This window comes from Schistocerca piceifrons, chromosome 4, assembly GCF_021461385.2.
Source record: "Schistocerca piceifrons isolate TAMUIC-IGC-003096 chromosome 4, iqSchPice1.1, whole genome shotgun sequence".
Taxonomy (NCBI): domain Eukaryota; kingdom Metazoa; phylum Arthropoda; class Insecta; order Orthoptera; family Acrididae; genus Schistocerca; species Schistocerca piceifrons.
The window spans coordinates 323,227,515-323,371,693 of NC_060141.1; the positions used below are offsets into that span (position 1 = coordinate 323,227,515).

Genomic DNA, 144,179 nt, shown 5'->3' on the forward strand with positions numbered 1-144,179 from the left:
TAGATTTTTAATTCGGCGTATAGGTACTCCGGCTTGTAAATTCTTTTGGTTCTGTTGATAAGATTTTTAATGATATCCATCTTTTGTTGTGGGCGTTGGTTGTAGCGCTTATGCAAATACTTGGCTGTTTGCGTGACCTTTCCGTAGAACGTTAGGAACAGAAAAACGTCAGCGCCACGACAATACAGCCCGGAAGACCCACCAGTAGCTAAGACATCGGTCGTGAAAGCCTTCATTGTATGACATTATAGAGTTCGTTTTACGTTTGTCGTCTTGTTTGCTACAGCCAACACTGATCGTCAACGAGAAACGATTCGCGATATTGTTGCAAACAACGAATTTGGACGGTGTGTTGTTTCGTGTTTTGAATTGTATGATACAAAAAAGAGTTTTTAAAATGTGTACCTTTTACTTCACTGTAAAGTCATTTTGATCTCAATAGACGAGTAAACGGCCTAAGTGACCATAATTTTTTTGAAAAAGATGCCCTGGGCCCCCAGTTACCCTAGGTATGCCACAGACTAGATCAAAGATCATTCTGAAGTAAGACTCAAACATCCGTGACAGGTGACAACATAGAGAAATATTTTTGCCGTAAGGATTTAAAAACTTGATCCGTGAGTGCTTCCAAGTTAATGCTGAAGGCCTGAAGCCTAAAGTAACATAAATGACAACTATAAATTATAAAAAAAATACACTGACGTTCTTAAGGACCTGAAAAACGTAATTGTTACGAGTAGGAGGAGTAAGGAACATAGTGTTGTTCAAAAGTGCTAGAAAGAATCAGTATAGTACCTAAGGCCTTGAAAACTGGGGAGTATGGACGTATAGAACCTTTAACTAGACTCAGAATGACAGTTTATTTACACAGTGACTGACATTATTTATTCGCAATTAAATACCGTGTTTTAATTAACGAAATAAGTTATAGACCCATACTGCGCAATACAACATATTTTTGTATCTACCCACAGTCGAATCCAGGATTTTGATCTGGAAGGGGCTGAAATCATAGATATTTTGTATCACAAGCTGTCTCCGAATTATCTAGTGTCAAGGAAGGTTTCTTCTTAAACTGTTATAATACCAGCTGCAATCGCGAGAAAATTTTCGAGCCCGTCTGAAAGCTATGTTGCTAAACGTTCTTAATCATTTTTTAGTTTAAGAAGAAAGAGGTGTAGTTCGAGGCGGGGCTACACCCCCATAACCCCCCTCCCCGTCACTCTCCTTAGATTCGCCTTTGTATCTACCGCACGAGACGAAGGTCGAAAACGTATAGCATTGAAGTTTTTGAATGACAGAGCCTCGTGAAATTTTCCTTCTGTTTCCAAAACAGTTGAGAAGAATTTAATTTAAAGCACAAATACCGAAACTGTCCGACATAAAAGAGTCAGCCGACCTGATAACGAGTTACCGGGACGCCCGCACAACAGTCCTATAGTAGAATATTGAAAATAATCCGTGGTTGATGCAAAAACAGAGCGTTCTTTTTCCAAGCTGAAAACCTTTAAAAAAATATTTACATTGTACACTGAGCGAGGAACGGTTATGTGGTCTGAACATAATGATAATGCCAGAGTCGCGGATCATTTGACTGGCGAGCGAATGTAAATCTTAACAGGCAGAAATCGAAGCAGACGGAGTGCATCTCGCAAGAATGTACTCGGAAAACTCCAAGACTCGTCCTTAGTACAGAAACTGCAAGTATTCTTCAGCGGCCTTCTTATTCACCCCGTAGTAGAGAAAATAATTTTCCCGCGCTTCATTTGTGCGCGGAAGAGGAACAGAATTTGATTTATCGTTCAGTAAAAAGTGTCCCTATCTACCCAATTTACGGTGTTTCGCAGATTATAAAGGAAGATGCAGATGTCTCCATAGAAAATGAAAGACAGCGAAATACAGGTTTTTCTAAAGTAATATACCATTTTGGGTATGTAGCAACGAAGAATATGAAAAGATTTTTCATTGACCGATACCAGTCACAGAATTTTTTGTTGACTTACTTAAATATGAGGAAATATTGACTTTGTTTGTGAATCTAGACGGTATAGCAACTGTGGACCAAAGTGTATTAACAATGAAGCTACAAAATTTGAAATAAAATTTCAGAAAAGAGCTCAGATAGGCGTAGGCCTCACGAAAAAACGAAAAAAGGGTGGGGGATGGGGATTAATTATATAAACCAACAATGATGACTGCAATAAAAAATAGAGCACCACAGCCTCTATCTAGCTATCTTTACTTCCTTCTTTTACTAATCCTGCATATCCCTAGACGTCATGTTCTTGTGGTTGTCTGGTGTACAACTTCATTTTAGCGATTTTTATACCTTACGTTTGTTAGTCTTTGTACAATACATGTATTACTGCAGCAAGAGAGATGTAATTACTAAATAGTACATTTAGTTTCTCATGCCTTCCGTTTTATAATGTCATACGTATATGATTAGATTTTATGTCTGTGTGCTTTTAGATGATCTGCTACATTGTCTCTCATAAGCCAACAGTAATTCTGTATTCATTTTCCTATGTTACTATCTGGATCCATAGTTATAACTCTGCCATTCTGGAACGAGGACATTGTAAGTGCTGTACATTTCTTTAAAAAGTTTCTTATTCTACTTACGTAAAACCAGATTAGCGAACGTCACTTCGCTCGCATAAACTGTGTGGTCAGTATAGCCTTTTTGTTTTGTTTTTCTTTAGTCGAGTTTTTAAGCTGTTTACAAACTAACAAACTGCAACACCTTCCAAAACTTTTCTCACTAATTGAGATCACAGAGTGAACTTCTGATCAAAAAGCGATTCTGATAGCTGAAATCCAAGGTGTCTGTTAATCATGCCTTTTAAGCTTTTGTGGTATTATTTCCATATAAACTGCCATTCCATGGCGCATAATTCTTTATATCTAAGTGAGAAGTTAAACACCATTTTACACAGATTTACCTTTAAAATTTTTTAATATGACGAAATATTTTCTGAAAAATTGTTATCCCCTAATTCAACCTGTACAGGCTGATTTTCAAAAAGCAGTAAAACACTTATTTTTTGTCTGAGATGAGTGTACTTGTAATTGAATGTGCAGCTCTATGTGTGCGGAAGAACAGAGGAAAGATGGGAGACTGTGTCACCATAGCTCATAGAAGATTCACGCCCAACATGACTGTAGACCAGTACCTAAACAGACGCTGTGGAGAAGTTTCCTGTGAACAGTGTGACAAGCAGGTACATAGCCACAGTTTTTTTTTTTTTTTTTTTTTTTTTTAAATTACGAGATTCCACCTGATGACAGGCCTTGCGGACCCCGATGGATTAAAATGAACGTGTCTCCTTATTGTCACATGTTACCTCCCTTGCTTCAATATTTTGGCATCAAACAAACATTCTTCAGTCATAGCTTATGAATGACAATCAGAAATAAGGCTGCGTATTGTTAGAATTTAAAACAAAAATAATTTTTGTTACAGCAAATATAAGAGAGTGGTACTTCAACAGATGTTTACAGGACTAAGAAAGCAGAAACTTGATTTTTCATCTGACGCTCTCGAAAATACCAAGCACACAAGCAAGTATTCGGGAATAACGTCGGGGCTTTAGTATTAGCCGTGACGGTAGGACGACAAGATTACCATAGCTGGAGAGCTACTCGTAAAACCAACGGAACTGCCTCTAGTGACTAAACGCTACAATAAAGTTGATGCAAAAATATGTGACATCATTCTGAAGTTGTTGTCTGATTGGTCCTGACGTCATCGATTTTGAATCACGAGACAATTTGATGATGTTTCCACTATCCATGGATATCGCATTATAACCGTTGGGAGCACTGAGAACAAACAGCAGTTTACATTGTGAGGCAGAGGGGTGGGAATAGCTCGCTGGAAGTGCTAGTGGAACGTATTGATCAGATGGCAGGTCATTAAAAAGGAAATACTGAATGGATGAGTAGTATTGTCAGCTTTAGGCCGAACGAATGGCGCTCTTGTTTTAGGCAACATCCCAGTCAATATCTGATGTTAACCAAATAAGTTTGCACCAATTTTAGCATCTGTAGTTTAAGTGCTTTCGTTTCTTCTGTTGTTTCATTTTGCAAATGCATCTAATAGGTAGCGAAACTGGGAGGACAAATAAATTTAAATTATAGGCGAATATTACTCGCGAACTGTAACCGGGCACCTCACTGGCGTGGGCTGCACAGAGCTTTGGGTCACGAAGTGCAGGGTGTAACAAACACGGTTTTTAATTTAAATTATAGGCGAATATTACTCTCGAACTGTAACTTGGCACCTCGCTAGCGTGGGCTGCACAGAGCTTTGGGTCACGAAGTGCAGGGGGTTAACAAACACGGCTTTCATATACTGGAAGTGTGCAGTGCAGGTAATATAAATCTGTGTCTTGAGCTTCCGCGGGTTCCTGAAAACCGGCTTCATCAGGATCACCATTCATTTTCGAAAAAATTACAATGAAAATAATGCAACAAAAGACAGACAACTGCAGTACAGATAACCGACAAAGCAGACGACAATGCAGTTAACGCCGGCTAACAGTACGCTGCACAGCTGGCAACGAACTTCAGGAAATCAATACCGTACGAAGTTTCCCGATTACTGACGAATGTTAGCGATCAGATCTGAGGACGAGGGAGTCTGTGTGCGAAGTTTAAGTTCCCACGTAGAACATTGCGTGTTGTATTGTAAGTGTACATCTACACAAAACATAAATTGTGGCTGCACGTAATGAAAAAAAGTCACGCTTGTGAGCCATGAACCAGCTGATGTACCAGTACTGTAGCCGTATCTGATTAACTTGCCAGTAATTTAATTCCAGAAATACTACAATAAGATGTAATTGAGGAAAATGACTTTAGTAACTAACTAAAATTTTCATCCTCATGCTTTTATCAACCCGTGTCAGTTTCGCACTTCAGTCATTCCGTACTGGTACATTGTAGATTCACGTAGCAGACATCCATGCTCACAGGTCATTTCGTGTAATCTCACAAAGGGTGATAAGGTGACTATTTCAGAACTTAGTCGTATTTGGTGCATGGATACGTACGTGTCTTAATAGCAAAACTGACAAATAGCGCTGCCGTAACACTATAAAGATTTATGGTTAATTCATGTTTTAAAGCTCAAGTGTGTCATTAGTCAGGCACCAATTTCGTGTCATTAGTCAGGCACCAATTTCGGTATTTTCAGGGACCTACTATTCGGTAACAATAGACCTCATTTTTTTTATCCATCCAGTATGTACGCCACTAGGTTGGTACAAGGTATAAAAAAGTACAATTTTTTTATGAAAAATGATGAAAAATAAAATGTTACTTTGTACAGGGAAACAGTACAGACCTCAGCTTGTGCACTGTAACCCTGTAGACGTAGCATTAAATATAAATAACAATGAAAAGCATTTGGCATTACAATTAATAGTTCTTACCTTCACTTAAAAGATGACTCCAATGGAAAAGCAAATCAAATTTGAGAGCTTAAGAGTCCTGTGTGTGTGTGTGGGGGGGGGGGGGGGGATGGTACACAGAAAATTGAACCTCGACCTGATTGTTTGCGTAAATGCTTTCATGCATGGCAAAGAAGAATATCCTAACTCACTTTGTTAATTGGCAAAGAATAAAATGAAAATGCCACTCACATACACCATCCACATCCAACACTACTGGTAAATAAAAACTGAGTGTATTCTTTGAAAAATTGTTCCTAAAATATTTGTGGTTGATCTGCGGGTTAGAGCCAATAACAATTATCAGTCATTTTACTTAAGGTATAATCTGTATTTCACTGTTATGTTTTTTGAGTGTAAAGACTTACAAGGGACAATTTGGGTCCACAAATGTGGTACTAAATTCTTATTCTGATAATATAATATAAAAAGGCAACTTCAGTGAACTTAAAGTAAATAGGCAAGCAACAATGAGAGAAATAAATAATTTCTTATACATATAACTGTACATATCAACATAAAAATTCTGCAAATAGCAGTTTCATAAACAAATTCAAGTATAAAGAAGGAAATTTTTTTAAGACTCTTCCACCTTGCATACAACATAGTTTTCCTTAACACCTTGATCAAAAAATGTATTATGTGAACTTAACAGTGAGATACAATTTTTTCATAGTACTTATTGTCACATTTATACAACCGTGCAATGTGGCTTTGTAATTATGGGACATTCACTTTACATATAACACTGCAAAAGGGGATGCCAACACCTTCTTTCTTACTGGGTCATGAAAGGAATAGTGGTTCAACAGAAGGTGTGGAATTAACCTCATCTTCAAATTTATGTGATACCTGAGAAATGAGTCCTGTGTACCATTTTTCGTCATGTTTGAATGCCATACACTACCCCATTTGCATCTGTTTCTACAAAACATTTTCACAAGCTGCCATAACAACAGTGGTCCTATTTGCATGTGTCTAAAGTCTCTTCATTAGAAAGATGTTAGTAGCAGTTATTAGAAATGCATGGTATGATCATGTTCCTGGATCATTCCTCATTGAATTGTACCTGTGTTTCTAGAAACCTTAATACCATTTGTTTTCGTGCAAAGAGACAAAGAACAAATTAAAACCTTGTATTTTGTGGGTGCCCGTGTGAACAGTGCAGACATTTTTCCAGTGTAATGGAGCTTGGAGCTCCTCACTTGAAAATGTAGGATTTCAGCTCACAGTGAACAGATTAAAGTTTTAACTGTTACTTCACCTTAATGAAGCATTGTCAGAGCAGCAGCTACTTTTGGTGTCACAGAGCAGATGGTACGTACAGCAAAAAAAGTTCAAGATAATAGTGATGTGATTGCTTCTCTGGAACACATGATTGGTCAAAAGATGTTACCTGAAACTGTGAAACAAATGAAAATGGAAGTTTGTGTAGACTTTGTATACGAAGGAAAGATCATGTTTTCATCATGGTAGATGACAAGAAGGTTCACATTCAGCAAAAACTTCTTTTAGCTAATCTTAAAGAGTTGTACACAGAATACGCCACGATATACCGGATATTAACTTGTCTGTTTCTTCTCAGGAGATCAAATGGTAATGATGGTTTCTTGGAACACAGATACAATTCAGTGAGGGATGGTCCAGGAACATGATCGCACCATGCATTTGTAATACCTTTCTAATGAAAAAAATTTCATCACATGCAAATAGGACAACTGTTGTTGTGGCAACTTGTGAAAATGCTTTGCTGAAGCAAATGCAATTGTGGCACTGTCTGGTGTTCAAACACGATTAAAACTGATACAGAGGACACATTTCTCAGGTGCCACGTGAATTTAAAGATAATGAGATTGATTGCACATCTTCTGCTGAATCACAATTCCTTTCATGGCCCATTAGAAAAGATTCAGTTTGGGTTGACTTCTGCAGTGTTATACAAAGTAGATGTGCCATAATTATGAAGTCACAGTACACGGTTGTATAAATATGACAGTAAGTACTATGAATAAATTGTATCTCAGTGTTAAGTTTTTGGTCAAGGAGTTATGGAAAACTATGTTGTATGCAAAGTGGAAGAGTTTTAAAAATACAGTTTCCTTCTTTATACTTGAATTTGTTTATGAAACTGTTCTTTGCAGAATTTTTACATCGATATATACAATTGTATGTATAGGAAATCATTTATTTCTCTCGTTATTGCTTCATCTTTTCTTTTACTTCATTGAAGTTGCATTTTTAATTTACATTCACAGAATATGGTTTCATTACCACATTTGTGCACCCAAATTGTCTCTTGTAAGTCTTCACACCCAAGAAAGATAACATTGAAATACAGCTTATACCTTAAGCAAAATGATTGATAATTATTTTCAGCTCTCACCTGTTACAGTTCTGACCTGCAGGTCAACCACAAATATTTTAGAAACGATTTTCCAAAGATTACACTCAGTATTTATTTACTAATTTCCTGTAGTGTTGGATATGGATGGTATGTGCGAGTGGAAATTTAATTTTCTTCTTTGCCAGTTAACTGAGTGAGTTAGGATATTCTTCTTTGCACCTAAAATTACTACCAGGCATGTAAGTACTTAAGCTAAATATCAGGTTGAGATTCAATTTTCTGCATACCAACCTCCTCCCCTCCCCCCCCCCCCTCTCCCCCCACCCACTCCCCAGGACTCTGAAGTTCTCAAATTTGCCTTGATTTTCCACAGTTTCGTTGGAGTCATCTTTAAGTGAAGGTAAGAACTATTAAATGCAATGCAAAATTCTTTTCATTGTTATTTATGCTGAACACTATGATTAAAGGGTTACATTTGACAAGTTGAGGTCTGTACTATTTCTCTGTTCAAAGTTATGCTTTTTTTAAAAAATCACTGATTTAAAGCACAGCATGGAAAAGATGATTTTTTTTTCAACATTTTTCATAAAAAATCTGAATAGTGTATCCTACTTTTTATACATTGTATCAGCTTAGTGGTCTACATAATAGGTGCATAAAAATTGAGGTAAGTAGGTTAACTTACTACTAGGTGGTAAATCTCTAAAGATAAGTCTTCAAACCTGAATTTATCAAATATCTTTAGAATTATGACAGCACTTATTTGTCAGTTTTACTTTAAGACATGTTGGTATCCATGTACCAAACATGTCTAAATTCTGAAAGGGTCACTTTAAAATCCATCAGAGTATCTGTGAGCTTACATGGAATGACCCTTACTTTTTATTAGTTGTAGTGTGTATAATTACTTAATATTTCTACCTCTCCAACTTTTTAGCATATATCCTTCAATTAAAACCTTAGAATGTTCTTCTGTGTCAAACATACCTTGTGCTATACTTAGCTTGTAGAATTACATAATTTTTTATGTTATGCTCTTCTGGCATAACATAAATGACTTTCAGTTTGTATCTGCTAAATTTTATTGAAAGACCCATTCATTGAGTTGACATCTTTTACTTTCCAGTTGTGATTGTAATTGATGTTACATGATTGTGTAACTTGCTTTTCAGTGTAATGAGCCTTCTTGTCTGTAGATGAAGTATTCTGTATATTAATCTTTGTATTGTTATTGTATATTCTCAGAAATGGCTAAGTGGGGTGAGGGTGACACTCGTTGGATTGTTGAGCAACGAGCAGATGCAACAAATGTTAATAACTGGCACTGGTGAGTAGAGGTAAGATTCTGGTCTGCCTCTAAAGCAGTAGCAGTTGCAGAATATATTATGTCTTTTTTGTTTTGCTTTGCTTTACTTTGAGCTATAAGCAAAGGAGATAAACTTGGAAAGATTAAACTATAACACACATTTCCATGATAATATTAAAAGCATTTTGAAGAAGTTATTGTGGAAGATCTCAGTGGCAATCAGATGATAATCAGACAGATGGAAAAAAGTAAGTAAACTATTTATTATTTCAAAAGTAATTGCCATAACTGTTAATATTTGTATTCCACTGTGAGAGAAGATGGCCATTAACTTCACGGAAAAATGTTTGCGGTTGCCTATGGAACCATGATTGCACCCAGGTGTGTTCCCGTTTATTTGAAGCAAATTGACAGCCACAGTTGTCTTTCTTCAGGGCTTCAAAAACATGGAAATTGCATGGGGAGAGATTGCGGCTGTTTGGAGGATGTGTAAGATCTTCCCAGTGAAACGAATGCAGCGTAGTTGAAGCAACCTCGGCAACATGTGGGTGGTCATTATCTTGCAACGGAATGGAGTTGTCCATCAACATTCCTGGGTGTTTGGACTTGATGGCACACTTCAGTTTTTACAAGTATGTATCGCTTTGTGTTAATTGTTTCACTGTATTCCAGAAAGTCAATGGGCAGTGAGCCCTTGCAGTCAAAGGAAAAAGGTCATCATGACTTTTCCAAACAGGTGTATCTGTTGTTTCAATTACAGTTTAGACGTTTCACTGGGAAGCACTAACACATTCTCTATACAATCCTGATCATTCCCCATGTGATTTTCACGTGTTTTGAGCCCTAAGGAAATATGTTGGTGGCCATTGATTTCCTTTGGATGAAAACGTGCACACCTGTATACTGTCATGGTGCCGTAGGCAACTGCAAACATTTTTCCGTGAAGACACTGACCATCTTGTCTCACAGTGGTATAGGCTGAATGTATTCACAGTTGTAGCTATTACTTTTAAAATAATAAACAGTTTATTACTTTTTTCCTTCAATATCGTTTTCATTTGACTACTCCTTACGTAAGTTTAATTTAACTGGCAGTGGCTCACCAGCATATCCTAGGAAGCAAAAGACAAAAGCAATAATATATAGTTTTCCTTAGGTCTCAACAGCTCATCAGGAATGAAAATCACAAATAAATTGGTCTTTCTTTTGCACGTTTTTTAACACTTCCTCTTAGAGATGACCCAGATGTATTATTAAGTATTCAGAAGTCTCTCATGAACATCCTGAATGCTTCAGATGTTCAGCATCTTCATCTGCATCTGAAACACCGCCTTTGGTAATGGCTTGGTTAGTAAATCAGCCTGCTTCACTGTGGATGGAATATGTTCTACTACAAACTCATTCTTCATGTATTTATTGTGCAAAAAATGATAATGTACGCCAATATGCATACTTCTCTGATGAAACTCTAGATTTTTAATAAATTTCACATCGCTTACATTGTCAGTGTTCAGCATTGTTTTTATGTTGCTGAACAAAGCCAAGTCTGTGAGCAAACGTTTCACCCAAACAATTTCTCTCACTGTCTGACTGACTGCAGAGTATTCCACCTCAGTTGTAGAAAGCACAACCACTCTCTGCTTTGTTGAAGCCCATGTAATAGCGGATTCACCAACCTTTAACAATGTACTGGTTGTGGATTTCCTAATTTCCACATCATCAGCATAGCCTGCATCACTGTAAGCTTGTGATTTTTCCTGTTTTGAAGAAAAATAAAATCCATGGTCCATAGTGCTTTTAACATATTTCAGGATCCTGTTCACAGCATTCCAATGGTTTTTCAGTGTCTTCTAAAGATGCAGACTGTCACTGTTAACTGCGAAAGTAATGTCCAGCTGTGTTTCTATCAACAAATACATCAGACTACTACCCACAATCTGCCTTTAAGGAACACTGTACATGTCCTTCTATCCATTTTTATGTATGTCAGCACACGTCTGATGATGATGGTCTGCAGTTACTGTTACAGGGTTAGGATCCTCTATCCTGATGCAGTGTAGACTCTTCATGCAAAGGCCACTTGATGTAGAAAAATAGAACCATCTGGCCAACTGTTCTGCCTGCAGTCCTAAGTTTGTATCCAGTTTTCTAGATGCAATGTTAAATTGTCTCCCTTAGCACACTCAACAAGAAGTTAAATGATAACAGGATCCTTAGCAGCAATCACACCATCATCTACATGTACTGTCTGCTAGATTAATGGATTATTTGTTTCCTGATTGTTAAATATACGTGGATCTGTGTTCGTTGGCTGGAGACCAAAATTGCATAAAACTGCTGTGAAACAAGGGTTCCAGCACCTGGAAGCTTCCTCCATGGAAGTTTCCTCCCCAGCCACAGCTCACATGGCACAACTCCCCTTTCTTTACGTGTTGCTGTGCAGTTGTGGGAATACTGCATAATTCACAGCTCCTACCACATTTTTGTTGGCAGTCCACTTGCATGCAAACATGTTGTGACTAACTCGACAACAGTTCTGTTTTCCCTTTCAGAGACTCCATTTTCCCGTGGACTGTATCCCATTGTTTTTCTGATGCAAAATGCCACACTGGTAAGTCAGATTCTTAACCTCTTGGTTACATAACTTGAATCCATTACCTGTATACCTGTGTAAAAATGCTTCTCTCTCACTTTAAAGAAATTTTGCAAACATTCAGCTGTGTCTGATTTATTTTTGATGAAATACACCATTCTCCAGTGACTATAGCCACTATAGCCATCCTTCAACATCAAGAAATATGTCATTCCACTCACAGAGTCTTCTTGCATTTTACTACACAAATCTGCATGTACAGGCTTACCCATTTGTTTTGATTTGGTATCATTGCATGGAAACGAGAGTTTACACATTTTACCAATAATGCAGTCTTTATGCTGAACTTATTATCTCAAAAATTTACCCTGGTGCTTGATAAAATGTGTTTCACTTGCATTATGTTCTGAAGTGCCATCCTTTTTTGCCATAAAGAAAGGGGTTCACAAGCAGCAACATTTGTACACATTTGTACTTGACATAACCTTAAATTTCATTTTAAGCAGTTTGTGATGTCTCTCTCCCTCTGCAACAACACTTTAATCCTTTAAAAATTTACACATTTTATTGTCTGACTGATGTGTCATACCTTTATTGAGGGCTTCACCTAAAGAGAACAGATTGTAGGTTAACTATGGAAAATACGAAACCTTACTGATGTGCTTCTCCTTCCATTCCTTTCTTGTGTAGGCCAGAATGTTAATGTCTCCAGATCCAGTTGCAGGAATGTATTTTCTGTCACTAGTACGTTTTTTTCCCCTAATGGTTCTCAGTCAGTAGAAGTTGGTAAAGTTACAGCTACTAGTGAGGTACTAGTTCATTCACTGTCAATATAACTGTGAACAACATAACTATCACAGTAGCTTTGTGGTAGTCATTATGTAAGTAAATATCATGTCGTGCTGTTTGACTGTTTATTTCTTTTGTAATGAGAGTACAACCAAAACCCAATCCATCACGCAATAGATTCATTATCTCACTTTCACTAAGCCTTTAAGAACCACTTCCGCTAAACCATCATGTATTTGTTGCCTTCATGTGTCACTTCCACTCATTTATATGTTTGTTAAAAAGTGCAAATGGAGATGAAGCCCCTCACTCCTTTTCCATCCAGCCTCCTTCCCTGAGCTATTCCTTTTCATTTGGTAGTCTCTCCCCATGGCATTTGGTATGCTGGCTGGAGCTTTCTTCCACTGCTCATCATACTTCCTTCTATTTGTTGTTATGAAAACTATGGCAAACTGTACACAACCAAATTGATGTTAATCATAGACCAGTAGTTGCCTATATATTTTGCAGACACTTCACCATAGCAGTTTTATGTGGGGGATGTTTTGGACTATGGTTGCATAAGGTACCAATAGAGATTGGGCATACACTGTCTTGTTTATATCACTTCCAACCACAGTGAACCATTTTGGTACCATTTAATGCATGCTTTGTGTGTTGTATGTTGCTCTTTCTTATTCTTATTTTGAAATGAGTGAAGAGGTTACTCTAGGTCCATCACTAAGTTCAAGCAAGATTTTCATGGCCCAAAGAACGGTCAGCAATTGCTGTCAATATGTGTCAGTTCTGCCTTAACAAAAGCAAAAACCATGGCTGTAGGCTACTAGCCCAGCAAGAGGGAGATGGAGCTTGTTCCCATGCACTACTTCTTCCCTTGTGGTTGTTGTTTGTATATGGATGTGGCTGACTGCCACATTAAAGCGTCCATGCTGTACAGAGCTCTGTTTACAGTTAACTTGCTACTTCTCATGCTGTTAATGGGAATCTTAAAGCTGTGAACAGAGACCATAAGATAATTAGCAGGTGTGAATAATGAGGTTTGTTTTTAATTTGAGTTTGTGTTTGCAGGGACTCCCAATTACTTCCTTTATTTCTCATGGCAACTTTGCCCCAGAATACTGTACCCCACTCTTAACTCTAAACTCTACATGCAAATTACTTTTCTTTCTTGTGTAGACCAAGGCTCAACTGAAATTGACTGTTTATAGTAGCAACACATAATAGCAAGGAGTAAATGTACTTAGAAACACATAATAGTAAGGAGTAAATGTACTGGGAAGTGAATGTAAGAACTGCATTAACTTTGAAAACACTTTACCATGTGGACCATTACCTAGTCTACACAATATTCTAATAGTTTGATTTTTCTGAACAAATACTGCCCTTACTTTAGCTGTGTTGCCTCAGATGGTAAGACAGCATGAAAGTGTGAAAATGAGCTAGCACTCTGATCTTCAAAGTCAGCACAATGAGAAATACATAAATTTGAAAACAAAACATGTGGAATTGAAGTTTTTTTTATTAGTTTAACTATATATTGACTTCATTTTCATTTGTTATCCTGTTGGGACCCAAGGAAATTTGTGCACTGTGTTTTGTTTGATGTGTGACAGTTAATGTTAATTAGTGGTATCATAAGGTCATCTTTGCTAGTATGAAATTGCAGGAAATGACACTTTTTGAGATCAACACTGAAAATATTTACTGTGTACCAATTATTAGCCTTTTCAGTAATTATTTGAGCTCTTGTCTGGTACAACTGAATTTTGAGCCTTAGTTAGTATGCAGGAAATCAGTGGAGCGCTTTTCAGTGGAATGATTCCAGGACTCTCGTTAAACGATTTCAGAAAACCACAGAAGATGAATATTTGGATCGCTAAATTCGATTCCAAATCTTGCTCCCTCCGTATGTGATCCTTAACGATTTCCCCACATTATACAGAATTTTGTTTGCATGTGGTAACAAAGTTTTGTATCATACCTATATCTAAAGGCTATGAATTACTTACTCCATTAACAAATTAAATTCACAATTACATCACAGCTACATTGCAACATTATTATATTTGACTAGCTGTTATGTACTCGCATGTGCTTGACCCATCTTCATTCACAAAACTGTGCTGCTCTTCCTTTATTGTTCTTTCATTCACATATGCTTTCATAGCACTGCCTTTGGCACACGGACTGCGCTGTTGAACATCAACGTTGAGTGTGTCGAGTTCAGCGTGCTGCTGAACGCTGAGTAACGATGCCACTTGTGCACACGGTATGTGGGCCCCAATGTGGTATACGTGATTGCGACACACTCCAGCAGCAGTTGTGAGATGTTTCTGGTCGTAAATCACACTGTTTACTCAACAGGCGCGCGTAAAATTCCCACGTTAGTTCTATTAAAATGCTCGTTTCATCCATTGTCCATATCCTAGTTACGTTGTTCTATATGTAATATACACAAAAACTTCAAAATTGATGTACATGTTTTAAGACAAAAAGGGAAGTACCATGTCCAATCAATAACGGCACAGGCTTATAAAAGTTCTATTACAAACAGTGAGAGACAAGTTTGCAATAGTTCTCCACATAAGGTAAACGTTATTTTATCTTTCCCACATTTTGGTAAAACCCTAAGGTCATTCTTACTCGATCACTGTTCCTACCCAGTAGCAGACTCTTTAAAAGATGTGAATTATGAAACTCAAAAGAAAAAGGAACAAAATATCTTTATAGATGTAGCGTAAACTGTCCTGTAGATTAAGCTAACCGAACAAACTCACTCCTCAAAAAGAAGGTGAACTTATGTTTACATAACATAAAATATGTAGTATATACTTACATTAAACTAATAATAAAGTGTCAGAACCTATTAAATACGCAAATGTTAGGAAAAAAAAAAATTAAGCTTCGTGAGACACTAACCATTGTTTTACCACCCATGGTTGTGGATCATATAACATCTTACAACATGCTAAATGCATTAATTGTAGCTATGTTACTGCCTGAAATTTAATTATAACAAATTGTACCAAGAACAATGGATTTTTGGTGGATCCTCAGTGTGTCACTATTTTCAGATGACATACTCTCGTGATACACAAGTTACAATAATTCTTTTGCCAGAAATATGACTTTTCTCATTATTTTATTGCAACAAATCACACAGTTAATTAAGGGTTTTTCGAGTGATTCTCAATTTGCTGGTGCTCAGAAACAGCATATATACGTATAGGCTTGAACTGAATGCCAATATGGCGCCTCACTGCTCTGTGCTTAAGGGAGATGGCCTGCATGTGGCGTAGGTGGCGTTGTGCCATCTGATTGGTCAAAACTCAGACGCACACTGAGAACATCTGATATGCTAAATATTGCTCTGCGTGTTCGGAAAGACTCCTGAACATGCTGTTCCATGCTATGATGTCAGAAAGTTGGCACACTCGACGCTCAACGTTTGGATGCACGGTCCGTGTGCCGATGGCTTTAGTCCAATCAAGAAGAAGAACTTTTTAGGGATATGGAACAATTTAAGGTATACAAAAGACAATCAAAACTTAGAACACTTATTGTGAAAAATGTAAAGTTTCTTGTTCTGGCCCTAGAAGGGGCAAGCAAGCCCAACTGACCGCCATGTCATCCTCTGCCAATGGTGTTATTGGATGCAGTAAGGAGGGGCTTGTGCTCAGCACACTGCTCTCCCTGTCAGTATTGGGTTTATTGACCGTGTAACCACTACTCATCAGTCAAGTAGCTCCTCAGTTGGTCTCGTGAGGCTGACTGCACCCTGTGCCAGTCCTCCCACTAAGGAAAAATCTCTGGCAGTACTGGGAATCTAATTCGGGTCATTGCTATCATCCACGTGCCCACTCAGCTATGGAGGTGGACTGTTCACTGATTAACAATAAACTGTTGCTATACTGTTTGATACTACCTGTGCTTACATCAATTAAATGCAACCTAGTAAACAGGCAGAAAAGCTAGTATTTTGTCAAAACTTCTCCTTTCTCAGTTGTAGTAAGTAACTGCAGGTTATATTACAATGTTGGCTTAATGTTTATATCAAATATCCTTCACCATGCTTTGTACCCAAGTAAAACCTTTTCCAATTAGCATTGGAGTAGACTGCTCACTAAAGGAGACAGGTGCGATAACAGCCAAAGAAGCAAGTCAATCTAGTTCTGAGATGACCTGCACCCATAAAGCTTTTGAGGTAGGATGGGCACAAAAGAACAGGGGCATGCCATTGGTTTCATGTGAGCCTTGAAATTGGTAGCTACCCTAAACTTTCTGAAAACAGGGAGGGATATTCTGAGCAAAGCGTGTCCAATTGCTGGCACGGAACTTGACCCAATACCAGATGCACTTAATCAGAAATGGAAAATCCCAAAATTTTGAGGGTGTCCAACCCAAATAAGTTTTCAGTGTTTTATTATCCACCACTAGAAAGATCAAACGCAGAACAACTGCTTTATACAATACAGAAGTAAGAAACTGTCCCAGTTTGTGTATTAATTGTTTATTGTAACTCACCAACTGACAAGAGACAGGAGAGAACAGCAGTGATTCACAATCCCCATATATTTGAGATTTTAACATCTTGTCCCATAACACATACTTCAAAATAAATTTCCTTTGGGGCTATCATCACTTGGGAAAGACTGTTTACATCCATGTTCATGGTTCATATCTTATGAAGGAGGCTGAGAGTGACATACAGATGCAATATTTCTTTTTTTAGGGTGTGGTTACATGTTACCTAACACTTTGGCCATGCGGTCCACTCATATTGGACAAAAGCATGACCAGAGAGGAACATGCAGTTGCTGTTGTGACATTGACTGTTCTTGCAGCTTAGCATTGCATTGCCCCAAGGGGTGTGGAGTCCGCAGTTGTATGACTGCGACATCAGCTTTCCCCCTTGAGCTAAATGATGGCGGCTGAGGAGGAGAAGAAGCAACAATGCCTACTGCATACCGAGCTTCTATTTGATTTCCTGCTGCCCTAGATACTATGGAAAAGACTGGGCAGCGCTCAAAACCTCTGTGAGGGAGGGATTCTCACATTGTAAAGCACATTCACTAACATCCAGGTGTATTATAGCATTGCAAACCATTGGATCATCATGAGTCACGGTGAGCTTCAGTAACAAACTGGCATTGATGGCTAAGCCCATAAAGTTTGATTGCTCCCCAAGCTCTGTATGACTGTTGCATCCAATTTTGACAAAGGTGGAACTCGCTGTGAGCAGCAGTAACGTGAGTATGTTTGCAGTGCTAAGTAGAGAGCAAGTGATGCATTGCATCAGAAGAGAGACTGACGGGTTCTGTAGAAGGAGCTAGCTGGTACAAAAGGTGATAAACACGAGGAGAAATCCATGACTGAAAGAAAGCCTTACACACACTGACGACTCCAAAAGCTTGAATATTTTGCTGAAGGTGTTTTTCATATGCATCCCACTCTTCCGCAGTATTATTATGTGGAGGAAACGGTGGGAGTTGCGTTGATGAACCCTGGCACATCAACGATGCTACCGTATTGTTTAGTGCCACAGAGAGAGCTTGTTGCTGACTGATGAGAGCTCGCTGCTGTTCAACAAGAGACTGAAGAACTATTTCCACTGACATGTTGGCTATAGCAAACCAAAAAAAGAAATGTGCTTGATTGAAAGTGTTGTAATGTTGTACCCATGAAGCAGAGATCAGTACAATCACACTTAACTACAGAATACATTAAAGCACAATCTAGCAGTTAAGCATACACTCGTAAGGTAAAAATTAGTCTGGATGAGGAATCAGCACACTAGCTTATGAGGTCTGTTCGAAAAATCCCATAACTTTGTCCACACAATTTTTCTGTGCTTAACTTTTACTTATTGTGCATAGTCTCCTTTGAAGTACTCTCCTGCACAATAGATACACCACTCCCAAAGCTGTTTTCACTTACAGGAGCAGTCTTGGTATGCCTCTTTCTGGATCGTGTGAAGTGTCATCTGTGAATTTTCTTTTGTCTTGTCTATTGTTGCATATCTTCATCCTTTCAGTGGGGTTTTCAACTTTGGAAATTAAAGAAGTCTGCAGGGGCCAGGTCTGGAGAATATGGAGGATGAGGCAGCACAGTAATTTCGTTTTTTGTGCTAGAGCCATGTCTTGTCTCGCTCACTACTGCTGAACGTATAATGTCATTTTTTCAATTCAGTCTGACCACTTGGCAACAGTTCATGTCACTATCTTTTGTAAAACTGTTTATTGAATCGTACATGCTGTACACTTTGTCATATACTTTGATTTTTGTTTTATTATTTATGTTTTTTGGCATAAGGTTGTTCAATTGTTTCTATGGGCACAATAAAACACCACTGTCCTTATACATTCATGACATCTGGTGGCAAGTGATATTAGCGAAGCTTTGTAATGCTGTCCCACTATCAGTTATGTCAGTTATGTTCCAATATTGATTGGTGATATACATGACTCCACACTCTGTATGAAGATTGCGCTCTTATTTTTGGTATGTCGACTCTTGTACTTCATGCAACATGTTTCATAAAATTATGGTTATGTTTTCGCATTCTTCCTTAGCAGATATTTTGGTGATGGGGAGAGCCAGGAATTTATCAATAAATCACTCCTGGACGCAAAGTGAATAGTTATTTTAGTGACCTATTAAGCCACGGATAAATACTCAAATTGACATAATGGTCACATGCCCTCTATGTGACTTAATGTCACACCTTAAATTTGGTACTAGATAGTATACATCCTACGGCTTAACCTATACTACACACTTTGAGCTCTTTGGTTGTGATTTTTATGCATGGGCGCATTATGCCAATAGATATTACATTGAATGAATTGTGTTTCCACGACAGTAGAGTCTTTAATGGCCACAACATGTTTTATTGGAGTGTGGATAATCTGCATTGGCATGTCTGATAGCTCTGCAGTGGGGTGTAATTGTGTGTATGATGGGTTATTGCCTGATTGATTTACATTTATTTCATGCATGCATCTTCGAACCTACAACAGAGATCGCTATTTCAAGTAGGTGCTTCCCAAGCAATATACTTAATGGAACATTGTGTACTATTTTTCTTAGCCACAGGTCGTAATATTCTCATGCCAGTTCAGCCCAGCTAATCTCCATAACTTAATGACACATAAAAATGGCCTATGTCAGGTCCAAATAAATTAAGCGATCGTGGAAGCAAGTATGTCACACTGCCACTTTCTAGATAATTGACAGTAATAAAAACAGGACAGTAATTGCATGGAACCTGAATGCTCTTATGCTTGAGCTTTGTGCATTATTGTGTCTTTAACCATGTTCCTGCCAGTTAACAATAGCATTAAAGAGTTTGCGACATTCGCCTGCTTTATTTCTTCATTGACAGTCCTTGGTGTCGATGTGCTGCAATTTTATACTGGCTGAAAAATGGGGAGGTGGAAGTTCAACACTGACTACTGTAAATGATACAGCTGACAGTTGCATAGTTGCATTTCACAGTTCTTTACTTTAACTGTTCACAACTCCCCAATATTACACAGTTATATGACCAGTTCACTATTGGTAAGTGTTAATAGGTTGCAGGCAAACATCAGCATACTGCTACAATAGCTTGCTGTTGAACTACTATGAGCAGTAAAAACCTAACAACACAGTTCACAGTTCTTGCAGAATTAATGCGGTACGTGTGACACTATTTCTCAAATAAATTGAACAGACACTGTCATTGTTTCAACACATAGCCTATTTGTGTTACACTAATTCCACTGTTAAATTAATGATTATTGTTACTCTAACTGATACAGACTTCCCATCTGAAAATTGGCCGTGGACTGACTGACTTGGGACCAAAAATCAGGCCTTTATATATCCTCACAATAATAAGCACTGAAACTATACATTATTTGATGATTAATTTACAGAAATTACAATTTAAACATAACTCATTCAATTAACTGAATACATCTGAAAAATCCTTCCTCTTTAACAGTTCCTTCTATCATAAAGGTTAGGCCAAATTATTTGTTTAAATAATGAAATTAACAGTTACACAAACAATGCTTTTGACACACCTGGTAATTATTTTGGAATTAATTAAGGGATGGATTTGCTAATATGTTCTCAAATAGAGCCAAATAAATACTTTAAGAATCCTAGTAGTTCTTCATCCAAATGTTTATTACAGAATTTTTATTTGTTTGTAAGCCAGCAATAGAATCTAAGTCATGAGACAATAACTGATTTCACCCTATAATGATAATTAGGCAAAAATGAAAGTAACGTAAATTTAAGGAGGCAGATGGCAAAACAAGAGAGGAAGTAAAAGAATCCCAGCTTGCTTCGTCACAAGTTATCCTGTTGTCATGCACAAAAAATTATTCATCTGGTATTAACTTGGTCTGTGAAAAGACAACCACAAATTCAGACTGCAAAAGGATAGGAAAAGGAATTGACCATGTCCTTTTTCAAGGGAAACATCTTGCAATTTGTCTTAAATAATTTAGGAAAACCACAGAAAACCTAAAGTAATGTGGATGGCAAGATGAGGATTTGAACCTCCAGCCTACCAAATGAAAGTCCAGTGACTTATCACTGCACCATCACACTCAGCTTGATGAACAACATGCCAAAGTGTTTTTTAGCGGATGCGAAGTGGTAATTGAAGCACTATTAGCTATTCCCTTGAAACGTTTTAGTGTTGTATTAATCTGTTATGATTTTACCTTATGAACTACTAAATTTTACCCACAGCTGTGTTAGCTTTGTTATGAGTGATGGTGAGTAAGTAAGCTTACCGTATGTACAGTAACATCAGCTGCCCTCGTGTTTCTGCCCACTTGGGTAAGCATAGCTCATTAAGTGCACTATGCTCTCCTCCCTCCCAAGTGGTCTCAGTGCAAGATGTGTCGACATGCACAGTGCATACAGATAGGCACTGACAGGAGCATATGTGTATTCATCATGCTATTGAAATAGTTATACATTATACAACATATACATTATGCAACAAATGGTGTGGAAGTATGAATTAAACAGATTGAAGATTGTATAAGCACAGTGTTAATTACTTTCAATCACATCACATATCAACCAACAAAAGAATTTTCATAAATGTGATAAAGAGCAGAAGTCAAAGAGTAAATTGCTTTTTCAGAGAGTAAGTATTCTCCTCTAATTCACATAATGTTCTTCAAATCAATGTATCTTGTATGACACACTTTCTGAAGAAGCCTGTATTCATTCTCAGGGTTCGAGGTACCTCCATAGCAAACATCACTGAAATCAGTTCAGTGGGTTGGTTATGAAAATGTAACAGACAGAGTTACTTTTGAATTTATGATATTAGTATTGATAAAACTTTCAGTTATGGTATGTTTTTTACATGGTATGAAGTTGATGAAATAAAGTCTGTATGGTGCCCCAAGCAATGCAGAAGTTACCTGAAAATTCATGCAGTAATTTTGGGGAAATGTGTTCAAACAGACAGACTCATGGCAGTTTTACGGATTTATTATCAGTATGGTTAAGTAAAAATTAACATGAATGACTCCAGTTGTTTGCTAAATTGCAAAGAGGGAATCAAATGGGAAGCATATTTGAAAGAAATGTAACTGAACTACCTTTTCTTCTAGGACAGAAAAGAATGCCCGCCAGTGGTCAATCAACAAACTCCAAGAGTTGCTGACAGGTTTGAAGATTGAAAATGCACTTGGTACGTATCAGAACATTTGCTTGGTATGTTTTCATGTTGTTAAAATAATACTATTACAACTGCTATTGATGCTTTGTCTAATCTGTGTTTTGTATCATAAATAAAACTTCGAAATGATCAGCTCTATATTCCAGTGCTTTAGTTTGTGTTTCTCTCAATTCCTCTTGGTATGTATTAAAATATTTTTCCTGCGCTACAGTTGTACAGTATCATCAGGCTTCAATTTTTTAGAGGATGGCAGAACAGCTCAAATTTCAATTGCACCTAGAATTTATGTGGTAAAAGTTAAGAAAAAACTGTAGTGTTAAAAGGTCAAAGTTGTCATCACAATCCTAAAAAGCAGAAGTTTGTATAGAGTTCATTATATTTCCAATAAGGCTCTAAAAAGTAGATCTAAAGCCACCTGTGGCTATAGATTTGGAAAATTACTGTCGGCAACTGTAGACTTTCATAAGTAAGCTTAGACTACAGTAGTTTTCCTAATGATTTTTGGCAGCTATGTCGTATCCATGTTACCTGTATGTTAGGTGTGTTGCATATCTGTTGGGTGTTACTTCATAATAATTGCCTTCTTTACATATGCAATCAGTGTCTTACTAGCATCCTGTAAAAACCAGAAGCAGTAAACCATCTAGAAAGAGAGTGAGGATTATAAAGGGACATGTAACCTGTGTAGTTATCTTCCTATCTGTTACTTAAAAATATACAATATTTGTAGCAAAATTGAAAATTCAAGTTTTTTGACAGTTGTTGATTTCTAATGTGAAACAGAAGGATGTTGCAATAAAAACAAAGGAAAATACTACAGATTTATCAAATAGTGCTACAAAATGCTATGTCCCCAACAAAAAGGTAAAATAAAAAGCCCTGCAAAACAAAAATAGAGCAAAACACTTCAATAATGTTAAACTTATATAAAACATGTTTCCGTTATTCATAAACAACTTTCCCATTTATCAGTAATAACAGAGAACTCTTGCCTTTGATCAAAATGAAGAATGTTTTATTGAGTACAAAGCAATTTATATTCTGTAAGGATATAAAATACACAATGGACTAACCCTGAATGATATGTAGTTCTAATTATGTCCAAAACAAGCAAACAAACAAAAAAATCAAGCAGAAATCATGTGTTCTTAGTTTCTCTCATATAAATTTGTTTATGTTTTTTCTCTACCAATGCTACCAGTACTACTGTAATCCTGCCATTTACTATGTCATTTTTGTGGTGTGCCAAAACTCCTGAACCATAGTTTTGGTAGAGTGCAACTCTTGTTACACACTGTTGACTCAGGGTATTTTGCCAGACATATTTGTTATAAAGAAACATGACTGCACAGCCACCAGTGGCTGCCAGCCGGTCTCACTTCTTAAACATTTTTTCTAAATTTTTTTTTAGATTATCATCCATTTGTGTAGTGGTGGGATACTTAGTGAAATGGAGTTTGATTTTCAAAAGGGGTTTGCAACATTTGGCTTATCTCATATCTTGCATACTGATCTATGCTGAAAACCGTCTTTTTTTTTTTTAAAAAAAAAGTGGATCAGGTAAAATGATGAACATCACTCATTATTTAAGTGTCTTTTCCCAGTTTTATTAGCATTATAACGTTTTTTTATGACCAGTTCCATACGTATGGTACACAGTTTATACAGGTAGGAGACCAGATCTCTTTATTCATCAACATGTCCAGAAGAGAATAATCCAGCTATAATTCTGTGACACACTGTTGGATCTCACACTGGAAAAAGTCCAGTAATAAACACATGAAATTAACAGTACACACTATATAGTTTTCAGTAAAGGCACCACAATGATAAAATAAACTGCTAAACACAACCCTGATTTGATTTTGATTTGGTTTTATTACGGAAGCAAACCAACATTGGTCAAGCCTGCTGCTGCCCACACTGAAACAGAGTTTATTGTGTGGCATCATTACCTGTGTTTCTAGTAAAGCCATCCAGTGCCCTTGAACAGTGCAAGGAGATCCTTTCCCAGTGCTTTGCTAGACACAATTTCTTTAGTTCTGGTTGATCCAAATATTCTGTCTCTTTTAATCTCCAGTGCCTCACATTCGAAGATCAAATGGGATGTGGTTTCCTCATCCACACCACACATCCTACATTTGGGGTCTTCTTCTATTATCCCCATTGTATGTAGGTGTTTTCTGAAATTCCCATGGCCAGTCAATAGTCCAACCATGAGTTTCATTTCTCTCCTGTTCAAGCCCAGGATTTGAGAGACTTCTGTTAGAACATGGCTTCAGCATCAATACCTTGCCATGTTTTTGCTTTTGGATCTTACCCCAATGCTCTACATGCTGTCTCCTTGTCCAGTCCCATAGTTTTATTTTGATCATCGCCTTGGTGATAGTCAGGACAGGTTCCGGTCCAATAAATGGTGTCATCGCACCTATCCTGGCCAACCTATCAGCTTGCTCATTACCACTAATCCCTGAGTCACCAGGTACCCACAATGGGTTTGCCCTGTTGCTTTCCCCTGGCTCCGCAAGGACTTAATGGCAAAATGCCATGTTCTTTGATCTTGTTGCAGAGGCTGCCAGTGTTTTCAGGGCTGTTCGGCTGTCTGAATAAATGAAAATGCTATGACATCTGTAGCACCTCTGCAAATTCTCCTCCACACACACCCTGATAGCAGATTTTTCTGCTTGAAACACAGTGGCCGTCTTCCCTAGAGAGATTGCACTCTCCAGCTTTGCCTGCACCCCTTATACTCCGGCCCAAACACCTTGGTCTGTTTTCAAAAGGTCAGTGAACCAGACTATGTCCCCAGTTTGGTGTCGAAGTTTGTTCTCCCAGAGTTCTGTACTTCCAATTACTACATTGAAAGACTTGTTGAAGCAGCTGGGAGTTATTATATAGTCAGCCTGCATTTCCCCAAGCATACATATGTCTACCTCACTCAGTATTTTAGTGTGAGATCCTGGATACCTCAGAGAGTTTCAGTTTTTGCCAGTCTTTAACCTGTGTGCTCCAGCTGCTGCCTCCATCTTTACCCACAGGGGTAATGGGGGCATGTCCATTATAGTTTCCATCCCAGCAGTGGGTGTACTGCTAATTCTGCCTGTAATGGCTAAGCAGGCCAATCTCTGCACCTTAGCAAACTCCTTAATAGCTACCTGCTGTTCTACCTTTTTCCATCACACTGTAGCCCCATAAGTCATCATAGGTCATACTACCATGGTGTATATCCAGTACATACTCTTGGGGCCTAAGCCCCAGTTTTTACCATAAGCTCTCCTGGTACTTATTAGAGTACCTTTTGCCTTGGAACAGGTGCTCGTTACATGAGGGTCCACGATAGTTTCTCATCCAGGCTTACCCCTAGATATGTCACTATCCCTTTCCATGGTAGAGTTTCATCAAGAAGCTTGAGATTCCAATAAGTGTGTTGGATCAGCTTCCTCCTAAATGGTACTACCACAGTCTTCTTAGGACTCAACCGTAGATTCTGTTTCCTGCGCCAATTTTGTACATTGTTCAATGTTCCTTGTGCCATAGCTCTGACTGTACTTGAAACTCTGTACATATCCAGAAAGTGAATGGTGGTTATCTGAACGCACTGTCATGGTAGTTGCAGCAACCAGCCTGTTTATGCATTATGAGCACCACAATACTGACAACACAACAAGTGGGCAGGGCTACTGCAGGACCAACTGGCTAGTTTCCACACCTTATTTAAAGTTAGAAACTTATTATACCATATCTGGTTAAAAGCATACATTGGCACAACAAATGAGCACCAAATCAGTATTAATGCCTGTCATTCAGAGCTAAAGGTGTCCAACTTGGCAGCATCAACCATGAGAAAAGGATTAAACCAGGCAAAGGGGCAGTGTGGTTCTGCAAGCAGCCATCAGTAGCTTGGGCCTTCACCACAATTGGTCCAAAGGCAGGCTCTGAATCCATCTCCTTGGACTTGGCACCTTTGCACTTGTGACTGATCTCTGGGTCACTCCAGCCAAAGCAGACTTATGTCCTGGAGGGCAGCCATTCGAGGACAGAGCAGTTTAGCCACTTACACTCCTATGCTGATTTGAGCATCCTGGTGCTTGCAAGGGTGAGTTCCACTTCTGAGCGTTAAAATCCCCTGAAACAATTACAGTTGGCTTCCAAGCCTTGCTGAAAACAGCTACATTGTGCACAACAAGTGCATGCAGCAATGCACGGACTCTGGGCATCAGATTCCTGTGCTCGGTCATGTCACAGCTGGCCTCTGGCTGCCTGCTTGTCTCAGTACACCTCCATGTATTGTCCTCACAATATGCCAAAGGGGGGGGGGGGTGGATGCCACAAAACTATGCTATTAGTGTCGTAGCTTGAGCCCAATTAAAATGTTTGACTTTTGATGAAGTTTTCACGTGTTACCAATGGCCAACATCCTGCCAATGACCCAGTGCTGCCATTCAACCCTGCCACAAAAGAGGCCAATTACCCCAGGCCACTACAAGGTTATCAACTAGTTTTGCACAGATGGGCTAGCTTTTTATTTATTTGTTTGTTTATTCAGCATGAACTGCTTAGGACTATCAGGCTCTCTCTTTCATCAGACTAGTTTTTCCCACATACAGTACATTTTTTACATTATAGTTCCCTAAGAAATAATTTTAATATGACAAATAGTATTAAAATCATTTGAATCTCAGAAGTGGCAATGTGATTAAATAACACTGACTATGAACTAATAAATTTAATGCTGGCAGTACTTGTACTAAAGCATATGCTACTACTAATAGTGACAATAGTAAAATAATGATGATAATGTAATAATAATTATGTCATAATAACAACATTAATAACAATAGTGGCAGACAAAAATAATTTATAGGTGTACAAGATAAATGTTTTCTGATGCAGCAGGTTCTAGGGAATGGAAATTTAAGAAGACTGTACCAGTTAAGACCACTGAGAAAAGAGATTGATCTGGTTGGAAGGAAGGATGCACAAGGGTAACGAGTGTGTACAGGGATAGTGGAAACCCTTATTGTAGCTTCAGTAGATATGTTATTACCTGTCTTCTGAAACTGGAGATGTTATTCAGTTCTTAATGTGGCAGAAAGGATTTTGATCTGGTGGGAATTGTCATTTATGACATGTTGTTCAGATAAGAGCATTAGTATAGTGGAGAGATATGAAGGACAGTGTTCATCGTTAAGACAACAGAGAAGATAGAGGGTACGGAAGTCTCTGTGTTTGCCTGCATGCAGCCAGGATAGCTGTGCGATGGTGAAATATGATCAAAGAGTTGAATTCTGATGATAAAATGAACACATGCATTCATAACCGGTTCCAGGTGGGCTAAGCTTTCCTGAGAAAGGCTTTTCAAGATAACATTGCTATAATAAATCATTTGAAGGACAAATGTGTGTACAAGTTTCTTTTTCAGATCAAGAGAAATTAGCTTTAAGCTGTAAAGAACCTGGATCATCCACACATGTATTCTCAAAAATATCCCACCTGCTATTAACATAGTGGAAAGAAAAGTGTAGTGCCATAAATCTTGGTTGCTTGTACTGATGAAAAGTTAAAGTGGAAAGACCATTTAATGCACCTGCTAGAACTATAGGTTCAACTATTTGGATAGTTTTGCTATAAAAATAATTGCCAACTTTGTAGATGTAGAAATCAGAAAGTTAAAATATTTTGGAGTCTTTATTTATGGATGCCCTATGAAATATTTTGGAGTAACTCTTGACTTAAGTAGAAAATATTAATTTTACATAAGAAAGTAATGTTGATTATGTTCTTAGTCCATACATGTATATATCTAATAGGCATCTGTTTAATCCACTGGGAATATTAACCACAGCCTAAGAATACATGACTTTGTTGGTCATCAACACTACCCACTAGTTAGTGGTGCTGATGAACTACCATCATTAGGTGCTTGTTGCATTTCATATAGCTTTGCAAATTATGCCTTCTTATTTAATAGACATGACTGTGTCAAGCAGTACACTACTAATGCTGTATTTAAACATTATAAGGTTATTTTTCCTACTCATCTGCATTAACTTACCTTTTTCTTGCTTTGGATTAGAAGACATTCTGTCTGGTTTCTGGTGGCTATCTGAAGTGGTGAAGCCTGTCAATCTTCCTTGTGAGATGAAGACAGAGCTCGCCCTTTGTAGCATCGTTGACATAACTGACTGTGGACTGTTTGTACACATGCAAGGGGAAGGTCTGAATCAGACTCAGATGGTTGTGTGACCATGTAGGTTGTAGAGTCATTGCCTTGAATCATAGGCTGTAGAGGTGTCATGATCTGCATAATAGGTCAGGGGTTTATTACACACAGGAAATGGCTAAACAGATAATGGGGGTTGTGTGAAGTGGGATGGATAGTTTTTTTTTAGGTGAGAGGGTCTTGGGAAATTACAAAAAGGCTTCAGTCTGAAAGGGAGTGGGTCAAACATAGGACAAGTATAGACCTAGGAACCATTAGCATTATAGTTGTAAATTGTCATAGCTGTGTTGGGAAAGAACCAGAGCTCGAAGTGCCAATAGAAAGCACTGAAGCTGAAATTCTTAGAGGTACTGAAAGCTGGATAAAGTAGGAGGTAAGTACAGCTGAAGTTCTTAACAGGAATGTTACAGTTTACAGAAAGGATACTGTGACCTCTCTGACAGGAAATCACGAATCCAGTCACATAATTGAGATGGTCTTCCATAAGTACAGAATTTCACTAAAAGCTGCTTGTGTGGTACAGTGTGAAAAGCCTTCTTTAAATCTGGAAATACAGAATCAATTTGAATACCCTTGTCAAGTTAATTTTTATCTGCTTTTTTGAATAGATATATTTTGCATTTATCTTTGGAAGATTTGGGGATGACAGTATTCAGTCTCACTATGACAAACCTGTGTTCACTAGTCCCTGTATCCATTGTATCATATGAGTAAAGAGGTAGTTGTGTTTCACAAGAATGACGTTTTCCAAATCCATGTTGACTGTGTGTCAACAGACTGTTCTCTTTGAGGTAATTCATAGTGTTCGAGCACAATATATGTTCCAATATCCTTCTGCATATTGATGTTGATGATGTGGGCCTGTAATTTAGTGGGTTATTCCTGCTACCCTTCTTGAATATTGATATGACCTGTGCAACTTTTCATTCTTTGGGTATCGATGTCTCGTTGAGCAAGCAGTTGTATACGATTGTTAAGCATAGAGCTACTGCATCAGCATACTCAGAAAGGAACCTAATTGCTGTACAGTCTGGGCTCGAAGATTTGCTTTTATTAAGTGATTTAAATTGCTTTGCTACTCCAAGGATATCTACTTCTGAGTTACTCATGTTGGCAGCTAATCTTGATTCGAATTCAGGAATATTTACTGTTTGTTCTTTGGTGAAGGAATTTCGAAAGGTTGTGTTTAATAACTCGGCTTTGGGAGAGCTGTTGTCGATGGTATTTCCATTGCTGTTATGTGGAGAAGGCATTCATTGTCTTGCCAGTATCATATTTTACATATGACCAGAATCTCTTTGGCTTTTCTGCCACATTGTGAGACAAAGATTTGTTGTGGAAACTATGATACAACGTGCTAAATTTCGAACTTCTGCAAAAGATCACCAATCTTGGAGATTTTGCATTCGCTTAAATTTGGCATGCTTTTTTTGTTGCCTCTGCAACAGTGTTCTGACGCTTCTCAATTGCTGTTGATACTACTTCTTTGAATTTAGTCCACATCTGATCTACACTTACATTGTTAATAAGGAAGAATTTGAGATTATTTCTCAAGGAGGTGTCAAGTTAATTTTTATCTGCTTTTTTGAATAGATATATTTTGCATTTATCTTTGGAGGATTTGGGGATGACAGTATTCAGTCTCACTATGACAACCCTGTGTTCACTAGTGCCTGTATCCATTTTGATGCTTCTTATTAGCTGAGGTCAAGTGTGTTTTCACAACCAATTACTATTTGCCTGGGCTCATGAAGTAACTGCTCAAAATAATTTGCAGAGAATGCATTTAGCACAATTTTGGATGATGTTTTATGCATAATTCCGTATTTAAACATGCATTTTCACTGAGATATCAAACATAAATTGAAGTCACCACCAACTATAATTATGTGAGTTTGAATTAAACTCAAGTTTTCTTTGAAACTTTCAGCAGTTGTATCATCTGAGTTGAGAGGTGGTAAAAGGCTCCAATTATTGTTGTATTCTGGTTGCCAAGAATGAGCTCTACCCATACTAACTCACAGGAACTCTCTACTTCAATTTTGATACAAGATAAACTACTTCTCAAAACAAACATGCCACCACAAACTGTGTTTAACCTATCCCTTCTGAACACCGTTAGGCCCTTCACAAAAATTTCAGCTGAGCTTATCTCGAGCTTTAGCCAGCTTTCAATGCCTATAATGATTTGAGCATCGGTGCTTTCTATTAGCATTTGGAGTTCTGGTACTTTCACAACACAGCTATGACAATTTACAACTGTTATACTGATGGTTCCTGTATCTGCATACTTCCTCTGTTCGAACTGCACCCTTTGAGCGTGAAGCCCTTTTTGTGTTTCCAAGAGACCCTCTAACCTAAAAAAAACTGACCAATCCATGTCACATAGCTCCTGCTATCGGTGTATCTGCCTTCTGCATGTAGTGGACTCCTGACCCATTCAGCAGAACCCGAAACCCAACCACTCTATGGCACAAGTCAAGGAATCTGCAGCCTACATGGTCGCAGAACTGTCTGAGTCTCTGATTCAGACCCTCCACTTGGCTCTGTACCAGAGGTCCACAATCGGTCCTGTCAACTATGCTGCAAATGGTGAGCTGTCCTTTCATCTCACAAGCAAGACTGGCAATCTTTACCCTTAGTAAACCACTCAAAATCAGAGACAATCTATTCCAATCCAAAGTGACACACATAATTATGTGAGCCATCACATGCAGTTGGCTGCACCCTGTGCTGTTCATGGGATTCAGAAGGACCCATTCCATGTCTGGAATGACTCAACTCGGTATGAACATGGAGTGTAAATTAGCTGTCTGCCGCTCCTTGGCAGGCATGTCCCTAAGTGCCCCCATAATGCACCTAACATAGTATCACGCGATTACCAATAATCCCACCCTCTGTGATTGCACTGATCTTGCAGGTTGAGAGGTTTTCTCTGAAACAGGACAAGTGACTGCATCTGGCTGAGGGGCAGTGTCTGCCACAGGCAGCACCTGGAACCTGTTTGTCAAACTAACCGGGAAGGCCTTATGTGCTGCCCTCTGGGAAGTCTTTTGCTGCCTGCCATGCCCGAAGGTCACCTCCCACTCAACCATGGGTGAGGGGTCAACCTCAGTGTGAGCAGTGATGCCCATCCACTGCAGCTTCAAGCTTTGTAACTGAACCTATCACAACCTGGAGCTTAGAGCAAAGTGTCACCAACTCGGCTCACATCCGCACACAGCAATCACAGTCCCTATCCAAACTAAAGACTGTGGAAAACTGCACTACACAGACAAACGAAGAACAATTGACATATGTTATGGTAGTCTACTGTAGACACAGAGGATAATACAAGAACTGTGTTTAATAAATTGGATTAATATGCAGAGATTCAAACTGAACTACCAAAGTGCTCAGGTTAGACTAAATAATTTGCTCCTGATAGGAACTTGTAATGTGTCACAAAATCGGTTTGCTTTCCAACACAAACAAAACTGTGAGAACTGTGTTTATTAAGTGTTAAATTAACTTGCAGGAACTAAAAAAAACTAAATTACTAAAGTACACAGATCAAACTATACATTTCGGTCACAAGGGGAGAAATTGCGGATGTAGGGAGGATAGAGTCCCAAACACTCCCCTTGTCATTTCCATATTTTTGGAGTCCTGAAGAAAGACTTTCTTGGCTGTCATTTTGCTTTGGCTGAAGAGGTGCATGTCTCGGTACAATAGTGGTCCTGTAGGCAACTGCAAACATTTTTCCATGAAGGCATTGACCATCTTGCCTCACAGCAAGATACATGTATTACTTGTTATAATGGTAAGTTTTGGAATTATAAAAAAAAAATAGTACTTTTTTCCATCTGACTCTTTCTCATTTTTCTGCCCCTGAAACAATTATAGTTCATGATGACTTCAATCTGCCCTCAATATGTTGATGAAAATACATTTTAAATTTGGTGTTAGGTGTAGGACATTGTCCAGAATTGTACTATGTGCTTTACCTGAAAATTATGATGAGTTTTAGTTCTGGAACCCACTCGAAGTGTAAATGGTTACAATAACATACTTGACCTCTTAGCAGTTAATGATGCTAAGCAAGTAGAGCATCGTGATGGATACAAAGATAGTGACCACAAGGTCATTGTAGTGAGACTGAATGTTGAAACAAACCACCAAAAATAAATGCAGAATATATTTATTTAAACAAGCAGATAAAAATAAGCTTCAAGACAGTGTTCATTCCTTCCAAGCTAACTAGATATATAAGCATGGACCAGATGTGGCTTACATTTAACAAAATAGTAATAACAGTAATCGAGAGATTTATACAAAATAAATTAATAAGAGGTGAAAAGATTCACCATCGTACAATATAAAAAAGAAGCTTGAAATTTGGTGTGGACTTCAGTGCGAGATGTTTTTAATAGTTTCCAGAATGAAGTTCTGTCTCAAAATCATACAGAAAATCCAAAGAGATTCTCGTCATGTGGAAAGTACATCAACAGCAACACACAGTGAATACTTTCACAGTGGTAATGTGACTGGTAGCAGTGCCACTAAAGTGTAGTAACTAAATTCCTTCAGCAAAGAAGACAAAGTAAATATTCCAGAATTTGAATCAAGAACAGCTGCCAACATTAGTAACTTAGAAATAGTTATCCTTGTTGTAGTGAATCAATTTAAATTACTTAGTAAAGACAAGTCTTACAGTCCAGATAGTTTACCAGTTAGGATGCTTTTGAACTATGTTCATGTAATAACTCCATACTTAACAGTGAAATTCAATTGCTTGCTTGACATAAGTAGTGTACCTAAGGACTGGAAATTTGCACAGGTTGCACCAACACACAAGAAAGGAAATAAAAGTAATCTACTGAATTATAAACCCATATCACTGACATCGATTTGCAGTAGGATTTTGTAACATATACAGTGAGCAAACATTATGAATTACCTCAGAGAGTATGATCTATTGGCACATAGCACGGGTCCAGAAAAATCATTGTTATGAAACAGAACTGGCTCTTTATTTATACAAAGTAATGCATGCTATTGAAAGGGGATCTCAAGTTGATTCCATATTTGCAGATTTCTAGAAGGCTTTTGATGCCATCCCTCGTAGAAATCGCTTCTAATCAGATTACATGTCTGCGAAGTTTAATCACAGTTGTGTGACTGGGTTCGTGATTTCCTGTCAGAGAGGTCATAGTTTGTAGTAACTGATGGAAAGTCACTGAGTAAAACAGAAATGATCTCTTCCCTTTCCCACGAAAATGTCATAGGCCCTCTGCTTTCCTAATCTATATTTAACAGACAATCTGGGCAGCCCTCTTGGATAATTTTCAGATGATACTGCCATTTACAATCTTGTAAAGTCAGTGTAAAAACAAAATCAGTTGCAAAATTATGTAGGGAAAATACATTGTAGGGTACAATTAACTAATAAGAATATAAAGTTTGAGATCATCCATGTGGGTACTAAAAGGAATCCATTACAATTTGGCTACATTATAAATCATACAAATTTAACAGCCATCAATTTGACTAAATACCTAGGGATATAATTACAACTGAAACTGGAATCATAACATAGAAAATGTTGTGCGGAGTGTGAACCAGACACTAGGTTTTATTGGCAGAGTACTTAGAAGATGCTGCTTGATAGACAGCTTGCATTACAATTGCCCATCCTCTTCTAGAGTGCTGATGCGTGATATGAAATCCATAGGATTGACGGGGACATTGAAAAAGGTAAATGAAGGGCAACTTATTTTTTACTATTGCAAAAAAGGCACGAGAGTGTCATGGATATGAGTTACAAGATGGTGTGGCAATCACTAAAAAAAGGTGCTTTTCAGGAAATTTCAATCACCACCTTTCTCCTCCAGATGTTAATAGATTTTGTTGGCTCCAGTGTACATGGGGAGAAACAACCATCAAAATGAAATTATAGAAATCAGGGCTCATAGAGATAGATTTAAGTGTTCATTTTTTATCCCATGTGCTATTCGAGAGTGTATTGGTCAAGTAAGAGTCTGAAAGTGGTTCGACGAACCCCCTGCCAAACACATAGGTGTGAATTGCAAAGTAGTCTGTTAAAACTCTTTTTGAATCTATTCATGGAAATTGAAATAACGCCAAAAAGTATTAATGTTTTTAAATTAAGATACAGTTCTTTCTCATTAACAATCCTGAAGTGATGCAGTCCTTCAACAAAGGAAATAGCTTACAAAACATTAGTTCATCCAGTCTTGGAGTATTGTTCTTCGGTATGAGACCCTTACCAGTTGGGTCTGATTCAAGAGATTGAGAAGGTCCAAAGAAGAGCGGCAAGATTCGTGACTGGTACATTTAGCCATGGTGAGAACGTTACAAATCTCATAGAAAGTTTGAAGTGGGACACACTTGCAGATAGACGGTGCGCTAAACACAAGGGGCTGCTCACTAAATTCCGAAATTCAATCTTCACTGAGGATGGAGAGCATATATTATTACCATCAACTTTCAAATCACGCAATGATCACTATTCAAAGATAAGGGAAATAAGAGCTTGTACTGAGGCATTCAGACAGTCGTTTTTCCCTCGCGCAATACGCAAGTGGAACAGAGGGGGAGGAAATATGACTTTGGCGCCAATTGTTCCCTCCGCCACACACCGCTTGGTGGCTAGCGGAGTATGTATGTAGATGTAAATGTAGAACAATCCTACACCTTAGAGGATTTTTAAAATAGGTAAATAGTGAATTAAAAACCTGTAAATGATCAGCATGTAACTGTAAAAAGTTGTATTTTAATTGTGAAATCTTTGTTGACATATTCTACAAATAATGTTTACCATGAATGTGACATATGGGACATGGAATTTATGAGCTATAATGTATATTGCTTTCATCTGTATCACAGCACCTTTAATCTGTTGTAATTGAAAACTTTTATATTTGATTTTGATGATACTTTGTTTTCTTGCTTCCCATTAAAGAACATTGATGGTCTTGGATTAGTTTAAGCCTTTGGGTTATTTTATTCTATTTCATTTTTTCTCCAGCTGTGTGCAGTATTACAGAAGTAGATAGATGTGAAGGAGATGCAGTTGCAAATAACAGAAAGGGGAAGTTGTTATTTTTCTATGAATGGGAATTAATATTGAAATGGGAAGGTCATCTTCGTGATGCTGATCATGTAAAAATAGAAGGCACAGCAATTATTTCAAATTTCAATGAAGAACAAGAAGCTTCAGAAATCAATGTAAGCTACATTTTTTTTCCCATTCTCAACAATACTGTGTTACATAGTATTGCTGAAACTGATTTATCTTTTTGTACACTTTTTACAGTTCTTATACTAATAAATGCACTTATGTAGAACATATCGTTGATACAAAAGCATGGTCACAATATTGCTGCATGAAATTTAGTTGCAACCCTGTTCAACTTTGCCATATTGGTAGAGTTTTTTGTAATTATGGTTTTTTCCTGCCTGTGTGTCATGCCCATTTTTAATGCACTGAGTCTGTCCAAAAGTTTTTGATTTTACAGATACAACATATTCATGATGTGTTTAACACATGTTGCTTGTTTAACCCTGTTACTTGGTAACAGTGTTGCCTGTCAGCAGTACATGGAGGTAAAAAAAAAGGGTGCTGTCATTACGTCACAAACTTGAAACCATCATCCATCGGCTTATGTAGCCCTGAACACTAGGTTCAGTGCATTTATACCTACATGGTTCACTGCAGTGATACTTCCACATGACATCACTCTGAAATGTCCGTGCCCAGTTTTGACCATTGGGGATATTTATTGAATTCTGTGATCATATCCCAAACAATATCTGGTGCTTTGATTGTGCGAAGACGCAGTTGTTTCAACACAAATGCCATTTACAGGTGTACAAAAAAATATTGATGTTAATATAAAATAACTATTTGACACATCTTTATGATTTATCATGCAAATGATAAATGGATCATGAAAATAACTAACTGCCTAACTGTTTCATATCTCGAAGAACACCTCAAAATGAAATTCAAAATTAAAATCAAACAAACGATCAAATTAGACGTGTATTCCAATTGTAATATGTGTTGTTATTCTTGAAAAACTGAGTTACTGGCAAGAAATATTCCCTGAAAAAAATAGTCCATTGTGAGAATGGTAGGCCAACATGTTACACAAGTTAGGTTATCATTACTAAAAAATGATTTACATATATGTTAAAGGTAACTATCCATGTTAGTGGGTGTAAGCATTTGAGACCATTCCCTTAATCATGTTCATAGCATCACAAAATGCTGGAATATGTTTAAAAAATTGTTTAATTTTTTATGCTGTAAATTGCTGTTATTGGCAAGACTGAATGACACATCGTAAGTATGATTTCAGAGAGAGAAGATGTGTAAACTATGGTGAGGCTAATACACTGACAGTCTAACAAACCAACCATGGATTCCGTATGGATGTATATTCCATGCAGTTCTATTTCTTTGACATTTCAATAATCATTGACATGCACAAGATATGATAGCATGCCTTGATTCTTTTCTCAATGCACATGTTTATGGGCCAACAAAGAACATGTGGGTAAGATTTTTGCAAACGTGAACATCAAAATTGTTGTGTATACAAGACAAAAGCTGAATATGTAATGAACAAGAAGCAGTGCCAATAAACAATCATGCATTGGTATCGGAGTTCCAGCTTCATTTGCTATTGAAACAAATACAGTAGAAGTGGAACTAAGTGGATTACAAAAGCATTCTTTTCACATCACATCCTTCTCTTCTTAGTTACTCTAAAATTATCAACAAAAACAAGTTACATTAATGAGGCCAAATGTGTTGAATAACTAGAGCAACTATGCATTCAGGAACATAAAAACGTTCCAAATTGCCTTCCTGACACTATGCTAGTCATGTAAGCACTGTAATTTTTAGTATTTAAAACAGATGCTGCATGAACACAACAGAAATAATGAAAAAGAAGCAATTGTAAGCCGTAGTGTGCTAATGATTAGGGCTATTTAAGATGGCGGCAGGCCCCGCCCACTCTGGCTACAAAACAATCTACATCATAAGTCTATAGTGCCATTTCCTTTCTTTTTTATCTCCATGAAGCAGTATCATCAAAGTCTGAGTTAAGTAAAATATTTTATAGGTCACCACAAAACAGCTCAGCTGTGTAGTTTTTTCTCCTCAAGTGCCCTCCCTTCTCCTTAAAAGGAATATCTCATAAGAGGCAGTAATGTTTGTACAACATTAGATGAATCTTCATGCATAACAAAATTGCTGCTCAAGACCTGTAAGTTCTTTCCTGCAACTGCAGCTGTATATTCCTTATGTTTTTTGTTGGTATGAATCAGTGACTATCAACAAGTGTTGGCTGCTTTTATCACAAAGAACGATACTGGTAACTCAGTTGATAACAGTTACCAATACTAGACTGACTTAGTAAGAATTAATCACAGAAAGCTTTACATGTAACATTTTATTGACGTATGCTTTGTTTTGCCATGGACCATGCAGGTTTTTATGGTCTATATCTTACCAATATTTGCCGCAAGACATGATGTGCTGTGACATTACAAGAGCGTTATTTTACCCAAGGTTGGCTTACATTGGCTACATAGGCACATTTCGACTCTGCTTTTATTCTGAGCTCAGGAAATCCTTCCTTCAGTTTTTGTTTTTAACCTCAGTCATAACTTTAATTTCGGAAAACCACCCTGTGTGTTGGCTGACTTGCTGTTTATAACTGTTGAAACTGATATTGTCTTTTGCATTAATTCACTGTGTTATCACCATCCATACTGTGTCTGTTAATAAATTAGGTAGCAGCTGTGTACTTAAACACAGTTATGTCCAGCTTCTTTCATTATATTGTTTCAAACTGAACTTTCTTCAATACCACACTTCTGTTACATCTACTGTACAGATATTCAAATAATTATGATCATTTGATGTGTAATATTGATCATTTGAATGTGTAATATTCATACATTTTTGCTTTGCCTCTTGCTTCCCTCCTCTTTCATTGGCAGGTGTCTGAAGACTGGGGTGATAATATATGAGTAACATTTAACCTTAGCACTCAAATGCTAATTTACCGTTTGGTGTGGCAGTAGATAATCAAGATGTAAATTCTCTCTTTGTTTTCTGCCATTCACACACCAAATACACTTGAGTGCTCGGTAGAGTTTCCTCTTTTGCATGACATCCAACCCAGGTTTCATAGCAAACAAAGAAAAGTGCATTTGCTGCTATTTTTGTATGAATGTGTGATCAGTCCCTTTCCAAAGACATCCTTAATCACAAGAAAATGATATGTCTTTCCATAATACCACATTTTGTTCAAATATTTGTTCACTGAAAAGGAGATATCATTCAAACAACATTAAGAGCAAAAATTACTTCTGTGATAATGTCCTCTACTGCTTCTGTGCTAATGTCCTCTACCTGTCATTGAAGAGATTGTTCTACCTGTCATTGAAGAGATTTTTGTGTGCTTGATGAATCTAGGAATATTATACCAGGTGTTTATAATTAAACTGATGGTGTTCTGAGTGCTGCAGCATGATCCGTGTACATAGCAGGATGCTGACACATCGTAGTTATGTTCATTAATCGATGTGCTTGTGTCGTATACTGAAAAAAAAAAAAGTTCCTCTTTATGCCAATGAGTGAAAATGTGGTGCTGCAAGCAATCAAAATGTGAAATGTTTCCTGCTTTGACATCAATATGCTGTCTGTCACGTGGCAGTGCGTGCTGATTTCTTTTGTGAAGTGACAGTTGTCATAAAAGATTAAGAAGATTGAAGTTTTTTGTATGAAACTCAATGGCTGTTGAGAAGAAAGTAAAATTGTGGTAAAGTTATTTTATCAAAATGGCAGCAATAGCACTGCTGAATTGTGGGAATATAGCTAACAGAAACAGCTGTGAAGAGCCTCCATCTCAATAAATAGGCTAAAGAATATGACCAAGAAATTTGAAGAAACAAGTGATCTAAGTGGTGCAGCAGGAAAAGGGAGGCAGCCCATTCCCGTAGCAGTTGATCATGAAGTTGCTGTAGCTGTAGCCGACCACGCAGCACATGCCTCAAATTCTGCAGTCAGTGCTCAGGCTGTGTCATGGGAATTGTCTCTCCCCTGATCAACAGTCAATAAGATTTTGTGGCATATTTTACACTGGTGTCCCAAACAAATTCAGAATGTGCACCAAATGAAGAGTCAAGGTAACGTACAGCACCGTAATTTTTCTCTGTGTTTTCTGTTATGCGTGGAGATGGGTGACTTGTGGCTGAGAATATTCTTTGGCTAGATGAGACACATTTTACTTTGCATGGTGCCTGAATGGATGAAGTCGCATATGGGGTTCTACTCTGCCACATGTTCTGCAGGAACATGCATTTCACTCAACTTATGTAACTATGACAAGCTCCTTCATTCTTGGCCCATTTTTCTTCGAGGAGATGACACCTCAGGGGTGTGTTAGGTGTACTGTGATGTCAGAATGTTAAAAGGACCTCCTTGTGCAGCACATTTTCAGCTTTGCAAGAATGCAACTTTATCCATACCACTAGTTACACACAAGATAGGGTGACACCACATGTTGCTTTTCAGGTGAAAGATTTGCTTCGAGAAACCTTCGGTAATGACCACATCATCTCTAGGCAATTTCAAAACGTGTATCTTCTAGATTACCCAAGTTAAATCCATTTGACTTCTGGTTGTGGAGCTATCTGAAAGATCGTATCTCAGGGATGTATCCATATTCTTCCTGATCTGAAGGACAGAAAAGACAACATATCACTCTGATTATACTGGATGTGCTGCGATCAACTGTCAACCGTTGCCATGTTACAGATGCAGCACATTGCTGAGTTGGCAGGCCATATTGACCACATGTTGTAACTTGTGCCAGAGCCACCATTATCATGTGTTTGACCTCCCCTTTTTGTGCATCTACACCACATTCTGACTGCTTACAGTGTCATATTTTCACACGGTGGCAGAAAGTGGAACTACTATTTTTTTCAGTATACTCCACAAGCTCACCAATTAATGAACATACCTACAATGTTTCAGTGTCCTGAGATGTATACAATCCCACTGCACTAAGAACACATCAGTTTAATTTAACCACTTGGTACAATTCCCAATGCATCACTCCTTTAGGGATCATGAAGACAAGATTAGATTAACTGCAGCATACACAGAGACATTTAAAGCCATTCTTCCAATTCGCCACATGTGAATGGAATAACAAGAAGCCCCAGTATCTGGTACCATGGGCAGTACCCTCTGCCAAGCACTTCACAGTGGTTTCCAGAGTATAGATGTAGATGAAGAAACGTTATTATATTGAAATTCTGACTTGCAGTTTCAATTCAGATGTTTTCTGTAAATCACTGTGTGATCAGCGATCTCAGAAACATTTTGTTAACACACAAGCTGACTGATCCTCAGTTATTTGTTAAGGAATATGATGGAGAATGTGAACAAATCTTATCTTGCAACAATCTTGTGAAAGCTTAATGTGGCTGGTTCCCTTTATTAGCTATTTATTGGAAACTAGTGGGTCAGTTGCCAATAAACTAATGAAAGTAATCATTCTGTAATATTTGGTACCCTTATGAAGCTGTTTTTAAGTGATATATAGTGAAATTTTACCAGTCACCATCTGCAACCCCTAATGCAACCATAATCATGTACATGATATTGGTTTCATTAGGTATGAATACATAATAAGTAACCACATTTAGATAGCACACATGAGTGACAAGCATACATAACACGATAAAGAATATTAAGAACTGCGTAGAGAAATCAAGGGAACAAGAATATATAAAACAATATGCTACTGATAGTAATATACAGCTTCCCATTTAACCAAAATAAGTTGTCAGTACATTAACTTTGCATGTTGACATTAATTGTTACCTCTGTTATGTTTTATTTAAATAATCATTAACTTGTACGCTTCTCTTCTAATACCTTTATATTGCACTTGAAATGTATAATCAACTACGTTACCCCGTTCAATAGTCTGACAGTGTACCCCATTCAATAGTCTGACAGTTACCTGGGGCATAGATTCTATATGTCAAGTTTAAATTACATGCTGCACAATGAGCCAAACAGAGATCCCTACATGCTTTCAATTGCATTGAGAAATCCAGAATGGAATAATGACAATATTATGAAAAGATAGATTGCCGTTGACCATATAGCGGAGATGTTGAGTTGCAGACTGGCACAACAAAAAGACTGCAGAAAAAGTCAGCTTTAGGCCAAAAGGTCTTCTTGTTAATTAGCAACATACACACACACATTCACACAAATGCAACTCACACACACATGACCACTGTCTTTGGCTGTTGAGGCCATTCACACAGACAGACAGCTTGTTGGTTGTTGTGCCCACACAGAACAGAGCACAGTGGTTGCGACTTAGCTTTAGATCACATGACTGAATTCAAAGGTAGCCCTGCCTTTGATGGATAGGAGACACTTGTGACCAGACTGGAGTAGGTGGTGGTGGGAAGATGTATGGGACAGGAATTGCATCTAGATCTGTTACAGGAATATGAATCATGAGGCAAGGAGTTTGGAGCAGGTGTTGTGTTGGGCTGGACAAGGATACTGTGTAGGTCATGGTGGGGAAATATCACTGTGTGAGTGACTGGTGGGAAGAAGAGCAGGTAGGACATTCCTCATTTCATGATCAGAGTTATTTGAAACCTTGATTCAGTTGTTCTATACCTGGGTGGTATTGAATCACAAGGGGATTGCTCCTTGAAGTGGAGGTATTGTTCTGTCCATATCAAACCTAGCATCCACCAGCAATACTTCCACTTCGACAGTTGCCACCCATTCCATGCAAAGAAGTCCCTACTACACAGCGTAGCCACCTGTAGCCATCAGATCTATATTGACAGGAAGCCCCTCTCAAGACCTTCAAAGACTGTATTTACCATCCCATGCCTTGTGCACTATCTCTCCAATCACACACCACCTCCCAAAGTCTAACCATCCAGCCACAGAAGAGCATTCCCCTCATGACTCAGTACCACCCAGGACTGGAACAACTGGATCACATTCTCTGCTATTGTTTCAACTAACTCTTGCTGTGCCCTGAAATGAGAAATGTCCTGCCTACTCTCCTTCCCATCTCTCCCACAGTGGTATTCCTCTGCCTACCAAACCTACATGATATCCTCATCCATCCCTGCACAGCCTCTGTTCCTAGCACCTGTAATAGACAGATGCAAGACATGTCCTATACATCCTACCAAACCACCTGCTCCAGTCCAGTCACAAGCATCATCTATCTGATCAAAGGCAGGGATATCTGTGAAACCAGTCATGTGACCTACAAGCTAAGCTACGACCAGTGTGCTGCATTCTATGTGGACATAACAACCAACAAGCTATCTGTTTGCATGAATGGCCAGCAACAAACTGTGGCCAAGAAACAGCTGGACCATCCACTTGCTAAGCACACTGCATATCACAATGTTCTTCATTTCAGGGACTGATTCACAGCCTGTGCATCTGGGTTCTTTTCACCAGATTTTCTGAAATTTACATGTGAGAACTCTCCCTGCAATGTATCCTACCTTCCTGCAACTCTCCTGGCCTCAAGCTTTGTTAGTCATTGTCCTTCACCCACCTATCCTCTTCCCTGTTCCCACTACAGCACCACACAGCCTCCTATTTCACCAGTGCACCCAGAGTCTTATTTCTCTCCTTTTCTAACCCTCCCCCCCCCCCCCCCCCCCCCCTTCTCGTCTAACCTCCTGACTGCACCTAGCTGCCCTATCCTCTCTCTGCATTGTCCATGTATGCTTTCACAAGCAGCACCTTACCAACCCCCATCCTACCCTGCTATCCATCCTCCTCTCCAGCCCAGCCTCCTCCTTATTCACACCACCCAGATTGCTTCTCCCATCATGCATCATGCATAGCTGCTCACAGTCTGGCCTCAGTAGACACAGACAGTGATCTTGTGTGTGTGGGTTGCATTTTCATGAATGTGTGTGTGTGTGTGTGTGTTGTCTGATACAGAAGAAGGCCTTTTGCCTGAAAGCAGTGTTCCTGTCGTGCCTGTTTGTGACTCAACATTTCCACTGTACTCCACTGTATGGCAATTAACAGTCTATGCTTTTCATAATATTGTCAGTTGCATTGGAGAATTCGAGTTGAATAGGACAATTTGGAACTCCTAAAACAATTCAGCCACATGTATGCTTAAAATCATTGCAGATCTTAGGAAGAGACAAATGGAATAATGTTCGGGGGCAACGTCTACTGCGTTTAAATTAAGTTGCGACTCTTAAGAGTTCAGTACGGAGCAAGTGGAGGGAAGCATAGTTGCCAGCATGTGACGCACGCGTCAGCCGGTGACCACAGTAGGAGGCCAAGCCTACTCAGCATGGAACCCATTGCCTCTACAGTGTGAACAGCAAGCAGTGCAAGCCGGTCGATCTGTGATCTTTCTCAACCGATTTTAAGGAAACTATTTGGTACTAATCCTCATTCTCGCATATCTTACAGTGTAATTCGTCGGCTTCTTGCTGAACCACCTGCCATTTCGTTAATGGTCATAGTTATTGTGATATTTCGATAGTAGATAAACTACTGCAAGAAATTCTTATTTTGCGGTGACAAATAAGTATCACTATGAATTTGTGCTTTGTGCATATTAGGTTTCATGTTGCTGCATACTAAATGTAGGTAATAAATTGAATTATTCTTTAAACTTGGAAGGATATCACTGTCTGTTTCCAATCTTGAGAAAATGGAATGCATTTAAATCTATGTTATGAATGCATGCGTCAGTGGGGGGGGGGGGGGGGGGGGGAATCATAAATTCCTCGTATTCCACAAATGGTCAGAGACATCAAAACGAAATTTCAGCAAAAGATAACATGCAAAGACAAGAGTGTTTTGCCATATGTTTAATAGGTGGAACTTCCATATCTACCATGGTATTTAAGCAGCTACAGATTTTTTCAATGAAATGATGTAATTGTTGAGGGCCATCGACTGCTGATGAAATGAGAACTGCTGTGGGATTTGTAACAATATAAGTGAAGAAGTTAAAACTTTTATTTTTACACTGAGAATGGGCTGTTTCATAAATTATTGACCTGACTTGCACTCAATTGTTAGTTTAACAGTATACTGTTTCAGGATTCTGTCACAATTTCAATTGCATTAGAATGTTAGTGAGAAGAATATTTCTAATCTCTGCTATTTCTGTAATGTTTCTAATCTCTGCTACTTCTGGACAAAAGAAGCACATTTGAACATGGCAACTAGAGAAGTTACGTATTCTTCAAAACTTGTCACAATCCTTCATGAATAGATGTCTCCTCAACTACCTTCTTGGTATGATTCAAAACTCAAGACCAATCTTGTCATGTAACATTTGCGGTGGCTTCTTTTGTCAATGTTTGAATCTCAATGAATGTAAATTTCTTGTTTTTTTGTCACATTACTTTTCACCTCTGCCTATGTACTCTGTCACTTTTAAATGAGGAACCCTGATTAAATTATTCCCTTTACTGTTAGCCAGTTTGTATACATGTTAGCGTGAAGTTTTCACTTGTACAGCCCTACAAGTACCATTAAATTTGCCTTACACATGCTACATTCAAGTTTATCACATGGAACATGAACAAAATATCCGTTTTCCTCCAGTGCAGTCTTGGAGCTTTGTGCATCACAACAGAGTGGTATGGTGTTTTTTCCATTACTGTTGTCAAATTCTGAGGAATGTTTTGCATCAGAATGTTACTTTCCCAGCCGGTGAACATGTTCTTGGATGACACTTTTATTGCAAATCTCATATTCAGACATACTGTACTGTTGTTATTAATGCAACGTCCGCACAATATACTTGTTCACAATACCTGACAACTACAGACTACCTCATTGCCAGAAAACACAACTTTACAATGAGAGCTGACGAACGACTATTTATTCCTGGTGTGGCAACAGGGGTGCTTTACCAGCCAAACCTCTTGCGGCACGGTAGGGAAAGCCGGCTCACCATTGGTGTTACCTGGGCAATGGCGTTACGTCTCCTTCTGGTCAGCCAAACATCAAAAGTCACAACTAATTTTAAACACACTATAATCTTTAATAGAGAAAGTATTCTTTGCTCAGAAATGTGCTGTAAGAATAATATGTTGTGCTCATCCACAACCATCTTGTAGACATCTGCTTAAGTAGTTAGGCATTCCGACTACTGTTTTACGGTATATGTATTCCTTCAGGAAGTTTCTTGTAAATAATCTTCTACAGTTCAAAGTGAACAGTGGTGTACATAATTACACAGAAGAAGGAAAAATGACATTCATTACTCCACATCGAGGTTGTCTTTAGCACAAAAGGAGTGCACAGTGTTGCAACAAAATTTTTTGATCACTTACCCAGTGGTATAAAATGTGTGACAGAGAATAAAATAAAATTTGAAAACAAACTTGAGAAAGAGTCGTGTTGACTACTCCTTCTATTCCATGGAAGAATTTCTATTATTGTAATGTGTGAAAGGTGGTGAGTATGAATTACTAACTTACATATGTATATCTATGTTTTCTTTTTGTAAAAAAGTGACAGTTTAGAAATGTTCATAATCTAACCAAGTGTACAATTAATTTGTAAATGTAAAATGACTCATTCCACATCATTACAATTTATTGTGAAAATGTTCCAGAACATGACACCTCCTAACTTACTACTATATCACAGGTTTCTTCCTATTCTTTCATATATCCACTGAGGCTCTACTATGATGCTATGCAGCTAGCACACATGGGAGAATGGATGGGTTATCCACAGAATTGTGTGTGGTACATTTGGTAGTCCTCTGACTTGAAAAGGCAGAGATCCATGTTCGTGTCTCAGTCTGGCACAGTTTTACCAGCCTTATGTAATCACTCCAATTCATACTTTAGAAATACTGAGAGACTTGCTTCTAAACAAAAATCTTGCCAGTATGGTTACTTAATGCGCCCATCATTGTGTTTGTGCAACATTGTGTGCTTGAGTGAATGAACTCATGAGCCGAGAGTATTTCAGGGGCTTAATTTTGGCTGGAATCGTGTTTCTGCTATTTCCAAGGGGAATTTTTTTTAACTCAGTGGAAGAAGTCATAGTAGACACATATTAAATCACAACTTAACTATAATTTGCTACTGCACCACCTCAGTTGAATGTAACAATGTGTGACTAACGTGATGCAAAGGGCAGGGGGCATCGGATGAGGTAGTGTGTGTGTGTGTGTATGTGTGTGGTTTAAGATGTTTGTATTCTGGCACCTAAAATTTTAAAAATAAGCACTGGAGTATCTGGTATATCCCATTTGGACATCTAGCTATATACTCACACTAGAACACTGTAACAATGTTTCTACTAGTCCATTTGCTGAAATTTTCTTAATTTCCTTGCCAAACTTGTGGTAATCATATCCATATATTCCTAAGCATGACTAAATCAAACTTAGAAACAAGCATTACAACAAAAAATATATGGAGTCTGTTGAAAGTAAATTATACATATGGAAAAAAGTCAAATCAGTTATAAAAATTATGTGTTACTGCACATCACCTTATTTGCCAGGTTGACTTGACTGTTAGCACACCCCAGTCCTGAAGCTGATAGATTGAAAGACATTATCATGAAAGATGCAAGAGAACTTATTAGACTTAAGTTAGCAAATTATGTAAAAACATTAAAAGAGGGTAAGCTTCCATTATTTAGAGCAAATCTTTGTTGTTGTTGTTGGTGGTTGTGGCGGTGGTGGTGTGTGTGTGTGTGCACTTGCGCGTGTACATGCGTGTGTGTGTGTGTGTGTGTGTGTGTGTGTGTGTGTGTGTGTGTGTGTGTGTGTGTGTGTGTGTGCTTGTAGTAGTATTAGTAGCAGTAATAGTAGTAGTAGTAGTAGTTGTTGTTGTTGTTGTTGTCGCTGTTGTATCTTTGTTGGTCCTTTGATCATTTTGTACAATGATGTGGACAGGCCATTTTAAATAGGTATAAAATACACACTATTAGATAATATAATGTGGAAATGAACTTTTTTCTCAGTTACATTGTAAAACAAATCTATGTGTTCTGTTTCACATCTCATAAAAGATTTATCCATGTAATTTTGTTCACCCACAGGACCGGTTCGACAACATTATTCCACAAAAGTGACTTATCATTTGACGCCCCCCTTCTCCCTTGCACACTTAGACTGACATCAGTTTTCAGTACTTATTGTGATACACGCTGTATACAAATCTTGTACTTGGGTGTCCTTCTCAGCTTGGCACTCCAGGTGGCCATTACTAATTGTGATGCATCGTCTATAGGAAACTTACAAGTGTGGCATCTCTGGCTCCCTCCCAAACTTGGTACCCCAAGCGGCAACTTGAGTCAATTGAATCTCAAACTGGCCCGACTCACCAAATTGCTGGTCTTTGTCCAGGTTACAACAGCTTTTTGGTACTGAATTGCCTAAACAATCAAAACAGAGTAACAGGAACAGAAAGATTCTGGTATTAGCAACTTTTTCAACTCTTTCTCAAACATTCTGTATGTTCTCTTTACTTCTGCAGGCAATGCATTGTAGATTATTTTAGGTTTATGTAGCATGCTTTATTTGATATAGGGCTTTGCTATGTACATTTTGATGAAAATTATTACTACTTCTAGTTTCATAATTGTGAACTTGGCTGTTTAATACTGAAAATTCCCTTATTCCTGTGAGGTAACACATAAGGGCACAACCCCCCACCCTACCCATCCCCATGCACACACATGCTACTGTCATTCCAAAACATTTTAAGATATAAGTATATTTGCTCAACATTTTGTTCAGTTGGGCATCATTTTTTTCCCTATGTTAGCCAAATGCTTAGATACTTTGTGTGAGATGTTTGTTCAGTGCTACAATCCAATGATTATAGTATTACATGGCTTTCTGTTTTAAATCTTATATCTCTAAACCTTATCCACATCATTTTTTCTTGATTACCACTATGCAGTTGTGTGTCAACCATCATCCTGCTTCATCTGTTATCACAGTGACCTTCTGGTGTAAATCACATGCTTTGTGTTCTTTAATAGAAGTGCTAGTGCCATCTGTGAACAACACTAGCTTCTGTGGGACAAGTCGTGTGTAAATCATTTATAAAAATTATGAATATTGTAATGTGTAACTAACTTTCATGTATTCTGAAAAGTAATTTTAATTTTCATGATATATTTCTACCACCTGTTACACACCAGAAAGATACATCTTAAACCCAGTTGTAGGTCACTCCGCAGACACTATATTAATATAATTTCCTGAGAAGCATGTCATGATCTACCAGATCAGAGGCTATAGATAGGTGTAGAAATAGTTTGGAAGTTTAATTAATCTTAATTTACAGCGTTCAGCAATTGCTTCTAGAAGTCAGAGACAATTGTTCGTATATATCTGTATTTTCCTTACACCAATTTGAGGATTAACTAGTTTTTTTTTAAATTTTTATTCAAAAAGTTAGAGATAATCTTTGATGCACGACTCTTTCAGTTATTTTAGAAGATCTTGATAATCTGCTTTATACATTTTTGCATCTTGTATATCGTTCTTTATTGTGAAGTAGCTTTTTAATAACTGTTTTAGATTTTTTTGTTAATGTCATTATTCTGAATGATACATTGAATATATCAGTTAGCTGAGAGCCTATTTTGCTTGAACTTTGTTTAATGCCTCTATCCAAGATACCACCGGGACTATATGAAGTTTTATTTCTTACTTTTGTAGTTGTGTTTCTTACTTATGTTACAGTCCACTGGATACAGAGTAACTTGCCTTTTGTGATTATTTTCCAGATTTCAGCAAAGGCATGATTTTGGCAAGGAAGAGTGAGGGAATGAGTGAAACTAAGACAACAAAGACTGGTGACACTGAAAGGTTATCTCAAGTACTTTTTGAGAAAGTAAGAAGTGAAATTTCACATCCATGCTTTTCATGAGTTCATATAGAATGATTATCTTTTTGCATTAAATTCTATCTTATTTTCTTAGGTTCCAGTATCAAAAAGTGAACAAGAAGTCAAGCAATTAAAAACTGTCAAAACTGGAACCCTAACTATGACAATTAAACTACAATGCACTAAGGAAGAATTTTATTGTGCTCTTACAAATAAAGAGGTAATCAGTGGCATAATAATATTAAAATGTTTATATTACAAGGAAGGTAGATTCTGTCACAGCTGATATGTTTTCAGATGGTGGAAGCTTTCACTAAAAGTGGTGTTAAAATGGATGTAGAACCTGGTGGGACGTTTGAGTTACTCAGAGGAAATATAAGTGGACAATTCTTGGAGCTGGTAAGAAACTTTTACAATGTTATTACTTTATTTGTCCCAGATGGGTAATATGAGTCTTGTTTTCCTTGCATTCATTTGTATAGTGCTGTGAAAGATCTATCAGTTCCAATAAGAGCTGTCATTCAGTTTTGATGAAGTACCATACGTTTCATTAGATTAAATCCAAGGATGCTAATTACCAATAAAATTGGGCTATCAATTAGTTGTAAACAAACTGATAATAGTTCATGCTTTTATATGCAACATTCACTTATGTGGTAGGGTGTATTACACTTAAGGCACACTGATGTGTGGTACGTGGCAGTGGCCTTTCTGTGACATGGAAAGCTGGGCTACAACAGTTTTGTGTCAGAAGCAGATGTTGTCTGATGTTTATGCAAAGAACTGATAGAGCTGTCAGCAGTAGGAAGCTTAGAAATCATGATCACCACAGAGCGAACTGAACTGATGAAGTTCATGTAAATCTAAAATGCTCTTATAAAGAAGAACATGTGTATATATATACACACACACACACACACACACACACACACACACACACACACACACACACACACACACACACACACACACACATGCAGGTAAGCCTGTGCCCTTGAATGAATTCAGTGGGGGCGATAGTGTAGAGGAAGGGGAAACTGTTGGGTAGAGAGTGACGAAACACTGGGTTAATGGAGACTGAGGCCAGGAGGATAACTGGTGTGAAGGATGTGTTAGTGATTTGTGGTTTATCTTTTTATCTGAGGCAAATACTTGACATACTCCAAATAGTGCTGTAGGATACAGAGTTGTGTGTTCCCAGTGTGCCACAGCACATAATATGATGTAAATGCTACATGTTTGCAGTCCCACTGGATCATTGGCTGAGCTAATTAAATGTCTGACAGTATGTGGTGGTCAGAAAATTGTTTTGACATTGAGTTTTTCGCAGACTCTTTGCAATATCAGCTGTTGGTTGTCTTATGTATAAAGAGAGAACAGCCACAAAAATGCAGGATATTACCACAAACAAATTAAATTAAAAAATGTGTGCAATAGTGTCCGTATTAAAAGTGCCCAGCTCTTAAATGGGCCTCCAACGAATTACAGAGGCAAACCTTGATCACAAAACAAGAGGTTGTATTGTCAAAAAAATCCACCATCCCAATCTGATCAGCCAGAACATTATGACCACCTACCTAATAGCCAGTACGTCCATGTTTGGCATGGATAATAGCAGCGACACGCATGGCATGGAAGCAATGAGGCCTTGGTAGGTCACTGGAGGTAGTTGGCATCACATCTACACACACAAGTCACATAATTCCTGTAAATTCCGGGGAGAGGGGCAGTGAGTTCAATCACATCCCACATGTGTTCGATCGGGTTCACATCTGGCGAGTTGAGCACCCAGCACATTAATTGAAACTCATCACTGTATTCCTTGACCCATTCCATGACACTCCTGGCCTTGTGACATGATGCATTATCTTGTTGAAATATGCCGCTACCACCGGGAATCATGATCGTCACGAAGAAGTGTAAGTGGTGTGCAACCAGTGTACAATGCTTGTTGGCTATCATGGTGCCTTGCAGAACCTCCACTGGACCCATGGATTCGCATGTGAATATTCCCCAGAGTGTAATGGAGCTGCTGCTAGCTTGACTCTGTCCTGCCACACAGGTGTCAAGGAGCTGTTCCCCTGGAAGACGACAGCATGATGAAGAATGTATCGGGATTCATCAGAACATGCAATATTCTGCCACTGTGCCAGTGCCCAGTGTTGATGGTCAAGTGCCCCAGTCATAGATACCAATGTCAGGGTGTTAACATTGTCACATGGATGGGTCATCAGCTGTGAAGCCCCATTGTTAGGAGTGTTTGGTGCACTGTGTGTTAAGACACACTTGTACTTTGCCCAGCATTAAAGTATGATTTTAGTTCTGCCACAGTTCACTGCCTGTCCTGTTATGAGAGTCTGGCTAGCCTACGGCATCTGATATCTGTAATGGGGGGTGGCTGCCCAACCCCATGACGTCTGGATGTGCTTTCACCAGCTGTTGAAGAGACTCACCCCAACACTCCTCAAACACCTGAAAAATCATGCAGTTTCTAAAATGCTCATGCTGAATCTGCAGGTCAGCACAGTCTGCCCATGGTCAGACACAAATAGATTGTGTGTCTTCCCCATTCTGCACACGAGCAGCACAATCACTGATATTACATGCACTGTGCATGTGTCTGACTAGCAGCCATTCCTCACCAGGACAGGTTATATCAATAGTAGATCGGTGGTCATAATGTTGTGGCTGATTAGTGTAAGCCATTTTACCAATAGTATGCTTTTGTTGTATGACTACAGAAACTGTATCTTACTCCGTTTGTTTGTGTGGCCATCTTCCGCAGCAGCTGTTAACATCCATTATTATAGGTTATCTGTATTGGGCTGACTGTAGTGTAATTAAAAAAGAATTACACCAGACACACTTGGCTTTTATTTATAAAGCATCATCTGTGGCATTCTGTAAATTGGATACATACGTTTGTACATTTATGTTTTGATTCTTTTAAGTTAAAAACATTGTTTTCTTTATGAAGTTAGTCTGTAAGCTACTTACGGTATTTCTTTACACAGTCTGTACCTTCCCCTCTTGCTAGCAGTGGTTGATGTCGATAGGCTTCATTTCACATCTTCAGTTTTTGACATTTTGCATTATTTCCTGTGCTGCACTATTTATAATTGACTTTCTTAACTGTTTTTCATTCATCACTGCTACAGTGTTTATGCCTATTCGTTTGTTTTCGTTCATGTTGTGAGTGTTGCCAACCTATGATTTGTGTGTGTGTGTGTGTGTGTGTGTGTGTGTGTGTGTGTGTGTGTGAGAGAGAGAGAGAGAGAGAGAGAGAGAGAGTTAGTGAAATTGTCTTGTATGTAGACGTGAGAGGGGTGGTGTTTCTTTTTTTTCTTCTTCTTCTTTTTTTCCCAGGCTTCTAGAGCTAATAGCGGAACACAATTATTTTCAGTTCAATAATGAATTCTATTTAAGAAGTGAAGGATTAACAATGGGATATCCATTGTCCAGAACCATAGCAAACATATTTATGAACCATGTGGAACAAATTATATTTAACAAAATAGTGTCAAATAGGTATAACATCCTCTACTGGATTAGATATATGGATGATATCTTGTGCCTGATAGATGAACCAAACAATAAAATTGACCAGTTACACACAGACATAAATTCTGTTCATGATAAGATACATTTTACAATAGAGAAAGAGCAAAATAGACAGTTAAATTTCTGGGACATCACCATAGAGATTCAAAGCAACCAACACACATTTGCCGTATACCAAAAACCGACAACAACAGACACAGTTGTACACGAGTCATCACAACATACCAATTTTCAAAAGCGGGCAGCACTTAGATACATGCTCCACAGGCTAAACACTGCACCATTAGATATAGACAATTACAAAAAAGAAATGAATACTGTAATACAAATAGCCACAAATAATGGATACAAAGAGAACTTAGTAACAAAGCTGAATAATAAAATCAAGAAACAGAAAAGAACAAACACCCAACTGCCACCTACACATGGACAAAATCACACACAAAGAAATACACAAAATACAAGAATAGAAACTGCACAAAGTGTGAAAGAAAGAGAAAGTAAAAGATGGTACACAATGACATGCAACCACAAATACACACACAGGATATCCAATATTTTTTTTTAAAAAAAAAAAAAAAAAAAAAAAAAAAAAAAAAAAAAAAAAAAACAAGGCTTAAAAATAGTACACCAAACCAACAACTCAATTCAGAAATACTTCCCAAAAACAATAGGAAAAACTGATCTGTATCAGAAACCAGGAATATACCAACTGAAATGCAATACATGTGATGGAAGATACATAGGTCAAACGAGGACGTCATTTGACACCAGATAAAAAGAACATGTAGGAGCAAGGAAGTATAGGACAAATAATTCAACATTTGCAGAACACTTACACCAACACGAACATGAAATTACAACCAGAGACACAGACAAGGAAATCATAAGTATAAACAACAACAAAAAACACCTCCTCACCTTACAACAAAATTTCCACATCCAAAAAACCATAATAGTAAAAAAACAACTCATAAATGATCAGATCAACTTGGCAATCCACACACTCTTTAAATTGATTGACCACTTAATATAGCATTAAAAGTACAAATATAATCACAGGCTCCATTTAGCAATACCATTTCTCCCAGATCCATCCCATAATCTTCACATACACACAAAATCATTTCATAGGTTGGCAACACTTACAACGTGAACGAAAACAAACAAATAGGCATAAACACTGTAGCAGTGATGAATGAAAAACAGTTTAAAAAGTCAAAGCACCATGATGGGCAACAAGTATTGTACACTGGTTACACACCACTTACACTTCTTAATGACGATCATGATTCCCGATGGTAGCAGCATATTTCAACAAGATAATGCATCATGTCACAAGGCCAGGAGTGTGATGGAGTGGGTCAAGGAATACAGTGATGAGTTTCAATTAATGTGCTGGGTGCTCTACTCGCCAGATGTGAACCCGATCGAACACATGTGGGATGTGATTGAACTCACTGCCCCTCTTCCCGGAATTTACAGGAATTAGGTGACTTGTGTGTGTAGATGTGATGCCAACTACCTCCAGTGACCTACCAAGGCCTCATTGCTTCCATGCCATGCGTGTCGCTGCTATTATCCATGCCAAACATGGACGTACTGGCTATTAGGTAGGTGGTCATAATGTTCTGGCTGATCAGATTGGGATGGCGATTTCAAGTAATGAGTGTCCCCGACAATTTTGTGACAATACAACCTCATGTTTTGTGACCAAGGTTTGCCTCTGTAATTCGTTGGAGGCCCATCTAAGACGAGGTACTGGCAGAAGTAAAAGCTGTGAGGATGGGGCTTGAGTTGTGCTTGGGTAGCTCAGTTGGTAGAGCCCTTGCCCGTGCAAGGCAAAGGTTCCAAGTTCGAATCTCGGTCCAGCACACAGTTTTAATCTGCCACGAAGTTTCATATCAGCGCGCACTCCGCTACAGAGTGAAAATCTCTTTCTGGAAACATCCCCCCCTAGGCTGTGGCTAAGCCATGTCTCCACAATATCCTTTTTTTCAGGATGCTAGTTCTGCAAGGATCGCAGGAGAGCTTCTGTTAAGTTTGGAAGATAGGAGATGAGGTACTGGCAGAAGTACAAGCTGTGAGGACGGGACGTGATTCATGCTTGGGTAGCTCAGTTGGTAGAGCACTTGCCCGCGAAAGGCAAAGGTCCCGAGTTCGAGTCTCGGTCTGACACACAGTTTTAATCTGCCGGGAAGTTTCATATCAGTGCACACTCCGCTGCAGAGTGAAAATCTCATTCTGAATATGTTGTGTCTTTTGAAAATTGAGGGTGAGACCATTCGCAGAAAACTGGGTACTTTTAAGAACATTGTTTGCCATTTTGTCTGTGTGTATCTTGGATTGATTACAATACTATTTCCATCTGTGAAAAGAACTAATTCTTTTTGTTGTACACTACTGGCCATTAAAATTGCTACACCACGAAGATGACGTGCTAGAGACGCGAAATTTAAACGACAGGAAGAAGATGCTGTAATATGCAAATGATTAGCTTTCCAGAGCATTCACACAAGGTTGGCGCCGGTGGTGACACCTACAACGTGCTGACATGAGGGAAGTTTCCAACCGATTTTTCATACACAAACAGCAGTTGACCGGCGTTGCCTGGTGAAAGGTTGTTGTGATGCCTCATGTAAGGAGGAGAAATGTGTACCATCACGTTTCCGACTTTGATAAAGGTCAGATTGTAGCCTATCGCGATTGCGGTTTATCGTATCGTGACATTGCTGCTCGCGTTGGTCGAGATTCAGTGACTGTTAGCAGAATATGGAATCGGTGGGTTCAGGAGGGTAATACGGAATGCCTTGCTGGATCCCAATGGCCTCGTATCACTAGCAGTTGAGATGACAGGTATCTTATCTGCATGGCTGTAATGGATGATGCAGTCACATCTCGATCCCTGAGTCAACAGATGGGAATGTTTGCAAGACAACAACCATCTGCACGAACAGTTCAATGACGTTTGCAGCAGCATGGACTATCAGCTTGGAGACCATGACTGTGGTTACCCTTGACACTACATCATGGGCGAGCACCTGCGATGGTGTACTCAACGACGAACCAGGGTGCACGAATGGCAAAATGTCATTTTTTAAATTTGAATCCAGGTTCTGTTTACAGCATCATGATGGTCGCATCCATGTTTGGCCACATCGCGGTGAACGCACATTGGAAGCGAGTATTCGTCATCGCCATACTGGTGTATCACCCGGCGTGATGGTATGGGGTGCCACTGGTTACACGTCTCGGTCACCTCTTGTTCGCATTGACGGCACTTTGAACAGTGGACGTTACATTTAAGATGTGTTACGACCCGTGGCTCTCCCTTCATTCAATCCCAGTGAAACCCTACATTTCAGCAGGATAATGCATGACCGCATGTTGCAGGTCCTGTATGGGCCTTTCTGGATACAGAAGATGTTCGACTGCTGCCCTGGCCAGCAAATTCTCCAGATCTCTCACCAATTGAAAATGTCTGGTCAATGGTGGCCAAGCAACTGGCTCGTCACGATAACGCCGGTCACTACTCTTGATGAACTGTGGTATCGTGATGAAGCTGCATGGGGAGCTGTACCTGCACACATGACCCAAGCTCTGTTTGACTCAATGCCCAGGCATATCAAGGCTGTTATTACAGCCAGAGATGGTTGTTGTGGGTACTGATTTCTCAGGATCTATGCACCCAAATTGCGTGAAAATGTAATCACATGTCAGTTCTAGTATAATATATTTGTCCAATGAATGTCATCTGCATTTCTTCTTGGTGTAGCAATTTTAATGGCCAATAGTGTATATAGACAGAAAATTGTTTGCAGTATGAGGAACAATAGTGGACCTAAGATTGAGTCTTGAGGAACGCCATACATGATTTCTCCATAGTCAGAATTATGTCCCAGGACTATATTGGTTGAATTACTAAGTACAACTTTCTATATTCGTTTGGTTAAATATGGCATTATCCATTGGTTGGCTATACCATAAATCCCATAAAATATCAGTTTGTAAAGGAGAATACTTTGATTCACACAGACCAATCCCTTAGACAGGTCACAGAAAATACTGATCGGTGCTATTTTATTATTTAATGCTTGTAAAATTCGGTGAGTGAACATATAAACAGCTTTCTCAATAAAGCAACTCTTCTGAAAATCCAACTGTGATTTGCTGAAGATATTATTGTTGCTAAGATGAGATACTATTCTAGAATTAATTACCTTCTCAATGATTTTGGAAAATTGTGCCAGCAGGAAACAGGTCAGTAGTTTTGACATCTCTCATATTACCTTTCTTAAAGAGAGGTTTAACAATGGAGTATTTCAGTCTCACTGGAAAAATGCTTTGAGTCAGTGAAGCATTACATATTTCACATAAGATCGACCTTATAATACAGGAACAAATCTTTAGTATTTTATTGGAAACACCATCAAAACCAAATGAGCATTAATTTATGAGGGAATGTATAATTTTCTTAATTTCAGAAGGAGAAATTGGTGTTACATTTATATTATTTAATTTTGTGGGAGTTACTTTTCAAAGATACTGCTGTGAATTCTCTTGGACTTTTTGTCTCAATACTTCCTACTATATTCAAGAAAGATTACATATAATTACTACCTGTGACTCATGGTTTATAGCCCTTCTATTCGGTTTAGTACGGATGTTAATCAGTTCAGTGGCAGGTTGTCCTGTATCTCATTTCACTACATTCCATATTGCCTTAAGTCTGTTATCAGGATTACTTATTTTTGACATTACTTGCATGTTCCTTGATTTTTAATAACCTTTCTTAGTACTTTTGAGTAATTTTGTAGTGTGCAACTACTGCAGGTTCTCTACTTTTTATTGCCAACAGATAAATTTGCTTTCTTCTTTCACAGGATACTTTAATCCTTTAGTGATGCAAGGTTTTTTTCATGGCTGTTAATTGTCCTTTCTGATTAGCTTATGTGAAAAGCTATTTTCCAATAATGATATGAATGTATCATGAAATAGATTAAATTTTATGTTATCATTTGTTTCACTATAAATTCCATCTCATGTCATCTCTTGTAATCTCTTATTAAAAACTTTTGTCCTGGAGTCATTAATTATTCTATCTGATTTGCACTGAGAAGTATCCATACTGTAAGGAAATGATAGAGAATTAGTCAGTTTACAGGACATGACTCATACTCATGCAAATACACTTAAAACAAGGTTATTTTACAGGCTGTCAGTTTTTAAATAGAAATTTGTTCGTGAAATGAAAGGAAACATTCAGGAGGAATGATTTTAGGTTACATTTAAAACTTCCTTTGCTATGTATCAGAGGATTTATGTCACTGGGAAAATTATCAAAAATGTTTTGTTGCTGCAGATTGAACTACATTCTGAGCCACTGGTAGCTTTAATAACTGGTAATGTTGGCATTTTTCCTCTAGTGTTGTGGGTATGAATATCACTGTTCTTCTCAAATTGTGATGTATTATTTATTATGAATTTCATTAGTGAAAATATGCAGTTAAAATGCCTAACTACTTGAAGAGGAGCCTACATGATGACCATGGGTAAACACTGCATAATTATGATACTGTCCACTTTTGTGCAATCAATATTTACTTTGTAAGTGAGTTTCTCAGAGAATTATTCTATAAGACATTGTTGAGTGGCAATACACAAAACATGTCAGGAGATTGATTTGTATGTTTCCAATACTAAGAATTATACAAAGAGCAGAAATAGCCTGAACTTAATTGTTTGAAATGCTCAGCAGTATGCTTTTTCCAGTTCAAGTTTTCTTCAGCATGTACACCCGAAAATTTGGGGAATCCTAATTTGTTTACTGTCTCATGTTCATGTGCTATGTCAGTTATTTGAATGTCTCTGTTTCTTGTACAGAACTGAATGTGGTGTGTTTTTTCAAAATTTAGGGAGTGCCCATTTTCAGGGAATCACTTAATAATCCTTTGGAAAAAAAAATCGTTAACAGTCCATTCTGTGGCTCTCTTGCAATGGGCTTTATTATTGTAACACTGGTATTGTCTGTGAAAAGTATCAATTTTTCTTGTTGAATGTTAAGTGGAGCATCATTTACTCGTATAAGGAATAAGAGTGGATCCAAATTTGAACCCTGTGGGAGTCCTTTTCCGATTTCTCTAGAGTCACTAAAATTTTGTACCATTCCAGTTTGAATTTGTCAGCACAACTTTTTGCATATTGTTTGATAATTATGATTCAAACCAGTTGTGTGTAAAGCAACAATTTCCATAAAGCTTGATTTTTGTTAGAGTTACATTATCTACACAATCAAACGTCCTGAAAAGATCACAGAAAATTCAACTGGCAATATTTTGTTATATAATCCATGTAATATTTGATAAATGTATAAATAACATTTTCCAAAATAGGAAATTATATACTAAGTAAGTTTTTTCTATTCTTCCTTTTTTCAACTAACTCTACACAAAAGTGATGTCCCTCAGTAATCTGTGATATTTAACTTCTCCATACCTGTTTATGTAGTGTTTGGAGAGGCACAGGATGTATACCAGTTTAGAATTTTCCATAGCTTCTGTGCATACTAGAGCTCATCTATCTTTTTTTAACTCCCTACTGTTCTGATAAAACAAATTAATTTCATTTTTATGGAAACTGTTACATATATTGTGGTGGTATTCTGTTCTAATGTCTTTCAATACCTTTCATTTGTAAACCTAGCTCTAACCTCAAAAATGTGCCTCTCTGACTCCGGTAATCAAAGGGATTTTGCTTTATGTGTTTGTGGCACCCTTACAATTTCTGCTAGAGGCTAAGCTAATCTGTTTATCCATCACCTATTTAGGTGCAGGCCATGATTTGTGTGTCCCCATCTCTCCATTGCAGTAACAGGCTCAGCAGAGATATGAGACTTTGCTTCAGTCAAAATGAATCCACTCAGCTCTTTGTTTACATGCCTAACAGTCAAGATAGCTTAGGGCTGGTGATGGCATTGTTAAACCGCCACAAATCCTATATGAGCATATGCTATTGCTGCTCCTATTTCCTCTAGGTCATCTTTAACACTATACTCTAAGTTGGTAGCCCAGCTGTGTCCTGCTTCCCCCTACTGTAACTACCTGATCATCTCCATCAAAATCTCTGCACAAGGCTCTTACGTTCTCTCTCACCTGGCTATTTGTAGCACTGAGTTTTACAGTGCTTTTAACCTAGTATTCTACACCTAGCTTTTCATGCAGCATTTGGCCTACACCCTTCCTGTGAGAGCTACCTAGCAAGATGACTGTTTTTCTTTCTACTTGACTTTTCTAGTAACCTAGCATTATTCCTATGAGTCTACTGCACTCTACTTTGCGCCAAAAACTGGTTGAGGCTCTTCTCCTGTCAGATAACAAGTGAAACTTATTGATAACTGGATATGGAAATGTGACTTCTGATGATGTTTTCTCACCTGTTCCCAGCTCGCATTGTCTCCTTCCCCATCAGCCTTTCTAATTAAAAATTAACCATTTCTAATTCTGTCTGAAGGGCACAAATCTTTTTTCTACATTCTGCAATTTTCTTGTCTTGACTACATAATCTACAATTCAATGGGAGAGCCTCAATTGACACTTTACTGACTTCCCTGCTACAATCACTCCAGTGAAAACCAAGCCACAGTCCTGATGTGTCACTGCCATATTAACTAATCTACAGCAATGTCAACATTTGTCACATATGATGCCAATTTTACGGTAAACTAAAATGCACTACTACACACTTAAACTATAATAAAATAATAACTAGTGAAAACTTATCTTTTGATGAATTGTGCAGCGAACTTCTAGACATCAGGCAGATGTTAGGATTATTGGAAAATCTCATATAAAGATGTGAAACAAATACTAACAAAGAGATAGAGGGGCTGGCCAGTACTTACCTCAGCTCAGTACAGCCGATAGATACACAAAAAACAGAACCGAAAATTTACATTCCTAGCTTTCGGAACAAATGTTCCTTCATCAGGGAGGAGAGAGGGGAAAGAAAGGGAAGAAGGGAAAGTGGATTCAGTTACTCACAACCCAGGTCATGAAGCAACAGGGAAAGGAAAACAGGGAGGGTAGCAAGGATGGAGGCATGGTTGTCAGAGGGAAGCCAAAGATATTCTACTGTAGGTACTGTGCCAGCTTCAAACCAAAGAGGATGCATACAGAAGAAAAGAGGTATATAGTATAAAGATAAACACAACTATGTAGGATGAAAAGATGCATGAATGGCTAAAGAGGAAAGGGAAAGAGGAGAAGGCTGAAGAGTAAATGGGAGTGAGGTTGTTTAACGTAGGTTCAGTCCAGGGGGATGGCGGGATGAAAGGATGTGTTGGAGTGCAAGTTCCCATCTCCACAGTTCAGAGGGACTGGTGTTGGGTGGGAGACGCCAAATGGCACATACGGTGTAGCAGGTTCCTAGGTCCCTAGAATTATGCTGGAGGGCATGCTCTGCTACTGGGTATTGGACATCTCCTAAGCAGACAGTTCGTCTGTGTCCGTTCATGCGCTCAGCCAGTTTAGTTGTTGTCATACCGATGTAAAAGGCTGTGCAGTGCAGGCATGTCAGCTGATAAATGATGTGTGTAGTTTCACACGTGGCCCTGCCTTGAATGTGTATGTTTTACCAGTAGCAGGGCTGCAGTTGGTGGTTGTGGGGGGATGCATGGGGCAGGTTTTGCAGCGGGGTCGGTTACAGGGGTAGGAACCACTGGGTAGAGAAGGTAGTCTGGGAATATTGTAGGGTTTAACAAGGATGTTATGGAGGTTAGGGGGGCGACGAAAGGCAACTCTTGGTGGTGAGGGGAGAATTTTGTCAAGGAATGATCTCATTTCAGGGGTTGACTTGAGAAAGTCATATCCCTGGCGGAGTAATTTGTTGATATATTCGAGGCCAGGATAATATTGGGTGACAAGGGGGATGCTTCTGTGTGGTCTGGGGGTAGGAACATTGCTGTTGGACGGGGAGGAATGTATTGCTCGGGAGATCTGTTCATGGACAAAGTCTGCAGGATAGTTGTGGGAGACGAAAGCACTGGTCAGGTTATTGGTGTAATTGTTGAGGGATTCGTCACTGGAGCAGATACATTTGCCACGAATACCTAGGCTGTAGGGAAGGGAGCGTTTGATGTGGAATGTATGGCAGCTATCAAAGTGAAGGTACTGTTGTTTGTTTGTGGGTTTGATATGGACAGAGGTGTGGATGTGAGCTTCAACAAGATGAAGGTCAACACCCAGGAAGGTGGCTTGGGTTTTGGAGAAGGACCAGGTGAAATTCAGATTCGAAAAGTCAACCACTGAAATGAGATCATCCCTTGACAAAATTCTCCCCACACCACCCAGAGTTGCCTTTCGTCGCCCCCCTAACCGCCGTAACATCCTTGTTAAACCCTACAATATTCCCAGACTACCTTCTCTACCCAGCAGTTCCTACCCCTGTAACCGACCCCGCTGCAAAACCTGCCCCATGCATCCCCCCACAACCACCTACTCCAGTCCCGCTACTGGTAAAACATACACAATTCAAGGCAGGGCCACGTGTGAAACTACACGTCATTTATCAGCTGACATGCCTGCACTGCACAGCCTTTTACATCGGTATGACAACAACTAAACTGGTTGAGCGCATGAACGGACACAGACGAACTGTCCGCTTAGGAGATGTCCAATACCCAGTAGCAGAGCATGCCCTCCAGCATAATTCTAGGAACCTAGGAACCTGCTACACCGTGTGTGCCATTTGGCATCTCCCACCCAACACCAGTCCCTCTGAACTGTGGAGATGGGAACTTGCACTCCAAGACATCCTTTCATCCCGCCATCCCCTTGGACTGAACCTATGTTAAACAACCTCACTCCCATTTACTCTTCAGTCTTCTCCTCTTTCCTTTTCCTCTTTAGCCATTCACGCATCTTTTCATCCTACATAGTTGTGTTTATCTTTATACTATATACCTCTTTACTTCTGTATGCATCCTCTTTGGTTTGAAGCTGGCACAGTACCTACAGTAGAATATCTTTGGCTTCCCTCTGACAACCATGCCTCCATCCTTGCTACCCTCCCTGTTTTCCTTTCCCTGTTGCTTCATGACCTGGGTTGTGAGTAACTGAATCCACTTTCCCTTCTTCCCTTTCTTTCCCCCTCTCTCCTCCCCGATGAAGGAACATTTGTTCCGAAAGCTAGGAACGTAAATTTTTGGTTCTGTTTTTTGCGTGTATATCGGCTGTACTGAGCTGAGGTAAGTACTGGCCAGCCCCTCTATCTCTTTGTTAGTAGATGTTAGGATTAGCAGCTCATACTGGTGCCTGCAGTCAACATGTTACTGGTATGCTTAGTAAAAAATCTACAATGACAGTTTTCTTTCAGTATAATCAGTAACAGTCTTATTGTTTAACAATTCCAGACAACCACTAGCATCAGATTACTTTTTTACAGTAGTCAGTAACACTAAACAATTCTATAATATTAAGAAAATGCTGTATTCTTAATAGGTAGGATCAAAAATATGTTACTCATTTTTTATATGTTACAATGCACATTGAGTTTCCATTCCCCAATAAGTCACACAAGAATTGTTTTCTCTATCTGAAAGAAAGCTGTTTTCGCTATTTTAACAGTCAGACTACTGCTACTAACAGCTTCTTCATTAAGATTTTCTGGATACATTTCCAAAAAAGGCTGTGCATCTAAGCACCCTGAGACACGAGTATTTTTACTGTACTGAATAAAAGAAGGAAAAATCTGACTTTGTGAAGAGAGATAATAGTGTGGTACCCCACCCTCGGAGCAGGAAAGTTATAATTGGAAAAAAAAGGCTAGGAATCTTGAAACTGACCAAAAGAAAGTTACATCTCCCACCCACTCCCCCATCCACATCCCTCCCATCCCTAGATCCGTAATGCAAAGGGCTCATCCCAATGTCCCACAGAATGGAAGACATGGGTTATCATCTCTACAGTGTAGACAATGATGAATTCCCTTAATTCCTCCTCTATGACTGACTTTCTATAAACTATTAACAATATAAGGAAAAGATAGCTTGCTACTTACTGTAAATATGGCATGATTAGTTGTGAACAGGGACAACAAAAAGCCACTTACACATTAGCTTTCAGGCACAGCCTTTGTCAGAAAATGAAACACACACATATTCACTCAAACAAACAAGCACACCTTACACACATGACTGGCATCTCCAGTAGCTTGGACTGGAATGTCAGTGGCTCCCAGAGATAGCAGTCATGTGCGTGTGAGGTCTGCTTGGTTGTGTGAATGAAAGTGTGTGTGTTTCCTTTTCTCTCAAAGATTGTGGCCAGAATGTAATGTGTAAGTGTTTTATGTTGTTCTGTCTGCAACTTAATATGTCGTATTTACAATAAGTAGCAATCTGTCTTTTCCTTATGTTGATATTTCAGCCTGAAGTTTCTGTTGTTTGTTTTTACTATAAGCTATTAAAAGATGGGCCAATAGATCAACAGCATTATTTTAGGCCCCCTGTGTCATTTGTATTTGTATATTTATTGATCCTCTCAATCATTCAGTGTACAGAAGTGTACAACATGATATGGTACAAGTCAAACAAATGATATGAGAATGTATATAGACATAGCACTGTTTCCTATAGTGTACATACCACTGAAGATATATAAGTATTCATAATACACTCCTGGAAATGGAAAAAAGAACACATTGACACCGGTGTGTCAGACCCACCATACTTGCTTCGGACACTGCGATAGGGCTGTACAAGCAATGATCACACGCACGGCACAGCGGACACACCAGGAACTGCGGTGTTGGCCGTCGAATGGCGCTAGCTGCGCAGCATTTGTGCACCGCCGCCGTCAGTGTCAGCCAGTTTGCCGTGGCATACGGAGCTCCATCGCAGTCTTTAACACTGGTAGCATGCCGCGACAGCGTGGACGTGAACCGTATGTACAGTTGACGGACTTTGAGCGAGGGCGTATAGTGGGCATGCGGGAGGCCGGGTGGACGTACCGCCGAATTGCTCAACACGTGGGGCATGAGGTCTCCACAGTACATCGATGTTGTCGCCAGTGGTCGGCGGAAGGTGCACGTGCCTGTCGACCTGGGACCGGACCACAGCGACGCACGGATGCACGCCAAGACCGTAGGATCCTACGCAGTGCCGTAGGGGACCGCACCACCACTTCCCAGCAAATTAGGGACACTGTTGCTCCTGGGGTATCGGCGAGGACCATTCGCAACCGTCTCCATGAAGCTGGGCTGCGGTCCCGCACACCGTTAGGCCGTCTTCCGCTCACGCCCCAACATCGTGCAGCCCGCCTCCAGTGGTGTCGCGACAGGCGTGAATGGAGGGACGAATGGAGACGTGTCGTCTTCAGCGATGAGAGTCACTTCTGCCTTGGTGCCAATGATGGTCGTATGCGTGTTTGGCGCCGTGCAGGTGAGCGCCACAATCAGGACTGCATACGACCGAGGCACACAGGGCCAACACCCGGCATCATGGTGTGGGGAGCGATCTCCTACACTGGCCGTACACCACTGGTGATCGTCGAGGGGACACTGAATAGTGCACGGTACATCCAAACCGTCATCGAACCCATCATTCTACCATTCCTAGACCGGCAAGGGAACTTGCTGTTCCAACAGGACAATGCGCGTCCGCAATCCCGTGCCACCCAACGTGCTCTAGAAGGTGTAAGTCAACTACCCTGGCCAGCAAGATCTCCGGATCTGTCCCCCATTGAGCATGTTTGGGACTGGATGAAGCGTTGTCTCACGCGGTCTGCACGTCCAGCACGAACGCTGGTCCAACTGAGGCGCCAGGTGGAAATGGCATGGCAAGCCGTTCCACAGGACTACATCCAGCATCTCTACGATCCTCTCCATGGGAGAATAGCAGCCTGCATTGCTGCGAAAGGTGGATATACACTGTACTAGTGCCGACATTGTGCATGCTCTGTTGCCTGTGTCTATGTGCCTGTGGTTCTGTCAGTGTGATCATGTGATGTATCTGACCCCAGGAATGTGTCAATAAAGTTTCCCCTTCCTGGGACAATGAATTCACGGTGTTCTTATTTCAATTTCCAGGAGTGTATTACCAGAGTAAAAATAAGTTCAGATAATGCTCATCATAATCAAACAGCAAGAGTTCATTAATGGACAATCGGTTATTGAACAGTTTGATTTTGAAACATAATAAAAATATATAATTAAATTTATGATAGAACATATTCAAGGAAGTCTTGTATGCCGTAAAAGCAATGCTTTGTTAGGAGCACTCTTAAGATTTTTTAAAATTTTGTTGATTGTTGAATACTTTTTACTTCTTTCAGAAGATGGTTGTAGAGTTTGATTCCAACACATTATTGCTATACAGTTTAGTAGAATGGGAAACTAGTCTTAACAATTTTTTTGACCTTGTGTCATGTGACTGTCCAGATTCATGTGCAATCTATTGATGTTTTGTTTAATGAAACAGAGAAGTTCAAATATATGTTGACTAGGGAGAGGCAGTATGTTTAAATTTTGAAGAGTGGTTTACAAGTTTCTCCGTGCTTTTTGTACAGGATTATTCTGATTGCTTTTCTTTTTTTGCAGTATAAATAATTTCCTTGATTGAGTACTAAGACCCAAAAAAATAGTTCCATAGTGTAGTACTGAATGGAAAAGAGCATAATACATGCATGTTAATGTGCTGACATTTAGCTCTTCCCTCACTGAATGCAGGATAAAACAAACTTTGCTTAGCCTGGAACTAATCATGTCATTGTGGTTTTCCATGTGAATGCATCAGTGATGTCAATCCCTAAGAATTTTGTTTCATTGAGGAATGCTACATTATGCCACTTAGTGTTACTGTTAGAACCTGGGGAATTCTGTTCTGAATGGTGTGGAAGGCTAGGCATACTGTCTTTCTTGCATTTAGGAGTAGTATATTTGATGCAATCCATGAGTCTAGTTGGGTTGTATTTTTATTAACTGCTGACTGAAGAGACTCATCTGTATTTATATAAAGTAAGAATAATGAGAGACCTAGAACAGAGTTGTGTGGCACATCATAGTTTGTGAATTGTGTAGATGATTGTATCCCATTTAGGATTCCTGATTGACTGAGTTTACTTATATGAGCATACTGCACACGGTCTTTTCATAGCTGCTGAGCCAGCCATGGTACTTTTGCAAAAGTATGTTGTGATTTACGATGTCCAAAGCCTTTGTGAGATCAAAAAAGTCACTTATAGCTGGGCATTTTTGGTCAACAAGATGTAGAGTAGTATCAAGAAATTCATATATTGTGTCAGTAGTGTTTTTATTTTCATACTGAACAGAAGAAAGAATGTTATTTTTTCTAATAAATGATTTTAGTCTGGCAGCCATTACGTATTCAAATATTTATCGGAATACAGACAGTACTGCAACTGGATGGTAACTGCTATGATTTTATTTAGATTCCTTTTTATGTGGGGGGGCAGACTTGTTATTTTAAGTTTTCTGATGCATCTGAAAATGAAGCATTTATTACATGAGATAATGGCTTACTAATAAGTTTGTTGCAATGGTGGAGAAGGGAGCAAGTGGTCATGTTTCTCCTGCTGATGATTTTTTTTCTTTATTTTACTGTGATTTACCTTTTTCACCTCTGCTCCCGATGTTGGTAATAAAAACATTGTGTTGGTGGAGGTATTGAGGACTGGTTGAGGGGGTCAATTAGTTTTTAGATGTTCTGTTAGTTTTTCTACTGTTTCAATAAAGTAAGAGTTAAATTCCTGAGCTACATCCTCCTGGTCACTAATCAGTTTTGCATTTACTTTAAGTTTAATGTTACTAACACTATTCCTATTCCTACCTGTTTTTGCATTAATAATTTGCCACATACATTTGCCTTTATTATATGAAAACTTCAGGAAGGTGTCATTGTGTAGTTTTTTAGCAGCATTCGCCATATTTCTAAATAGTCTTTTGTATGCAGTGAAGTACTTCTTATATTGTTCACTTTTGCTGAGGTTAGTCTTGCTGAGGGAGAAAAGCTCTATCTTCATCTTTGTTGAGGTTATAATACCTGTTGTAATCCAGTTGGAGGATATTCTGTCATTACATATATATTTTTCATTTTTAAATGGAAGTGGCAATTGAAATAGTAACATAAAATGTTTAAAAAGGTTTCGATGTTTTCATCTACTGTTTGAGAGTGGTATACAGTCTCCCAGTTTTCTCTCTGCACATGGTACAAAAAGTTAAGGACGTTACTTTGACAAAAAATTCTGCTTTGTATTGTCATGTTCTTGACTTGAAGTTTATTTCCAGAAGGACTGGCTGTATAACCAGTGGATTATGGTCAGAAAATCTTAGATTTACAGACCTAACAGAACAATTCATGTTGCTAACCACTTGCTCAAGATCACTTACACTTTGGATGGTTACCCTGGATGGGGATGTTTACTTCATATCAAGATTGTAACAGTTCATGAAAAGTTTAAAATTACACTGATCATCAACTTCTGTAAGTAAATTGATATTAAAATCACCACAGATTCAAGTTTCCTTTTCACCACTTTTTCTATAAATTTCTATAAAAGGAGCTCATGCTGCCCAAAGGAGATCTATAAACTGATATTATGTACACACTGATATCTTTGATTTCAACACCTGAGAATTCTGTCTTTTCTATAGAGTGAGAGTTGCATGTGCCCAATGATGAAGCCAACTCTCTCTCTCTTTTTACTAATTTGCAGCTTTCTCCAATAACTGAAGTTGTTAAGTCTGATCTTTCTTTAGGGCGGTATACCAAAAATTCTCCTCCTTTGCTGTAGGCCGCCTTGGCCTTAAGTTAGCACTTACTGTGGCTGATACTCTGGGTGTCATTGCTGTTGTTGGTAGCATTAGTGGTGATGGAGCTGTTGGAGTAATTGCTGTTGCTGTGGTAATTGTAGAAAACTTTGCTTTTGCTATCCTTCCTGATTTGTTCTGTGGTACTCTTTCTGTTGCTCCCCTTGATGGTGCCTCTTCGTCATCAGATTTCTGCAGAGCAACCACTTCTGCACAGGAGGGGGTCAGTGAAGAAGGTGTCCTGTTTCATTTATTAGATTCTGTTGCTGCTTCTTGTGCTGTTTCTGCCATTGTTGATGTCGGTCCCACACATGGAATTACACTGTTCACCTTCACTCTTCATGCCATGATTTCAATTATGATTTTATATACAAAGTTCTTTTCTTCATAATTTAGATGCACTCTGTGCCTGGTATGTTGGCAACAGTCCAGTTTGACTATATCAAGGATGCTGCATTTTCTGAACAAAGAATACATCTATTTTATTTGAATGTTATTTTTTCATGTTTCTTTGTTCAAACACGTGTGATGTATTAAGTCAGATCTGTGTGGCAATGTTGCTGGTCCAAAGCATATATCCGTACACATATGTTTACCATTTCATACCGACCACAGACTCTCACAAAGAACGTGAAAACCAATGATGTTATATGCGACTTGGTTGATAGACACCACATTAGACCCCCCCCCACCCCTTAGAGTGTGAAGCACAAACAGAAATATGAGGGCATTCATGTAAAGGAGGCACCCAGGGGGGAAGGAAGAGGGTGTTGAAACAGAAACAATACATTACATTAGTAAACGAAGACTTCGAGCCAGTGAGGGGGGCAGATGGTCCTGCCCGACTGGGCAAATCCTTGTACAGCAGTGGATGGATCCGAGGAGAGGACGGGTGGATTGTGAGGAGCCGGGATAGCAAACCTGAATGTGTGTTGCAGTACAAAGGACTTTTACTGTTGATGGGTCAGTACCAACAGGCAAGCGGACAGACAGGAGAAGATGAATGTGGATCAAGTTGTCACTGGGGAAGATGGCTCATTTGTAGAATACAAACATGTTATCATGATGCATAACAAAAAACACTTTATAACTGCAAATGAAATCAGTGTTGACATTATCTACCACTTCTTTAGAGGGGGTGACAGAATTCCACACAAATCATCGTCAGCTTCTGAGGCTGGCCCCTGATACGTCACTAAATCTTAACAGGGGAGAGGTTGGGTCTGCCTGTTGGAGGGGGAGTCATCACACATGTCACTCTGTAGGGTGATGTCACATGCACCTGTAGCTTTTCACATGACTGGGAGTAGGTAACATCACACTTGCAGGGATGGTCATCACTCACACGTGAACCGTTGGTAGAGAACTCATGCGAGGCAGGTGTAGCACAGGAGGTGGAGACTGACTGGTTGGGTTATTGAGCAGTTCTCCTAGCGACGATACCAGTTTGAGGCAGCAGATGGATACAGTTTGAGGTGTGTCGTTAATGAGTACTTTGAACGTGTTGTTACGCCATGAGATGACTCTGTGCAGGCCCAAGTATAGAGGGCTGTATGCCAGCCAGACAGTGTCATGGTGCACCATCATGTAAGTGCATGACGCCAACTCATTATGCAGGAATACGGGGGGAAGTGAGTGTGGCCGAGGAGGGGGCATGCGAATGTTACTGATTAGCTGCTTAACATGCCTGACGAATGTCGAGTCGCAGATTTGATCCGGCAGGAGTGAAGGCTTGATTAGTTCTGCTGGGAATGTGAGGGGTTGAGCATATAGTAGTTCTGCCAGAGACACACCAAAGTCTTCTTTGTACACAGCCCGAACGCCTAACATTACCCATGGGAGGGCGTCGGCCCACTCACCTCTGTGGCACATCGGTGAAGCTTTAAACGTTTGGTGCCAGCGTTCGATAAGCCCGTTGCTCTGAGGATGCTATGCTGTTGTCCTAAGTTGTTTCACCCAGCGCAGATCACAAAGCTGCCGGAAGAGGGTGGATTCGAACTGGCGCCCGTGGTCGGTGGTGATAGAAGCTGGGCAGCCGAAGTGCGAGATCCACATTAATAAAAGGGCTCGGGCCACCATATTGGTTGTCATAGTAGTGAGGGAAATTACCTCTACCCAGCAGGTAAACCTGTCAGTGGCGGACAGTATATAACGAAAGGGGCCCGAGAGGGATAAGGCCTGACAATATCAATGTGTATATGTTGAAATCTTCATTTTGCCATGTCGAAAGTACCCATGAGGGGCTGTGCGTGACATCCTACTTTTGCACGCTGACAAGCCACACATGCTCGCACCCAACTGCAATTTTGTTTTATCAGCCCAGTCCAGATGAAACATTTGGATACCAGACGTGCGGTGGCACATATGCCAGGGTGTGCCAAGTCATGAATATTATTAAAAATGCCCCAGTGGAGAGGTCCTGTTGAAATGTCTCACCAGATGGGTGACGAGAACCCAGGAAGAGCCCGTAACTCAAGTTTGAGTCCTGTTTTAGTGTCGGAGCGCAATGCGGCAAGTCAGTATCATCTGTTTGCAATTTAGGGAGTTCGCTGAGGGCCAGTTGTGAAGATAATACTGACACATGAGATGAAAATTCGGCGACGACACTGTCTGCCCCTCTGACGTAATGTATGTCGTTCGTAAAGTGACATATGAAGTCCATATTACAGGAATGTCTCAGGGATGAGTCCTTGCTGGGGTTGTGGAAATACCACAAGATGGAGACCTTTGATATCATCTTGGAAATATTTGATAGCAGTGTAAATAGCAAATAGTTCCCAGTCGAAGGTCGGCCATTTATGTTGGGAAGCGGATAGTTTGTGGGAGAAAAATCAGAGCGGCTGTACAACAGAACCCATGGATTGCTGCAGTTCTGCCCCCACTGCTGTATCACTTGCATCTGTCGTAAGCGAGATGGGAGCATCAGGATGGGATGAGCAAGTGTAACGGCTGTCTGTAAGGCTGATTTGAGGTTATCAAATGCCCCATCGCATATCTGGAGTCCAGGTGACCACCCGATACCATGAAGTGTTTTTGCCTATGGGAGCTTCCACTAGTGGGGCTTCTAAGTTAGCAGTGCTGGGGAGTGTCAAAGACGACCTGGGGTTACGAAAACCAGGGATTTACAATATACCTTGTCAATGTGGCATGTCCTACATTGGCCAGACGACAAGAACTGTGGAGATCAGGTGCAAAGAACATCAGAGGCACACTAGATTAAGACAGGTGACTAAGTCAGCCATTGCTGAACACTGTCTAGAACTAGATCATGCCATGAAGTATGAGGATACCAAGATTCTAGCACAAACACCCAGATTTTGGGACAGTGTTATAGGAGAATAGATAGAAATTAAAATGGTTGACGATCTTATGAACCGTGACACAGGGTACTAGCTAAGCAGAGCCTGGAATCCAGCTCTGAAATTGTTAAAGGAGCAATGGGGCCAGCTGCAACACTACACAAACAGAAGAACCAGAGACATGGGGATGGAAAACGAGCCCCTGACGGACTGCCAGGCGCACCAGACCGAAGATGGAACACCCAGAAGTGGGACTGGTGGGCGCGGACCGCTGAGGGAACATCCAGAGCCACAGCGGACGAAAAACGGAGCGGCAATGCTCCAACAGGTCGTGGTGAGTGGGCGCGGACTGCAGGGGGAACGCTTGGTACCCCAGACCGTAGATGAAACCCCCAGGAGCGGGTTTGGTGGGCGCGGACCGCAGAGGGAACACCTAGAACCGTAGCGGACGGAAAACGGAGCAGCAACGCTCCAGCAGGTCGCAGGGAATGGGCGCGGACCTCAGAGGAAGTGCCTGCAGCCATTGGTGGAGGGGGAAGGCCATAGGCATAAATACTGGACCAGGTCCACTCGAGGAGCAGTCTCAGGTCGCACCTGATGATGGTTATGAGCTACGTGACCGAAATATCGTGCAAGTACGACGCTTATATCCGGCAGAACACCCGACAACCCAAGCTGTCATAGTCACTGGTGTCTGAGCACATAGTTTTGTGCATGAAAAATGTTCTGTTGATTTGGGACACTGCCACACGACTGCTGATTCATGTACGATAATGAAAAGTTATTGTTCATACCTGACACCGGCACACATGGTTGCAGGAATGTAGAACCACTGTCCTGTTGAGCACAGCTAGTCGGTGTTTTTGGAAACTGCATCAAAATATTGTGAACACATGGTGGATAATTGGAAAATGATGCCGGAGCATCTGTTGGAAAACCTGATTGGCATGTGTGCGGTGTAGCGGGCAGCAAGTGATCCATTGTGTACTGCTCGACGGAAAAAGAGTTCGTTGTAGCACTGGCAAATAAGTTCGGGGTCACCAGTATGGGTTTAGTGTTATAGGATTGCCAGATCCAATGATGTACACTATACCACATGTAATAAGCACTACTTTATTGGTCCAAAGCGCGCGCGCGTGCACACACACGCACACGCACATATACATATATACAGGGTGAAATGAAATCCGTGCAGTGCGACAGCTCACATGCCAGCGATAAATGTCTCCCACAAAATTTCGTCCAGCAAGTACATATGGCAGAAAAAGGACGTTAAGTAGTGGCAATCTGGCAACACTTTAACCAAATGTATAGTAACTACATCTGTCAGCACACATTAGACATGCTGTACAGTTGGTGTAGTGTATAGTGTTTTGTGTTAACATACAGGAGGTCGATGGTTCGATCCTGGGTTGAGGTATATGTTTTTTATTTGGTAAATGTAGTCCAGGTGGTACTGTACCTGGCATCTTAATCGTCAACAGTGATTGCAGCAGGTCCTCTAGAAAACATTTGTACTTACGTACAACAACAAATGACAAGTAGATGTTGTGTTATTGTATGTGCTGTAATCTTTAGCATCTCGAAATTGATATTGTTTTTATAATTATTGTGTCCTATGACAGGTCAAATGTTTCAACTGCATATTTCTTATTTGTCTAACCACATATTTGTCATGTTCAGCATTACAAAATGTTGTAAATTTAGGATACATGTGTCTAAGAAATGGTGTATATTACAGTATGAAATGTCAGAATGAAACTAACAAATAAAAAAATGCGTCCTAACTTAGGATCGAACCCTCAACCTCCTGCATGTTAACCCAAAACTCTATCCACTGCATCAACTGCACAGCAGAACTGACATGTGCTGACAGAGTAATTACTGTACATGTAGTTGCAGTGTTGCCAGATTGCCACTCTTTAACATCCTTTTTCCGCCGGATGTACTTGCCGAAGGAAATTTTATGACAGACATTTTTTTTATCATTTTGCGCATGACCACAGACTCCCACAAAGAGCTTGAAAAACAAATATGTTATACATGACTTTGTTGATAGTCGCCACAATTGTATTACATTGTTTATTGCATTCTAAAAACATCTTTATTTCTGCTAGGCAGTTATCTGCTTCGTTTATTACAACATCGTTTGCACCTGCTATACACATGACATGATCTTTTTTTGTTAACATTTTGTCATGCATATTGACAGCAATAATATTTTTTGTTGTTGCTCCTGGCATAACAACACCTGTGTTCTTTGAAAAGTCTTGTCACATTTTTACCATGCCTGTCCATTAAAAATAATGCACTACCACGTTATGTGTGATGTACATTTTGGTAACACTGCCTTTCACATTCATAATTCATAATTATGTGCAATGGATGGTATGCACAGCTTCTCACTGCCAATGTTTTTTCCTAATGCTGAGTTTAGACATTTCACCATTCTGTTGCTACAATTAGTTTGAATGTTCATTTCCACTTGCTGGCATCGTTCAGTCTCTTCACCCATGAAAAGAGCTTGAAATTTGTTTTCAACCACATGAATTCATTGGTGGAGTAGAATACACATGCTCCTCCACGTGTCCACACAGAAAGAAATCCAGGGGATTTAGGTCAGGTGAACACGGTGGCCATACAACTGGACCTCCAAATCCAAGCCATTTCCCTGGAAATGTTCTGTCCAAATACTGTTGCACATTAATTCCAGAGTGTGGACATGCACCATCATGTTGGAACCATATCCTCTGCCAAACATGCAACAAGAAGATAGTTTGAGAGGAATACATCTCATATGATCAGTTGGCTGGAGATACTGTGTTTTCCTTACTGGCAGCACTCTCACTGGATGTAGATATAATGACACTTGTTGACAGTTCTGCAACTTCCATCAATACAGCTGGCATTTTTTTTTTTTTTTTTTTTTAATCAAACTCAAGTAAATCTTGTACATCAGATTTTATTTTTAAATAATCTTTTGTTATCTGAGCAGAACGTTTGTTATTTGCACTGATGGGTCTGAACATAGGAACAATGTTGATGGCCAGTAGATTTCCTGACAGTGTCTTTAGGAAGTTGCTTTCAATAAATTAATCCACCTACAGACACTGAAGCAGGTGTAGTGTGACTGAAAGAATGATTTATGCATCTGCTCTTATTTCCCAACTGCCCATCAGATCATTTGGCATATACCCAGTAGACACTGGTGCAAAACATGCAAGACAATGTTTACACTGTTGTGGTGGGGAAGAAAAAAATCAGTGTGCTAGGTGCTGGCTCAGAGAACAGAATGATAAGACTGGCAGCATTTATGCAGGAAATTACCTGGTTGCTGAGCAGAAAAGACTTGTGTCATTATGAGAAAGAGTGATTGGAGATAGAAAATAACAAACTACGACAGATAAAGCCTACTGTTGTGACATGATGGATGTTCCTCCAAACCGAAATAAGTGGCTTTACACAATTACGAGGCTTTACACAATTACGAGCAGGGACTGTCCTCTTAACACATGACTGCCTTGATCAACAGGAAGACCCCCCCCCTGTGTGCAGTGCTTTTTATGTACCAGTCTTAATGTTCCATGTTTTAATTTGCTATTTAGATAGTAACAGTTTGTTTGGGAAATGACCAACTCCTTTACGTTACAGAAAGATGAATGTGAAAAAAGGTTTCATATATTTGTGTATCACTTGCACTGGCACCCAAATTACTGCATATAGAAATGACCAACTCCTTTACGTTACATAAAGATGAATGTGAAAAAAGGTTTTATATATTTGTGTATCACTTGCACTGGCACCCAAATTACTGCATGTAGACTATCATAATATGAGTCAGAGTGGGTGATACTACTCATTAGTCAGTGATGGTCTAGACAAGTTTGCCTGAATAATAGTTTTACAACTTTGTTTGACACTGTCACTCATTTATTGAACTAAACTGTTTTCGAGTCCTGTATATTGAACTGTGTGGTTGTATCTTTATGCTTTTTTACTACATTTTCAAAAATTTGTTATTTTAACAATAACCCGTACTAATGTAAGCACGTCTTAATGAATTCATTGCCACATGCCCCAATTAAGAAATCAGCATCATTAGTATTGTGACTGGATGTGTGCATAGGGTGTCTCTGATTTAAAAACAGAAAGTTTTAATACCTCTCTGCTAATGGCGAAAAAAAGAGAGTTTATGTTAAAAATGGGAATGTTTTCCAGTTCCAAGTACAGTCCATAAACTATCCATAATAAATGCTTAATCTTCTGTGCAATTAACCATTCTCATCATTTTTATCATATTACCAGCATATTACTGTTATTAGTGTCACAAATATCTAAACCTGTAGCTAAATTAGTGCTCTTAAGAAAAAGTAGTAAGTTTAACTGTAATTGCATTTACAGTCATTTCTCTCTCTCCAACCACCAGTATACTCTAACTAGAATGTGAATTTATTTTCCTTGAAGAGTCTTGAGAAAAATAGCCAAATACAAGAGAATCTCATTAAGCCTCTTGTGAAGTGTTGAACTATGCTAGCCTCAGTTGACTGTTTATGCAAATCAATGGTCATGCAGATAAACATACTGTAACATAGTTTACTGTATTCCATATAATAAATTTGTGTTAGTTCTTCCTATGAATTAGCCCATGGTTTGTCTCTGTTTTACAGTTCATAATAAGCTCTTAATGAAAACAACTCAATTCTTCCTATATCAAAGATATTATTTAGTTTCTGGTTTTCCTTATATTGTTAATTTTACACCTATCAATTCAAAGCTGTAGTCCAAACAGGTACAGCCGTTCCAACCATTAAGTCCAGATGTGAAACTTCCTGGCAGATTAAAACTGTGTGCTGGACCAAGACTCGAACTCAGGACCTTTGCCTTTCGCAGGCAAGTGCTCTACCAACTGAGCTACCCAAGCACGACTCATGCTCCGTCCTCACAGCTTCACTTCTGCCAGTTTCATATCAGCGCACACTCCGCTGCAGAGTGAAAATCTCATTCTGGAAGTCCAGATGTGTCAGTATTCCTTTGTGGGTGCATAATAAATTGGACTGGAATGAAAAACCTGAATTTCATTGAAAGAATACCGGTCAACATGACTTATTATTGTTTTATCCTTAACCTATATACAAAAACAATTTCTTCCCCAGGAAACAAGTACATTCAGTCATTATTACACAGACCTACACTAGTACTCAATATATTGACTATACCGATTCATTTCTTGTCAACAATTGGTCCCGTATTAGATTTATAGAGAAATACTTGACTGTCTTGAAAATTCTTCATTTTCTCAGATAGTGAATGATAACTATTGTATTTCAGGCTTCAACATTAGTATACCAGGAACAAATATGACTTTGCTCTCTATTTTCCGGGACAGCAATAAATTATCCTCAGGATAATGTTTTTCTCTTCATTGCCACCTCATGAAAATGTTTTTCTCTTCCTTGCCACCGATACGCACTACAAATACTATGTTTAGTACTGTTATTTCTTACCTACACCAGATGAATGATACAGCTACCATGAAATGTGAAAATCTCCCTTGTATGTTGTGTTGCAGGTGTAGCAGGCTGCACATATGCTATGTCCTGTTAATAAAAGGCTACAGGCCTGCATTCCACTCATCTGATTGGCCACTTCTGCAGGAAACAGAGGTTGATTTTCTTCTCGGACATTGAAAGTGCCCTGTAATCATGATATCAGAAGCATTCTCGTATTCCCAAGAGTCTTAATGATGCATGCTTTATGAGAAACACATCAAGAAGTTCTCAAATGTCTTGAGCCATGCCTTTTCACCCCTACCTATAACCACATTGATGTACATACTAACAACAGGGAGCATAAATAAAATGCACCTTATGCAATATAATTTACTCATTACAGATCCCAATACAAAATCATTGAAAAGTATGAGCATGAGAAGAGTAGTAAGCTCATGACAGGTGTTAAATTTTGGCGTTCATTCAGTGATGTGATGTTTTTTATGATAATCACATCCCTCCACTTTGGTTCAGTCTGGAGAGCTCTGGCTCCATGTTAGGCACTAGAATTACACAAGATAGAAAATCTGAACATTAGGAAAACACAGAAACTGGTGGCAAAGTCCAAAGAACACAGAAACTGGTGGCAAAGTCCAAAGAGAAATGCACAGTGTCAAATCAAACACATTGTTTGCCAGTGTATACAGTGACCCTGTCTACTGTAGCTCTTCCCTACGTAAGGACAGCACATCATGCACTCGACCCCAGATGTGTTCTACTGCTTGTATTGTTTCTGTGCTTGTGTGTAACTTGAATGTGGACTAATAAACTCTTGTCTGTGTTGGCTGCACTACTACTTGTCTTACTCTATAACACAAATGGCAATGAGTTTGGTGTTCACTTCTGTGTGCTGCGTTTCTGTGGTTATCCTCTTGGTTCCCATGTCTATGGAGGCAGTGCTCAAGTCTCTCCTTGAGCAGGAACGAGCTCTTACAGCTGCTATTACAAATTTGTCAGCCACATTGACTTTGTAGGCTTCTATGCTGTCAGAGTACTCACCACCTTTTCCCCCTTATGATGATGTGGCTGAAGACTGGGAAACTTACAGCAAATGACTTTGACAATACTTTCTCACTTCTGGTGTCACTGGTACTTACATGTGCAAAGCTTTGTTTCTTTCTTGGCTTTCCTCTTGGATTTACCAGTTGTTGTGCCAGTTAGTCATATTCTAGGAACTGGCATCACTTTCATTCAGTGAAATGTGTATGTTGTTGTCCCATTATCACTGTAAACAAATGTATGTCATTGCAGCACATGTCAAGTTCTATTGTTGTGTGAAACAGCCCCATCAGTCCTGCTGGGCCTGGGTGGCTGAACTTCATGGCCTCAGTCACAAATGTCAATTCGTTCCTGATGCACATCTAGATTCCTGTGCTGATTCTGTGGTTTTTGATGCCACCATTCAGTTGGTTCCTGACAAGGAGATGTATCAGTGCTCACTACAGTGTGAAAATCTGTCTTTGACTGAAGTGTTAAAATATTGTCCAATCTATCAGTTTGTCTTGTGCTGCTGGCAATCAGATTGAGGCTTGGTGTGACACTGTCAGAGTTTCACCTTTTGCTGGGCATAAAGTGTCAGTTAGTTCTTGGGGGTAGTATGACATGGCAGTAGTAAAAATGTGGCCTCCATGCCACATTGGACAGCGATGTGCCAAACAAATACAATGACAGCCACAGAAATGGCAGTGCTCAGTGTTCCCATGTTTCATGCAACATGACAGGGCCACATGCCCTAAGTGCATGGTGACCTTCAACAACTATAGGAAAAAGGACATATAGCACCTGTGTGTCATTCCCAAACTTTTCCTGCAGATATGGACATGGATGTTCATTATGTGTCTCCATTGCTTGTTCATACTAACAGACTATTTATTGAAGTGTGAATGATGGACAAAGTGCTCTGACTTCAACTGGACACAGGTGCAGTTGTGACATTGCTGAACTCACAAATTTATGTGGACTTAGGATCTCTGACATTGTCTCCTGTTAACTCAAATTATTCGTGAATTATAGCAAGAAGCATATTCCAGTTTTGGAGAAATTATGGCTCCCATGTGTAAATTGGTGGTTGATTCATTGATATTTTTGGTGGTGGATGATGATGGTGGCGACAATTTGTTTGGTCTGGATGATTTCAATGCTTTTGGTTTTTCTTTGTGGGGGCAATGCACCTTGTTATCAACCAGATCCCTTACCATCAGTTAGATTCTCTGTGTTCTGGGTTCTCGTCTCTTTTATTGGATAGGTTAGGTTGTGCCACTAATTTTATGGTGCACATTGCTCTCGACACCTAAGGTACACCTGCATTTCTTCTTGGCATGCCTTGTTCTGGTAGCGCTGCGTGATCAAGTGAAATCTGCATTGGACAAACTGATGTCTTTGGGGTCAGCCAGCATTATGTCAAGTGAATGGTCATGATTGTAAAAAAACCAAAGGGTCAAATTCACTTCTGTGGAAACTTTAAAGTGTCCATTAATGCTCAGTCTATCTTCGACACCTAACCTTTGCCTCATCTGGACGAGCTATTCGCCAAACTCCTTGGGGCTCAATTTCACCCAAAATTGATGTATCTGAAGCCTATTTACAAATTGCATTGAATGAGCTGTCTAAATGGCTCCCTCTGATTAACACGCCCCCAATATCAGCACCTCCTGTTTGGTGTGGCTAGCACCTCTCCAGTTTTTCAGCTTTTTTTTGGAACAGTTGATGATGTCCATTCTGGGGTGCATCAATTATCTCGACAACTTCGTGATGGTGCATCTACTGACAAACACTTACACAGCTTATGCTCATTGTTCATGGTCTTACATATTGCTGGGTTGAAGTCCCACTTATTTCAGCCATTGATTGTCTGTTTGGAGTTTGAGATTTCCGGAATAGTAAAAAGCCTTTGTGTCATCATATTGCAGGTCATAGCTCTGCCTTGCCTACAAATGTCAATGAACTTCTGAGTGGTTTTAGGGGAAATTGCCTACTCCCATAAATTAAATTGGCCCTTCCTCTCCATGAAATATTCCAGAAGGATATCCGCTTTCAGTGGACACATGGCTGCAAGCATGCATTCACACTTTTTAAACCTAAATAACATTGTACTCCTTGTTTGACTACCTTCCATCCTGGCTACTGCCTGGTCTTGTGTACAGAAGCCTTCCAGCGTAGCCTTGGAACCATTTTTGCACATTGCTGTGAGGATGGTTCCGAACATTCAATAGCTTAACTCAGCACTACTTTCAAGTTGAGAAGGGACTGCTTGCTATCATCTGTGGCCTAAGTGTTGGGCTATGTTTCTCTCTTGCTGCAACTGTGAAATACATTTTCAGCTTACCACACAGTATGCCAATTCCAATGCACTGTCCTGACTTCCGATGAGGATTGAGCCTACTTTTGAATGGAATGAGCTCCTTTCTTTTCCACTTAGATGTTGAGGCACAACTTACATGGTTTCGTATTGCGGGCTCCCAGATTGCAGCTATTATTGCTGCCAATGCAGTTTTGAGCTGGCTTGTCCACTTTGTTCAGCATGGCTGGCTGAACAGGCCCCTGGGCAGGATGTCTTATCCTTTACATATCTGTTTTGCTCTCTGTCACCAGCTTTCAGTGTTTGTTGTTGTTGTTCTCTTAGCTACGGATGGGCTGTTGCTCAGCATTGTGATCATAGCCTCTGGCAATAAGTACGCCAGAGACATTGGGAGGTCTCACGTACCAAATTATTAGCCTGTCGGCAAGTGTTTTACCCCAAAATTGATGTACACATTGTACATTGTTTTGGCTTACTCTTACTGGTTTGCTCTCAGTGTGCTACACAACAAGTGGCACCATGAGCATTGATCTCTCCATGACCCACACCACAGCATCTGTGGGAATTTGTCCATGTTGCTTTTGCGGGATCCTTCCTCAGTTCTTACTGATTGTTGGTTTTTGATAACTTCTCTAAATTTGCAAAAATTGTTGGCTGTCATTTGATATCAGCCATGGCTACGATTCAGGCCATTTCCAAGACTTTTTCTACCGAAGGGTTGCTGTATACAATTGTAATGGGTAAAGGTGTCTCAGATCTTCAGTGATTTCTGTGCCATCAAGACATTCACCACGTAACTGCTCCTCCTTTCCACCCTCAATCTATCGGCAAGGTGGAACTTCTCGTCTGCACATTCGAGGTTCAAATGTGGAACTATGTCACAAACTCTTTGACAGACAACACCTGGAAGCACTTCTTGAGTTCCTACAGGTTTACACCAGTCGGGGCCCAGCAGAGATGCTCAGTGGTCACCCATCCCACACCTCCTCCTCCTGCTCATGCCGTTTCACCAAAGTCTGTTGACATGGCCCTTGTCACAGTTCACTTGTCTGCACTTCCACATCCAACTGGGCCAATGCCATGTCCCTGTATGCCTGAGCAAGCAGTGCCTTTGCTGTAAATGCAGTACTGCTATGTTGAGTTTCCAGACATCGAGAAGCTTCCTGTGCCATCACTCATCCTATCTTCTGGTACTTTGTGGGTTAGGTGGGGGGTGGGGTGGGGGGGGGGTGGGGGGGGGGGGGGCTCTGCTGTGTTTGCCCATGGCTGTCCACCACTTTTGCTCATGCTCACCAGTTCCAGTGCAGAATCTCCTTCTGCCTCTGCAGATGCCATGGATGTGTGATGGTCATCCCAATGTCTGCATCAGAGGAGCACCTTTCCTCAAGCATATTTGGATATGTGCTGTGGACGTAGGCACTGGCGTCCTAAATTGAACACTTCGCTATCTGCATCTATGCAGACTGGCAGTCAGAGGCCACCTATGACTTGTGCAAACGACATGGCACCCACTGTACCATGTACCGGAGCTCTTGCCTATATAAGAACAGCACAGTAGCTGCTTGTCCTCAGATGTGTTCTGCTGCTTGTATTGTATTTACGCTCATGTGTAACTTTAATGTGGATTAATAAACTCACCTTTGGTGGCCACACTGTTATTGGTGTCTTACATTATGAAACAAAGGAATAATTAGTGTATTTAAATGCAGTAGTACATCCACATCTACATCTGCATGATTACTCTGCAATTCCCACTTAAGTGCCTGGCAGAGAGTTCATCGAACCATTTTCACGCTACTTCTCTACCATCTTTCCGTTCGAGCTCTGATTTCTCGTATTTTATTATGATGATCATTTCTCCCTCCATAGGTGGGTATCAACAAAATATTTACGCATTCAGAAGAGAAAGTTGGTGATTGAAATTTCGTAAATAGATCTCTCCACAAAAGAAACCTAAATACATAGATAAATGGCATTTGCCTTGAAATCGTGTAATACAAGTTTATAACACTCCATTGTTTGATTGCATCGGCAACAGCTGGTGGAAATGTTAGAGATCACCTTAGTAGTAGTAGTAGTAGTAGTTTATTCATCCATAGGCATTGTACATTGCAGTGGGTTTCATCAGAAAATACATAAAATAAAAACAACAACAATAATACGGAGATGCACAGTACCCTACACAATATCACATACAAAATTGCACAAACAACTTTGATTAATTATATAACTGTATGAAAAAGATGGACTACATAGTTCTAACTCTTCTGTTCAAAATGGCTAGCACTTTATAAAAAATGATATTGACATATAGCACATGAATATAATTATTTGCAACAAGGTTATTGCAGGTGTTTTTTGCACTATAATTGCAGTTGCTCATTAAGAAATTGAATACTGCTTGCTTAAATGAAGACAATTTTTTATTTCTTTTGTCTATACTGGAAGTCTGTTGTTCAGTGTTGAATGTTTGTGTGTTTCTGTGCTGAAGCCCTGTTTACTATTTTTATATGAATGTCATTGCACATTATTGTATTCTAACAATGAAAATCTGAATAAGCTTTGAAATTGTCAGTGTACCTTTTTATATTCATTACACTTTTTTGTACATAGAAGCATGGTAAGGGTAGAATGTTTAGATGTTGAAATAACTGCTTTGAGGGTGTTAGCCTTCAATTTTTGGTAATTATTCCAACAGCTCATTTTGTACAGTGAACGCGGTTTTCAGGTTTATCTTTTTATGACCCTAGAAGGTGAGCCCATAGATAATAGCAGAATGGGGTAAACAAAATAGAATGTTCTTCTACATTCTCTTCTATACACACTAATTACATGCCATGCAAAGTAATCAGATTGTTTGTGAGATACAGGATGTGAGATTACCAGTCTAAGTTTTCTTATGTATCCACAGCTAAAACTATTGTGAGAGCTACCCTCACAGTTTCTTTATTTTGTATTCTGAGGTCTAGGTCATGATATAACTGATTTCCTGCAATGAATACAATTAGTTTTTGAAACATTTAATGTTAACATGTTCATTTGAAACCAGTTTTGTAAATATTCCATAACCCTGGTAGCAGTATCTGATTTATATCAGTTAGAACAACATTTTTGTCATCAGCAAACGGGGTTATGGGAGTACCATTGATTGGAATCTTGATATTGTTAACATAAATAAGAAATAAGAGAGGTACTAGAACACTGCCATGATGTACTCCAAATGGTACAGTCTGAATATCAGATCTGTAAACAACACTTTGTTCCTTAATGTATTTCAGCTACCAGTCTCCTATTATGGGATATGACAAATCATTGTTTTGCCACTCCTTGTTCACTGATATTTTTCTATCAAGATATCATGTTGGACAGTAATGAATGCCATCGATAAGACCGAGTTCGTTTCTCTTGTATTGTTCTTTCTGTCAAGTCCCAATACAATAGCTGATTGTGAAAACTATGTTGATTTATAGACAAGAATTTTTCAAGGTAATTTGTAATTCTGTGTTTCTTGATTGTCTCTATTACTTCTGAAAATACAGATAACAAAGCTTATGTTTCCATCTTCATATGTAATGCCCTTTTTATACAGTGGTTTTATTTTTGACATTTTCAGTCTTTGCATTCTGACATGCCAGTAGCACATTTAATTACAACTGCTCCAGGTATCTCGCCAATTCGGGAAGACATTTTATTCTTCATTATTTTTTATTACTTTAAGAACTTCTGATTTATTTGTGGGACAAAGCTCTATTGAATTAACTCTTTGTTCCTTTGGAACTGGTGTTGTGTTACTTGTACAATAGTTTTTACTCATGTTGACTGGAGTAGTTATGAAGTACTCATTTAAGTAATTTGCTAGAGTAAGGTTTATCATCTCTTCAAAATAATGCCATCTTGATTTCTGACATCTTTGTTTGTTTCTTTTTTTACTGCTTTCCATATTGCTTTTGATTTGTTTCCTGTCCCCATAATTACTTTGTAATTGTGGATTGTATTAGCATTTTTATCACTTCCCTGTAAATTTTCTTGTATGTGTGAACGTAGCCTGAGAAGTGTTAATCTTTGTTGTCTTTTTGGAGTGGATTGAGGTGTTTCAGAGTTTGAGAATATACTTTGATAGTTTCTGACAGTAGCGGATCAAATTGGATGTAAAGAGTCAATGGATGAAGCCATGAACCTTCTACAAAAAGCAGTGCAGAGAAAAATTAGCCTGATGTATGTACCCTACATCACAGCAAATGAGATTGAGAAGGTGATAAGCCAAATGAAAAACAAAAATTCCACTGGTGTGGACAATATATTTATCAAAGTACTGGAACATTGCCACAAATATATTCTTAAAGTTCTGTGTCACATATTTAATGAATCTCTAAATCAAGGTACTGTCCCTAATAGACTAAAATTTGCTGTTGTTAGACCACTCTTCAAAAAGGGTGATAAAGCAGATGTTTCTAACTACCGTCCAATTTCATTGTTAACAAATCTTTCAAAAATCCAAATCAGTTTGGATTCCAAAAGGGTGTTTCAACCGAACAAGCCATTTTCTCATTTGTCAACCAACTCCTTGAATCAATAAACAAGAAAATGTCACCATTTGGAATCTTTTGTGATCTGTCAAAAGCATTTGACTGTGTAGATCACAAGATTATACTAAGAAAGGCTGAGCATTATGGCTTAAAAGATAAAGTAGGGAAGTGGCTTGAGTCGTATCTAGATGACAGAAATCAGAAGGTAGTATTAAACAATTGTGCAAAGGTGCCTGCCAGCTCTGATTGGGGTGCATTAAAATGTGGAGTGCTGCAGGGCTCGGTGCTTGGTCTCTTACTTTTCTTAATCTTTGTAAATGACCTCCCATGGTGTGTGACCCAAGAAGCCCACTTCACCCTATTTGCAGATGACACAACCATTATGATTGACAAGGTACCCAACTGCAGTCTAGAGCATACTGCGACCACTATATTCCAAGAAGTTCTAGATTGGTTCACTGCAAATGGTCTGTCCCTCAATGTTAATAAGACTCATTTCATTCAGTTTCAAACAGTAAACAAAAAAATTGGAAATTGTTGAAATAAAATATGGAGACAAAGAAAAAGTGAAAGTTTTATCTTACAAATTTCTGGGTTTACATATTGATAACAAACTAAATTGGTCTGTCCACATCACTGACCGATGTAAAAGACTGAATTCAGCAGCATTTGTCATTCGCTCAATTGCATCCGTTTGTGACATGGAAACAATCAAAACTGCATATTTTGGTTATTTCCATTCACTTATGACGTATGGCATCATATTCTGGGGAAATCAACCACAAGCAAATAAAGTCTTAGTTGCACAGAAGAGAGTTATCAGGATTATGAGTAGAGTGCATCCTAGATCTTCTTGCAGAAATTTATTCAAAGAGCTGGGGATCCTCAGCATGCCTTGTCAATACATCTTGTCACTAATGTGCTTCGTGAACAAAAATTATGCAATTTACAAAATGAATAGTGCATACCATGACCACAATACAACAAGGAAACATGATTTTCACAAAGATTTAAAAAAATCTCAGCATGGTACAGAAAGGAGTTCATTATTCAAGTTTAAAGAGTGCAATAAGCTTGCAGTCATTGGGGATCTTACTAAATTCAAAACAGAGCTAAAACTTTATTTTTTGGATAATTCTATTCTTTACAGGAATTCTTTGATAATGTGTAATACTTCTTGAATTTATGTTTAATTTCGTGCATTTATAATAGAACTCATTATGTAGATTAGCATATCACATGTTGGCAGAATATTTTTTAGATGAATTACTTTAAATTTGTTTATGTAATCATCTACGTCATTACTGCACTATTATTTATGCAATCATCTATGTCATTACTGTACTATTATCTGTGTTGTTATCTGAATTCTTATGTGTAATTATTTGACATGTGGATGTCCATTTTCTTGTGTCTGCTTATATATGTTAAATTGGTTGCCTCATGATCATCTACATGTGGGTATTACCGTAATAACCTGACATGTTCTACATCCTAGTGATACATTTGCGTCAAGGATCCATGGAGGTCGAAAATAAATAAATAAATAAAAGTAGCTGATATCCATTGACTGTTGTTCCATAACATGATGATTTTTGTGAGTGTTTTTGGAAAAGACATTTAAACAGGGACATGAAAATATCAGAAAATGCATTTAATAATTCATCAGTTGTTGATTTTGCAAATCATTTTCTCAGGCTGCTTTTGCTAGTGCTAATAAAAATACTGTAGACTTGCCTTTTATGTTCCCACTTACGATTTACTGTCTTGGGTATAGAAGAATTTACATATGCTACTAGTGTGTTGTGATCTGAAAGACATAAATTTATATTTAGAGTCTTGGTGACACCTGTTTTGATATTTGTGAAGATATTATCGAATAGGGAAGATTATAACTGTGTTATTCTAGTGATGTCATTTAAAGAGTGGTTTCATATGAAATTTGCTGAGGGTACAAAGCTGTCGTTTTTCTTCACAGTGATCTTTCCTGATGTTTTGTCCTTGCAAATGTACAGTGACACAGAATTTTTCATGCTAGATATAGTTGCTCTTTGGTTTATGTTTCTGTTAGCTATTCCATGCTTTACATTCATGTTTGTACAACTGTAAGCTGTTATCAAGTATATACGGGAATATATATTTTGTTTTTTCCATTACCCACAAGGTTATTTTAAAATCCCAAATAAGAATAATTTCACTTCATTATTATAAAAAATGTAATGCTGCCTCCATTTTTTAAAATATATTTTTATCATCCAGTGGTGATCTATATGTTGGGATGATAATTAGTTTCTTACTCTTCTACTCAGGTTTTGTCTCTAAGGGACATGATTTGATATGTTTCAGTACTTATATGGTCTCTTGTTTTTACATTAAACTGTAATATTCTTGTGTATTGCATACGCCACCATTAAAAAACATTTGGGTTATAATGAGCTGCTAATTTAAATTTGCTCATATCCATAAGACTTCATTCATTAAACTTGCACCAGTGTTCAGATAAACAAATAAAAGAGACACCAGCAAAGTTCTTTAAAGCTACTTGTAAATCAAACACTTTGTTATTGAGGCACTATATATTCTGATGCGTTATCCTGAATGTTTTGAAGTATTTTTACTTTTGTCATTACCTGATAATGTGCTGCTTTTCTCTGATAGTTGTGACTATTTGTGTGACAGTTGAAAGGAAACTATAGCATAGTTTTCTTCATTTCTATATTTTACTTTCTTTGTGACATACTCTGTTGTGTTGGCTGTGCATTCACTGAGTGATTGTATAGAGCACTTTCTTTTTTTGAACCATTCACTGAATTCACTTAAGACCCAAATTTTTTTGGATTTTTCATCAGATCAGAGGGCAAAATTATACTTTCAAATTCATTATGCCATTCTCTCATCATTTTCATTATGCTCATTTTGACTTTTTTCAGCTTTTGTTTATCAATGAAGTTTTGGGTTCATTTAAGATCTCTGCCTTAGTAGATACTTTCTAACAGGCCTATTGAACCACAGTAGGCCTTTGCCATTCCTCACCTGGCATTGCACGCACCACGTATATTGTAAAACACTCTTTGATTTAACCCATTTCTATTCAACATTTTCAGCTGTAAAGACAAATGCCTGGTTAAAAAACAAAATACAACCACGTTCAGTTCCATATTGCTGCATTATGTTATTTTGTAGTACAAGCTTGGAAAGTGGTCACAATGCAAAAAAATGCCTTCATGGCAGCTGTAACAGCTACCTGGTATATTATTATGTGATAACTAGAAAAAGAGACGAAAAGCGTTTCTGAGATATTTAAGTACTGTAAGACTATAGAGCAAAAATTTTTAAAAGGGCACAGTGTGCTGATTAGTGGAATATTAGTATCTGTTCTGGAGTTTTAGAAGAAAAAGAATATTCAACTTCTGTTAGCACAAATGTGCCATGAGGCATATGTGTCTTCTGTACTGTTTCTTGTAGAAATAAAATATCAGCTTATGTGTACTTCAATAGCATTTGCTACATGTAGCTGGGTTTCAGGGACAGATAAAACAAATTGTGAACAGCTTGAAGATATAAATGGCAACTTGCAAATGTTTGGACATAGTTGCAAAATTTAATTTTTCTGGCATCAGTTTCTGAATCAAAATAGCCCGTGGTTTTTGTAGATGATGTAGGTTCACACATTACCTGCTATATGATTACTGGAAAAGTGGCAGTCATCCTCGCCTGTACCAAAGTCTACCCCCTTCGTGCCATGCACGTAGCAGAGGATAATACACACATCAAAAAAAGTTTTGCATCACCTCGGACCTGAGAGTTCTGGAACCTGCACAGAAAATTGGAATATAGGTCAACATAAACATCATTTCTGCCCTTTTTATTGCTCATTACAACCACACATTGCATGTTGTACCACCATACAGCAAGACCTTCAGAGGTGGTGGTCCAAATTGCTGTGCACACTGATACCTCTAATATCCAGTAGCACGTCCTCTTGCATTGACGCATGCCTGTATTCGTTGTGGCATACTATCCACAAGTTCATCAAGGCCCTATTTGTCCAGATTGTCCCACTCCTCACCAGCGATTCGGCGTAGATCCCTCAGAGTGGTTGGTGGGTTACGTCGTCCATAAACAACCCTTTGAAATCTATCCCAGGCATGTTTGATAGGGTTCATGTCTGGAGAATATGCTTGCCACTGTAGTTGAGAAATGTCATTATCCTGAAGGAAGTCATTCACAAGATGTGCACGATGGGGGTGCAAATTGTCGTCCATGAAGACGAATGCCTCGCCAATATGCTACTGATATGGTTACACTATAGGTCGGAGGATGGCATCTATATACCATACAGCCATTATGGTGCCTTCCATGACCACCAGCAGGGTACGTCGGCCCCAAATAATGCCACCTCAAAACATCAGGGAACCTCCACTTTGCTGCACTTGCTGGACAGTGTGTCTAAGGTGTTCAGCCTGGCCAGGTTGCCTCCAAACATGTCTCCGACGATTTTCTGGTTGAAAGCATACGCGACACTCATCGGTGAAGAGAATGTGATGCCACTCCTGCGTGGTCCATTTGGCATGTTGTTGGGCCCATCTGTACTGTGCTGCATAATGTCATGGTTGCAAAGATGGACTTCGCTATGGATGTCGGGAGTAAAGTTGCGCATGATGCAGCCTACTGTGCACAGTTTGAGTCGTAAGACGACGTCCTGTGGCTGCACAAAAAGCATTATTCAACATGGTGGCATTGCCGTCAGGGTTCCTCTGAGCCATAATCCATAGGTAGCAGTCATCCACTGCAGTAGTAGCCGTTGGGCAGTCTGGGCAAGGCATGTCATCGATAGCTCCTGTCTCTCTGTAAATCTCATGCATGTCCAAACAACATCGCTTTGGTTCACTCCGAGACATCTGGACACTTCCATTGTTGAGAGCCCTTCCTGGCACAAAGAAACAATGTGGACACAATTGAACTATGGTATTGACCATCTAGGCATGGTTGAACTACAGAAAACACGAGCCATGTACCTCCTTCTTGGTGGAATGATTGGAATTGATCAGCTGTCGGACCCCCTCGATCTAATAGGTGCTGCTCAAGCATGGTTGTTTACATCTTTGGGTGGGTTTAGTGACATCTCTGAACAGTCAAAGTGACTGTGTATGTGATACAATATCCACAGTCAATGTCTATCTTCAGGCGTTCTGGGAACCGGGGTGATGCAAAATTTTTTTTTGATGTGTGTATAAAATAGATTACACTGATGACAACTTGCAACACAAGCTCAATGTAGTCATTGTTAACAGATCTGTCACCACCCAAGGAACACATCTACTTATTTATTTAGATATTTTTTGCATGGAGTCATAAACAGATGGCTTTCACAAATGCCAAATACATTTACAGCATAGTATTTCAGGTAGTAATTAAACACAATCAATAATGCTTGTCAAAATGAATTACAATTTTTATGTAAATTAATACAACAGATATCCTTAATTTACCACATACTGTAACTCTATATTTTATAAAATTGTCTTGTTAATTTACAAAACCAAACATTTGAAACATCTTACGCACAGCTTGCATATGTATTATTTTACAGTACATCAGTGGGCTCTTAATCTTTACTGCTTTAAAACTCACAAAGTGAACACAGATACCTTTCAATTACGAATATATTAACTTCTGATTGTAATTTTTTTTATTACAGTTTTTCAGTGACTCTGGCAGCTTATTAGCCCATTAATGTATGGACTCCAGTCTGTCATTTTTAATGTAGTTCTTAGTCTGAAGTAATTATCTTTGAACCTGGTGCTGTGGTCATGAATATCACTACATTTAGTTACCTCAGTTTTCTGGGAGATAAAACAAGTGATTAATTTATAGAACTACAAGGAATACATGGTGAACTACTTGTGTTGTGTGAAAATCTTGCAGCAAGAATCTTTATAGCCCAGTCAATGTATAAACCTCGGCTGTCTTTTTTGAAGTAGCAGTAAGGTGTCTGTCTGCAGCACAACCCCATATTTCTATGCAGTATCTAAGTAAGGGGATAGATTGTCCCATGATATACAGTTTCCAGCGTGTGGGCGGGCACTGTTTCGACAACTGCCTAAAAAGATACAAACCATTGTTGACCTTGTTGCATACAGCATTAATATGGTTAATCCACTGAAGATTTGAGTCCAAATGGACACCTAAGAATTTGCAGCTGTTTGCTTCCTCTGCCATTATCCCACATGCCTCATTTACGTATGAGTGGTGTGAACTGCCAGTTGCTGCTAATATTACATCTGGGATTTACTTACATTGACCTTTTGCATGGAAATATACTCTAAGATAAAAATAAAAGAAAAAGAATAAATTAAAATAAACCACACACCATGAAGGAGTTATGCAAATTGGTCACAAGTTTATGTTCGTACAGGTATCAATGGAAAATGCAAAATTGTAAACTGATGGATGAATGTGTGATGCTGCAGAGCAATTTCACGTCACAGGCATAAAGTCTTTGTGAATTTCATTCCATGTACTCAGTTGGACAGTAAGTATGCTTCGCAGACAGGCACATCAACAATATATGCAGGTATCAGCATTTGACAGTGTACCTGTACTTGGGCTCAAAGAAGCTGGTTGGAGTAATCAGTGAATTGCTCGATATTTGAATAGGGACCACTATCTGATGATGATGCCAGGAATGGATGAACCATGGTTGAACACAGTGTCAAGAAAGAAGCGATCAACATAGAGAGATGACCGAGCAATTGTCAGAAGAGCACTCAGAGCTCTGGATTCATCACTGTCATCAATCTGATATTCAACTGGAGCTTAAGTAACCACAAGGACCATTAATAGTTGGCTAACAGAAAGGGGGCTGAGCTCATGGTGCATCTTGTGCTGACTACTGTTGACCTCTGCACACCAACAAGCCCATTTGGAGTCGTGTTGGGTACATTCGGCATGGAATCTCATTGACTGGAGTAGAATTGTCCTCAGCGGTGAGTCCAACTTTGAACTCAGCCCTGGTGACCAGTGAAGACGTGTCTGGAGACAATCCAGACAGCAGTGGAGTATCAATCTGACTGTCAACTGCCATACAGCACAACAACTAGGATGACAGTCTGGGTGCATTTCTTTTGATACCAAGACCCTTTTGGTTGCCATATGCATGCACCCTTAAAGCACAGCGGTACATCAACAACATTCTACGACCTGTTTTGTTGCCCTTCATGGCAAGACATCCTGGGCTTATGTTTAAACAACATAATGCCCTCCCACACATGCCTGCCTTCATGCTTACCAAACACTACCTTGGCCAGTGGGGTCATCAGATTTCTTCCCAGTTGTGAACGTTTGGAACATTATGGGCAGGGCCCTCTAACCAGCTCGGGATTTTGATGATCTAATGCACTGATTGGACAGATTTTGGCATGATAAGTCCCAGGAGGACATTGAATAGCTTTGTCAATCAATGCAAAGCTGAATAACTGCATGCATCAGGGCCAGAGGTGGACCACTGTGTTATTTACTTGCTCAGTTTGTGAACCTCTTTCTTCTGAATAAATCATACAATTTTTGTGAAATTGTAATTATTTTGTTATCTGTACATGTTACGACCGTGCTTCTTCTTCTTATTTTTATGTTCTTAGCTCAGATAGCTCATTATTTGCTGAAAATTCAAGTTACAATGTGCGAGTTAAAGGGTGTACAGATATATGTTAGAAATAGGAAAGGTCCACAAATTGAGGCATGAGGAACTCTTGTGTCACTGTTTCATTTGTCAATTTGAAAGGTAAAACCTTATCATAAATTTGATATATAAGTTTGGCACAATGTTTTTGATTCATCAGGTATGTGTCTAGATGTTTCATTGATGCATTGTTGATATTGTGTGCCCCGAAGTTGCCCATGTTTTTCTAAGTCAGAGGCTTTATTAAGGTATAGAAACATTCTGGCTGTGTGCTTTACTGTACACATATAATAGTGGTGGCCATGCTTAGGTTTTTCCTAAATCTAAGCTGTGATTCAGTAAGCACTTGAGAGAAAGGCTGTGAGTTGTGATAGGACAACTGTTTCAAATATTTTAACAAATAGAGCTGCCTTCTTTGAGGATGTTCACATTGAAACTGGTATCAATGACCATGGGGCAGCTGTAGCAACAATGAATACCAAAGTACAGAGAACAGCGAAAACAAATAGAAGGATTTATATGTTCATCAAACTAGATAAGGAGGTAGTAATGTCGCTTCTCAATAAGGAACCTGAAATGTTAAGCTCAGGAGAGGAGCATATAGAAGAACTGTAACTCAGGTTTAGATGAATGGTTGAGCAAGTACTTGATACATATGTCCTGAGCAGAACAGTTCATGATGCGAGGGACTGTCCATGGTATAAAGTCACTGTAAATAAACAGAGACTACTGGCTTGTTAATAGCTTTAAAAATGAATAGGGCTGTAAATAGTGGGATGCTGAATGAAATGTGTTTGACATTTGATAGGACAGTGCATGAAACCTTCCATGACTATCATGGGGAAATATTATCAAAGGATCCCTCACCAAAACCAAATAAATTCTGGTCATATGTAAAGGCTGTTAGTGATACCGAAATGTCCAGACATTCAGAGATGGGACAGGAACTGAAATTGAGGGTAGCAGAGGAAAATCAGAAACTTTGTTTTCGTATGTTCCTTTACAAATGAAAATCCAGTGGTATAGTCCCAATTTAATTCTTGTATCGCTATAAAGATGGCGATATAGATATTAGCATCACTGGTGTTAGCGGCCACATCCATCTACATGAAGGATAGCAGAAGTGAACTAAAAACTGCTGACTGGTATCCATGACATCCAGTTCTTGTAGAATCTTGGAACATATTCTGAGCTCAAACATAATGAAGTATGAGGGCTATCTAAAAAGTAAGAGACATTTTGAAATAAAAAATTAACAATATGGAAACCAAAATTTTATTATACACATTTAAAGATACACTCTTATGCTATTCTTCTACGTAATTGCCATTCAGACCGAGACACTTATTATACTGTGGCACAAGTTTTTCAGTACTGTCTCTGTACAAATCTGTCACTGTAATTGCAAACACTGGTTTATACTGGTGTTCAGTTCACGTCAGTACCAGAGTGATGTGTAGTGAACCATGTCTTCACTGTTGGGAAGAGAGGTGCTTGTTGCAAAAGTTCCATAACCATAAAACAACAATGTTCACAAATTTTGTCATTGATTTTCATCACTAGATCATCAGTGACAGGGCTAGGCCTACCACTATAGTCTACATTGTGAGCATTGGCACAGCTGTCTTTAAAATCAATGCATGATTGTCTCACTCAGCTTTCATTCATTATTATTTTTCTTTACACACCACAAAGGTCACAATAAATTTCAACTGTTTTGCAGTTTTTTGCTGACAAAAACCTACTCACAGAATGCACCTCACATGTGACAGGATTTTCTATTGCAGCTCTCATTTTAACACATCACCGAAAGGAAAGTGGCAGAGACACAAAACACATGCTACCAGTGCTGGGTGCATACTGAGTGTAGGAATGTTGTGATACCAAGATGTCAGTTTAGCCGTGCCCATTGCCTTGATGGGCCAAAACATCTTTTACTTTCTGGATTGCCCATGTATCTCAAATAGAATGGTTGGCACCAACCAGCAGAGATCCCACAAGCACCAATCACGTGAAACCCAATTTCTGCTTTTCTCACATGACATCCTAAGAGCCATGGATTAAGATAGTGAAGTGAATATATTTCTTGATTTCCAAAAAGCTTTCGACTCAGAATCACATGCTTATCATAAAAAGCATTATTGTATGGGGTATCAACTGAAATTTGTTACTGGATTGAGGATTTATTCATATGGAGTGGAAGCATGTTATATTGGATGGAGAAGCATCGACACATGTAGAAGTAAGTTGTAAGTTCAGGGGTGCTCCCAGGAAAGTGTATTGAGAACCTTGCTGTTTGTTTGATTAAATAGGCTCAGTTATAGGTAAAGCAGGTACAGGTTTTGGTTTATTAGTAGACTTCTAGAGAAGTGAAATTGGTCTACAAAGGAGGTAGCGTGTGGTGCCTGTACAAAATAAAACTAACAGGGGATACTCAATCTATATAGAGAAGGGCAGGATGAATGATCACAGGTTTGCCTGACCCATGAGAGAGTGTCACAGAGATACTGAAGAAACTTAACTGGAAGACACCTGGAGATGTTAAAATTGCAAGAAATGAATGCTTCAACATAAATGCAGGTGTTAACCAATACTGCAGGTTGCACTGTTGTGTTTTACCACAGATGGCACCTGTGCAATGCCCTTAATAAGTTGAAAGTGTCAGGCACAGTCAGAACAGTGTTCTGTGTAGTTGTGAGTGCGTTATATTGGAGCCAAGTGAGTTTGAATGTGGGCAAATTGTTGGTGAGGCATTGTATTGAAGATTGATACCGCGTAAAGGAAAGCAGAAAACATCATCTACTAAGTCATAATGCGGACAAAAGTGTGTTTTGAGTGATTGTGATGGGCGGTCATTGAAGAGGATTGTGACAAAAAATAAGAGGATGCCAGCTGCAAAAGTCACTGCAGAACCGCATGTCACACCCACAAACCCTGTCAGTACAAAAAAACATGAATGTAGCTCCATAAGCAGGGAATTTCAGAGCTAGCTGGGATTCCAAAACCGCTCATTGGTTATGCAAATGCTGGCAACACGAAAATATTGTGCTGGAGCCATAAAGCCTGGATTGTGGAGGAATGGAGGAAATTCATTTGGTTAAATGTGTCTTGTTTTACTACATTTCCAACATCTGGCTGAGTTTACATCCTAAGAGTGAACTATGGACAGTGTTCAGTGATGATTTTGGCAGCCACATCAAGGTATTCCTTGGGCTCATGGTTGCTGTGCAAGGTCACTTTATTGCCAAGGATTATGTGACCAGTTTGGCTGATCAAGGTCATCTCGTGATACAGTCTTTGTTCTCCAGTGGTGAAGCTGTATTCCAAGATGGCAGGGCCCCTGCTCACATAGCTTGCACCGCCCAGCACTGGTTTTGTGAAAGAAGGGTATGTGATCGCTCTCCACCTCAATCATCATTACCAGAACTTTCCATTATTTTGCAGGAAGAATGGTATAAAATTCATTTGAAAACCATACAGGACATGTATTTATCCATTTTGAGATGACTGGAAGCTGTTTTGAATGCCAACAACTTTCCTACACCATATTAGACATGGTAACATGTTATATTTTTGGTGTTTACATATTTTTATCCATCAATGTATGTGGATCTCATTTTTGATTTTCTCCTTTACTTGATACACCAGAATGAATTTTCATATTGCACCTTTTAGATGTCTACTGAAGTATGTGAAAGAAAATTCAAGATAGATTGGAAATGTATCAGTGATTTTGCTGTAACTTGATCACAATAAGAACAACAAATGGATAAAAAAGAACCTAAACATATATTTTCTTTTGAAGAACAGTTGCAAAAGGTGTTTGCATGATATATGTGCTATTCTGAAACAGTTATCCTATTAAACTGTTACATTATTGCAGGTACCCAAATCAAAGATTTTTCAGACATGGAGCATCAGCAGTTGGCCTTATGGTCATTTTTCATCTGTTCTAATTGAAATAGAACAACTTTTGCGTGACATCTGCACCATTCTGAAACAGTTATCCTATTAAACTCTTATATTATTGCAGGTACCCAACTCAAAGATTTATCAGACATGGAGAATCAGCAATTGGCCTGATGGTCATTTCTCAACTGTTCTAATTGAAATAGAACAACTTTTGGATGGCATAGAAGTAAAACTGACTCAAGAAAGTATTCCTGAAAGGTAAGCAGTGGCCTCTACATCACACTCCTGGTTTTCATATTGCTGAAGTGAAGTGTAGTTTATTGACAAAATTCTATAAGCCAGCTTTGTATTCCTTTGTGAATTTTATAAAACAGTCACAATGATGATGATATCAAAGTAGTTTTACTGTGAAGAGAATGTTAATAATGTTAAACATTCTTAAAAAGATTAATGTGGAGTGCTAAAGTCCCAAGGACATAAACGAAGGCACCACTTCTTACAAAGTTGTATCCGCTATGCAGCCTGAAAACGGCCCTTTGTTCTCATATACATAAAATATGTACTAATTTGCAAGTCTCTCAGCTCTGTCATTACTTTTAAGATATTATTTGTATAATGTCAGTCGCCGCAAGTGGAAGATGTGTTTTGTTAGTACTCCACAGTCCTCACAATTTTGACTGTGGAAAACTGAATCTCTGGTGTTCATCTGTGGCCTGTTAGTGTAGAAGTTATCACAGAGTAAGCTAAGTAAAAAGTCCATGCATTTTGCGCATTTCTTTTTTACATATGTAAGCCAGCTTGCACAGTTTCCTTCACGTGAGACTTCTTTTCCACATAGCGTCCAGTTCAAAGTTCTTGATTATAATATTTTGTTGTTTGTGTCACTATTGTGTTATTTTTCATAGATTGTGTCAAAAATTGTGTGTATTTTGATTGAATCCTGTTGTATATTTTTGAAAATTTGCAAGTACGTTGCAAATTCACACTACATCATTAGTTGTGAATTTAATTTGTGCCTCTAACAATAGCTGCACAAATATAAAGTCAGATCTTAATAATATTTCAGGGTTGTGCAGTGGAAAGTCGCTTTAAAAGTTCAGAAATGTAAAATTATGCGCTTCACAAAATGAAGAAAAAAGCACTATACAGTCAATGTCAATGTGTCATCCCAAGTGAAAGGTGTTCTTTTTTGGTGATCCACAATTATCGTGATTTTGACTGTGATAAACTGAAGTTGTGATGTTCATCTTTGGCATACAAATACAACAATTTGTAGGGATATGACATGGACCAATCACACAAGCTCGCTCTTACATGCAGCAGGTGGCAGACTTCGGCTCATTGGTAGAATACTAAGAAAATGCAGTCAGTCTACAAAGGCATAGTGTGTGTTATTTTCCTGTCATTCATCAGCATGACCGGCTGCGATTGTGAAAGCTTCATCCTTCATTGCTGGTGGCACCATCGGCTTTGGAGGATGAGCCTTTGTCTGTCCCAGCCAATCATGCTGATGAAATGCCAGAAAAATTATTAAACAACTGTCAGATAAAGATCATGAGACAAAAGCCAACGGGCAATAAATTCATCAAAATGGCACAAAAGCCTCAACAGTTTAGCTTACAAAGGAGGCTGGTTACAAAACACTCTTGCAGACCATCCTAGAATATTCCTAAAGTGTCTAAGAGCCATAACAGATTAGACTAACATGGGATATTGAATATTACGAAGATGGGCAGCACAAATGGTCACAGGCTTGTTCAGCGCATGGGAGAACATCATGGAGATGGTGATAAAACTGTTCTGACAAATGCTTAGAAGATACACACAAACTCTCCTGTCAAAGTCTGTTTACAAATTTTCTTTAATCTGATGAATCTAGGAATATAACACTTCATGTATTGGCCCCTTAGGGATCACACATACAAGATTAGAATAATTACAGTGCACACACAGACATTTAAGCAAGAATTCTTGCAGGGGTGCAAGTGGGTCACAGATTCCTAATTTCATATATTTTTCAATCATTCACTATGCAGTGAAGACAGGTGCCTTTTTTGTGGAAGAGAGGTGTAGGCAGTTGTATTAGTCACCACTGTGACACTTTGATGTACCTGATGTTTTGTAGCTCCTGTTCCACCCTTATGAGGCACTGCATTGAATGGTAAATTGTTCCTTTACTCCATGATCTATGTGCGGTTGATGAGTTAGACATAGTATGATTACTTTAGTGTAAGCACATGCCATCCAGTACTTGTTATTGGATAAAACTACAAATTGATGAAGGAAGGAAGATTAGAGTTTAATGTCCCATTGACAGTGTGGTTATTATAAATGTACAATTCCATGCAAGTACTTTTTGTTAACAAAGATAAAAATATTGTAAGCTTCCGTTAGTGGTCAAAAACAGACCATATAACACCTTGGTAAATGTAAAAAGTATTGGCCGCGTCGTTAAGATGTTATTGAAAGAGATGATTTGAATAATAGTTATGATAATAACAATAATAGTGTTGCACAAACTTAACAAGCACATATTTAGAAGATTGTCTGTGCAGGTACATTTTAAATATTAAAGCATAAAATGTTAATTTGAATGTATAATTCTAAACTGCTGGAAACAAGTTTTGCATCACCTTCAGAACTTCTGTAGTTTGTATTTTTTGGATCAGATACCTCTTCTTCAGAACCATTTCGACAACAGTAAATTTATACGTATGGTGATATGTGTATTGAAGAGAAAAGTGAGACCGCATTCCCAGTGCAGTTCAGTTGACCACACTGTGTCTCGAGTTGTGAATGGACCAATGCAGCATTTGTTCACTCTAATGCCCATTAACATGTCTCAAAGGATCATTTTAAGATTAGACCATGTGCACATTGTTACTTGAAAGATTGTCACCAAGGCAAGTTTCCTACAAATTTGCATACACAGGAGTAACATCATTTGAACATGCAGCTAGTGTTATGTCATACAAAATGTTGGAGATGTACCTTGTAATGGTTGCCTCTGTCTACAACATAGGACTCATAGGTACAACTAGGAGAATGCAACAGAACTGCATGGTGCCTTTTTGGAAACAATTCATAGTGCTGTGTTGAGCCAGAGGGCACACAGCTGTCTCCTCATAACTTTTGTCTCTAGGCATCCATTACAAACAACAGTATAAATTGGAGCAAGTTTGAGCACCATTGTCCCAACGTGTTGTGGAGAGATTACCAAGAATGATCCAAGTAAATGGTGATTGTTTACTGGATACTGTGCAATATTCCAGGCTGATTTGCTTCCACGGTGTTAAATATATGTTTGTGGCACATAGTAGTCACTGACATGTGGTGTATACTGCTTTCAGCTGTAAACTCTGTCAAATGATGACACTGTGTTGAAACTAGTAGCAGCAGAATAAAGTATAAAAGATATCTTTCATACATTTTGAAGCTGTGGAGCACAGTTGAAAGAAAGTTTAATAGATCTTAATTTCAAAAAAAGACTGTGTTTATTTTGGTTATTGTTCTGTTTTCATTTCACAGTGAAGTTATTTTTTGACAATATTATGAATAGATTACCACTCACCATAAAGTGGAGATGTCGACAGGCACAACACAATGAACGCTAAATAAGAAAGCTTCTGGCCCAAAGGCCTTTTTCTGAATTAGACAACACACACACATTCATGTAAACACATCTTATACACATATGACTCCTGTCTCTGGCTGCTGAGGCCAGACTCTGGCCAGTTTGGCCTCAGCAGTGTAATATGTTTGTGAGTTGCATTTGCATAAATGTGTGTCTGTATGTTGTCTAGTTCAGAAAAGGCCTTTTATCCAAGAGCTTACCTGTTAAAGAGATCTTTTTGTTGTGTCTGCCTGAATCTCAACATCTCCACAATATGGTGAGTAGCAATTATCCATTTCATAATACTGGCATTAGTCCATCCTAGATTTTACATTATTTGAAGTTATTTTTTGCTTCTGTAAAGCCTACACTTTATTTCTCTGCTTTCCTTCAATCAAAATCCTCACAGACATGCAGGAGGTACAAAACATTCGTGAGGAGTTTATTGACAATTGATTTGATAAAAGTTATAGAAAAATTTTTATTGAAAAAAATACTATTTCATTATTTTTATTGCCACAAGTTTGGCACATATTTTTGTCAAATTATCCATAGTCCCCTTTCATTTTTACTTCTAACTGTTTCGTAATGAAGCAGCTGATGTGGGTGCTCTTAATACATGCAGGTGGTAGCCCTCAATATTTATTGTATTGTGAAATATACCATAGATCCTTATATGTTAATTATTAAATTGTGGCATTAACTAAGTAACATATAGCTTCATATTTTTTAGTCACTTGGATACTATGAAGGACAACTGGAATCGCTACTACTGGGATGCTATGAGAGGAACTTTTGGGTTTGGTGCATTCCTTGCATGAATATGGTGAATTATGGTAAACAACTGTGGTGAAGAAATGCTATCTTACAGTACTGTGACCATATTTGACACTTGCGATTATTAATACAATTTTACTCTACTGTGATTTTGTATGTAACTGTGATACACTATTCTTTTGTCATTTTACCTTATGAGTAAGGTTAAGTATTATTGCATTTCCTATTAATTGGTCTTTTATCGTAACTTAATTTTGATAAACAGTATAACAATGTAGAAAAGACTATTTATTATTTGCAATAAAGGTGTTAATTAAAACATTCATCGTGCCTGTATCATATGTCGGACATATTCTATGATAGCGTGACAAAACCAGCACTGTGAAGCTGTTTAATTTGAAATTGACTTTCTCAATTTATGTATGTGGTGCATGAATTATATCTTTCAGAATTCTTTCTGTCCATGTTAGAACAGAAAGTGAAGCATTGCAGGCATCTCTCTTTCTATCTCCTTCTGTCTTATCCTCAATTCCCATCCTTCCCTCCATCTTTCTCTCCCACCAACTGTAATAAAACGGACATTTCATTGGGATAAAAGAGAAAAAACTGGCATAAAAGAGAAAAAAACTGGCAGTGAGGCAGTATGGAACTCATGAGAAAATTTTTACAGCAAATAAAATGGAAATTCCTACTGGCTGCAAGTAGTCAATCTAGACAAAAATGATGTCTTCCAGTTATTAATAGGGTATTTGACTCATAATTATTTTCAGCATACCAGAAACTATTTCTGTAAGAGCATCAACCTCCGTTTGTGAGATCATATCTTGTGATAAAATTAAGTAAGTCAATTAAAAAAGCTGCCATTTGTGAAGGGTGTAAATGTGACAATCTTTACATAAATAATTATAATGCAGGCAAATGGAAGAAGCGATAAATGAAAGTACAAAGTAAGCTGATAGCTCTATTAGAAGTATGAGAGGAATTATGTGGAACAAAGAATTTCTCAAGAAATGTAAGAAGTGAGTTACCAAGCACATTATGTAGCAACACCGTTGTGCAATGCAGAAGCCTTGGACATGAATAAAAGGGGAATAAAGCGAGGTGAGAGTAAGTGAAATGAGGTGCTTGAGAAGTCAAAGTGGTGCAACAAAAATGAAAATGATGGGAAATTAAAGTGTTAGGTACCTGAGTAACCCCTGCAACATAAGACTGGTGTGGGTATGTGAATAGAATGGCTGAGAAGAGAATGCCAAGGTAGACGCATGGAATGAAGACTGTCTTGTATTTAGAAAATGCAGTGCCTGATGGGCAGAGAACAGAAGCCACAACAAATAAGGTTGTTACAGAGTACAAGAAAATACTGCCAGCAGGGTGCAGTTGGGCATGTCAGGATGTAGACATGGAGTTCACATGATCTTATGTGAAGAAGATGCAAGGTGTGGCAAGACATTGGCAGTGGCTATATATGGTCACATTTGAGGCCTTGCAGGATAGTGGCTGAAAATGTCAACTTGGAATGGGAAGTGGGGCCTGTCACACAGTGTAAGGATGGAGGTGGCAGTGCCCAACAGAGTTCAGTTCAGAAAGTTGGTCCAAGAGGGGCCTCCATACAGGTCAGGCATGGGGCCTGGACTTGTAGTAGTGTATGCTGTGGCCCAGCTTGCACTCATACTTAACCACATCCTCCAGTGGAACTTGATATGTCAAAATAGAGTAATTTTCATTGAGACATTCATTTGCTTTCTGCTCAGTTGAGCATTACAGATTGCAATTGTTCAAATCTTGCCTTTTATTCACATATTCCTAGACAGAGCTCTATAATTCTTTCAAAACGTTGTTAGCCATCTTCACGTTAGCCAACTAAACGGACTTTCCTTAGTCTCTTACGTCATTAAGCATCTTTATAACTTACTGTACATGACAAGACAAAGAGCATGTTCAAGAACACCTGCTAGAACGTGGAAGACAGCGTTCGGAAGAATGAGAAGGCTGGGTCAGAGCAGTCAGAGTGTTATATCTCGTCTTACGCACACTTCGGATCTTAGTTGGTTGACAGGAGCATGGAGCACAATGCATTGTTAACATAAGTATAGAAAATTATCTTTTATTCTGAGTACTGATAACATCGAGAAAAGAATGAATAATTATCTTTCTGGTAACACTTGAGCGTACAAGTTCGTTGTTAATACAAATACACAATTTATGAATTATCCAGTCGGGCTTCAAACTGTGAATGATAATTACAAAGTCCATAAGCCCTGGTCAACAAGTACATGAGAACTCTGAATATCAAGTACAAGAACAAGTCACAAGTGAGCATGAAAGAAACCATTTTCATAGTTCAAATACATCCATTGCTGAATGTTGGAGTGAGGGACCCCTCGCAAATTATTGGCAGTGGCGTAACACCAGTGAAGCAGCAACCCTTGGCTGCCACAGCGTTTGTGGGAAGTACAGTGGTGATTAGCACAACACATACTTCAAACCCCCCTCCCCTCCCCAAATTTGCAGGTCTGATGGCAACGAGGATGACGGGGGAGGGGGGATAGAGGTAATGATGGGATTTTGAGGCAGCATATACTATTGCTGGGGCTTCCTTCTACACCTGACTATAATTAACCCACCCACTGTTCAATGTTTTGGAAGCAAGTGCAATGGGATGTTCTGTTTTGCCAATTTTGTGGGATAAACTGCCTCAATCCCATGTGACGAAGTATCTACTGCAATTACAGCTGGTTTAAGTGCATCATAGTGCATAAGGTAAGATTGACAAAGCAATGCTTTCTTTCAGTCTTTGAAAAGCTTTGCATGTTTCTTTATCCAGTGAAATAGAACACTTTTTTGACTTGGGTGGTGCAGAGATGTAGCAATTTGTGCTGCATTAGGAATAAACTTTATGTAATAAGTAAATTTTCCAATAACAGCTTACAGTTCACATACATTCTTAGGAAATGACAATTCATGAAGTGTTTGTAAATGTTTGGTTGAAGGATGAGTGCCATTGACATTGATGATAGGCCACCTCAGTTAAAACTTGGAAAAGATAGTCCAAATTTTGAAGGTGTTGTTCCAGTGTCTGTCCATTGATAATAATGTCATCAATATAATCAAAATAAGAAGGCACATTGGACATCACTCATATGAGTAACCATCTAAACAATGCAGGTGTGGAAGCACTTCCAAACAGCGGGTGTTGATATTGAAAAAGCTGACATTAGTATTCACAACAAAAATTTCCTTTGTTTCCTCATCCAGTTGTAATTGAAGATAGGCCTTCATGCATGAAATAGAGAGGGACTTTCTTGTAATTGAAGACCTTCGTGCATGAAACAGAGAGAGACTTTCTTGTCCTTTGCAGGCAGACCGGCTTCATCTGTCGTGTGTGGTGCCAAGAAGCAATCCTTCCGAATATGGGTGACTGGGTGACATAGAATTTCACACATGACTTTGCTTTGCATGCAGCTGTAGCAGATGAACTAGCATTGTGCTGGTGTAGCAAATGCTGTTTGTGTTTACTGCGATGAGTGTGCTGCGCTGAATATCAAGGGATAGGGCCGGGGTGTGAGCTGTTTGTCTGAAATGAAGTGACAACTGGAAAACTGGAATCCCACTCTAAGTCTTGTACCTCTATTGCACTAAGCCTGGGTTGCGATGCCCCAAAATTTCAGTCCCCAATCTCTGATCTGAAAGGTTATGAATAATAGTGTCAGGAAGCATTTTGCCCCAGAAGCGCCACAGACACAGTTGAATTTAGTTCCTAGTCATGCCCTGTAATTCTGCTGCCCATTCTTTATAAGCACAATCACTACAACTTTCTGTGTGAAAAAAAAAATTATATTGCGCAATAGCAACATGTATTTGACTTTTGAAAAATTCATCTCGCTTTGCTATAATGATGTCATAGAGCTGGGTTTGGGGCTCACCAAGGAGAAACAATTTCACTAGTAACCATGAAGTGAACAGTTTCACACATGAAAAGAAAAATGCATGACGTGATTCACCTTTTATTTTATATGCATGTGCATTGAAGTGTTGATATAGCTGTGTTACATATTTCTTTCAAGTCTCATGTTGCTCGTCGAACTGTCGGAAGGGTGGAGACAGCAGCTGAACTTCTACAGTTGTTGTTTCTTTTACCTTTTACTGTTGGGCTGTTTGAGCTGCCACAAGACATGAAAAGGCTGAGAGCAGTTCTGAAATTTATTGACTCTGTAACTGAGCAAGAGACGTTAGACATTGCTCAGCACTCTCCCTTAGGATCTAACTTAGGATTAGTTGCCATTCTTACTTAAATATTGTACACACACAGAATTCAATAAAAAGAATTATGAAGTGTAAAGATATTAAATATGTCTGCTGCTCAATTCCTGTGCTCCTGAATCCAACTTCCAGTCATCCCATCCTCGTTGCCAGATGTTATATCTTGTATTATGCACGTGTGGGATCTCAGTTGGTTGATGGGAGCATGAAGAATAATGCATTTATAGCAGAAACATAGACAATTAATTATCTTTTGTTCTAATTATTGATAACAGTTAAAAAAGAATGAATATATATCTTTCTGGTAGCAGTTGACTGTACAGGTTCCATGTTAAGAGAGATACACCAGTTCTGAATTATCCAGTCAGGCTTCACATTATGAATGATAATTACAAAGTCCGTAGGCTGTGATCAAGCATATAAGAATATTGAATAGCAAGTACAAGAACAAGTCACAAATGAGAATGATAGAAGCCATTAAATACATCTGCCCCTGCACCTCGGAGTGGAGGGTGCCGTGCAGATTATTGGCAGCAGCATAACAGCATCAAAGCAGTGTCCCTTGGCCATAGGGACTGTTGTGGGAATTGGTCGATACTGCACAGTGTAGGGACAAAGATGTGATGTGAAGACTGGAAAAGGTGAAGAAGTTTTTGCTCTAGGCAGACTCTGTCAGTGGTAGGAAACTGCACAAGATAATAATGATGATGATGACTATTTTTACCATGTTGTTAAAGTTGTTACTGATACCCTGACTCCTGTTTTCCATGTAAAGCAGAATGGGAATGATAGATTGGTACTCACTATAAAGATGACACGGTTGAGTTGCAGACTGCACAATGAAAAGCCAGTTACACATTGAACTTTCAGCCAAACTCTTCTTCAGAAAGGAAACACACACACACACACACACACACACACACACACACACACAGATCTATACCAATAATGAAAGCTGTGCAATGGTTGCAGCAGAGCTGGTATATGACATGCTTGCTTTCACAGGTGACCCATCCTCTGATGGGGTAAAACAGCCTGTGACACCACAGGAACAAGAAGTGCTGGGCAGGTCTTGGACCACAGGGATATGATCCCTATGCAAGGGGTTGGGATTGGGAGTAGCATAGTGATGGACTAGGATGTTGTGGAGATTGGGTGGGCAACAGAATACCATTTTAGGAGCAGTGGGAAGGATCTTGGATAGGTGTCCCTCATTGCAAGGTACGATGAGAGATAATCAAAGCCCTGAAGGAGAATGTTGTTCTATTATTCCAGTCCAGGGTCATATTGGGTGATGAAGGGGGATGCTCTTTCGTAGATAGTTCTCTGAGGTGGTTGGAGGATTCGGGGTATGTGGGGATATGGCACAGGAAATCTGTTTGCCAATCAGGTCTGGGTGACTGCCTTCTGTGAAGGCCTTTGCGAGACCTTCAGCATAATGGGCAAGGGCGATCTTGTCACTGCAGAATACCATCTCTGGGTGGTCAGGCTGTATAGAAGGAATTGTTTGGTGTGGAGGGGATGGCAGCTGTCAAAATGAAGGTATTGTTGGTGGATGGTGGGTTTAGTGTGGACAAAAGTGTGGATGGAGTGATTAGAGCACTGGAGATCAACATCCAGGAAGGTGGCACACTGGCTTTGAGAAGGACTACATAAAGCAGATGGGAGAGAAAGTGTTGAGTTGTGAAGGAATGAGGATAGTATGTCTTGGCCCTGAGTCCAGATCATGGAGAAATTGTCAAAGAACATGAATCAGACCAGGGATTTGGGGTTTTCGGAGGCTACGAAGGTTTCCTCTTGGTGACCCATAAGCAGGTCGGCAAGGAGGGTGCCATACAGGCGCCCGTGGTTGTGCCACTGATTTGTTTGTATACTTTACCTTCAAAGAAGAAGTAGTAGTGTGTTACGATGCAGTTGGTAAGGTATATGAGGTGTTTCCTTTCTGAAGAAGACTTTGGCCAAGAGCTCAATATGTACCTGTCTTTTCATTGTGTCTGTCTGCAACTCAACGTATCATCATTATGGTAAGTTGTAATCTTTTCTTTTTATAATATTGTTGGTATTCAAACCTAGACTTCCCGTAGAATGAGAAAAATGGTTTTATTCTGCGGATCACATAAAATCCTCCCTAATAAATGTGCAGTGACAGATTCAATGGCAATCTCAACACCTGTTGGGAGGGGGCATTAAGCCTCTGCTTACACTTTTTGAGATTAAATTTGCTTCAAATTATTCATTGGGATGAGGCTGTCAATCAGGAACCAAGAAAAATCGAAACATTTGTTATTTCAGCAATTATTTTTTTCATTTTCTTGGAAGATTGAAGCAGTTGGAAGATTACATAAACTCATATTTCATTTAAATATGTTTATCCGCTTCTTTTAAGAACATTTCTTTATAACCTTGAAGGCTGTTAGGTCTTTTTATCTGACATATTTGCAACTATCATTAGCATGTTTGCATTTTAATACTAGAAATCAACACTGTTTCACTCCAGCTCGAAAACCTACTGGTACGTCCTAGTGAAACGTGCACATGAAAATATGGCACAAAGTAACATCAACATTTGCATTTCTACTTCAATATCCACCTTGTGGTGCATGGCTGAGGTTACTTCAATCCCATTGTCACTATCACCTTTCTCTGTTCTAGTAGCAAATGGTGTGCTAGAAGAATTACTGTTGGTAAGGTTGCGTATGAACTCAAATCCTCTTAATTTTCTCTTCGTAGTGCTTTTGCAAGATATATGTAGGAAGAAGCAATATTTTGCATGACTTTTTAGGAGTGTATGCTCTTAGAATTTTAACGGTAATTGCCATTGGATTTTGATGAACACCTCCATTATGCTTTTGCATTTACTAAATGAACTTTTGAGAAATTACACTGTAAATCAAAAAATAATGGGTCTTTGTGACTATTCATCTGCAGTCCATTACATTTACATATTTTGAGGTTCCACTGCCTATCCCCGCTGTAAGTGTCAATTCTGTGCAGGTATTCATGCATTTTATTACAATTTTCAAGTATTCTCTACATAAAAAAGCATAATCCATAAACGTCTTGTATTTTGTTCGTTAGGTGACAGCAGAACTGTATCGAAGACTCCCAAAATTCAGTGAACATTGTGTCAATGTGGGCACCTATCTCCTTCTGAGTATTTTGCAGCTAGTAGGGTGTCACAAGATTGTTGTTTGTGCACTACAGGTTGACTCCTACAGAAGAGAACTTTGATCTCCAGACAGGTCATGCTATGTGAGCAGAAAACCTACTGCAAGATTCTGTAGCAGATTGACATCAGCACTGTAGGCCTAGAGTTGGACACATTGGTTTGATGATCCTTCTTGAAAGCTCAGGCGACTTCTGCATGTTTCCAATCAAAGGTGATCTCTTTACTGACTTTACATAAGATCATAACTTCTTAGGATTTCTTGTCAGATTGGCATACAGAATTTTATTTTTAAATTAACTGAATGCTTCACACATGGCTTTCCTCATGCTTAATTTGGCTTGTTGTTTGTCAACCAGTCTTCGGCTTAATTCCACTGTGAAACTTTTTTTGCATTTGGAGCAACTTCCCTTAAAACATGCCAGTGCAAGGCATGTTTTCCAATGCTCCTGAAAGTGATCCATTTATGCTGAACATTTCCAGTTTCAGAGATGTGTGTTTGATACTGACCACTTAGATAATCTGAAATCTTGTTACTGGCACACCTACTACACAGATTTCTCTTGAGTGACCCATAGTCAGCTAATATGACCTGGTCATATGACTCAAAATGTTCTGACCTGTTTGTAACTAGATCTAAGTCATTACCCTTAAGAATCAATTCTCTTACTAACTGTTCAAGGTAATTTTCAGATAACCCATTTAGAACAATATCACAGATGTCACATGACAGTCCCTTTCTCCGCCGAAACTGCAACCACTTGACTTACCCAGTCTGCCACTAAGCCGACTTCATCTCATAATACTACAACATAATGCTGTATTTCCAAAAGAACTGCCCGCTTTACAGGAGTATATATTTTACATGCGTGAACGTACGATATTAGGATGAAAGTTTTCATTCACCTTTGACACATGTTCAATGTGCCTTACACTGGACACATGACAAAAATCTAGACAATTTTCAGACTTGGTCCATAGTTTTGTGAGAATGATCGAAGTTGCTGTATTCCCTATTGTTGCCCTGGAGTTTGGCAGTTCACTCAGAGTTGTTGGAATGAGACAAACATTGCCAGTGACTTTCATAACCCTCCACATATTGTGAGATCAGGCTACCTTGTAAGCCACTGGTGCAATATGAAATTTGTATGCCCCTTGTGGCCAGTCCATTGCTGAGGCAGCTCACTGGTAGGAAGTGCTCTTACACGAGTGTGCTGGCTCTCAGTCCCTTTGAAAAATTAAATTATCAGCATTTTCTCACACTTTCATAAGCATTTAGCTCATATTTTGAAAGGATGTTGGTAACCACACTGTTGAGTGTGTTAAAAGCAGTCTCATCATCAGCATGAGTGAGCCGTACCAGCAAACATATGAACCAGTAATTCACAACTGGTGCCAGTATAAACATTTTGTTTTTATGCAGAAGTTATGATGCACCCCAATTTTCTTTCATCATTCATGTAAGAGATGTTGAATAGTCTTGCGAAATGAGATTAAGTTCCTCCTGCCGGTTGCTCAGGCGGGATGAAGTGACCCTCACGCATCTTTGGATTGGGTTGATTCAAATGGCTCTGAGCACTATGGGACTTAACTTCTGAGGTCATCAGTCCCCTAGAACTTAGAACTACTTAAACCTAACTAACCTAAGGACATCACACACATCCATGCCCGAGGCAGGATTCGAACCTGCGACCGTAGCGGTCACACGGTTCCAGACTGTAGCGCCTAGAACCGCTCGGCCACTCCGGCCGGCTTTGGATTGGGCACTGTCCTCTAACACACAGCTTTCTCTTATGGCAGGAGGATCCCCCATTTTGTGATGCTTGTGGTGTGCACATCTCTGTCCACTACATTTTAGCGGAATGCATTTTACACCGTGATGCAAGGGCAGAAGCAAAAATTGGTGGAGATCTGCCCTCTATTTTAGCTGATGATGAGACGAGTGTAGCTAGTACTTTAAAGTTTTGCGATATGTCTGGCCTCTGGTGTATTGCAGAGGTTTTAGTGTATTGCAGAGTGGCTGGCTCCTCCCTTTTTTCCCTTGCGGTCAGCCAGTCACTTCCATCTGCTATATTGTTTTAGCTCATTCTACCATTTTTTTTCCTGTGTTGTCCATGTTTTACTGCTGATGCCATGCTTTGTCCCATGCTTTGGTGTGGGTACGCACATAGTTTTCCAACATTTGTTACCTATGTTTTACGTTCTGTTTTATCTTAATGTTCTGGGTATTTTCTTGACACCCGTCTCAATCTGTTTTTGAGCGGGTGCTGAAGACTTTGCCCTCATGCACCCATTAAACCTCTCCATCCATCCATCCATCCATCCTAATCTTTTTGAGACACATTTTACATTCGAATTTCACTTTTGGTTTGAACCATCTTTCTGTTCCTAACATTAATGTCATTTGTACCGTATATGAGACTTGTTCTGGGACCTTTCCTGGATTCTCCTGCTGCTAACTAATATAAAAGGAAAGATTCATTTTTATGAAAAGAGTATATACTTTTGGGGCATGTGAAAGGGGATCTTTTCTTGAAAAAAATTATGGACATTTGCTGCACATACCCAGGAACCCTAATAACCACATCCTTTATGTAGCACATACTGTATCTATTTACACTAGCAACTATCTGCAGCCGGCTGCATCCAGTCTCAATAGGCAACTGGCAGTTCTTCTTCCACAACTTGGATGAGCCTTCCCGACAAGCATATCATGTGAACACTGGTCTCCTTCCCTTGCAAGCTTGCTTGTTCTCTCAGCTGCTCAATCAACCACCTATTGTTTGAACACCTAGCGATCAGCAAACATACCTTCTGTGTTGGTTCGAACCTTTCAGGACTATTGACTTCCAGTGCTGCTTAAAATGTATGGAAGAAATCCAGAATCTCTTATTAAGGTTTAAAGGGATATACTTGCAGGTCATTTATCATTTACATCCTCGACATAGATATTCATGACCCTGCCACTGTTTACCATTCACACTCAGGTGCGTGAAGTAGCCAGGATTATCAGAAGGTGCTGCAAAATAGGGAATATCAGTAAAGTTAGAGACACTGCATGTCACTGTAGGTGCCTCAACACCACCACGGCCTGGGACAGCATCCTAAAGTCTGCTGACTTACCGTGCAGCTTCTGTCTGTTCCTTAGCAACACAGGGGTAGGGGCTACTGTTCCCGAGCAACAGGAGTAGTCCCTACCCCTCTTTACCTGCATTCAGTTACACAACAAGAAATACACTAATAAACCAAACAGTCACTAAGTACAATTAAAATATTGCTGCTACATACTTCCTGGAAATTATTCACTTGTCAACATCTAGAACTTACTATGTACTTGCAGCATCTGCTAATTCAGGTTGAATAACGCAGCATGGTACTGTGCTCCAAAGTCAGATGACCAACCCTCACAAAATAAACAAAAAACTAGAAAAATGAAAAACACTACTTGTTGCAGACAATAAATAAACAGCTACTGACCATTTCCAAGAAGATGTCCACAATAAAATAACTAAACTAGGTGCTCTATAGAACTAAGGACACTCTCCACTGCTGCTGGCTTCTGTTCATGTCATTGACTGAAGTACAAAGCTATGAAGTCAGCTCATGTGACATAATAACATTTGGAAAATACATACCTAACTTATAAAAATTTTGAGAACATTGAAACTTCCTGGCAGATTAAAACTGTGTGCCCGACCGAGACTCGAACTCGGGACCTTTGCCTTTCGCGGGCAAGTGCTCTACCATCTGAGCTACCGAAGCATGACTCACGCCCGGTACTCACAGCTTTACTTCTGCCAGTACCTTGTCTCCTACCTTCCAAACTTTACAGAAGCTCTCCTGCGATCCGTGCAGAACTAGCACTCCTGAAAGAAAGGATATTGCGGAGACATGGCTTAGCCACAGCCTGGGGGATGTTTCCAGAATGAGATTTTCACTCTGCAGCGCACACTCCGCAATATCCTTTCTTTCAGGAGTGCTAGTTCTGCACGGATCGCAGGAGAGCTTCTGTAAAGTTTGGAAGGTAGGAGACGAGGTACTGGCAGAAGTAAAGCTGTGAGTACCGGGCGTGAGTCGTGCTTCGGTAGCTCAGATGGTAGAGCACTTGCCCGCGAAAGGCAAAGGTCCCGAGTTCGAGTCTCGGTTGGGCACACAGTTTTAATCTGCCAGGAAGTTTCATATCAGCGCACACTCCGCTGCAGAGTGAAAATCTCATTCTGGAAACATCCCCCAGGCTGTGGCTAAGCCATGTCTCCGCAATATCCTTTCTTTCAGGAGTGCTAGTTCTGCACGGATCGCAGGAGAGCTTCTGTAAAGTTTGGAAGGTAGGAGACGAGGTACTGGCAGAAGTAAAGCTGTGAGTACCGGGCGTGAGTCGTGCTTCGGTAGCTCAGATGGTAGAGCACTTGCCCGCGAAAGGCAAAGGTCCCGAGTTCGCGTCTCGGTCGGACACACAGTTTTAATCTGCCAGGAAGTTTCACATCACAGCTGCAAGGTAACTACAAGACATACAGAAAAATGAAAACTCTCCAAGTTTCAATTCAAAATAAGCACTTTAGTGGAGCTGAAGAGCACATTATTAGAATGCAAGTGTGTCAGAACACGGCATGTAATGGAGCGATGTACGTCTCCTTGAATTCACTAAATATGACCTGCAACTGCTATGAGTGGAAGGAGGTTTTTCACAGTTGCTGGTTTTCAGTGATGAAGTCCTTTTTCATGTATCTCAGACACATATCTGCAACAATGGCTTATGCGACAATTACAGCAAGAAAGTGAAGGCTTCATTTGAAACAAGACTGTGCTGCACCATAGAAATTTGTGATTAACTCAATGCTGAACTTAGCCAGTGTTGGACGGACATGCTTCCCATCAGGACTCTGCTCTTTTTCAGTGGCTTCCAAGGTCATCTGACTTATCTCCCTGAGTTTTTCTAATGGGGTTATGTCAAAGATCATGTGCCCTGCCTCCACTGCCACTGAATTGAAAAAATTGCAAGTAGGCTACAGGTAATTAGTGTAACCACTGATATTGACCATGACGTGTTGGGATATGTACGGCAAGAGGTTAACTGTCGTACTGTTTGCTGCTGCATAAACGGTTCCCATATTGAGCACCAGTAACGCGAGGCAACAACTCTGAGGCTCTATCCAGTGATACGAATTTATTTTCTGTCTTGTAGTTTACACGCAGTCGTCTTCTGCAGTCCCGGAAATACTTACGAATAACCCTGTTGAAAGGGCGCAAATACGCGTGTTGGTCAATGGGAGTTGGTGATATGCACCCTTACTGCTGATTTGAGTTTGCGAGTCGTGTGTGTTTGTGTTTATAGAAAATGTATAAGGCTGAAAACTGAACTGGAAACTAGGTTTAAGGAATTGTAAAACGAAATTAGGTTCTGTTTGGATTGGTGTGGTAATTTATGTTGGTGATATTGCGGGGGCGCCAGACGGTTGCTCGTGACATCAGAGCAGGTTGGCTCAGATTCTGCATAACAGTGTGGCGTGCTATGGAGCTCCAGGCGTGGCAAAGTTCTGTAATTATGGAACATGGTAACCAGGAAGACATACATATAAAACAGAATCGAATTTGACTCAGAAGCATCACGAGTGTCTGTTCTTGTTATTAATTGTAAGAAGTTATTGTCGATCAGAAGATAAATCAATTTGTAATTGGAATAATAAACCCTTGTTTGTGAATCTTACAGCGCCTGTTACTATGTAATAGTAGTCATTTCACAGGAGAAGTCTGGTGGAGGGCGAGCTCCCTCCGAAACGAGTAATAAGATCGCATCTAGAAGGAGAGAACCCTCGTACGTGGCGACCGAGGCTTTGTGAACCTATTAACGTTAACGGAGATGAAATCTGACGAAAAAAGGCCATGTACGACATTTCACAGACGAAGATAAAATAACCAGTCAAACGATATCCGTTGACAAGTACGCCGAAAATTCACAAAAGAAACTGGGTATAAACATGTGGTACTGATCTGCAAAGTGCAATTACAGTTGCAGTGATAGAAACGGATATCGGTACGGTGATAATAGTGTGTGCAGTTACGACACAAGAAACAGCAAGAATCAAATTAAGGTTGCCACTGGACGTGTTTTATTCTATTATACAGCGGAATACCAATATTTTACCAGTGAAAACTATAATTTTCATCATTCAAGAACAATTTAACCTTAGTAACAAAAATCAACGAGTTGTTGTTCAGCCATATAAACAAACAGTAGTAACGAGTTTATTCGTCGACATTGTGGCCGGTTTGCATGTAAGGACTGCTAAATATGAATCAAGCAATACTTCAGGATATTTCCAGGACGCCAGTTTTCCGTTGTCCACTTCAGCACGCAGTATCGCTTCCATCCAATAGCGGGCACGCATTCCAGTCTCTCACGAAGACACCTTGCAACGGTGCAGGACATAGTTTAAGAGTGTACATCACAGTCTGACACAGGGTTGCCAACAATAGAACTTTGTTCCCCGTACGTAAACAACTAAAAATCTCGTACTTTGGCTTTCAAACCTCGTACATTTCTCAAGCATTTAAAACGTTATAAAACCAAAAATAATACACATTAAATGAGTCTGAATTTAGCAGGTATTTGTTAATTTGAAAATTTTGAATTAAACAAATAAAATGTTACGGTGGTCATATTTTATAGACCTAAATCCTGGACACATTACTCGTCTCGGCTGTTTGGGCCAGGAACGCGGGGGGCGTTGAGGCGGTGAGATGAGAGACGTACTAGAATGCGTGAATGCGTAGCGTAATATCGATTAGCAACAAGGATTCGCAAAAGCGCATTATACATTGAGGTTAAATGAGAATGAACATTAGTAAATAATTTCACCACGAAGTATAACAATTGGCTGATTATTAGTTTATAAAATTACACACACCAATAAGTATAACAATTGGCTCATTATTAGCTTATAAAATTACACAGGTACATACATAATACATTATTGTTATTTAGACGATCTTTAAGGCACTTTAGTTGTGTTGTTAGCTGACTGCAATATATTCCCCTCTCATTGTCGAGAAAAACCTCTTCGTTGCTTTGGCAAATGTTTGGTGACGTTGAAGCGTTGTTCGTTCCTGGTCTGCCATTAGAGGTGCGACTTAGGCCATGAACCGCTACAAATCTCTCAACTGTGGCACCATCTAACCTACATTTGAATACAGCTATGAATTTTTTGTGGTATTTTCTAGTCTTAGTTTAAGTCACCAAATTTAATTTTAGGTACATCCTCAGCCTCACTGACATCCTTCTTATGTTGCCGTATAATTTTTCCCTAGTCATACGGCTATACAGGTCTTTTGTCGGTTCAAAATTGGCAAGTGTCCCGTTTACACTTTCCACTGTTGGCCGGTTTCCTACGTCTGTTTTTACTGAAAACTCGCTTGCAGTCAGCATTTGTATGAGGTAGGGACAGTGCAGTTAGGGGAAAAAGTGGCAGCTCAGGAAAATCTTCAGTTTTCAAAAAGATCCCAAAATTTATCTTTCTCACTTATTTCATTCAATCCTTCAGGATACCGAGCTTGTGCGTTTGGTAGCTGTCTCCATTGATAGTCTATTATTTGTTTTTTTGGTGATCATCTGGTGCAATTATAAGCGGAACCACTTCAATAAGAGGCATTAGTGTTGGGAAACGAATCCTGAAATTGTGAGGGAGCGCCAATTCCGGTTTGAAAACTGAAAGTCTGGTTTGACAAGGCAGGCTCCTCCGTGTTGTATTGTTGTTTTATTTCTGTGGCAGCAACCTTGTAAAAAGTTTTGTAACATGAGAAGAATTGTTCAATATCTGCAGGATGTCTGACCACATCTGGATGTTTTAAGAACTTGTACACTTTGAGGCCGAAATACAGTTCAGTGTTATGGAGTTGATGTCGCTGACTTTCAGGGTCTATTTCACCTTAGGTTTGGCCTTATGACATATTCGCGTTGTAAATAACGCAATAGGATTTCCTGGTAGAGTTCACATATTTTCTCAATTAGATTATGAATACCGGTAACTACTATGTCGCTTTGTAATTCCAGATTGAATTTGTTATATAAAGGGAGCGACCATTCAAGGAAACAAAGTTTGTAAAAAGGGTTGCTGAGTTTTTCAGAAATAAATACTGCCCAATTTCGTACATCGCCTTTGGCTTTATGTGAACGAATTGTGAAATCAATAATAGTCGTAGGGCTTGCCACTGCTCTGATATTCTTTCAGCCACTGCTAACAATGAAAGCCATATTGCTCCAGAATTTTGTGGAGCTCCACTCCACAAATGACTGGATGTTACGAAAATCAAACTGGCGTTTAAAGAGCTAGTTGCTCTACACTTTCAGGTGACTGTTTACATGCTTCGCTGGCATACAAATTGGCTGAGTGACAAACACATTTCACCAACACAATTCCTTTAAAATCCTCTTTTAATCTAGTTTTTACGGAGTCGTTTTCGCCCATCATGACGTTACACTCATCTGAGCCAAAGCCTATAACATTTTTCAATGGGACATAACAGCTGGTAAATGAATAGATAAGACATCTGTACAAGATTTCAGAAATGGCTGTGAGAATACCATCAGCATCGGTTCTTTCCTTAATAACTTTATGCTTCATATTTTTTGAGCTTCTTGATCAAAATAGCGTACCACAAAGCAAGCAGTTTTGACCGTTGAAATGTCGGTTGTCTCGTCTGTCACGACGGAAAATTTTTTTTTTTGTTGTTGTATCTTTGGGATAATTTTGCTTTATGACCTTCTCCAAGAACGTACTTTAACACTGCTGTTACTTTAGTTCGTTTGAGCTGTATTTACATATTTGGTTTATAATCCATCACAACTTCTTTTAATAAAGGTATCAAATGGTCAGCAAATGAAAATAGAATGTTATTCTCTGAAAAAAAAAAAAAGGTGAAAGTTTAGTTCCTGCACGTGCTTTTTCTTTATTGTATGGAGCTATACCTTTTTGGAATCCAAGCGATGTTAATGTTGGCGTTTTTACACATGAACTAGGTTTGTTATTTATGTTTTCTGGTAGTGGCGTGAGTTTTCAAATTAGATATTCCAGCTACCATCAATGTTCCTGGGCAAAATGCACACTTAGCTTTAGTTGAATCATTGGTGTCTAGCAAAAGCCAGCCCTTAAAGGCCAGATCCTTTAACCACTGATGTCTAAAATTTTGTGAGCGATGCTGCGATGATGTGTCACCTTCCTTTTTTCTTGTCCAGCCGCCTTTTTTGGGTAGCACAAACAACTGCACAAGAGAGACAATACTACACATACAGAACAGAGAAAAGTAGATGCTGCATACGGCGAGGCAGGCTATTGTTAGTGCCGAAAACACACCTGCGCTGAACTATTGATGCACTGTGAGCTCTGAGCGCCGCGAAGATCGCCTGATTTCGTTACAGAGTGTTGCATATGTGTTCACGTTCAAATGTGTGGCTACTTCATTATGAAATACCTACTGAAATAATACCACACCACACAGACTGCATATGTTGGCAGTGCTACGATTTCAGTTCGGTAATTGTCGGTAAACGTCGGAGGAAGCGGCCATGGCCGGCCGTTGTAGTCGAGCGGTTGTAGGCGCGTCAGTCCGGAACCGCGCTGCTGCTACGGTCGCAGGTTCGAATCCTTCCCCGGGCATGGATGTGTGTGATGTCCTTAGGTTAGTTAAGTTTAAGTAGTTCTAAGTCTAGGGGACTGATGACCTCAGATGTTAAGTCCCATAGTGCTTAGAGCCATTTGAAGCGGCCATCTATTCTTGGCGGAATAGTACTTTCGCTTTTGTGATAGAAACGACATACACGAAGAACAGAATTTGTTTCTTGCGGATTCCCGGATAACTAACCATAGAGTAGACTGCTTTTTCTTTTAAATGATGACATGTTTATTTAGGGATAGAATTGAAATTAGAAGTGAAACAAATGAGCCCCCGGCCACAATTATTTAAGTCTTGTGGCCAGGTTTCAACACTTCTAAGAGTGCCTTCATCAGAATTAAACAATTAAAATGGCCTATAACATAGTTACAAATTTATAGAAAAAGACATTTTTTATATAAAAAGTGTAAGTACTAACAATAAAAGAGGCAGTACTTACGTGTCACACATAGAATAATAAACAGGCCAAGAGGGATTTAGTCACAAAATATATAAAAAAGGAAAGCGTGAAAGCGAGCCACTATGTACTGCTTGTACCTGTACAGCCACAGGTTGCAACGGACTGAGGGGCCGGCGTTAACAAGTGCTGGCAGGTAACATGACATTGCATCGAGAGTGCCATCTGGTAGCCGCAGGTTCAAGTTGGCTACTTAACATTCAAGTGTAGACAGACGAAAAATATAAGGAATATTGTTCAGTACATACTGTAAAAAGTAATATTTTGTTTAACAGCGACAGATAAAGTAACAGTTTGTCTCCATCAGAGCTTGGCAGTACAGTTTGAAGCATACAAACGTCATTATAGAAAATACAGGAAGGGCTGAATGACACAGCTTGTAGAAGCGATATAACGCGAAATACAGCCAAGAAACAATTTAATAAATGAAAAATGATTACTTAACTTAGATGGAAAAGAACATTTTGGTAAACTGCACAGGGAGAGCCGAAATTAAATGTCAAGTAACGGTTTTATACCGTTGAAGAAATTTTTATTACGCAACTCTCTTCGAGAAAGATGTTTAAAAATCTCTAATTCTTCCAGAATGTCTAATTTACGTCCTTTCTTCTCGGTGTGCAAAATGTTGATATCGCAAATAGCTTTAGGCGCGTAACCAGTAATTATGAGGGTCACTCCAAAAGAAATGCAAACTATCTTTGTAAAAATACAGTTTTCGTTCTGCATGTGCAAAAATTGGGGAAACAATACTATTCGTAATTAATGAAACTGACGTTCATTTACAAACGCTGCAACGCCGTAATGATCCCAAAGAGACTACACTACCATAAAAAAAGCAGCCGAATAATACCTCAAATACACAGGACGTCCTGTACGACACCCCTTATACAGACATTGTAGTCAGATCAGCAGACATTAGTCGATGGCTTTTAACAATAACAACAGACTCCCACATTTATTGTTCAATAGTGGCAATACATCCACTCAATATTGCCCACAACCACAAAGAAAGAGTCGGGATGAGGAATCAATTAAGAGCAATCAACCCAGTAGTGTGTGTGTGATGATTTTATGTCAATATTAAGTAGAGGAATCAACGATATATTTCCTAAATTTACAATGGGCGGAGTTATGCACTCTGCGTTATTCCTCAAGGCATTTCAAGGTATGCTACCCAGCACTTGGCTGGACACAGTAAAATTAGATTCGTGGTCAGACATTTATCAGGAAACGCAACACAGTGGGGTATATTCAGGGTACATGATTTCAAGTCTTTTATTGATTTTGAAAGAGAATTCAAAGCTAAATACTGGAGTGAGGAAGCGCAAAAGAAACTTTGCTTGGAATAACTGGAGTTGAAACCATATATTATAACAGTGAATGGACGGGACACAGTTTTTCTAATGTCATCTAAATAAATTCAAATACCTCGATGATACAATTCGTGAGAAGCACTTATTGGAAGTTATTTTCAGCATTTTCAGCTGGCTATCGTGCAGAGTACAAGACAAGGTATTAGGGAAAGATTGGGGGAAAGTTAACAGCCTTTTAGAGTATTTGGAACAGCTGGATAGAATAGAGAGCGAGTCATTGGAACAATAATCGTACAAACACGATTACGGACAGTAAAAAAGCCCAAACGAACAGTCAATTTACAGAACAAAGAGAAAAAAGAAACGAATATAATAACCAATATAACAAAAGATCAAGATGTAGGTGGAGATATGATAATCGAAGTACTCTCGAAAGAGGTACATACGCTGGAGAATTTCATAATGACATGCAAATGGAAAACTAATAAAATTAGGGAGAGAGGTTCAATCTCCTGAATCTGTTGCAGTGAGCCAGTGTCATTGGAATCCCATATGATTAGGTAAGATGAAAGAAATATGATGAACGATTTATTAGATGAGAATCAATGTATACTTAAAAACTGATGTGAGCAAAGCTATGTGGCACAATAGTAGATATAATTATGGATCGGGCAGTGAAATTTGCGTTGTGGGCCAAAATTTTCTAATCTATTCAATTTGATGCGTGTTTTCCCGACGCTACCAGTCACACGAGTGAAGTTGACTGGAATTACAGAAAAAACAGTAAATCAGTAAAAGTAGAAATATTAATACAGTTTTTAATTGGCCCATATAAGTTTAGTTACTCATTGTTCCTTGTATCTGATTTAAACATCCATATCCTTTTGGAAATGGACTGTCTGCTAGATTCTAAAGTTATATCTGTTAGATTCTAAAGTTATTTTAGGCTTTTATAAAGAATCTGTAACTTTTCCATTTGGTGATGACCAGCAACTAGTATCATTACCATTCGATTCCATGGCAACTAGTCACATGAATGTAATACTTACAACAGAAACTGTGATACCTCAAACAGAGATACATGCAGGCCCTACATATATGAAAACAATATCAGTGGAAGATATATTAGATAATATTGATCAATAATTACGACTTAATACAAAGGAGAAAGCAGACATTACACAGTTACTTACTAGTCATACAGAGATATTTTCGTTGAAACTGGGAATGGTTTAAGATTTCACATGTACACATTGCAAAACTAATATCTCGATTATACTTGCAGGGAATTACACTGAAACTAACTAAACCTTAATTCGGTAGGACTGAAGTTCAATTTTTAGGAGATGTGGTAAAAAGACAAGGAATAAAACCACACCCATGTAAATTAGACATGATTAGATAATGTCAACAACCATCAAACATAAAGCGACTGCAAGCATATTTAGGGACGACAGGATTTTACAGAAAGTTTGTGAAAAAATCAGTATTAAATGCATGGCACTGAAAAAGTTATTGAAACAGTATTCAGTGTGGCAGTGGATAACCTAATGCACTGCTGAGTTCTTAGCTATCAGGGACAGCTTAGTGTCAGCACTATTACTGGTGCATCCCAGTTTCAGCCAACTATTTCATTTCTCAGCAGACGCCTCGGATTATGGCCTCGGGGCCAACTGTCCCAAAAAACATGATCGGATGTTGTAGTTAAACACAAACCTATAGTATCTGCAGCCTGTATGCTCTCACACACTGAAAGAAATTGTGGCATAACGGAAAAACGGATATTAGCAGTAGCATGGGCTTTTAAAAAAGTTTACACAGCTGCTAGCAGGACACAAGATAATCGCCCATAGCGATCGCACATCATTAATGCTACTCTCAAAAAGTAACTTGCTACATATTAGGTTAATTAGATGGTCATTATTCTTGCAGGAATTCAATTTTTCTATACGTTGCGTGAAAGGCAATGAAAATATAGTACCAGATGCATTGGCCCGGGTTCCAGTTGGTTTATGGCCACAAGAAGACATTAGCAAACGTGGAACTTTTGCAATATATTTTAAAGAAAGATACAGTTTAGACAGGGATGTTATAAATTTCAGTCATAATTTTCAAACAGAACAACGCAGAGATCAAGCAGATCGGTTATAAAATGAGGATAACAAGTTGAACACCAGTTGGAAGCTTCACAGAGTGATACTGTGCTGCAAAAGTCACACTTCAAGTAACTAGTTGCTCTGTATGCCCTTCAACTGTATTGAATTAATAACATGATATATGCATCTAAGTTGGTCACTGTGGCCTTAAGAAATCTATCATGCACATTAAGAAGTATTATTATTTTAAAAACGTGCGCCAACGAGTTAAAAATTTTACAGTAGTCTGAGACATCTTAGAAGGTGGAAATATAGATGATGAAAAAGCACACCTGACTTCATCCCATAATACCCGCTGAGTTATGGGATTTAGTAGCATTGCACTACTGAGATCTACTACCTCGTGGGCAGAGAAGTATGGCATTCATTTTCGTCGTCCTGGAATGCTAGTAAAAACTAGTTAAACTGTATCCATTGAAAAAAGTCACAATTCATAGCGTCGTACTGAAGCTGATACATCATTATTTAAAGCAAGTAGGGAAACTGAAATATTTACTGTTGGATAATGGCACACAACCTAAGGCAAGGCAGTTTACGGAGTTCCTAGCATGGGAAAAATCGATCATATCTTCATAGTGCACTATGGCCTGCAGGCTAACCACACTGAATGTGTGGTGCGTGAATTAGGGAATTTGTGTTAAACATACTGTGCCCGCACACACTCCAAGTGAATTGAGATGATGAGTGATTTTGAAAGAATACTGAACGAGCTCCCCCATTTGGTTACCAGGATGGCACCATACAGATTTTATGTGAGCAAATCGAAGGTGAACCTTTATTTAAGTATATTGACTGGCCTGAAGCGAATGCGTGGATTACTCCAGTATCACAATCAAATATCAAAGAGACATTCACTAGAGCAGGTAGCAAGAGAAAAAGAGATGCGAAAGGAGTGCCCCAATAGTGTATAAATTATGGGTCTTGGTATTAGAAAGCAAGCATAACAGAAGTGCAAAAAATGAAGGACAAACATTCAAATTCCAACATCTCTACAAAGGACCATATGTAACAACAAATATTCCTCACCTGAAAGTAACTGCGCTAAACAACAGAATTATGAGGAAAGAAAGAAGGATGTTAAATATGCAAGATTTAAAACCCTTGTAATCAGTGAGCGATAAATTCTTCATTATATTATGTAAAGTTTAAGGCAAAGTGGTATTCAACGAAACCCCACAATCATTTTTTAGGTTAGAGTATATGATGTCAAAGACAAGGGAGTAGTTATTGATAATCCCTAAGTGAAGCAGCGAAGAGATGAAATATGGAAATTAAATAGTAATCATGAGAGGAACTCTAATATGAGCTGAGTGGCTGGCAGCTATGAAAGTCATGGTTCATATCAAACCATGAGGCAGTGAGTAAAGGAGAATTAAATATTAAAGTTACAGTTACTAATAAAAGTGGTTATTAAGTGTCCAGTGGGTTGTTCTTTTAAGATTTGAAATTTCTACATTTCTTTTTTTTTACCTTTTGCATGAATGGAGTATATTGCTTAAGATTACATTGTCAGTTCAATCAATTTAGATTAAAGATACATGATATTAGTATTAAATGGGGCAGATGAAGGAAACTTTAGTGGATGAGAATGTGTAGCCCAAGTCAGGTCATCGGGAATGATATTTCCTGGTTTCTACCTGGAAGACAATTTAGCTCTGTTCAGATTTCATGGACGGAAGTTTTTGGTTAGAATAATAATGGTGAGAAATCTGATTAACCTAAGGAACCCACCCAATGTGTGATATAGGTCTGACAGCACACGGAAATGTACTAGAACAGTAAGAACACTATGAAATTACTGTACCTAAGAACCAGGATTTTAGTATATGAACAGTTGGGGGACATGAGAAGCAATAAGCTTATAGTGACCATGCAGCATGAATAGTGGTTTTATGAACAAATAGTTTCTCTCAGTTATAATGTAAGGTGTAATCAGAGGAAGAAGCATACGTTATGAATAAATTTCTAGTAATTAAGTAAGCTATGGGATGCACCCAGGTATTATCAATACATGTGTGAGAGACACAATCATGCAACCTTGATGGGCGGCAGATGTAAGGGGCCAAATGCACATGGTACTCAGTGGGAGTTGGTGATATGCACCCTTACTGCTGATTTGAGATTGCGAGGTCAAGTGAGTTTGTGTTTATAGAAAATATATAAGGCTGAGAACTAAACTGTGAAGGACTAGGTTTAAGTAATAACAGATGAAGGTAAAAGGAAAGTAGGTTCTGTTTGGATTGGTGTAGTAATTTGTGTTGGAGATATTCTGGGGCACCAGACAGCTGCTCGTGACGTCAGAGTGGGTGGGGTTCGAAGTTTGTATAGTGTGTCGTGCTATGAAGCTCCATCCATGGTGAAGTTCTGTGTTCACAGGACTTCGTAACCTGGGAGACATGTAGATAACACAAAACCAAATTTGACTTAGAAGAATCTTGAGAGGCTGTTCCTGTTATTGGTTGTAAGAAGTTACTGTCGATCAGAAGTTAAACCAATTTGTAATTGGAAGAATAAACCTTTGTTTGTGAACGTAATAGCGCCTGTTTTTATGGAATATTAGTCATTTCGCACGAGAAGTCTGGTTAGAAGGTGGAGGCGCTCTAAAATGATTAAGAAGATCGTATCAAGAAGGAGAGAACTCTCGCACTGTGTATTAACTAGGTACAGCTGCTGATAGAAACTGCAAGCTTGTCTGCTAATGGACCAGAGATTGTAGAAAACAACTAGACTGGACTGTCGCTGCATTTCCAAGACTCCAAGGAGCACAGAACAAGCTCTGAGCTAAATAAACATTTTGTGAATATTCTCTCCAGAAGGCACTGTTTGATGAACATTCCAGTTGCAGTATCACAAGGTTGAATAAATAAGATTTTGGAAACAATATTTCAGGGTTAAGCAGATTTTGGAAATGTTACCTGATTTTTTGCTGTATCTACATGGGTATAAAATAAGTGCAGAAATAGCGTTGTCATACAAAACTTGGTACAACTCATAGACTATAGGTGTAAGTTAAGAACACGGACTAATAAAAAAAATGTTTTACAGATTTTGGAACCCTGTACACTGGTGTTCATTCAGCTACTACTTGGAAACTTCACGATTATTATTGTGGCATCATTAATTGTATTACATACGGAATTGCTTGACCTTACACACTAAGGACAAGCTCACATTGAGAGTTACAGCTAAACACAACAGCGATCATGCAAGTTTTTAATATTCGAACAAGCGGACCCTGCTCCATAGGCAGGACAGATGATGAGTAAGAAAAGAAATTATGTACTACAAAACATGTTCAAACTTATTGGAGATTGTACATTAATCCCAAATAATTAACATTTATTTGAAAATACTCTGAAATGAGGTATAATTGATCCACTTTTCTTTTTTTTTGTGGCCTCCCATTGGTTTTGCTGGTCACAAGGCCTTGACTAACCTCAGTTCTTTACTGCAAATAATATTGATCAACCTTAATGCAAGGTACTTTGCTTCTGAGCAAAAACGTTTGATGACTGCTGTTCTAGATTCTCTGTTAAACTCGGAACCTTTTGTCAACTGCAAAGAGCTATGCAGGCTTACAAACGAAAACTACATGCTAGTGACGATCACAAGATCTGTAGGTGGTGAAGCATAAACTGTCACCTGCAGCCACAACAACCAAACTATTCGAGCAAGGGTCGCTGAATACCATCGAAGAATCAAAATCTGTTACCACTACAGACAACACAGTGGATGATACTATCGACTGTCAATAGGAACTGGCCTTATGAAGGAACAATGATGACTAGTGTTCGCTTTCCTGTGCCAATTTTCTGGTGGTTTAAAATACAGAGTGGAGAAAAGACAGACAAAGCAGCCCATGATAATACATCATATCAACATTGCGAGTCAACCATCAATTGGCCAGTACTTATATAGGGGGACGCCAGCTGAATGATGGATAATCCAGGACGAAGTGGAGAAGATGTTCAAGATGAAAGCACTGAACCATCAGAGAGTCCTCTTCTCTATGTGAAGACTGCAGCTGACGTATGGTACTTTTGTATCGACTGCCAATGGCTGGACAAAATCATGAAAGAAGATGTGTACTCATTGCCACACATTGATGACACCCTATACTACTTTAGGAGAGCAAAGTTTTCCTGAACTAAAAATGCACACTGGCTACTGACAAATCGAAGTTGATGAGTCTTATTGGGAAAAACTGCCTTCATAACTGCTGATGGTACCTATGAGTTTAAAGTTGTCATTTGGACTATGTAACACTCCAGCTACCTCCTAATGTATGATGGACAATCTGCTTTGACCCCTTAAATGGGTGGCATGTCTTTGCTGCTGGAATGATTCTGTCGTTTATTCGTTGACATTTAAAGAACATCAAATCCACCTGACAACTATGTTGAAGTGTGTTTAGACTACAGGCCTCCACCTGGATTCGAAAAAATGCCACTTTACTATCCAAGAAATACAAATTGTGGGACACCTAGTGTATGTCGATGAAGTCCGCCCTGATCCAGGGAAAATAAGAAATGTCACAGATTTTCTGGTTCTTGGGCATGTTCATGATGTGAGAAACTTTCTCTCATTATGCTCGTAGTACTGGTGATTCATAAAGTGATTTTGTGCCCACACATATTCCTTGCAAGAACTACTGCAGGGAGACGCCAAATATTCCAGAACAAGATGGAAAGAAGGTCTTTCATTGTCTTTAATGAAGACGACTACATCTTCTCCAGTCCTAGCATTGCATGACAAGAAAGCCCAGACAGAACTTCATACTAAAGCTGGTGATAACAGGATAGGCACAGTTCCAGTACATACTTTGAAAGTGCTGAAAAGGCATTAGCTTAGGCTTTCAGAGTAGTCTCCAAGATCGAGAGGGACTATCCTACAAGTTTCTAGCAGTTGTTAGGGCCAGACCATTCACCTCTGTGATGGGCCACCAGTGTCTATGGTGGATTAGTATCCTGAAGGATCCACAGAGTCGACCGATGAGATGGAGTCTACGGTTTCAGAGTTATGCTGATACGGTGATATACATAAATGGGCGTAAACACAAGGACGCCAACTGCCTTTCAGGGAATCCTTTGATGGAACACAGTGGGGTGGATGAAATCATCACTGTATTAAATGAGATGAACAGAGGGAAGTTCCAGTGTTGCTGAAAACCATAGAAGCCTTGAAGAAGGAGAAGCCAACCAAAGAGGAATTCCTGTTATTAAAGGGAACATTGTACAAGAGGAACTATGATGAGATGGAAGAGAAAGGGTTGCTCATCATCTCAACTCATCTAGGGCCTTCTATCCTAGAATGTTTCCTCGATGCTTCAAAGTCTGATCACTTGAGGTTTGTGAAGTCACTAGACAGAATTAGATGTGGGTGTCACTGGCCTGGTATCTGTCAATCTGTTACCCACTATGTGAGCCACTGTAAGGAATACAAGCAATAGTAGCATATGTCACGATTACCTCTGGGGTATCTGGCACCAATTCTGTCTGCGGCAGCACCATTTCACTGAACTGGTATCAATGTCTTGGGGAAGCTCACAAAGTCGATAAATGGGAATCGATGACTACCCCACTCACTATGCTGTCACCATAGCTGCACTAACTGCCAAAGCTACAGAAATCGGAAAGTTTCTTGTAGAAGTCATAATTCTGAAGGTCAGAGCACACCATATGATGGTCTCTGATCATGGAAAAGTTTTCTGGTCAGGACTAGTATCAGATGTAATTTCACATTGTGACATCATCCACAGGATGACAACTGCCTCATCACCCACAGCCAAAAGGTCTAACAGAACGCTTTAATAAGACACTTTAATAAGACACTGGCAGATATGTACACCACATGTGTAGATTTTGAGCAGAGAGATTGGGATACAGTGCTTCCCAATGTGATATTCATGTACAATATGTCAAAACAAGTTGCTATAGGTTTCAGACCTTTCTTTCTGCTGTACAACCACAAGACCAAAACGACAGTAAATATACTGCTCCTGTTTCAGCTCAACGATATTCATTATGGCTACTTGAAACACCTTATCGCCAGGATCAAAGAGGCAAGGCAGCTGGTTTACATATGAACCCTGGATGCCCCCAGAGAAGGACTGAGAGCACTGTAATACCAGGTGTTGGCCAACCCAGGAGAATTGTAATGGATTTTTACGCTTGTACGGAAAGATGGACTATCTGAAAAGTTACTAAACTGCTACTTTAGGCTGTATGGTACGCTTCCTTGCTTGTTACACATCATATATGAAGTCAAGGACTATCAGAGCTGGGATTTTATGTAATAGAAAATTAAGAATTATGTAACAAAAATTGGCGAAATATGTAAATAAAAATGTAATGAAACAGTTGTACGGAAAATCCAAAATTTATTTATTTTTGGTAGACAATATAAGATCACAGGCAGGTTAGTCAAATATCTATGTTAATTCTTAATCATTTCATTCTGCCACAAAGTACTGAAGTACAAGAGTCTCCTATTGAAGCATTAAAGTGGCACTGGAATGGGATCCACGATTAATTGCAATCTACTTTTTTCAAATTTCTGTTGCTATGTACTGTCTTCTGCCTGATATTATGTTTTTTTAAATAGAGGAAAATCACCCAACTTTGCAAGAAGCCAATGGTACATATTTATACACGGGGACTGTGGCTAGGAATAATATTGTCAGAGGGTTCTACAGTTTCACCGTTAGACAAGCGAGACAAAATAACAAGATTTAATTTTCAAGGTTCCTTACCCAGCACAGATTGCAATTTACTAAAAACTACACCACTCACTTCATCTGCTACAGCACCAAACTTCTGAAGCGCATCTTATGTTCTTCCCACAGCTTCTTGGAGAGGTGTACAGTATCTGAAGTCTCCATTTTCTAGATACTATTGGTAAACCAGCTGAAGTGACTTGTATGAAACTGAACTGAGCAATTTAGAACTACACTACGTGATCAAAAGCATCCGGACACCCCAAAAACATACGTTTTTCATATTAGGTGCGTTGTGCTGCCACCTAATACCAGGTACTCCATATTAGCGACCTCAGTAATCATTACGCATAGTGAGAGAGCAGAATGGGATGCTCCGCGGAACTCATGGACTTTGAACGTGGTCAGGTGATTGGGTGTCACTTGTGTCATACGTCTGTACGCGAGATTTTCACACTCCTAGGCACCCCTAAGTCCATTGTTTCCGATGTTATAGTGACGTGGAAACGTGAAGGGAGACGTACAGCACAATAGCGTACAGGCTATCCTCGTCTGCTGACTGACAGAGACTGCCGGCAGTTGAATTGGATCGTAATGTATAATAGGCAGATATCTATCCAGACCATTACACAGGAATTCCGCACTGCATCAGGATACACTGCAAGTAATATGACAGTTAGGCGGGAGCTGGGAAAACTTGGTTTTCATGGTCGAGCAGCTGCTCATAAGCCACACATCATGCTGGTAAATGCCAAACGATGCCTCGCTTGGTGTAAGGAGCGCAAACATTGGACGATTGAACAGTGTAAAAACGGTGTGTGGAGTGACGAATCACGGGAAGGAACTATTGACGTCAGCTGCATCGGGACTTCATGCGGAATCAGTGAAGACGAGTGAAAATGTGGGCCGGACCGGGACAGGAACCTGGGATCTGCTGTCTACTAGGTAGTTTTGTTAACCATTGTGTCAAAAAGACACAATGTTTGTCACAATTGCGCAGAGTATTAGATTAGATTAGATTAGATTAGATTAATACTAGTTCCATGGATCATGAATACGATATTTCGTAATGATGTGGAACGAGTCGAATTTTCCAATACATGACATAATTAGGTTAATTTAACAACATACTTAAGTTAATATAACAACTTTATTTTTTTGTGTTTTTTGTTTTTCTTTATTTTTTATTTTTATTTTTATTTTTTATTTTTATTTTATTTTTTTATTTTTTTTAATATTCTGTTTTTTTTCTTTTTTTTCTTAATTTATATCTAAAAATTCCTCTATGGAGTAGAAGGAGTTGTCATTCAGAAATTCTTTTAATTTCTTCTTAAATACTTGTTGGTTATCTGTCAGACTTTTGATACTATTTGGTAAGTGACCAAAGACTTTAGTGCCAGTATAATTCACCCCTTTCTGTGCCAAAGTTAGATTTAATCTTGAATAGTGAAGATCGTCCTTTCTCCTAGTATTGTAGTTATGCACACTGCTATTACTTTTGAATTGGGTTTGGTTGTTAATAACAAATTTCATAAGAGAGTATATATACTGAGAAGCTACTGTGAATATCCCTAGATCCTTAAATAAATGTCTGCAGGATGATCTTGGGTGGACTCCAGCTATTATTCTGATTACACGCTTTTGTGCAATAAATACTTTATTCCTCAGTGATGAATTACCCCAACATATGATGCCATATGAAAGCAATGAGTGAAAATAGGCGTAGTAAGCTAATTTACTAAGATGTTTATCACCAAAATTTGCAATGACCCTTATTGCATAAGTAGCTGAACTCAAACGTTTCAGCAGATCATCAATGTGTTTCTTCCAATTTAATCTCTCATCAATGGACATACCTAAAAATTTGGAATATTCTACCTTAGCTATATGCTTCTGATTAAGGTCCATATTTATTAATGGCGTCATACCATTCACTGTACGGAACTGTATGTACTGTGTCTTATCAAAATTCAGTGAGAGTCCGTTTACAAGGAACCACTTAGTAATTTTCTGAAAGACAGTATTGACAATTTCATCAGTTAATTCTTGTTTCTCAGGTGTGATTACTATACTTGTATCATCAGCAAAGAGAACTAACTTTGCCTCTTCATGAATATAGAATGGCAAGTCATTAATATATAATAAGAACAACAAAGGACCCAAGACTGACCCTTGTGGAACCCCATTCTTGATAGTTCCCCAGTTTGAGGAATGTGCTGATCTTTGCATGTTACGAGAACTACTTATTTCAACTTTCTGCACTCTTCCAGTTAGGTACGAATTAAACCATTTGTGCACTGTCCCACTCATGCCACAATACTTGAGCTTGTCTAGCAGAATTTCATGATTTACACAATCAAAAGCCTTTGAGAGATCACAAAAAATCCCAATGGGTGGTGTTCGGTTATTCAGATCATTCAAAATTTGACTGGTGAAAGCATATATGGCATTTTCTGTTGAAAAACCTTTCTGGAAACCAAACTGACATTTTGTTAGTACTTCATTTTTACAAATATGTGAAGCTGCTCTTGAATACATTACTTTCTCAAAAATTTTGGATAAAGCTGTTAGAAGGGAGATTGGACGGTAATTGTTGACATCAGATCTATCCCCCTTTTTATGCAGACCTTCCATCCCAACGTTCAAGAGGGCGTACATTTCGTTCCTTTTGGCCCTGCATGTGGCATGATGATATGAAGTACTATTGGGCCCATTAAATGACCGCTTCTGGTTCACATAGCTAGTAATTTGGACAGCACCTGTTACTTGTATTATGTGTTAAGGCCAAATATTCCAGAATAATCCCCCATTCGTATCTCTAGAAGGGCAATGCAAAAGGAGAGGTGACCAAGAGAATATGATTGAATAAGCAAAGGAAGGGTAACGTTGTACGAGTCAGAGTGTGGAATGTCAGAAGTCTGAACGAGGCAGGTAAACCAGAAAATCTGCAGATACAAATGTAGAGGCTCAATCTAGATACAGTGGGTGTCAGTGAAGTGAAATGGGAAGAAGACAAGGATTTATAGTCAGATGATTATAGGGTAATACAAAAGCAGCAGAAATTAGTATAACAGGAGTAGGATTAGTTATGAATGAGAAGGCAGGGCAGAAAGTAAGTTACTGTCAAAATTTCAGTGATGGGTTTGTTCTCATCAGAATCAACAGCAAACCAACACCAACAACAATAGTTCAGGTACACATGGCAACGTTGCTAGCAGAAGATGAAGAGATAGAGAAAGTGTATGAAGATACTGAATGTATTATTTAGTATGTAAAGGAAGATGAAAATGTATGAAGATACTGAATGTATTATTTAGTATGTAAAGGAAGATGAAAATCTAATAGTCATGGAGTATTGTAATTTAGATGTAGGGGAGGAAGTAGAAGAAAGGATTACAGGAGAATATGGGCTTGGTTGTAGGAATGAGAGAGGTAAAAGGCTAATTGAGCTCTGCATTAAATATGAGTTAGTAATATAGAATACTCTCTTCAAGAATCACAAGAGGAGGAGGTGTAGTTGTAAAAGGACAGGAATAGCGGGAAGATTCAAGTTACATTAAATCATAGTCAGGCAGAGATTCCAAAATCAGATACTGGATTAAGGCGTACCCAGAAGCAGATGTAGACTCAGATCACAATTTGCTAATGGCGAAGAGTAGGCTGACGTTTAAGAGGCTAGTAAGGAAGGATCAGTGTGCTAAGAAGTGAGACACGGAAATGCTAAGGCATGAAGGGATGCTACTTGACGTTCTCTGAGACTATAGATTCTGCAATAATGAACAGCTCAGTAGGCAGTTCAGTTGAAGAGGAATGGACACTGGAAAGAAAAAAAACGTAGGTAGAAGAAAGGTAAAAATACTTCCATTGATTGACAAAAGAAGAAAATACAAAAATGCTCAAAGAAATTCAGAAATATAAAAATTGAAGTCACTTACGAATGAAATGAACAGAAAGTGCAGGGAAGCTAAGGCGGTACGTCTGCATCAAAAATGTGAAAAAAATCGAAAAATGAATGATTATTGGAAAGACTGACTCTTCATATAGTAAAGTTAAAACAACCTCCGATGAAATTAAAAGCGTTAAGAATGCAAAGGTAATTGCTCTGTTAAATGGTGAGAAGAGAGCTGATAGGCGGAAAGGGTACATTAACGAGCTGTATGAGACGGAGAAATTGTCTGATGATGAGGTAGAAGAAGAAATAGTAGTCGACAGCAATGAGATAGGGGATCCTGCCAGAATTTAAAAGAGCTTCAGATTTTCAGAAAAAAACATCATTCACACAATTCCGAAGATACCAACAGCAAGAACAGACGCACAAACAGCTTCACAGCTCGTACATCCAAGTTGCTTACAATAATAATATACAGAAGAATGGAAAAGAACATTGCAGACTTGTTAGATGACGCTCTTTTTGGCTTTAGGAACGGTAAAGGCACCAGAGAGGTAAAGTCGACACGACGTAGTCCTGAAGTCTCAGAATGGCACTTACACCCAACGTCTCCAGTTATTTGTTGGTTTTATTCTAAACTCTGCCTTTCCCCATAGGTTTTACAGTCTGTGGCTGCCTCTAAGCTACATTCCGACTTTAACACCAGTCACCCTAACCCTTCTTCTTGTCAATGTTTTCCACATACTGCTCTCTTCCCCAGTTCTCTGGAGCACCTGCTTATTCCTTACCAGTACACCAACTTTCTCTGTAGCACCGCATCGGAAACGCTCCAGCTCTCTTATTCCACAGTCCATGGTTAACTTTCATACAATGTTGTGCTCCAGACATATATTCTCGGATGTTTTTTCCTTAAATTAAGGCCTATGTTTGATACTGTAGACAGTTTTAGTGAGAAATACCCTTTTCGCTTGTTCTATTCTGAGTCTTGTATTCTCCTTGATTCAACCGTTATGCGTTATTTTGCTTTGAAGATAGCAGAATTCCTCCGCCTTTTCTATCACGTGGTCCCCAGTTTTGATGTCAATTTTGTCGATAATCTTTCTGCGGCTCCTCATTATTTTCATATGTCTTTGAGTTACTCTGGCTTAATATTCTGCGCTCATTAAACTGTTAATTCCATTCAACAGGTCTGTGGTTCTTCTTCATGTTCACTGAGGTTAGTAATGTCATCAGCGAATCTCATCATTGATATCCTTTCACATAGAATTTTAATGCCACTCTTGAATATATCTTTAATTTCAGTCATTGCCTCTTTGCTGCACATGTTGAACAGTAGGGGTAAACCACTCCATAACTTACAAACATTCTTCTGGGAATTTCGAACATCTAGCACCATTTTACAACGTTGAACGTTATACTAGATGGAGAAATCCTATGACAGTGTCTTCATTTTAATTAAGTCTTGCTGCCATCAATGTGCAACATCAGAACTGCTTTTTTGATGCTTTTACTTTCCCTAAATCCGAAGCGATTGTCACTTGACAGGTCCATAATTTTGTTTGGATCCTTCTATGCATTATTCTCAGTCCATCTTCATAGCTGAGTGGTCGGCACAGCTAAATGCTTTGCTGGGGACACACGTTCGGTTACTGGTACTGCCAGGTACTTTTCCTTACTGGGTGGATTGGAACGGGGTGCACTTAGCCTCGTGAGGCCCACTTAGGAGGTACTCGACCGATTAGTGGCGGTTCCAAGATCAAGAAACCCGACAGCGGCTGGAAGAGTGGTGTGCTGACGAAACGCTCCTCCATACAACTTCCAATAACGCCACTGGCAGAGTATGACACAGCGGTTTGTCAGGCCTGTCCAGGACCAGAACGCGGAACTGTGCCTTACGTATCTACACAGGATGATTGAGGAGGAATGTCATAATTTGTGAGGTGACTCTATATGTGAAAATAGACCGAAAAAGTCCTATGAATATGTGTTCGATTTTCGACCGTTATGGAACTGGAGCGGGTTAAACACTGCACATCCATGAATGATTATGAAGACAAGCGTGTATATCACTTAGGCCTACCGAAATTCTGTGTAGGCGCTATGGTGGACAGGATAATGGGGGAACACAGGACTGATCCTTCTACAAGGGGTGTGGGTGTTCTCCAACAGATGCCAGCATTGTGACGTCGCATCGCGGCAACGGCTGTAAGCGTACCCAGTGTGCAATTGTGGGTCAGATCAGCGAACTGTCATGAGGCCGTGTGCATGTCGTACTTGAGTGTTGTTTAATTGATCAAGTTCTTTGTGTTCGATATTACGAACATGCCTCATACGTTCTCCTATTCAGAATAGGCAGACATGTTGTTTGTATACAGGTACTGTAACGGCAGTGCCCGTGCAGCTGTGACAGAATACCAGGGGGCGCTGATGACCTCGATGTTGAGCGCCCATAAACCCCAACACACACACACACACACACACACAGAATACCAGGGACGTTTTCTTGGTTGAGAAAGCCCCTCTATCAAGGTATTTCCCTGGGATTTTCAAACATTTCGTGAATCCGGAACACTACCCAGTGTACACGTAACATCAGAACATGTATCCATCAAGTCAGTTGAGGAAAGGGACGACATTATTGCAATCGTAAAAAAGAGTCTCATGGCGCATTAGCCATCAGCTCGATATTCCACAAACGTGAGTGTGGCATACGTTACATTCTGATCGCTTGTGCCCATTCCAAGTGCAGCCTGTGCGACATTTGCATCCAAGTGACTCAGTAATCAGACACCAATTTGGTGAATGATTGGCTATACACAGAGACATCGTACAATAGACTTTATTTACTGATGAGGCTACATTTACACGCAATGGTATCATGAACATCAGCAGTTCTCATAAATGGGCGATAGAGAACCCAAATGACACTAGGGAAACAAAACTCCGAATTAGGTTCTCTATGCACGTCTGTTGTCATATGATTGGTGACCTGGTGGCAGGGACTGTGTTCCTACCAAATCACATGACAGCTGCAGCATACGCATCTTTCCTTATAGAAGACATACGTATACTTTTGGCAGACGTGGCGTTAGAAGAATGAATCAAATGTACCTACAACATGATGGATTACCGATTCACCACCGTACCCGACAAGTATCCCACTATCTGAATAACACGATTCCACAATGGTAGATTGGCTGTGGCATGTCCATTAACTGGCCTGCCAGATCACCCGATCCAACGCCCTTAGACTTCTGTTTATGTCTCTGGATAAGGGTGATGTGTGCGCTACTAAGGTGAAGAGCTTGTTCGCATCACCCACGCTGTTGCCCACATTAAAGCCCGCCGAGATGATTTTCCGTGTGCAACACAACACATCCTCCAACGCACTGACAAATTCATTGAAATATGTGGAGGTCTTTTTGAACACCTCTTGTAGGATGGATCAGTCATCTGTCCCACCAGTATTCTGTCCACCACAGTGTCTACACAGGATTTTGGTAAGTAATATTAACAACTGTCTTCATAATCATTCATGGATGTGTTTAGTCCAGTTCGGTAACGGTCGGAAACTGGACACATGTACATGCGATTTTTTAGGTTTATTTTCACAGGTAGAATCACCTCACAAATTACATTACATTCCTCCTGAATCACCCTGTATAGTATCCTTGGCAGCAACTTGGTTTCAAGAGATGCTAAGCTGATAGTTATTGCTTTTATCTGCTTTTCTTATTTTAGGGATTATGTGGATAATATTCTTCTGATTCTTCGATGGCATTTGTTCAGTCTCAACAGGGTCATTAAATACAGTCATTGGGGTCCCAGGGCAAGTACCTTTAAGTGGGCCCTCCTCTCGCTTCTACATACCAACCGCCCCATCGAACCACATCCCCAGCTCAACAAGACATCAGGTCGTCCCTCACGGTCAACCACCCCTCCTACCCTTTACATACACACACTCTACATTACACCAGTTCTCACTTGAGTCAAAAAATTAAATAAGTAAAATAAAGATAAAAAGTCTACTTACTTTAATTATAAATATAATGTTAATGGTTTTACCTGATTTATCATACACGAAACAGTCATATGCCCCTGCGTAATTGCACATAACAAATACTACACACTACTCAAGCTACATTTTAATTAAATGCAAAATCAGACTGTTGCTTATGAGAATCTTTCCTTAACTAGGAAACAAAATTTTTTACTTCCTGAAAAAACATAAAAACTAATTTATTAAAACTGAATAATTTAAAAAAGTGAAATAATAATCCTATAATTAACTGCAAGACAAAACAATAACAAATAGTTAATTTGTAAGTAGTCAACACCATCATCATCAGTTTTCTGCTATATCAGCAGGTCCTTTGCCTCTCCATTTTCTGCGATCCATTACTCCTTTTTAAGGCTGCTCTATGTTGTACCGTCTATCACGTCATCCAGTATCTGAAATCTCTTCCTTCCTCGCTTCCTTTTCCCTTCTACATAATCTTCTAGAACTGTTTTTATCAGTTCGTCATTCTTTCTTAATATATGCCGAATCCAATTTCTTTTTCTTCTTTTTGTTACATCTAGTAACTGTCTTTTCTCTCCCACTCTCCTCAGTACCTCTTCATTTTTTACTCTGTTCATTCAACTTATTCTTTTCATCCTCCGCCGTGTCAACATCTCAAAAGCCTCCATACTTTCTCTGTCTTTCTTCCTCAAAGTCCGTGTTTCAGCGCCATACAAAAGAACACTCCATACAAGACATTTTACGAGTCTCTTCCTGAGTTCTCTGTCCAGACCGCTACAGAAAATTCTACTTTTCTTATAAAATGCCTCTTTTGCCATTGCTATGCTTGTTTTAATTTCTGTGGTGCACTTCCAGTCGGTGTCTATCCTGCTTCCAAGATAATTAAAATTTTGAACCTGTTCTAACACACTACTGGCCATTAAAATTGCTACACCAATAAGAAATGCAGATGATAAACGACTATTCATTGGACAAATATATTATACTAGAACTGACATGTGATTACATTTTCACGCAATTTGGGTGCATAGATCCTGAGAAATCAAGTACCCAGAACAACCACCTTGGCCGTAATAACGGCCTTGATACGCCTGGGCATTGAGACAAACAGAGCTTGGATGGCGTGTACAGGTACAGCTGCCCATGCAACACGATACCATAGTTCATCAAGAGTAGTGACTGGCGTATTGTGACGAGCCAGTTGCTCGGCCACCGTTGACCAGACGTTTTCAATTGGTTGGAGATCTGGAGAATGTGCTGGCCAGGGCATTTTCTGAATCCAGAAAGCCCCGTACAGGACCTGTAACATGCGGTCGTGCGTTATCCTGCTGAAATGTAGGGTGTCGCAGGGATCGAATGAAGGGTAGAGCCACGGGTCATAACACACCTGAAATGTAACGTCCATTGTTCAAAGTGCCGTCAATGTGAACAAGAGGTGACCGAGACGTGTAACCAATGGCACCCCATACCGTCAACGCCGGGTGATACGCCAGTATGGCGATGACGAATACACGCTTCCAATGTGCGTGCCCCGCGATGTCGCCAAACACGGATGCGACCATCATGATGCTGTAAACAGAACCTGGATTCATCCGAAAAAACGACGTTTTGCCATTCGGGCACCCAGGTTCGTCGTTGAGTACACCATCGCCGGCGCTCCTGTCTGTGATGCAGCGTCAAGGGTAACCGCAGCCATGGTCTCCGAACTGATAGTCAATGTTGCTGCAGACGTCGTCGAACTATTCGTGCAGATGGTTGTTGTCTTGCAAACGTCCCCATCTGTTGACTCAGGGATCGAGAAGTGCCTGCACGATCCGCTACAGCCATGCGGATAAGATGCCTGTCATCTCGAGTGCTAGTGATACGAAGCCGTTGGGATCCAGCACGGCGTTCCGTATTATCCTCCTGAACCCACCGATTTCATATTCTGCTAGCAGTCATTGGCTCTCGACCAACGTGAGCAGCAATGTCGCGATACGATGAACCACAGTCGCAATCGGCTGCAATCCGACCTTTATCAAAGTCAGAAACGTGATGTTACGCATTTCTCCTCCTTACGCGAGGCATTCAGCAGGCAACGCCGGTCAACTGCTGTTTGTGTATGAGAAATCGGTTGGAAACTTTCCTCATGTCAGCACGTTGTAGGTGTCGCCACCGGCGCCAACCTTGTGTGAATGCTCTGAAAAGCTAATTATTTGCATATCACATGTCGGTTAAATTTCGCATCTGTAGCACGTCATCTTCATGGTGTAGCAATTTTGATGGCCAGTAGTGTATTTCTCCATTCAGTATAATGTTTATTTGATTATATCCTCCTAGTGCCAATACTTTTGCTTTCTTTGTGTTACTTTTCATTCGATAATTTTTTCCGTTAGCTTCAATGGTGTCCATCAAATCCTATAATTCTCGAAGGACCATGTCATCCGCAAACCTCAAACATCCTACTCTTCGTCCTCCAATTTCCACTCCTTTGTCGTCTAATGAGCATTGGTCAGTCATATTTTCCGAGTAGAGGGTGAAATGGGTAAATGATAGACAGCATCCTTGCCGTACTCCTTTTCCTAGTCCGATCCAGTTTGTACTTTCTCCTCTCACTTTAACTGAGGCTTTTTGATTAAGATATAATGAGTCTACAAGTTTTCTGCTTTTCCAGTCCACTCTTTTTCCCTTATTATAGTTGCCAGCTTGTCCCAAACCACATTGTCAAATGCCTTTTCTAGATCTCTTCCTTTTTCAATAAAGCTTTCTCCCAAGATTCGTAGGAACCCTACTGCATCTCTGGAGCCTGTATTCCGTCTAAAGCCAAACTGCTCCTCGCCAGTATTCTCCTCCATTACTTTTTCAAGTCGCTTATTAATTATTCTTAACATAACTTTGGCTGCATGTGAAATGAGGTTGACTGTCCTATGCTCACTGCATTTCTTGGTTCCTTGTTTTTTCGGTAATGGAATCATTACTGTTGTCAGAAAGTCCTCAGGCCATTCACCACTGTCATATATTTTAATAAATACCTTCAATATTTCTCTTATTCCATCTTGGTTCAAGCATTTTAATATTTCCCCGGTATCGTATCTGTACCTACCGCTTTGCCATTTTTCATTGCTGCTATGATGGTTGGTCCTTTCTCGTCATCACTTACACTGCTGAGTGATTCAAGTTCCTGAGTTTCTGGTTTGCGATCTGTGTCATATAGCTCTTTTAGATATTCTTCCCATCTTTGGAGGACATCGTCACTATCTTTGTACACTACCTCTTTGTCTTTAGTCAAAATTTCCCTAGTAGCACTTCCTGCTCTGTTTTGATCCCATGTCATAGCCTTTACTCTGCTGTATAGTAAGTCGTATCTTCCTTTCCTCTCCAGTTCTTCAATTACATCACATTCCTCTTTTAGCAATTTTTCCTAGCGTGCTCTGTTTCTCTTCGCAGTTCATTATTTAACTTTCCGTACATCTTTCTTGCAACTTCAGTGTTCTTCTTTTTAAATTTTCTTCTCTCCTCCATCTTGGATATCATTTCTAGTGTGACCCATGGTTTTTTGCCCTTTTTCCTTTTACGTAGGCCGGCTGAGGTGGCCGAGCGGTTCTAGGCGCTACAGTCTACGGTCGCAGGTTCGAATCCTGCCTCGGGCGTGAATGTGTGTGATGTCCTTAGGTTAGTTAGGTTTAAGTAGTTCTAAGTTCTAGGGGACTGATGACCTCAGCAATTAAGTCCCATAGTTCTCAGGGCCATTTGAACCATTTGAACCCTTTACATATCCTATATTTTGCTGTCCTGCTTTAATGATTCCTTCTTTCAGCATATTCCAGTATTCGCTGGCATTATCAGGTGGTTCTTTGTCTAGTAATGTGTTTAGAAACTCCCGAGACAGCATTTCTGTAATTTGTTCTTTGTTGGGTCTTATCTTTTCTAGATCCCATGGTCGCTTTCTTCAGTTTTTTCATTCTTATTTCTATTTCTGTCATAAGTAAGTTGTGGTCACTATTAATATATGCATTTGGTAATGTGTGCACCTCCTTGATTCCTTTCCTGTATCTTTCTTCTACCAGTATAAAATCGATTTGGTTTCAGTATTTATCCCCTGGTGATTTCCAAGTGTAGAGCCTCCTCTTGTGGTTCTTGAACCATGTGTTTGCCGCTATCAGCTGCCTTTCCCTGCACAAGTCAATTAGCCATTCAACCCTATAATTTCTCTTTCCAAGACCATGACTGCGTACTATGTTTTCCTTTTTCCCTTTTCCCACAATGGCGTTCCAGTCTCCCATTACTATTTTGCAGCATTTTTTTTATTTTCATCCATTATTCTTTCTATTACATTGTACGTTTCCTCTACAATTTTGTCATCATGTACTGAAGTTGGCATATACACCTGGACAAACAGTAATCCTTTTTGTGTTCCATTCAGCCTTACACCAATACCCCGGTCATTTGCATAGTCCACATATTCCACACATTTAGCCAATTCCTTTGTCATCATCATTCCTACTTCTCCTGCTGAGTAATACAATACATATTGATCTGACTGTAACTCTCCACATCTGTTGACTCAGGGATCGAGAAGTGCCTGCACGATCCGTTACAGCCATGCGGATAAGATGCCTGTCATCTCGAGTGCTAGTGATACGAAGCCGTTGGGATCCAGCACGGCGTTCCGTATTATCCTCCTGAACCCACCGATTTCATATTCTGCTAACAGTCATTGGCTCTCGACCAACGTGAGCAGCAATGTCGCGATACGATGAACCACAGTCGCAATCGGCTGCAATCGGCTGCAATCCTCGTTTTCATTTTTTGCCTCCTTTCACGTTGTCCCCCCCGGAGATCCGATTGGGGGACTATTTTACCTCCGGATACTGATTTAACATGAGAGGGTGCCATTTTTGTGCATAAAATGGAGACTGCATTATGAAGGGAAGATAACGTGCGGTGGTATTCCGTTGCCTTCCGCAGATCTGGAGGCCGCCCCTAACATGAGATACAAACGCCTTTTGCAGCCGCCCGCTCCGGGTCAGACGCTGCATGAGAAGTATAGGTTGGAAAATGAAAGACCCCTAGCCCTCGAAACCTAACAGCGTCAGGGTCGTAAAAGAACAAGAGCTGGCCGAGGGTGGCCGATAGGAAAGATAAAAGTGAGGAGCCTGGCATAAGTAAGTGGAAGCAATGCCAGGACTCAGCTCGGGGCCCCGTGGTCGCCAGCCACTCACTAGGTGTAAGTCACTGAGGACAGAGATTAAAACTCAAGAAACAGCAAAAAAGTGGGAATTTAAGGAGATGCGACCTAGATAAACTGAAAGAGCCAGAGATTATACAGTTTCAGAGAGAGCATTAGGGAACGATTGACAAGAACAAGGGAAAGAAATACAGTAGAAGAAGAATGGGTAGATTTCAGAGATGAAATAGTGAAGCCAGAGGAGGATCAAGCAGTAAATGAAAAAAAGAATGCAAACGTCTCAAAAATGAGATCGACAGGAAGTACAAAATGGCTAATCAGGTATGGCTAGAGGACAAATGTAAGGATGTAGAGGCATGTTTCACAAGGAGTAAGATAGATACTGCCTCCAGGAAAATTGGAGAAAAGAGAACCACTTGTATGAATATCAAGAGCTCAGATGGAAAACCAGTTCTAAGCAAAGAAGAGAAAGCAGAAAGGTGGAAGGAGTATGTAGAGGTTCTACACGAGGGCGATGTACTTGAGGGCAATATTATGGAAATGGAAGAGGATGTAGGTGAAGGTGAAATGGGAGATATGATACTGCGTGAAGAATTTTACAGAGCATTGAAAGATTCAAGTCGAAACAAGGTCCCGTGAGTAGACAACATTGCATTAGAACTACCGATAGCTTTAGGAGAACCAGCCCCGACAAAACTTTAAAATCTGGTGAGCAAGATGTATGGACAGGCGAAATATCCTCAGACTTCAAGAAGAATATAATAATTCCAATCTCAAAGAACGGAGGTGTTGATAGGTGTGAAAATTACCGAACTATCAGTTTAATAGGTCACGGCTGCAAAACACTGACACGAATTCTTTACCGGCGAATGGAAAGCTGATAGAAGCCGACCTTGAGACCTTGGGGAAGATCAGTTTGGAATACACAGAAATGTTAGAATACGTGAGGCAATACTGACTCTACGACTTATCGTAGAAGATAGCTTAAGTAAAGGCAAACCTACGTTTCTAGCATTTGTAGACTTAGAGAAAGCTTTTGTCAATGTTGACTGGAATACTCTCTTTCAAATTCTGAAGGTGGCAGGGGTAAAATACAGGGAGCGAAAGGCTATTTGCAATTTGTACAGAAACCAGATGGAAGTTATAAGAGTTGGGGGGCATGAAAGGGAAGCAGTGGTTGGGAAGGGAGTGAGACAGGGTTGCAACCTATCCTCGATGTTATTGAATCTATACATTGAGCGAGCAGTAAAGGAATCAAAAGAAAAATTTGGAGTAGGAATTAAAATCCATGGAGCAGAAATAAAAACTTTGAGGTTCGTCGATGACATTGTAATTCTGTCACAGACAGAAAAGGACCTAGAAGAGCAGTTGAACGGAATGGACAGTGTCTTGAAAGGAGGTTATAAGATAAACATGAACAAAAGCAAAACGTGGATAATGGGATGTATTCTAACTAAATCAGGTGATGCTGAGGGATATAGATTAGGCAAAGGGACACTTAAAGTAGTAGATGAGTTCTGCTATTAGAGGAGCAAAATAACTGGTGATGGTCGAAGTAGGGAGGATATAAAATGTAGACTGACAATGGCAAGAAAAGCGTTTCTGAAGAAGAGAGATTTGTTAACATCGAGTATAGATTTTAGCGTCAGGAAGTCTTTTCTCAAAGTATTTGTATGGAATGTGGCCATGTATGGATGTGAAACGTGGACGATAAATAGTTTAGACAAGATGACAATAGAAGCTTTCGAAATGTGGTGCTACAGAAGAATGTTGAAGATTAGATTGGTAGATCATGTAACTAATGAGGAGGTACTGAATACAATTCGGAAGGAGAGAAATCTGTGACACAACTTGTCTAGAAGAAGGGATCGATTGGTAGGACATGTTGTGGAGCATCAAGGGATCACCCATTTAGTATTGGAGGGCAGCGTGGAGGGTAATAATCGTAGAGGGAAACCAAGAGATGAATACACT

The 144,179-nt window shown here is 39.3% G+C and overlaps 1 protein-coding gene across 4 annotated transcripts; it reads left to right on the forward strand.

Moving 5' to 3' along the window:
- The first annotated feature begins 4,590 nt into the window (after window positions 1-4,590).
- LOC124795494 (activator of 90 kDa heat shock protein ATPase homolog 1-like) lies at window positions 4,591-101,610 on the forward strand. Of its 4 annotated transcripts, XM_047259543.1 has the most exons (9): window positions 4,647-4,692; window positions 9,046-9,137; window positions 22,118-22,197; window positions 47,016-47,137; window positions 49,260-49,366; window positions 49,455-49,580; window positions 49,658-49,759; window positions 97,127-97,263; window positions 101,352-101,610. In XM_047259543.1, exons 4-9 carry the CDS (start codon window positions 47,074-47,076, stop codon window positions 101,437-101,439), a joined length of 624 nt encoding a protein of 207 aa, XP_047115499.1. In that variant the 5' UTR covers window positions 4,647-4,692; window positions 9,046-9,137; window positions 22,118-22,197; window positions 47,016-47,073; the 3' UTR covers window positions 101,440-101,610. The 4 variants fall into 4 exon arrangements, with proteins under 4 accessions (XP_047115497.1, XP_047115499.1, XP_047115498.1 ...); XM_047259541.1 differs by lacking the exon at window positions 47,016-47,137 and having other exon boundaries at window positions 4,591-4,692; window positions 9,046-9,127; XM_047259542.1 differs by lacking the exons at window positions 4,647-4,692; window positions 47,016-47,137 and adding an exon at window positions 8,574-8,653 and having other exon boundaries at window positions 9,046-9,127.
- The last annotated feature ends 42,569 nt before the right edge of the window (window positions 101,611-144,179 follow it).

Bases quoted from the DNA above. Each gene is read 5' to 3' on its own strand.
- LOC124795494 (XM_047259541.1), top strand. From the start codon at position 9,048: ATGGCTAAGTGGGGTGAGGGTGACACTCGTTGGATTGTTGAGCAACGA. The intron at 9,128-22,117 runs GTGAGTAGAGGT...CTTTTCTTCTAG, and splicing joins AATGTTAATAACTGGCACTG to GACAGAAAAGAATGCCCGCC. The intron at 49,367-49,454 runs GTAAGAAGTGAA...TTATTTTCTTAG, and splicing joins CTCAAGTACTTTTTGAGAAA to GTTCCAGTATCAAAAAGTGA.